Source organism: Salvelinus fontinalis, chromosome 42 (assembly GCF_029448725.1).
Source record: "Salvelinus fontinalis isolate EN_2023a chromosome 42, ASM2944872v1, whole genome shotgun sequence".
NCBI lineage: Eukaryota > Metazoa > Chordata > Actinopteri > Salmoniformes > Salmonidae > Salvelinus > Salvelinus fontinalis.
In genome coordinates, this window is record NC_074706.1 from 22,715,785 (window position 1) to 22,859,963 (window position 144,179).

Genomic DNA, 144,179 nt, shown 5'->3' on the forward strand with positions numbered 1-144,179 from the left:
CACATATGGGGATTCGTCAGGATCATACTGGACAATGATGGGGACGCCCTTCTGGGGAAGGTGACAGGCGAAAAGCCATAGGCTCCAAGGTGTCGACAATGAGAAAACGTTGACCTAGGCCAAAGAATGGGGTTAAAGACCCTGGGCATTCTGCAAGCACAAACAGTGGCTGGTAGAGCACAGTCCACACACTCTTTTAGGGACACCAGAAAGTATCTTAAACACAATAGACATGTCCCAAGATGACCTAAAGGCTTAGAGACTGTGAGTTAGGAACGTGCCCCCCTAGAAACGACATAACAGTTATGGATAAACTCTATTACTGTTCGTACCTTGGCTAGCCGAGAAAAGCGACTAGAGAACCTTAACAAACCATCTCTCCATCCAGAAAAGTCCTGCAGGGAACATAAGACCATGGGAAACAGAGTGTAGGAAGGAACAATCTGTTTAGTCATACCACTAAACTCAACAACTGTAAAACATAGAGTGTGCATAAGGGAGCTGGCACTCTCTTCCAAGTCGCCGGCCCTTACTTCTTTAAAAAAAAAAATATTACTGGCTCTGCCCTGAGGGCTAAAGCATCTGGGTGAGGTAAGAAAATTGCTTTGATCTCTTTGGTAAAAACCCTGCATGACGATAGGTGCCAGGACTGGTCGTGAGCAGGGTGTAGCTCCTGACCGGAAAGTCACTGGTCATCGAGGGGCTCGAAGATGAGGGAGAGGCACTATTACCTTGCTCTGTTTATACGGGAAAAAGAGGGTAGGCAACATAGGAGGAAAAGCATACAACATCACCCTATTTTCATGGGTGTGTCAGCTCTCTTACCCCAAATGGCTTGGTCACCGGTTTGGGGATGGGGTCTCCCAAGGCCCTCACAGGGTCATTGCTTCTACCAGGCTGCAGCAAGTCAGTCCGGATAGATGCGGGAAGCAGGCTTACTCGGGACAGAGCAGCCAACGGCTGACCTACAACGTCAGGCAGTATAGCCGGAGGAAAAAGGAAACGACTGCTAAGTAACTGGTATGTCTTGGCCCTGCTCCATGGAGGAGGGTTGTCAAGAGGAAAAAGGAAACGACTGCAGCGCAGTATTCCTAATCCTGGGCGGTAGGACAGCTAAGTAACGGCTATTTCTTGGCCCTGCTCCATGGAGGAGGGTTGTCAAGAGCGAAGATACTTTTGCATTTGTAGACACCTCTTCAAATTAGTGGATTCGGCTATTTCAGCAATACCCGTTGCTGACAGGTGTATAAAATCGAGCACACAGCCATGCAATCTCCATAGACAAACATTGGCAGTAGAATGGCATTAGTGAAGAGCTCAGTGACTTTCAATGTGACTTTCAACTTTCTGCCCTGCTAGAGCTGCCTGGACAATTTGAAGTGCTTTTATTGTGAAGTGGAAATATCTAGGAGAAACAACGGCTCAGCCGCAAAGTGGTAGGTAACACAAGCTCACAGAACGGGACTGCCGACTGCTAATGGCCGTAGCATGTCTGTCCTCGGTTGCAACACTCACTACCGAGTTCCAAACTGCCTCTGGAAGCAACGTCAGCACAATAATTGTTTGTCGGGAGCTTCATTAAATAGGTTTCCATGGCTGAGCAGCCACACACAAGCACCATGCGCAATGCCAAGCGTCAGCTGGAGTGGTGTAAAGATGGCCAGACAAATGAATCTCGGTTTGGTGGATGCCAGGAAAACGCTACCTGCACGGTGTGGAAGAACTTGACTGGCCTGCACAGAGCCCTAACCTGAACCCCATCGAACAACTTTGGGATGAATTGGAACGCCGACTGCAAGCCAGGTCTAATCGGCCAACATCAGTGCCCAACCTCCCTAATGCTCTTGTGGCTGAATGGAAGCAAGTCTCCACTGCAATGTTCGAACATGTAGTGGAAAGCCTTCCAAGAAGAGTGGAGGCTGATAAAGCAGCAAAGGGGGACCAACTCCATATTAATGCCCATAATTTTGGAAGGAGGTGTTCTACTAGCAGGTGTCCACATACTTTTGGTCATATAGTGTATATCCTCAGCCACTAACTCCCGTAAAATGGGTAGGCAGAGCAGGCAGTGGCACGGTTGCATGAACCAATCGCAGTAAATTCGGAACGAGGAAAAGCTGAATCTTTGTGGACTATAGAGTACCAGATAGCTGTTTGGGGCTCTGGCGCCAGGTGAGGGCGCCGTCCCGTCCCGTCCCCCTTCTTCTCTAAGACCCAGAAAGTAAAGTAAATAATTATTATATTGACTGATCTCAAGTTAAATGGAGAGGGTTCTCCATAACAGATCCAATTCTCCTTTGCCATGTAGAGGAAAAACACATCTCAGAACCTAAAAAGGTCTGAGAGGGTTTCACAGTGAGCCCTGGAACTATGTTCTCCCATTGGACAGGGATGAAAATATGGTTAGGGTCACCCTGCCTTGCAGTCCAGAGCAGTGGTTTTCAACTGGTGTGCCTTGAGGAACCCTCAGGTGTGCCCCAAAACTTTTCCTCATCTTGAAAAAATAATGGAACACTCACTTATAAACGTGACCTGTGGAATGCAAATGTAATTTTGACTTGAGGGCACCAGTGCTGCTTAGATAATATTTTGAATGGCATTCACCGTCTCCAGCTCAAACTATTCAAAACTAAAGACCTATTTTACCAGAGCTACATTAATTAATGTATTCTTAAAGGGGTACACACAAATTAATCATTATGAGTAAGGAACTATACAAACTATGAAAATTGTTCAAACAAGCCCCATTTAATCTATAATGGGGATGGTTAAACACTCCATGTTGAAAGTGTGCTTATTATCTCTGTGTGTGTGTGTGTGTGTGTGTGTACGTATCTGAGGGAGTGTATGTCTGTGTAATCTGTATCACCTGTCTCTTCCAGGAGGAGGAGTGTCCAGAGGTGCTGCTGGTGAAGGAGGAGGGGTGTGAGGAGGGTCTGGGGAACCCTGAGGGGACCATGGTCATGGAAAACAACCAAACTAAACCTCTTCCTGAACCCACAGAGGAACCAGCTGAGCAGCACAGGACTACACACAGTCTCACTGAGATGATCCCCATTGGCCGACGCCAATGCGCGACATGTAATCTTAATGCGATCCGACACTTTAAAAAAAACAATTATTTAACCAGGAAAGTCAGTTAAGAACAAATTCTCATTTACAATGATGGCCTACACCGGATGACGCTGGGCCAATTGTGCGCCGCCCTATGGGACTCCCAATCATGGCCGGTTGTGATACAGCCTGGAATCGAAACAGGGTGTCTGTAGTGACGCCTCAAGCACGGAGATGCAGTGCCTTAGACCGCTGTGCCACTCGGGAGCCCATAACGAAAAAGACTACAATTTACATACATTTAAAAACATTAACATGTAATGTATGTGTGTGCATCCATCAGTTACACATACATGTTCAGTACATACACACAACAAGTAGGTCACATGAGGTAGGCGTCATGCCATAAGGTGTTGCTTCATTCGTTTTTTGATCATCTAGACAGGTGGAGACCTGGTCCTCGATCAGGACTTCTACTCAGAGACTCTTTGTGGCTACGGGCCCAGGTCTTAAATCATTTTGCATTAAGTGTGGGACCATGTCTTTGAATGATCAAACCATTAAAGTGTCAAGTAATCAAATCAACTAACATGTTTGAATAGTATCAAATCAACTAACACATTTTAGGCTTAGGAAGGCCACCAAAAACTCTGAGATTTCCATACCCAACTATAACACTTTCCGTCAAGATAGAACTGCCAAAGGGGGAGGAGTTGCAATCTACTGCAGAGATAGCCTGCAAAGTTCTGTCATACTTTCCAGGTCTATGCCCAAACAGTTCGAACTTCTAATTTTAAAAATTAATCTCTCCAGAAATAAGTCTCTCACTGTTGCCGCCTGCTACCGACCCCCCTCAGCTCCCAGCTGTGCCCTGGACACCATCTGTGAATTGATCGCTCCCCATCTAGCTTCAGAGTTTGTCCTGTTAGGTGACCTAAACTGGGATATGCTTAACACCCCGGCAGTCCTACAATCTAAGCTTGATGCCCTCAATCTCACACAAATCATCAAGGAACCCACCAGGTACAACCCTAAATCCGTAAACATGGGCACCCTAATAGACATTATCCTGACCAACTTGCCCTCCAAATACACCTCTGCTGTCTTCAATCAAGATCTCAGCGATCACTGCCTCATTGCCTGTATCCGCCACGGGTCCGCGGTCAAACGACCACCCCTCATCACTGTCAAACGCTCCCTAAAACACTTCTGCGAGCAGGCCTTTCTAATCGACCTGGCCCGGGTACTCTGGAAGGATATTGACCTCATCCCGTCAGTTGAGGATGCCTGGTCATTCTTTAAAAGTTACTTCCTCACCATATTAGACAAGCATGCTCCGTTCAAAAAATGCAGAACCAAGAACAGATATAGCCCTTGGTTCACTCCAGACCTGACTGCCCTCGACCAGCACAAAAACATCCTGTGGCGAACTGCAATAGCATCGAAGAGCCCCCGCGATATGCAACTGTTCAGGGAAGTCAAGAACAAATACACGCAGTCAGTCAGGAAAGCAAAGGCCAGCTTTTTCAAGCAGAAATTTGCATCCTGTAGCTCTAACTCCAAAGAGTTCTGGGATACTGTAAAGTCCATGGAAAACAAGAGCACCTCCTCCCAGCTGCCCACTGCACTGAGGCTAGGTAACACGGTCACCACTGATAAGTCCGTGATAATCGAAAACTTCAACAAACATTTCTCAATGGCTGGCCATGCCTTCCTCCTGGCGACTCCAACCTTGGCCAACAGCCCCGCCCCCCCCCCCCGCTGCTACTCGCCCAAGCCTCCCCAGCTTCTCCTTTACCCATATCCAGATAGCAGATGTTCTGAAAGAGCTGGAAAACCTGGACCCATACAAATCATCATCCTGCCCTGCCTAGCTAAGGTCTTCGAAAGCCAAGTCAACAAACAGATCACTAACCATCTCGAATCCCACCGTACCTTCTCCGCTGTGCAATCCGGTTTCCGAGCCGGTCACGGGTGCACCTCAGCCACGCTCAAGGTACTAAACGATATCATAACCGCCATCGATAAAAGACATTACTGTGCAGCCGTCTTCATCGACCTAGCCAAGACTTTCGACTCTGTCAATCACCATATTCTTATCGGTAGACTCAATAGCCTCGGTTTTTCTAATGACTGCCTTGCCTGGTTCACCAACTACTTTGCAGACAGAGTTCAGTGTGTCAAATCGGAGGGCATGTTGTCCGGTCCTCTGGCAGTCTCTATGGGTGTACCACAGGGTTCAATTCTCGGGCCGACTCTTTTCTCTGTATATGTAACAGTACTCTTCTTGCGTTGTGTACAATCAATCCTCGACACGAATTCCAACATGTAGCACCAGTCATGGAGATTTATTCTTTAACAATGTACCTGGTAGGAACAGCACAAAATTGCACGTCATGCAATGCACGGCTCACCATCCAACTCTGCACTCACGCACGCTGGTTTGGTGTTTGTTCACTGGGCCATGTAGTTACCATAATAATACAATTACAATATACAATATAATATCTTTAACCTCTACAGAGTACCTAACCCGGATCCGGGAGCACCCCCCACACTGATTAGCATCGCTAGCATAGCGTCACAATTAAATAGTAGCATCTAAATATCATTAAATCACAAGTCCAAGACACCCAATGAAAGACACAGATCTTGTGAATAAAACCACCATTTCAGATTTTTTAAATGTTTTACAGGGAAGACACAATATGTAAATCTATTAGCTAAACACGTTAGCAAAATGACACCATTTTCTTACTCCAACAGTTTCTTACTCCATCAGGTGCTATCACCAATTCGGCTAAACTAAGATATTGATAGCCACTAACCAACAAAAAAATTCTTAAGATGACAGTCTGATAACATATTTATGGTATAGCATAGTTTTTTTTTTTTAAATGTGCATTTTTCAGGTATAAATCACAGTTCTACATTGCAGCTGCAATCTGATATAGTGCTGATGCAGCTAGAACAATTACAGAGACCAACGTTATATAACTAATTACTTGTCTTAAAACATTTCAGAAAAAATACACAGCGTACAGACATTGAAAGCCCAACATCTGGTGAATCCAAACAATATTTCAGATTTTTTAAATGTTTTATAGCGAAAACAAAATGTATCGCTAATTAGCATAACCAGGCCAGCCAGAACCGGCTGGACGCGCCCGACCAGTTCACATGCACGACAGATATATGAAATAACATCGTAAATTGGGTCTTACTATTGCTGGTCTTTCATCAGAATGTTGATCAAGGTGTCCTTAGTCCTGATGAGTCGTTCAATCCATTCACAATGGCAACCTCCCCTCTTCATTTAGCATGGGTACTGGTCGACTGGCACGGTCAATTCCCAAAGTTAAAAAACTCAAAGAACGGAACACGGCAAAACTCCCGAAAAAATTCTAATAATCTGATTAAACTATATTGAAAAAACATACATTACGGTGATATGGTCACATGTAGCAAACAAACTTCGACACGGAGCTAGTTTTCATCCGTAACGTCAGCATAACAAAAGACAATGCCACCTCTGAAAACGCGCATCTCAGAAACCGGAAGTTGTCGGTCACGCTAAAGAAATAGATCTTATTTCACGTCAGTACAAGATAAACAAAAAATTTCTCCTCTGACGTCTTCCAGACACCCGGAGGAAGAAGAAGGAAGTGTCATTCGGGTCATAGGTGGCGTGACCATATATAGGCAGAGCTTTGAAGCGAGCATACACATCTTGCAATCTTTTTCAGGCTCAGGGAAAGTGCTGTGAAATGACCTGTGTTTGACTCAGAGACTCAATTGGAACGGTTTTAGAAACCATAGCTTGTTTTCTATCCAATGCTATATGGTTATATGCATATAGTAACAGCAATAATTGAATAAGAGGCAGTTTAGTCTGTAGAGGCAATTATGCTAATGCGAAATAGCACCCCCTGTATTCTCAAGAAGTTTAACAATGTACCTGGTAGGAACAGCACAAAATTGCACGTCATGCAATGCACGGCTCACCATCCAACTCTGCACTCACGCACTGTACAAAATATATGAACCCCCCCCACCAGACACAGTAAGTTGCTAGCTAGTACTGGCGGGAATTCTTTACAACCAAAATGCACAACCAATATTCTCCAAAAAACATTGCATCTTATGTGTGATGTTCGAATAACATTTACAAACAAATGTATATAAATTGTACACTTAAATCATCACTTGGGAGTATAAAAATCACTTTTGATGTACGGTGCTTTGCAACCAACAACTTACCGCTGGTTTGGTGTTTGTTCACTGGGACGATTCTAATGAAACATCCTCCCTCGTAAGCAAGATACGCAAACCAGCCAATAAGATGCCATGTTGAGTAGGTGACGGCAAGACAAAACTAACACCAAAAACCCATTGGCTTAACAATAAAGTGGCAAGGGGAATCACCAATAAAACCCTGTTACACTCCCCCCTGCTGAATTCCACTTGCAAAGAAAAATAATAAAAATACAAAACGGCACTGTGCAAACATACCAGATACAGAGACACTCAACATATGTACAGAATAATCCAGAGAAGAAAAAAAATTGATATATTTTTATACTACCTAATAGAGAAACTAAAAGGTAAAGCTGTGTATATCAAGGATGCAGACCCTGCTTTAAATCAGTCACTAAATATTCCAGTCATTAGACTATTCTCCTTGAGAATTAGAGTGAAAAGCGGTTGATCAATCCCCTTAGCCCTCATAGGTAAACATGCCTGTTACATGTTAAGTACACTCAGTGACTTTAAAACATCCAAGTAATAAAATAAACTACCATAAGAGAGTTGATCATATCCGTCATATTACCATCTTGCAACCTCTAATCATGGTCACAATGATGTAAAAGCAAAACAAATAAAAGATGCCAATACCATTGACCCTCTATTCACATATTAAACCTTCAAGAGCTAACTGTCTGCTGATTCATAATCTCAATCAGTCTTGACACTGGTTTAAATAGTCTTCCTGCCCTTGACCTAATACGACCCTGACTACCTTCAACTGCATAAGGGGTAACAGTGTTGTGTACTGTTGCAATAGTGGGACTGTCAACACAGTCCGTCTGTAACTGATCAGGTAAGGAATGGTCCGAGTTTGGTAGGTCAGTACGGATATCGTAAATAGACTGGTCAATTAGCTCACTCACTACACTGTTACGGTCTCGGTCAGATTCTTGAAGACTCTCTGACCGAGGCAGAACTTCCAGCTGCAGTATATCTTCCACAGAATCCAAAGGTGGAATATCCTGAGCATCCAAGGATCGCACATCACCCTCCAGGCTTGTGTCACCTGTTCCTTCAGAAGGCAATTCTGACACCCACACTCTCGTTCTGTACTCAGCATCATCATCCACTGCAGTGTCCATGGCAGCTGAGACCATAAGGCTGTCATTCATGCCCTCAGACTCTGTTAAACCAGACATGTCTGTTCCCTCATCAACGGCAGCATGGGGAAGAGGAAGGAAGTTGACTGGCATTATCAGGTTGCGATGTACCGTCTTCTCCCGTCCAGTGGAGCTGTTCTGAATCTTAAAAGTGTGGCTGTCAGCATTCAACCCAGTGACAAGGTAGACAGTATCCTCCCAACGGTCAGCGAGCTTCCGCTTTCCCCGCTCCACCTTGTTAGCCAGCAACACTCGATCACCAATCTCCACTGGTGCTCCTCTGACTCTTCTGTCATAAAGGTCAGCATGCCTCTTCAACTGCTTCGCTGCAGATGCCTGTGCTGTATTCATGGCTTCTTTCAGATCTCTCCTCAAAGACTGAACAAACTGGTCATAGTCGACAACTTCTGGGTTCTCTATGACAGAGCCAAAGACTATGTCAACAGGCAGTCTTGGCGTCCTCCCAAACATTAGCAGGAAAGGGGCAAAGCCTGTGGTCTCGTGGATTGTACAATTGTACGCAAACGTGAGGGACTTCAGCGCCTGAGGCCATCTGTGCTTTGCTCTCGTTGGCAGGGCCCGGATCATGTTTCCCAACGTCCTATTCATCCTTTCGCAGGACCCGTTCCCCATCGGATGGTACGGCGTGGTGTGAGACTTCTGAACACCTGCAACACACAACAGTTCGGCTATTAAAGCGCTCTCGAAGTTGGCTCCCTGGTCTGAATGTATACGGCGAGGCATCCCGTAGACACAGAAATAGTTGTTCCACAACTGATGAGCTACTGACTTAGCAGACTGGTTCGGACACAAGAAGGCATGAGCCAATTTGGTAAAGTGGTCAGTAACAACGAGCACATCCAAGGACTTGTTTGAAGAATCTTCTGCAGACCAGAAGTCTATGCACACTAGTTCAAGAGGCTCAGTTGTTATTATGCTCTCAAGAGGAGCTCTCGCTTCCGGTTCAGGAGTCTTGCTCACGACGCATCTCCTGCAGCACTTCACATATGCTTTTACCTCCCTCTCCAGGCCATGCCAGAAGAACCTCTGTCTTGTCAGGTAGACTGTTCTCTGTTGGCCCTGGTGACCAGCTTCATCATGGACACCCTTCAACACCATTGCTTTCATGGAGGCTGGAACCACATACAGATACGTTTTCCTCTTTGTAACCACATTCCTTGAAACACGATACAGTACACCCATCTTCATGGTCAACTTGTCCCAACTTCTGAGAAGACACAAAACCTCAACAGTCTCATGGGAACGCTCTCTCCGGGAGGGTCTTCTCCCCCTCTCCACAAAGAAGATCACTCTGCTGATCACGTTGTCATCACGCTGCTTACTCATCAATCGGTCGTGTGGCAGAACATCGACATCGGTCTGCTCTGATGGCATAACAGCCTGTGGAAGCTGTGGCAACAGCAGTGCATGTGAGCCCACTTCATCCCCCCAGCACCTGTGTGAATGAAGAACAGCTGCAACTTCATGTCTTGATAAAGCACCAGATGGGTCAACAGTAGCCTGACAGCTAATGACCACTTCGTTGGAGTCAGAGGCTTTGTCAAAGGGGTGGCTGGACCAGCGAAACACATCTTGCACTGTCTGTGCGCACAGCGTCGGCTTCAGCTAGTAAGGTCTCGTACGGGACCCTTGTCAGGCGATGGAGTGCACTGGGTCGTACGAAGGGCTCTCTGCTCAAAGCATCTGCAACAACATTTATTTTTCCAGGGATGTACTTGATGTCAAACTCGTACGGTGCCAGCTTGGCGACCCATCTCTGTTCACAAGCATCAAGCTTTGCTTTGGTCAGAATGTATGTCAAGGGATTATTATCTGTCCATACCGTGAACTGCTGTCCCCGTAGCCAGTGGTGGAACTTGTCACAGATAGCCCATTTCATGGCAAAGAACTCGAGCCTGTGTGCAGGATACCTCGACTGCGCATAACTGAGGGACTTGCTCGCGAAGGCTATAGGTCTCGCTGTAGCTCCCTGTTCCTGCACCTGGGACAGCACAGCACCTAAGCCATTGCTGGACGCATCCACCGAGAGTAGAAAGGGTTTTTCGAAGTTGGGGTGGGCCAACAAAACCTGGTCCAGTAAGGCTTGCTTTAGCTGGAATAAGGCCTGTCTGCATTCTGTTGTCCAGTCGGCAGCCGTCAACTTCCTGACAGGTGAGCGTCGCTTCTTTTTCCAGCGCGGAGCCTTGTGTCCAGTAGTCAATCCAAAGAGAGGCTTTGCAATGGTCGAGCAACCTTCAATGAACTGTTGATAATACACCACCATCCCAAGGAATGACCTCAATTTCTTCTGAGATGGAATGTCAGTGCCATCTTCCATTAGATCAGCTTCTGTTACTCCTGTAATGGCCCTCACCTTCTCAGGGTCTGTAGCTACACCATCCGCACTAATGATATGCCCCAGAAACTTCACAGACCTCTGCAGAAAGTTACACTTTTTTGGCGCCAACTTCAGGTTGTGAGCCTTGAGACGCTCAAAAACCATTTCCAGGCGCTGTATAGCCAGATCTTCAGTGGGCGCATAGACCAAGACATCGTCAAGGTAACACAGCAGGCTAAGAAAGTTCTGATCTCCAAAGATGTTTAGCATCATCCTCATAAAGGTTGCAGGACTATTACATAACCCCTGTGGCATACGATTGTATTCGTACAATCCAAATGGCGACGTAAAAGCTGTGAATCTCCGGTCATCCTCATGCACTTCCACATTGTAGTAGCCAGAGGTAAGGTCCATTGTCGAGAAAAAGGCATTTCCACCTAAAGCAGCCAGTGCGTCAGCCTGGTGAGGGAGTGGGTGGGCGTCTTTGATGGTGCGAGCATTGAGCAAACGAAAATCAGTACAGAGTCTCAGGTCTCCAGACTTCTTCCATACAAGGACAAGGGGAGAGGCGAACTCACTACTAGACTTCCTTATGATTTCACGTTCTTCCATCTCATTCAATGCTTGTTTGAGTTTCTCATAATGATTTGGTGAAAGGCGTCGGTAGGGCATCCGAAAGGGTTTCTCATCACTCAGTTGAATGCGGTGAAGACATCCGGAAGCTTTTCCACAATCCAACTTGTGCCTGGAAAAAATAGACTGGTACTCAGCTATGAGCTGGATGAGTTTCTTCTTACCAGCAGGAGACGCTTGACAGGAGTTGACATCAATATCAGTAAACCTAAGTCACGTAAGACCTCAGGTTCGCTTGAACTGTCAGGTCCGTCAGTATCGTGAAGTTGGCTGGAACCGTCATCAGTCAGTGTCAAGTCATCTTGGCAGTCAGTGAGTATATCAGCCGTTCTCTGCACTTGCTGCTGCAAAGCTGCTGATGAATCCTCATTCACACACGAACAGTCAAAGTCCTCTAGAGCCATGCAAGGAAAGACATCGGCTAGAGTGGCGTTTCGTCTCAAAGTCACTGTCTTCTGAGAAGGGTTTATCACTCTAACAGGGAGCCACCCATCCCCCCGCAATAGAGCTACTGTCCTCCCTACTAGTATTGACCTTGGTGCTGACCTTGAACTGCTGGGCTCAATGAGAACAGCACTGCCCGCTGATAGATTCTGAGTGTTTCGTAGTCTGCCCCAGACTAAGTGCTCCTGCATAGGCTCTAGAGTCACCGCCCCTTTTAGTCTCACAGTTCCAACTTTGTCAGGTACTTCACTGTCTCTCCATCTCTCCACATTAGCCATCATATTGATTAGCTTGCTCTCCTCACCCCCGTCACACACAGGAGTATAAACCCTCTTCCAGAGATCTCCATCCGTCTTCAGGTGGCGAATCAAGTGCTTTAGGAGATTGCTGCCCAAGATGAGGTCATCACTCTGGCCTTCAACCACCAGTGTAGGCACGGCAACTCTACATCCGTACACCTCCATCTCCAGCTCACATACTCCCAAAGGCCTCGTCTTCATCCCACCACAACCAACCAAGACTACCTCTGTAGGACTCAATGATGGACTTTTCAACACTCCTGCACGCAACAGTTCAGGTAAGACCCTAGAGCTCAAGGTACAAGCCATGGATCCACTGTCAAGCATAGCTCTCACTTCCACTTCTCCTCCTATTAACACCTTGGCATAAAATAAATCATCATGTGCGGAAAGCCTCTGTGTGTTCTGCATTATGATACTCTTCTCAGTCTCCATTTCGTCACAAACACTTTTATATACAGACTCCAAATCAACAGCTCTCACCGATCGGGACTCTACAAAAGGCCCAACACTCTCCCCTTCTACATGCAGGCCTACTAGTTTTCCCGGAAGCTGAGCAGTGGTTACTGTAGGGACTCCACCAGCTGTGCTCAGAGCTGCGGCCTTGGGGCACTGAGAGCGTGCGTGGCCAGCTACATGACAAAGAAAGCAGAGGTGATTGGCCCTGCAGTGAAAGTAAGTATCATGTCCAGCATCCCCGCACACGTTACATGGCCCATTAGACTTCACTTTGCTCCTATTCCCTTTCTGGAACCTATGGTCAGACTGTTGTGGTCTCTGCTCCAGCACACGCTCCAGCATTGCAAGGATACGTTCCATCGGCTCAGCTGAGCCCTGAATAGTCTGGGCTGGGTAAGGCAACGTATTGGGTACTTCCATGATGGGCCTCACAGCAGGCATGGTGATCGGCATGACAGCACCAACTTCCTGCTTCATTGTTGTGATGGCTGGGATCACCTTAGATAAGTGAGAGTACCTCTGCTCCCTCCTGTATTCATCCAGCCTCTCATGAACATCTGCAGCAGTCCACTGCTGTAATGGCTTGCACTTAAAGATAAGGGACAGTTCAGCGTTAGGGCAATGTCTGATGAACATGACTGTGAGCTCACGAGATGGGTCTTCAACCCTTTTTTTCTGTCTCTTTAGACAATCTTCAGCAACCTCCATAGCCCTGTTCAGTCTGAGCCAATATTCAAATGGTTGTTCATCAGTCAGAGGTAATGTGGCATAAAAGTCAGCGAGGGGCATGCTTGAAAAAGCAGTGTCACTAAAATGTTGTTTCAGTATGTCAAAGATGGGACTCGGGCCTTTAGATAAATCAACGGAGGGATTGCTGCGTATGCCCACTTTAACAACATCACGGGCCCTTCCCATAAGCCTACCCATAACCTCAACAGCTTGGTCCATCACAGATACGCCCCTCTTACGCATGTAAACCATGACCATATCCTCCCACTCATGCACTGTGCACTTTTCAGAGCCATCCCCCCGAAAGTACACTGGTTCCCTGATATCAGACTTCAATACCAGGTTCAGGCCTGACACATCCAAACCCCTAGAGCTGCATGCATTCCCCATAACATTGTCCCCAACATGTCCAACAATTGCCTTTGACTCCAAACAGGAGGCAATGTTCTCCCCAATGGAATGACCAATCTGCTGTACTATGTCTGCTATGAAATCCATGGAGACCTCCCCACTCCCTGTATTTGGCAAAACTCTGTCATACACATCCTTGGGCGTTTCCATGGGTACACTATCATCAAAACTCCCAAAACCCTCCAGTTTAGGCATAGGTGTAGAAGCAACTGGAATTTTGCCTGAACCCCTACCAACAGATGGTGACAGATTAAATGACAGGAAACCCCTACCTCTCCCAACACCTTCCATTTTAACAATGGGAAATCAACACACTAATAAAAATGTAACTAGCAAAAAAAAATGCATATATATATTTCTTTCTTTAACCTCACGTCAAAATCTAACCTATATCTAGTACACAGGTAAAACTCACCCTACTCATATCAGATATACATTAGAATTTCAAATAAACAAGTAACACAAAAGTTATATCGTTTATCTGTGAAGTGTCTCAGCTAGAGAAATCATCAATTTCGATAATAAAACGTTGATGGCGCCCTCTTGTGGCGAAATGCGATATCGCACTATACTGCACCAGCAACGTCTTATCTGGTTCTTCAACGGCAACCACGGCAAAGTTCTGAGATGGAAATCCAGCGAAGGATGATCCGATCCAGAAGAACGGTCACGGCACCACTGTAACAGTACTCTTCTTGCGTTGTGTACAATCAATCCTCGACACGAATTCCAACATGTAGCACCAGTCATGGAGATTTATTCTTTAACAATGTACCTGGTAGGAACAGCACAAAATTGCACGTCATGCAATGCACGGCTCACCATCCAACTCTGCACTCACGCACGCTGGTTTGGTGTTTGTTCACTGGGCCATGTAGTTACCATAATAATACAATTACAATATACAATATAATATCTTTAACAATGTACCTGGTAGGAACAGCACAAAATTGCACGTCATGCAATGCACGGCTCACCATCCAACTCTGCACTCACGCACTGTACAAAATATATGAACCCCCCCCACCAGACACAGTAAGTTGCTAGCTAGTACTGGCGGGAATTCTTTACAACCAAAATGCACAACCAATATTCTCCAAAAAACATTGCATCTTATGTGTGATGTTCGAATAACATTTACAAACAAATGTATATAAATTGTACACTTAAATCATCACTTGGGAGTATAAAAATCACTTTTGATGTACGGTGCTTTGCAACCAACAACTTACCGCTGGTTTGGTGTTTGTTCACTGGGACGATTCTAATGAAACATCCTCCCTCGTAAGCAAGATACGCAAACCAGCCAATAAGATGCCATGTTGAGTAGGTGACGGCAAGACAAAACTAACACCAAAAACCCATTGGCTTAACAATAAAGTGGCAAGGGGAATCACCAATAAAACCCTGTTACATATACATCAATGATGTTGCTCTTGCTGCGGGCGATTCCCTGATCCACCTCTACGCAGACGACACCATTCTGTATACTTCCGGCCCTTCCCTGGACACTGTGCTATCTAAACTCCAAACGAGCTTCAATGCCATACAACACTCCTTCCGTGGCCTCCAACTGCTCTTAAACGCTAGTAAAACCAAATGCATGCTTTTCAACCGTTCGCTGCCTGCACCCGCACGCCCGACTAGCATCACCACCCTGGACGGTTCCGACCTAGAATATGTGGACATCTATAAGTACCTAGGTGTCTGGCTAGACTGCAAACTCTCCTTCCAGACTCATATCAAACATCTCCAATCCAAAATCAAATCTAGAGTCGGCTTTCTATTCCGCAACAAAGCCTCCTTCACTCACGCCGCCAAACTTACCCTAGTAAAACTGACTATCCTACCGATCCTCGACTTCGGCGATGTCATCTACAAAATAGCTTCCAATACTCTACTCAGCAAACTGGATGCAGTTTATCACAGTGCCATCCGTTTTGTTACTAAAGCACCTTATACGACCCACCACTGCGACCTGTATGCCCTAGTCGGCTGGCCCTCGCTACATGTTCGTCGTCAGACCCACTGGCTCCAGGTCATCTACAAGGCTATGCTAGGTAAAGTGCCGCCTTATCTCAGTTCACTGGTCACGATGGCTACACCCACCCGTAGCACGCGCTCCAGCAGGTGTATCTCACTGATCATCCCTAAAGCCAAAACCTCATTTGGACGCCTTTCCTTCCAGTTCTCTGCTGCCTGCGACTGGAACGAATTGCAAAAATCTCTGAAGTTGGAGACTTTTATCTCCCTCAACAACTTTAAAAATCTGCTATCCGAGCAGCTAACCGAACGCTGCAGCTGTACATAGTCCATCTGTAAACTACCCACCCAATTTACCTACCTCACCCCCATACTGCTTTTATTTATTTACTTTTCTGCTCTTTTGCACACCAGTATCTCTTCTTGCACATGATCATCTGATGATTTATCACTCCAGTGTTAATCTGCTAAATTGTAATTATTCGATTTATTGCCTACCTCATGCCTTTTGCACACATTGTATATAGATTCTCTTTTTTCTACCATGTTATTGACTTGTTTATTGTTTACTCCATGTGTAACTCGGTGTTGTTGTCTGTTCACACTGCTATGCTTTATCTTGGCCAGGTCGCAGTTGCAAATGAGAACTTGTTCTTAACTAGCCTACCTGGTTAAATAAAGGTGAAATAAAAATAAAAAATAAAATTTGCATAGTACTCATAGCAGTCCCTCATTGCCCAATCAGAAGATGCTCCATAGCAGGGTGCTCATATCAGATTTCTTGATCCAACATCCTCTCACTCTGTATCTCTTACACAGTCAGTAGACATGGAGGATGGGAAGCCTGATCTGCTGCTGGTCAAAGATGAGAAAATAGAAGATGGACCAGAGAACATTGACCTGCTGAGTGGACTAAGATTATATGGTGATGGTTGGTGTGGTGGTGTCTGTAAAGATGTAAAGATTCACTGATGAAGAGTGACAAACTTTGGCTCTTTAGGTTGATACTGGTGTTTTATAGTAAGATAATGATAGTGCCTTAATTCATGTTTACTTGACATTAATTAGTGAAGCTGTGTGTAATGTAATGCTGAACCTTTTCCAAAATATTCTAAAACTAATTTTATCAAAGCGAGGGTACCAGATTTACAGAAAATAGTGTTACCATAGTGAGAAAAGTTATTCTTCTTGTCACGTATCATTTTGTGCAATAAAAGTACTGTACTTCACGTTATGTGAGTGTATGACTATTTTGTTTAAATTAAATACAAAATCAACATACTTTTTTGTTGTTGATAATTTTAGGGACTGAGTTTCCCTTCTCTCAGTCGAACCAAAACGTTATACTTCATTCTTAAATCAACACATATGGAAAAATAATGATATTAAACTCCAATGGCTCCATATTGTTAGGTACTTGAATCACAGTGTTAGAGATGGGCTTGACTGTGGTTAACATTTTATAATATCATGTTTGTGTGTAGAGCAGAGTTTACTTATTTAATCCTTTATGCTTTTCTGTAGAATTTGTGTTTACAGTTTTCAGTCCATGAGGATCTGCTGATATCCAGTGTTACTAGTGGGAGAGACTGGACCTCTGAGGTGGCTGGTCACAAACCAGGACTTCCTTCCTGAATCGGAACCAGGACCCAACCGCGAGGGACAGAGACTCCACCACAACCACCACACAGAACACAACCAGTGGACAGGTGGACTGAACAACCTCGGTCTCTCTGATGGCCGCCAGGACAGAGGTTCCAGTCAGGGATCAAGTCTGCAGCCCAGACCCTTCTCTTCACAGTCTCAGTGCAGGGATGAAGCAGGGCCTGGAGCTGATAGGAACAGAAGGGTCTATCTATATGATACAAACACCACAGTATCCATGATGAACAGAACAGGTCACTCTGGGCTTCAGCCTTCACAGAGTGTGGTGGGAGACCCCCCTGGTGGTAGTCTATCAGCAAGTCTGTCTTCTCCTTCAGGATCTCATCTAATGTCTGGTGACTGGGTTAATAGAAGGCCTGGGCCTGGGTCTAGCCTTCCGCAGCTACCTCACCAATACAGACAGGGTCAGGATGAGCGTTCACCATGAGAGGTACCTAGCGTATAACAAAGCACACAATCCAAACAACACCCAAACAATGACTATAGGTCAAGAAGGGAGCTCAGACTAACCACCTGAGGGTGGTGGCTCCTGCCTCTACCTCCTCTGGTGTCATTCACAACGTGGAGAGGCCCTTCAAGTGTAAGCTGCATTTAAAAGATCTTCTCCTTCCTGAGTAACCTTATCAGACATAGGAGTGTCCACAAGTGGAAGAAATTGTGGCAGTGTGGCTTGAGATTATTTAATTTGATTTAACTAGGCAAGTCAGTTAAGAACAAATTCTTATTTACAATGACGGCCTACACCGGCCAAACCCTAACGACGCTGGGCCAATTGTGCACCACCCTATGTGACTCCCAATCACGGCCGGATGTGATACAGCCTGGAATCGAACCAGTGCTAGAGGCGTCAACCGTTAATATTTTCTAGTGATGAAGACATGGATGTCCCAGGGTGGGGGAAGCAAAATGGGTCAACTTTGAGCATCTCTATCTCCTGAATGTTCTGGCATTCAGGTCCAAAAAGTCACTTTCTGACCACTTGGGAAAATATGTATGGTAAGTTATATTCAATCAAAAGGGGTGTAGTCAAAAAGTGATTGAAATCAAATGGAACAACCCCTTTGTTTAGGATGGTAATAGAGCTCACCAGCTTGCAGTCCTAAAAAACGGAAATTAGTTACCTCTGGTTCTTTCAGCCATTCCTATGGGGGGGAGGAATGGGGTTTTGGGATAAAAGGTGAAAATATGGTCTGAGGTTGATAAGTTTTGGAGATATTTTACGTTTTGTTCTATGAGATATCATCTGTCAGGTAATATGACCTTTATGAATCCTTTGTGATTGTTTTGATTACATAAATGCTTCAGAATTCCCCAAAAATGATGTTAGCTGAAGAATCAGATCTCCTAAGCCTCAAGTCTGCTCTGATCTTCAAATATACTGATGAATGTGTAATGTCACAAGCAGTACCGTATTTAAAAGAACAGCGCGCATACGCTTTTCATTTAACCACACCCCTGAGCTATAACATCCTTTCACCTCAGTGTAAACGGAAGTAAACAGTGACCAAGGAAATTTTCACGTTACAGTTTTTATTTTTGTTATTTATACAGTTTTTGAAACCATGGAACTCTAAATATGACTCGTTTAACTGCACAGCATCACATACTTACCCCATGTAGTCTTTAATTCGCTTTGCAAACAGGACTTGGTTGTTAAATGTTATCTAGGTAACGCTAGCTAGCTGCTAAGGGTTAACTAACAATGGCTAACGGTATGGTTTTTCACACTCAGATTGCCTCCATCATGGAGGTGCTAGCGAATGCAGCCGTGGCAGAGGTCTGCAAACTCGTAGATGACGACTATGCAGTGTTTCGTTTGGAAATAACTCAAAGCCAGAAAGAAAACAGGGGATTGCGGAGGAAACTACAGCTACTGGAACTGAAGGTGGCACGGGAGCGCGCAGAGAGGACAATGCGAGAGCGCGTCCACGCCAGTCCCAGAAGTGTCAAGATCGTCGACGCATACAGAGGAATGGCAAGAGGTACATTTAGCAGAATAGTCCGGGAGCAGAATAGTCCAGGCGATATATGAAAATTATGTTCACTTTTTCACAAAGCATATAATTTGCAACACTTGTACAATTTGGGGCCCAGAACATTTCAATACTATCCAGCTGCAGCCCTAAAGTATAGCCTGTGACTAAAACTAGCCTGTCAACAAAACCAATACTATCGCCATCTACTTGTATGTGGTAGGGATTAAGGATGATTCTACATCAATTTTTTTGAATTCGTATTTTATGACTACAGAAGTAGAAAACAAATTCATTAAAAAAAACACCGATTAACTCAGTACACCATCGCGTTTGATCACAATCACGTATATTTATGCAATACATTTTCCAAAATGGATGTATAGAAAACTTACAATGATGTGTATGTCCAAAATAATCCGTTTGAAGTACTGAAAATGACAAAAACAAACACATTAAAATTAACTCAGTGGAAACGTATCTGAGTTCTTGATAAATTGACGAGGACATTAAATTATTAATCATGTAGAACAGTGGTATGATATGCCATAACAATTTTAGCAATTGTATTTCTCTTGCAGTGTAGACAATTGGGTTCATATGAGAAAAATAAGTCTGAAAACAGTTTTTGCATGAGTTAATATTTACACTTAAAGATGATGATAACAGGTTATAGCTATAAACATGCCAGTCTAGTGGTTTTAAAGTCAGCGGTAGGGCTGAAATGTTAAACCTACAGTAACAGTGAGGTTTTCCCTTTTGCCTCTGAAACAGAATCAAAGTTACAACAATAGCTAAAATACGAATCAGAAAACTGTCACATACTGACAATGTATCAATGTATCTTACCGCTATGACAAACATAGCTCACTTTTTCGATCCACAAAATCTTACAGTATGAACATGTATATGTTAACCCTAATGTCCATTTTTAAAATACACTCAATCCTTCTTCAACAAAAAGAATGAAGATAAGATACATGACAGAGATGATAGAATCCATCTTCTCTTTTCTTCCCTTACCATTCACAGCAAAGATTATTCCTGCTATTCAATCAATCAGGGACGGGTGAGAACAAAAGGACAAACTAAAGAGCTCTCAAACAATATAGTTTTGGCCGTGGAGAAAGGAGACAGGGCAGAGATGAGTTTAGCTTCTGAAGACACCACTGCACTGCGTTCTGGCCTGGCTGGCTAATTGCCTCCTGCTATGCGGAACCAATCTACTTGAGGATTTTGTGGTAGGGGGTGAGGGTGAGGGAGGAGGAGAATGCGTGGATGTCGTCAATGAGCGTTGCGTTGGCCAGCATGGGCGAGGTGGGAAGGTCAGCGTGGACACTTCTCTGTAGGATAAAGTGGAGGTCTTAGGGGTCTTGGTCCTCTTCCCCCTATGCAGGGCTCGGGTTGGGGCCACAGCTGCTCTGCCTGGTTGTTCTCCTCTCCAAAGCCTACCACCTGACAGAAAGAGAGAGAGACACACGCATACTTAAAACAGGAAATAGAGATTTCAAACTTAAATGGGACATTCTGATGCACTGAATTTAACAGACAATTTTAAGTTATTTAATATTCTAATGACTTATCAGCCAAGATCCATAATTACAATAGGAGGTTAGTGTCCACATGAAGCACAAGAGAAGTTGCATGTGTTGTCACAAAGGGCCTTGAAGTAAGCATGTAGACAGGTGTCTGCCCACATGAAAAAATACTACAGTTTACTGTACAGTACTTTTTAAAAATATTTTATTTTTATTTAACCTTTTTTTAACTAGGCAAGTCCAGTTAAGAACAAATTCTTATTTACAATGACAGCCTACCGGGGAACAGTGCCTTGTTCAGGGGCAGAGCGACATATTTTTACCTTGTCAGTTCGGGGATTCGATCCAGCAACCTTTTGGTTACTGGCCCAACGCTCTAAACACTAGGCTATCAGCCGCCCACACTTAGAATAGACTTCTATAGTAAACGTTAGTATACACACAGTAGTATCCCTCAATCATGTGTGTTACGTACTATAAAATATTGTAGTATACTGTAGAATACTATAGTTAATACTACAGTATTATTCGGCAAAAAAAATCACTGCAGTAAATACAACAATAATGTCCGCAAAAACACTACACTTTTTTTTTTACTATTGTAAATACTACAGTATTTAATTTGCATATACCCTACCCATTCCCCTCCCCATATCCCAATCTTTTCCACCCATAAGTGAGAAACCTACATGCCAAATATAGACCATATTGTTCAATACAGGTTATAGAAAATCTGTTCAGACCCCAGTCCTACCTACAGGTCTGTAAAATGTGCTCTTTTAGTATTTCTCCAGTAGGTTTCCTCAAGGAGAAAGCCTCCACTTTTATGTCAAAGATAATAAAAACAAAAACACAAGAGTAAATACTTTGGTAATGACAGTAAATACTACAGTCCGCGCAAACACTACAGTATACAACAATCCACAAAAATACTAATTACTATACTATATACTACTGTTTTTTTTCACTACAGTATTTATACAAGAGTTAACAGTAAATATTACAGTATTCCCTGTTGTGTTTTTGCAGCCTTTTTAAAAAGATGAAGATGGCACCGAAGAACATGGCTGACGTTTTACATTGTCCCAACCAATTGTGCAATTCAAAAAAAAAAAAAAAGTGTTTTGTGTAACTTGTTTTTTTACTTATTGTGTACATAATGTTGCTGCTATTGTGTACATAATGTTGCTGCTATGACCAAAAATAACTTCTGGACATCAGAAAAGTAATTACTCACCGCAGACTTGAATAAACTTTTTCCTTTAACGAGTCCGACGAGAAGGATATCCTGCTTTCACTGGAACAGGCCCAGATCGACACTTTTTGCGTGAAGACAAGACGCCGGAAAAGGGGACGCGGATCGGGGATCCTTCTGAGAAGCCGGAGGCGAGCGAGTAAACTCCCAATGCCTTCCATTCTCCTTGCTAATGTGCAATCGTTAGAAAATAAAATTGATGACCTACTATTAAGATTATCCTACCAACGGGACATTAGAAACTGAAACATCTTATGTTTCACCGAGACGTGGCTGAACGAAGAAATGGACAATATAGAGCTGGCGGGATTTTCCATGCACTGGCAGAACAGAGACGCTACCTCTGGTAAGACGGTGTGTCTTTTTGTCAATAACAGCTGGTGCACGATGTCTAATATTAAAGAAGTCTCAAGGTATTGCTCGCCTGAGGTAGAGTACCTTATGATAAGCTGTCGACCACACTATCTACCAAGAGAGTTCTCATCTGTATTAATCGTAGCCGTCTATTTACCACCACAAAGCAAAGCTGCCACTAAGATCGCTCTCAACCAATGCTATAAGGCCATAAGCAAAGAAGAAAATGCTCACCCAGAAGCGGCGCTCCTAGTGGCCAGGGACTTTAATTAATGCAGGCAAACTTAAATCAGTTTTACCAAATTTTTACCAGCATGTCACATGTGCAACCAGGGGAGAAAGAAAATCCTGAACCATCTTTACTCCACACACAAAGATGCATACAAAGCTTTCTCCCGCCCTCCATTTGGCAAATTGGACCACAATTCTAAGGAAGTACCAGTGACTCGCTCAATACGGAAGTGGTCAGATGACATGGATGCTACACTACAGGGCTGTTTTGCTTGCACAGACTGGAATATGTTCCGGGATTCATCCAATGGCATTGAGGAATACATCACCTCAGTCATCGGCTTCATCAATAAGTGCATCGATGATATCGTCCCCACAGTGACTGTACATACATATCCCAACCAGAAGCCATGGATTACAGGCAACATCCGCATTGAGCTAAAGGCTAAAGCTGCCACTTTCAAGGAGCGAGAGACGAATCCGGACGCTTATAAAAAATCCCGCTATGCCCTCAGACGAACCATCAGACAAGCAAAAGCGTCAATACAAGATTAATATTGAATCCTACTACACCGGCTCTCACGCTCGTCGGATCTGGCAGGGCTTGAAAACTATTGCGGACCACAAAGGGAAACCCAGATGCGAGCTGCCCAGTGACGCGAGCCTACCAGACGAGCTAAATGCCTTTTTATGCTCACTTCGAGGCAAGCAACACTGAAGCATGCACGAGAGCACCAGCTGTTCTGGATGACTGTGTGAAAAAGCTCTCGGTAGCCGATGTGAACAAAACCTTTAAACAGGTCAACATTCACAAATCCGCTGGGCCAGACGGATTACCAGGACGTGTACTCAAAGCATGCGCGGACCACCTGGCAAGTGTCTTCACTGACATTTTCAACCTCTCCCTGACTGAGTTTTTAATACCTACATGTTTCAAGCAGACCACCATAGTCCCTGTGACAAGGAAGCAAAGGTAACCTGCCTAAATGATTACCGCCCCATGGCACTCACGTCGGTAGCCATGAAGTGCTTTGAAAGGCTGGCCATGGCTCACATCAACAGCATCCTCCCGGACACCCTAGACCCACTGTAATTTGCATACCGCCCCAACAGATCCACAGATGATGCAATCTCAATCGCACTCCACACCGCCCTTTCTCACCTGGACAAAAGGAACACCTATGTGAGAATGCTGTTCGACTACAGCTCAGCGCTCAACACCATAGTGCCCACGAAGCTCATCTCTAAGCTAAGGACACTGGAACTAAACACCTCCCTCTACAACTGGATCCTGGACTTCCTGACGGGCCGCCCCCAGGTGGTTAGAGTAGGCAACAACACGTCTGCCACGCTGATCCTCAAAAGTGGGGCCTCTCAGGGGTGTGTACTTAGGCCCCTCCTGTACTCCCTGTTCACCCACGACTGCGTGGCCAAACACGACTCCAACACCATCATTACGTTTGCTGACGACACAACAGTGGCCTGATCACCGACAACAATGAGATGGCCTACAGGGAGGAGGTCAGAGAACTGGCAGTGTGGTGCCAGGACAACAACCTCTCTCTCAATGTCAGCAAGACAAAGGAACTGATCGTGGACTACAGGAAAAGGCGTGCCGAACAGGCCCCCATTAACATCGACGGGGCTGTAGTGGAGCGGGTCGAGAGTTTCAAGTTCCTTGGTGTCCACATCACCAACTAACTATCATGGTCCAAACATACCAAGACAGTTGTGAAGAGGGCACGACAAAACTCTTTCCCCCCTCAGGAGCCTGAAAAGATTTGGCATGGGCCCCCAGATCGTCAAAAGGTTTTACAGCTGCACCATCGAGAGCATCCTGACCGGTTGCATCACCGCCTGGTATGGCAACTGCTCGGCATCTGAACGTAAGGTGCTACAGAGGGTAGTGCAAACGGCCCAGTACATCACTGGGGGCAAGGACCTATATAATAGGCGGTGTCAGAGAAAATTGTCAGAGACTCTAGTCACCTAAGTTATAGACTGTTTTCTCTGCTACCGCACAGCAAGCGGTACCGGAGCGCTTGCCGTCTAGGACCAAAAGGCTCGTCAACAGCTTCTACCCCCAAGCCATTAGACAGCTGAACAATTCATAAAAATCGCCACCGTACAATTTACATTGACCCCCCCTCCCCCTTGTACACTGCTGCTACTCGCTGTTTGTTTGTTACCTCACTTCGCCCCCACCTACAAGTACAGATTACCTCAACTAGCCTGTACCCCTGCACACTGACTCGGTACCGGTGCCCCCTGTATATAGCCTTGTTATTGTTATTCTTATTCTTATTGAGCTTCAGGCACTCAGACATTTTGTCTCCAAACCATTTATTTTCTACCATCTCCGGCAAAACATCTTCCCTCCTGTTTTCACTTTCCGCTGTAATGTACAATAGTCCACTAACTATTTGAAAGAAAATAACACTTGATTGTTGTGCTAGTTCATGGTTAGACTGGCATTGAGGTGACTCGCAGTACACTTCATGTGCCTCCTCCTTTCTCTGTATGTGAAAAGGCACACTTGAACTGTGCATTGTTTTGACAACAGCAATAATCAATTTGCCTTCGTTGGATCCAGGAACTGGCTGGGCAGGTTTGAAGTTGAAGTGACATCCCCACTGTGAACACCTGAGTACTTACTTAATACATGCTTGGACAGATTTTTCCAGTTTTTTTCATGTTATATTTGGGGCGTACTACCGTTTGCTAGTTTTTACAGTTGAAGTCAGAAGTTTACATACACCTTAGCCAAATACATTTAAACTCAGTTTTTCACAATTCCTGACATTTAATCAGAGTAAAAATTCATTGTATTAGGTCAGTTAGGATCACCACTTTATTTTAAGAATGTGAAATGTCAGAATAATAGTAGAGTGATTTATTTCAGCTTTTATTTCTTTCATTACATTCCCAGTGGGTCAGAAGTTGACATACACTCAATTAGTATTTGGTAGCATTGCCTTTAAATTGTTTAACTTCGGTCAAACGTTTCGGGTAGCCTTCCACAAGCTTCCCACAATAAGTTGGGGGAATTTTGGCCCATTCCCCCTGACAGAGCTGGTGTAACTGAGTCAGGTTGGTAGACCTCCTTGCTCGCACATGCTTTTTCAGTTCTGCTCACAAATTTTCTATGGGATTGAGGTCAGAGCTTTGTGATGGCCACTCCAATACCTTGACTTTGTTGTCCTTAAGCCATTTTGCCACAACTTTGGAAGTATGCTTGATGTCATTGTCCATTTGGAAGACCCATTTGCGACCAAGCTTTAAATTCCTGATGTCTTGAGATGTTGCTTCAATATATCCACATAATTTTACTTTCTTATGATGCCATCTATTTTGTGAAGTACACCAGTCCCTCCTGCAGCAAAGCACCCCCACAACATGATGCTGCCACCCCCGTGCTTCATGGTTGGGATGATGTTCTTCGGCTTGCAAGCCTCACCCTTTTTCCTCCAAACTTAACGATGGTCATTATGGCCAAACAGTTCCATTTTTGTTTCATCAGACCAGAGGACAATTCTTCAAAAAGTATGATCTTTGTCCCCATGTGCAGTTGCAAACCATAGTCTGGCTTTTTTATTGTGGTTTTGGAGCAGTGGCTTCTTCCTTGCTGAGCGGCCTTTCAGGTTATGTCGATATAGGACTCGTTTTACTGTGGATATAGATACTTTTATACCTGTTTCCTCCAGCATCTTCACAAGGTCCTTTGCTGTTGTTCTGGGATTTATTTGCACATTTTGCACAAAAGTACGTTCATCTCTAGGAGACAGAACGCGTCTCCTTCCTGAGCGGTATGACGGCTACGTGGTCCCATGGTGTTCATTCTTGCGTACTATTGTTTGTACAGATGAACGTGGTACCTTCAGTAATTTGGAAATTGCTCCCACGGATGAATCAGACTTGTGGAGGTCTACACATTTTTTCCTGAGGTCTTGGCTGATTTCTTTTAGTTTTCCCATGATGTCAAGCAAAAAGGCACTGAGTTTGAAGGTAGGCTTTGAAATACATCCACAGGTACACCTCCAATTGACTCAAATTGTCAATTAGCCTATCAGAAGCTTCTAAAGCCATGACATAATTTTCTGGAATTTTCCAAGCTGTTTAAAGGCACAGTCAACTTAGTGTATGTAAACTTCTGACCCACTAGAATTGTGATACAGTGAATTGTAAGTGAAATAATCTGTCTGCAGACAGTTGTTGGAAAAATTACTTGTGTCATGCACAAAGTAGATGTTCTAACCGACTTGCCAAAACTATAGTTTGATTAAAACCAAATTATGGTAGGTCTACTATATCACGTATTGGATCACAAAAAAAATTAACTTTTACATTACTGTGTAGTTTACCAATAAAATGGTCTGAAGGGGATGTGGACATACTCGTGAGACATATCCCGAAAGAAAGAAATGATCTCACTCCAATACATTTTTATAGAAAGTTAGCAAAAATAGATAATATCTTGCTACTATGGAAAGGAAAATACCTATTTGTGGAAAAATCGCCCTGATTAACTCTTTAGTCATATCACAGTTTACCTACAGTGGGGAGAAGAAGTATTTGATACACTGCCGATTTTGCAGGTTTTCCTACTTACAAAGCATGTAGAGGTCTGTAATTTTTATCATAGGTACTCTTCAACTGTGAGAGACGAAGAAAATCTAGAAAATCACATTGTATGATTTTTAAGTAATTCATTTGCAATTTATTGCATGACATAAGTATTTGATACATCAGGAAAGCAGAACTTAATATTTGGTACAGAAACCTTTTGTTTGCAATTACAGAGATCATATGTTTCCTGTAGTTCTTGACCAGGTTTGCACACACTGCAGCAGGGATTTTGGCCCACTCCTCCATACAGACCTTCTCCAGATCCTTCAGGTTTCGGGGCTGTCGCTGGGCAGTATGGACTTTCAGCTCCCTCCAAATATTTTCTATTGGGTTCAGGTCTGGACATTTGCTAGGCCACCTCAGGACCTTGAGATGCTTCTTACGGAGCCACTCCTTAGTTTCCCTGGCTGTGTGTTTCGGGTCGTTGTCATGCTGGAAGACCCAGCCACGACCCATCTTCAATGCTCTTACTGAGGGAAGGAGGTTGTTGGCCAAGATCTCGCGATACATGGCCCCATCCATCCTCCCCTCAATACGGTGCAGTCGACCTGTCCCCTTTGCAGAAAAGCATCCCCAAAGAATGATGTTTCTTCCTCCATGCTTCACGGTTGGGATGCTGTTCTTGGGGTTGTACTCATCCTTCTTTTTCCTCCAAACACAGTGAGTGGAGTTTAGACCAACAAGCTCTATTTTTGTCTCACTAGACCACATGACCTTCTCCCATTCCTCCTCTGGATCATCCAGATGGTCAATGGCAAACTTCAGACGGGCCTGGACATGCGCTGGCTTGAGCAGGGGGACCTTGCGTGCGCAGCAGGATTTTAATCCATGACGGCGTAGTGTGTTACTAATGGTTTTCTTTGAGACTGTGGTCCCAGCTCTCTTCAGGTCATTGACCAGGTCCTGCCGTGTAGTTCTGGGCTGATCCCTCACCTTCCTCATGATCATTGATGCCCCACGAGGTGAGATCTTGCATGGAGCCCCAGACCGAGGGTGATTGACCGTCACCTTGAACTTCTTCCATTTTCTAATAATTGCGCCAACAGTTGTTGCCTTCTCACCAAGCTGCTTGCCTATTGTCCTGTAGCCCATCCCAGCCTTGTGCAGGTGTACAATTTTATCCCTAATGTCCTAACACAGCTCTCTGGTCTTGGCCATTGTGGAGAGGTTGGAGTCTGTTTGATTGAGTGTGTGGACAGGTGTCTTTTATACAGGTAACGAGCTCAAACAGGTGCAGTTAATACAGGTAATAAGGGGAGAACAGGAGGGCTTCTTAAAGAAAAACTAACAGGTCTGTGAGAGCCGGAATTCTTACTGGTTGGTACGTGATCAAATACTTATGTCATGCAATAAAATGCAAATGAATTACTTAAAAATCATACAATGTGATTTTCTGGATTTTTGTTTTAGATTTTGTCTCTCACAGTTGAAGTGTACCTATGATAAAAAATTACAGACCTCTACATGCTTTGTAAGTAGGAAAACCTGCAAAATCGGCAGTGTATCAAATACTTGTTCTCCCCACTGTATTTGCTTGTGGTTTTTCCTACACCTAGTGACCTGCTTTTTTAAATTATATGAACAAAAAATATTCCATTTTATTTGGAATGTCAAGCCAGACAAAATTTAAAGGGCCTATTTATATAATGAATGTGAATTCAGAGGGCAGAAATGATTAAATATTAAAGCATTAGACCTTTCACTAAAGGCATCAGTCATACAAAAGTTATACTTAAATCCAAAATGATTCTCTAGTAAATTAGTAAGAATGTCTCACCCCATGTTCAAGATTGGCCTTTTTCCCTTTTTTTCAGATTACAACTGCTCACTTTCGGTCATTTGAAAACGAAATCATCTCCAATATATTGTTATTTTTAAACAAGCCTTAGAAAGTTGTTTGCAATTTCAGTTTAATCCACCTGAAAAGACTGAACAAATAATACAACAAATATTGTGGTTAAACTCAAATATACTAATTGATTTATTTTTGAAATGTATTTTTCAATAAAATCTTTAAAAAAAGGTATACTTTTTGGTAATTATATCATAAATAGGACATGGTGGAGTTATGTCACACATGCAGCTAAAACAGACATATGGAAATGTCTGCTCTACCCAAAATTACAACCAACTAATTGCAGCATTACCACAAAAATGGAAGAGGCAAGTGGAAGGGGGAAAAAGTAAGGAACTTGTCTGTCGGGCCCTGCATTAAAGACCAAAAGTTAAAGAAAATTGTGATAAATAAAAATATATATCAGTTTCATTTAAGGACCAAAAAATGTACAGCTGTGCCATTTAAATTGCAAAATAGTTGGGAAGAGATTTTCGATGTACCGATTCCATGGCACATGGTCTATGAATTGACACGCAAAATGACGCAAGATTTAAAACATCACATTTGAAAATTTTAAATGATTATACAAAATTCTTGCAACCAATAGAATATATATATATATATATATATATATATATATATACACTGCTCAAAAAAATAAAGGGAACACTAAAATAACACATCCTAGATCTGAATGAATGAAATATTCTTATTAAATACTTTTTTCTTTACATAGTTGAATGTGCTGACAACAAAATCACACAAATTATCAATGGAAATGAAATTTATCAACCCATGGAGGTCTGGATTTGGAGTCACACTCAAAATTAAAGTGGAAAACCACACTACAGGCTGATCCAACTTTGATGTAATGTCCTTAAAACAAGTCAAAATGAGGCTCAGTAGTGTGTGTGGCCTCCACGTTCCTGTATGACCTCCCTACAACGCCTGGGCATGCTCCTGATGAGGTGGCGGATGGTCTCCTGAGGGATCTCCTCCCAGACCTGGACTAAAGCATCAGCCAACTCCTGGACAGTCTGTGGTGCAACTTGGCGTTGGTGGATGGAGCGAGACATGATGTGCTCAATTGGATTCAGGTCTGGGGAACGGGCGGGCCAGTCCATAGCATCAATGCCTTCCTCTTGCAGGAACTGCTGACACACTCCAGCCACATGAGGTCTAGCATTGTCTTGCATTAGGAGGAACCCAGGGCCAACCGCACCAGCATATGGTCTCACAAGGGGTCTGAGGATCTCATCTCGGTACCTAATGGCAGTCAGGCTACCTCTGGCGAGCACATGGAGGGCTGTGCGGCCCGCCAAAGAAATGCCACCCCACACCATGACTGACCCATCGCCAAACCGGTCATGCTGGAGGATGTTGCAGGCAGCAGAACGGTCTCCACGGCGTCTCCAGACTCTGTCACGTCTGTCACGTGCTCAGTGTGAACCTGCTTTCATCTGTTAAGAGTACAGGGCGCCAGTGGCGAATTTGCCAATCTTGGTGTTCTCTGGCAAATGCCAAACGTCCTGCACGGTGTTGGGCTGTAAGCACAACCCCCACCTGTGGACGTCGGGCCCTCATACCACCCTCATGGAGTCTGTTACTGACTGTTTGAGCAGACATGCACATTTGTGGCCTGCTGGAGGTCATTTTGCAGGGCTCTGGCAGTGCTCCTCCTGGTCCTCCTTGCACAAAGGAGGAGGTAGCGGTCCTGCTGCTGGGTTGGTGCCCTCCTACGGCCTCCTCCACGTCTCCTGATGTACTGGCCTGTCTCCTGGTAGCGCCTCCATGCTCTGGACACTACGCTGACAGACACAGCAAACCTTGCAACAGCTCGCATTGATGTGCCATCCTGGATGAGCTGCACTACCTGAGCCACTTGTGTGGGTTGTAGACTCCGTCTCATGCTACCACTAGAGTGAAAGCACCGCCAGCATTCAAAGTGACCAAAACATCAGCCAGGAAGCATAGGAACTGAGAAGTGGTCTGTGGTCACCACCTGCAGAATCACTCCTGTTTTGGGGGGTGTCTTGCTAATTGCCTATAATTTCCACCTTTTGTCTATTCCATTTGCACAACAGCATGTGAAATTTATTGTCAATCAGTGTTGCTTCCTAAGTGGACAGTTTGATTTCACAGAAGTGTGATTGACTTGGAGTTACATTGTGTTGTTTAAGTGTTCCCTTTAGTTTTTTGAGCAGTGTATATGGGGGATACAATCTTCCCTGCTCTGCAGATTTTGCTGCGAGGAGGCAGAGTCATTAGATCATTTATTTTGGTACTGTCGTGTAGCTAGTTTTTGGTCACAGGTCCAGGAATGGCGGAAGAATTGCAACATTTACCTAGAACAAACGCTGCAGATAGCAATACTGGGTGATTTGAAAAGTCATAGTCAATGGATTAATAATTTTTTTAGCAATTTTTTTATCTTTAATTTACAATCTGTAGAAGCGATGAGAATAGAAAGGTTTAGTACTTTTGTGAAGCATCACAGCACAGTTGAAAAATATATGACAACTACAAATACAAAATGAATGGTGTTAAGAGATAGATGGGAGGGGTTGAATGGAGCTGAAGGGTGGGACTAATAACAACAAGATAACCAATGTAGAACATACGGGGTCTGTAAAATGTATATAGGTTCTGAAATGTTGTCAAATAGCACAGTTACAAATAGAAATCCAACTGGATGGACATCAGAAATAGAGGAAGGCCAGGACTAAAAACAAACAAAATATAACTATTGTAAAATAGATTGTGTCTGTAAAATGTGTATAAGATGTATAAACTGAAGGTAGAAGCGTAAGTGTTATTGTTTATTTGTTTACTCCAATTGGGGGAAGGGTGGTAGGGTTTGCGGGGAATAATAAGGTATATTCTAAAAAAAAGTGTGTGTGTATATTAAAAAAATATGGGATAAAACATTTAAAAACATTTTTAAAAATTATTTTACAAAATACCATTGAGCATTGACAGTAGCTAATCTAACCACCTCTTTTCCCCCAATCATTTATTTTAGGTGAAGGACATCTCACTGGAGGCCACAGGAGCTTTGTGAAGCCAGGGGGGCACAATACATGGATAGATGACCAACCAATAACTGTTGATGAGGAGATTGGAACCTCAACCCAGCACATTATCTTGATAGAGGTTAGTGGAATAGAGTTGCATAAAAAATATGTTACTTTGTAAATCAAATGTGGCCCGTTTTTCAGAAAGGCTCCCCTCAGCTATTCACTGTCTTACATGTACATCCTTATGTATCTGCCTTAGGGGAGCTTGTGAGTCTTCCCTACGACATTGTTATCCAATTCAACTAGTTACTGGTAACAACCTCCTCTCTTCTTGTGTCAGGCTGCAGGTCCTGGGGTCAAGCAGGAGAGGTCTGAAGGAGAGGACCCACAGCACAGCAGAGACATCCAGATTGGAGCGCCCCCTGAATCCACGGAGGACCTCGCCGCCACGCCCCAGCCCAAGACCCGACGCAGCATCACGGAGGTCAGTGGAATGCCGAACGACGTCCTCAAGTCAGAGACAGACACCAAGACTTTAACTGTGACACACAGGCTTTTACACACAGGATCTGACCAAAGAGACCCAGAGAGAATGGTGCTGGGGAGACTGGGCTGTCCTCCTGCTCCTGGCTCAGAGTATTTACCGGTATTTCACCAGAGCCAGAGGATGGTTAATTCCCGTGGAGATGGTGATGGTGACACGTTAGACACTGGTGGTGATCTGTCTTGTTCTTACACTACAGCAACGGACCCTGGCAACATGCCCTTGGGTTTAGAGACACAGACTGATCTGTTTAGAGGGGACTGGAACCGGTACAGTAATATTGTATACTCTGAAGGGTGCCTAGATAAGAAAGGGGAGGGTCTCGTCGTAGATGAGGTGACTGTGAAAGTGGAGGACAACACTCCTCTGACATGGAATGGCGACAAGACTCACTTAGGAGAAGGACACTTGCAGGGCAACAACAGTGACTTCTTAGACTACAGTAAAAGCTTAGAGACAAATCTGAATGTTGCGACCCACTCCCCTTTACACGCGTTCAGGGATCGTGACCCAGTGTCCACGTCATTGGGGCATTCTGATTCACAAAGCCGCATCCATTTCGATCAGGTATTGAACTCAAACAACAGGGCTAGAGCCCAGGCTCAGGGAGGAGAAGTTACATCATGCAATATTAAAGAGAAACGGTTCCTCTGCATGTTCTGTAACAAAGGCTTCAGCTGCTCCCAGAATGTGGAGATCCACCAGAGGGTCCACACAGGGGAGAAACCCTTCAGCTGTACCCAGTGTCACATGCGCTTTGCCCAGACTGGAACCCTGAAGCGGCACCAGAGGGTCCACACAGGGGTGAAACCCTTCAGCTGTACCCAGTGTCACATGTGCTTCGCTCAGGCTGGTGACCTGAAGAGGCACCAAAGGGTCCACACGGGAGAGAGGCCATTCACCTGTAATCACTGCGGGAAGAAGTTCTCACAGAGGAGATACCTCAGGATACACCTGCAAAAAAACCATTCCACTCTTTAACATAGAAAGTAACCATACCACTTGATAGCTTCTGACATTTAGATCCTGCATTAAAGGAACACTCATCGAGATGATATAGATGCAAAAAGTAAACAGCAGTAGTGGGTCAATTTCTACAACTAAGAGTGTTGAAGTGCAAGGCCCAGGCATTGTGGGAAATACAGTAACTTCAGAAAGTATTCACACCCCTTGACTTTTTCCACATTTTGTGTCACTGGCCTACACACAATAACCCATAATGTGAAAGTGGAATTATGATTTTACAAATGAATAAAAAATTCTAAGCTGAAATATCAATAAGTAATCAACCACTTTTGTTATGGCAAGCCTAAACAAGTTCAGGAGTAAACATTTGCTTAACAAGTCACATAATACGTTGCATGGACTTTCTCTGTCTGCAATAATAGTGTTTAACATGATTTCTGAATGACTACCTCATCTCTGTACCCCACACATACAGATAATTGTAAGGTCCCTCAGTTGAGCAGTGAAAACACAGATTCAACCACAAAGACCAGGGAGGTTTTGAAATGTCGCACAAAGAAGAACACCTAAAAATATAGAAATACTGTACATTGAAATATCCCTTTGAGCATGGTGAAGTTATTAATTACACATTGGATGGTGTTTCAATACACCCAGTCACTACAAAGATACAGGTGTCCTTCCTAACTCAGTTGCCGGAGAGGAAGGAAACTGCTCAGGGATTTCACCATAAGGCCAATTGTGACTTTAAAACAATTACAGAGTTCAATGGCTGTGATAGGAGTTAACCAAGGATGGATCAACAACATTGTAGTTATTCCACAATAGAAATCGAATTAACATAGTGAAAAGAAGGACGCCTGTACAGAATAAGAATATTCCATAACATGCATCCTGTTTGCAATATGGCACAAGTAAAACTGAAAAAAATGTGGCAAAGAAATTAACTTTATGTCCTGAATAAAGTGTTATGTTTGGGGAAAATCCAACACAACATGTGCCACTCTTCATATTTTCCAGCATGGTGGTGACTGCATCATGTTATGGGTATGCTTGTCATCAGCAAGGACTAGAATTATTATTTATTTTTTTAATAATAAAAATAATAGAGCTAAGCACAGGCAAAAAAAATGAAAACCTGTGTCAGTCTGCTTTCCAACAGACACTGGGAGACAAATTCACCTTTCAGCAGGACAATAGTCTCAAACACAAGGCCAAATATACACTGGTTGCTTACCAAGACGACGTTGAATGTTCCTGAGTGGTCTAGTTACAGTTTTGACTTAAATCGGCTTGAAAATTCTATGGCAAGACTTGAAAATGGCTTTCTAGCAAAGATCAACAACCAACTTGACAGAGCTTAAATGATTTAGTAAATATGTTTTTTAAAGAATAATGTACAAATATTGTACAATCCAGGTGTGCAAAGCTATTCAAGATTTACCCAGAAAGACTCAGTTGTAGTCGCTGCTGATTGTGATTCTAACATGTATTGACTCAGGAGTGTGAATACTTATGTAAACTACATATTTCTGTATTTAATTTTCAATGCATTTGCCAAAATTTCTGAAAACATATTTTCACTTTGTCATTATGGGGTATTATGTTGGGGTATTGTGTGTAGATGGGTGAGGGGAAGAAATCTATTTTGAATTCAGGGTGTAACACAACAAAATGTGGAATAAGTCAAGGGGTATGAATCCTTTCTGAAGGCACTGTATAAGGCATATACAGTGTAAGCCTAAAACGTCTGTTACATAGTGTATGTACTGTGTAAGCACGTTTTTACCAACTCCAGTCCTCAAGTCCGCCAACAGTACACATTTTCGTTGTAGCCCCGGACAAACACCTCATTTAACTCAGAGGGCTTGATGATTAGTTGACAAGTTGAATCAGGTAGCCTAGTGGTTAGAGCTTTGGACTAGTAACCGAAAGGTTGCAAGATCGAATCCCCGAGCTGACAAGGTAAAAATATGTCGTTCTGCCCCTGAACAAGGCAGTTAACCCACTGTTCCTAGGTCGTCATTGAAAATAAGAATTTGTTCTAAACTGACTTGCCTAGTTAAATAAAGGTTAAATAAAAACATTAAAGGTGTGCTTGTCCAGTGCTACAATAAAAATGTGTTCTGTTGGGGGACATGAGGACTGGAGTTGGGTAACACTGTTATATGATATTCACCCATGCCTAGTTCATTACTTCCATTCAACTACAAAAGAAAATTCCCTGGGCACTTTTAATGAGAAAATGAATACACATTATCAAGTTCATGCAGATTATTTGTTGAGACGTGTATGTGTGGTTTTCATATGGTGTATTTAAAACTTGTTTATGTTTAATAAATACAAAATGGGACTTTTCATTCTAAGACTTTCATTGAGACTCTCTTTAGTATACATCACATCTGATCTCACCCTATTCTGCATACACCCAACAGTGCTTTATAACCAATATACACTTACTAAATATACCTACCCACACACAAACACCTACTGTACACCTCATAGTTTAGTAAGGTTACCTGATGATGACTTGTTTTTACCCACAACTGACTTGTTTTTATCCACCATGATGGGTTTAACAACAATGAAGTCATTCTGTTACAACAGTATAGGACTCAAACGTAGTGGGGAAGGGTAAACACTCCATGTTGAAATTGTGTTTATTATCTGTGTGTGCGTACCTGAGGGAGTGCATGTCTGTGTAATCTGTATCACCTGTCTCTTCTAGGAGGAGGAGAGACCAGAGGTGCTGCTGGTAAAGGAGGAGGAGGGGTGTGAGGAGGGTCTGGGGAACCCTGAGGGGAACATGGTCATGGAGGACAACCAGACTACACCTCCTCCTGAACCCACAGAGGAACCAGCTGAGCAGCACAGGACCACACACAGTCTCACTGAGGTGAGCCCACGGAAACTACTGTCTGAATGGTATTAGGTCAGGGCCTGTATCCACAAAGTGTCTCAGAGTTGATCATAGATCATAATGAATGAGAGTATGTAGGTGGGGAGCTAATCCTTCAGCACTTCTACTATGAGAATCTTTATGGATATGGCCCCTGGTCTTGATAAATTCTGTCTTAAGTGTGGGACCATGCCTTTCAATTATCAAACCATTAAAGAGTGTCAAGTAATCAAATCAACTAACACATTTGCATTTCTTGATCCAACATCCTCTCACTCTGTATCTCTTAGTCAGTAGACATGGAGGATGGGAAGCCTGATCTGCTGCTGGTCAAAGAGGAGACAATAGAAGATGGACCAGAGAGCATTGACCTGCTGAGTGGACTAAAGATGGGGGAGCAAGGTAAGGGAGAAATACATATAGCCTACATACAGTAATAGATCTTCAATAGGAATAGTGATGCACCTGGCTATTGTTTTAAAGACATTACAATGTATGAACTTGACCAGGTAATTGACAAACAAACTCCATATGTCGAGTTCTCTGCCATGTTTGTAAAGTCTATTTTGTAACCTCTTCCTGCAGGTGGTTGGCTGGGGGCTAAAAGAGGAGATTGGGCGGCCATCTTCGATTCCCAGACCCAGACAGGTGCAACCAAGGGCCCAGGGGACGACATCACTGAGCAGGCCAGGACCAGAGGCGACATAGTGGAGGTCAGTGGATGGGACCGTGTCCTCAACTCTGGGCTGGGGAACAACACTGTAAACCACAACCAGAAACAGACAGTCGAACGCAAAACAACAACCGAACCTAATCTCCATGACAACAGACTGGCTGAGACCAGGGCGAGGTGTAGATTTGGTCTTCGGGGACAGGGAGGTGTCCGTATGCGGCAGGAGAGAACAGTCACAGACTCGGCTAGCGATGCTCCATCCTGCTCCTATAGTTGTGATTCAGAGAGACTGATGGCACCTCAGTTTAACCCCCCAACAGGTGCTGCCTTCAGCCTGCCTTCTATAGGATCTATCAACTGGAACATGGACCCTGCGACAACACAGACACTTCCTGGCCTTCATCCTCCTCACATTCTCCTAATGTTAAACCAGACCTCAGACAATGCCAGTGCCTCAACACTAAATGGCTACACAAGCCCATTGACAAATGACAGTAGTAGTAGTAATGCTGTAAGCAGATCCGGTGACAAAGAGAAGCGCTTCCCATGTTCGTTCTGTGGGAAAGCCTTCAGTTTCCCTAAACAGGTGGAGATCCACCAGAGGATGCACACGGGGGAGAAACCATTCAGCTGCCACCTTTGCCAGGCTAGTTTCTCCCACTCCTCCAACCTGAATAGGCACCAGAGGGTCCACACAGGGGTGAAACCCTTCAGCTGTACCCAGTGTCACATGTGCTTCACCCAGGCTGGTCACATGAAGAGGCACCAGAGGGTCCACACAGGGGAGAAACCCTTCAGCTGCCCCCAGTGTGAAAAGAAGTTCTCCCGCCAGAACCAGCTGAAGATGCACTTGAAGGTCCACACGGGATAGAGGCCTCCTACGCACTGCAGGAAGAGGTTCTCAGAGAGGAGCTACCTTAGGATACACCAGCTGAAAAAAACATTCCACTCTTTAACATAAAAGTAACCATTCCACTCGATAGCTTCTGACTTTTAGATCAAATCCTACATTAAAGACAACAATTCATTTTAATTGTAGTCAGCAGAAAAGATCCACAGTTGCATTTGGAATAACGAGAGTAACAGATTTCAGTGTTGAATTTTTCTTGGTAGAATATTGCATCAAGACAATGTGACATATAAGGCATTTAAGCAATTCAAAAACGTTCCATTATAAATCTCAATCTGGGTCAGGTGGGCATCATTTGAAAGCGTGTTATATTTCCAACATGACTTGCTAAGTTCTAAAATACGATCTTACAGTGTTAGGCTTTGACAAGGCACGTTAGACAAACAGATCGCATTTTGGTGCGCATAGAATGGAGTCATAACTGCATTCAGGTGTGTGTTCCACTTCTAATTTTCTTCACAATACGACAAACATGCTCATTCTGTTCAGGACAACCCAGGGTGTGACACATGACATCCTTGTCACTGTATGGCGGCCTTCGGCATCTGCGGCGGAAGGTGGCCGAGCTACAGCGGTGTTTGTCAGGCTATGAGACAGCCCGAAAATCGGACATCTCACAAAAACGTCTGTAGCGTCCGAGCGGTTTGGCGTGCAAAACTAATATTACCACTCTATGGCAAGATGGGGCTCTCTCAAACACGATGTTCTCCGTTTTGCTCTACGACCCCCATAAGTGTCACAGGTAACCGGTGACGAATAAAACAATGAATGGAAGTATGGAGGTAATTTTGTGCCTACCCAGAAAAAGAAGAATACACTAAGATCATATTTTCTAACTTAGTTAGTCATGTTGGAAATAGAATAAGCTTTAAAATGATGCCCACCTGACCCAGATTGAGATTTATAATGGAACATTTTGCATTGCTTAAACAACAATAGTAATTGTGTTATGGTGGGAATACAGGGCTGTGTAAAATAAAAAATACAGTGTGCTTGCTTCAGTTCATCAATTTCGAAGCTAAGAGAGCTCAAAAAGCATCTTATATTTGAAGGCTCTTTCCTTGAATCATAAAAGTGCATTGAAATGATGTGGGAACTGCACAGTTTGGAGAGGTGTGTGGCCACTTAGACCTCTCACTCAAACCCTTGTCATTTTTGTTGCCTTATGTTGCGACTACCCCACATTTTCCAAGAAAATTATTTTCATGTTACTGAATGCATCCAGAGTATTTTGAGATTTCGTTATCAACAAATGCGGCAAAATCCAGTAAAAGTAAAATGCACATAAAATCAAGTGTTATGTTTGGATTCAGTCTTATCAGATGAACGGTTGTGTCCTCACCTTTGGAGATTATGGGGAAATGATCAGACAAGTGGGGCGCCAGGTATGCTAGTGGTTAGAGTGTTGGGCCATTAACCAAAAAGTTGCTAATTCGAATCCCCGAGCTGACAAATTAAAAATCGGTCGTTCAGCCCCTGAGCAAGGCAGTTAACCCACTGTTCCTCGGCCACCATCTTAATTGACTTGCCGAGTTAAATAAAGGCTAAATAAATAAATAAAGTGTCCCCTTTAAACTGTTACCATGGTAATGCATATACTTTTATATTTCTTCTGCAGGAAACATTTCAATATGGCCTTTTCCATATAGGCCAATGTCCACAAGTGTAAAGGGTTAATGAGAAAGGAATGTACTTAATCAAGTTCATGACGATTTTTTTGTTAATACGTGTATGTGTGGTTTTCTTATGGTGTATTTAAAAATGGTTTGTTCAATAAACACAAAAATGGGACTTTTCATTCGAGGACTTTCATTGAGACAATTTTGTATACATCAGGGCCTGTATCCACAAAGCCTCTCAGAGTAGAACATTTGTCATAAGGGCTGAGAGTAGATACATTTTTACTCCTACTTTGATGGGTAAAAATAAAAGCTGTGTGTGAAGCTTCTTTAGTGATAAGAGCCATACCTAGTTGACAGATACAGTATTTAGGAGACATCATGAGGTGTCCTAACCAGCTAAAAGTTACAAGCAGGTGTCTTTTAGCTGCTAGCTAACCAGCTAAAAGTTACGAGCAGGTGCCACATGCAATTGCTTTGAGGTCTTTGGAGTGGTTAAAAGAATGTTTTGATAATTCGAAATGAACAATCCATAAATAATCTAGACCTACATGCAACAGTATCTCTTGCAGTTTTTGTATGTATAAACTGGAAGTAGAAGCCAAAATGTTGTTATTCAATAGTTTACACCAATTAGGGGAGGGGTGGTAGGGTTAGTGGAAAATAATAAAGTAAAATATATTTTCAAATATGTCTATGTATTTTATATGTGCAGTTGAAGTCCGAAGTTTACATACCTTAGCCAAATACATTTAAACTCAGTTTTTCACAATTCCTGACATTTAATCCTAGTAAAAATTCCATGTCTTAGGTCAGTTAGGGTCATCACTTTATTTTAAGAATGTGAAATGTCAGAATAATAGCAGAGAGAATTCCTTCATCACATTCCCAGTGGGTCAGAAGTTTACATACACTCAATTAGCATTTGCCTTTAAATTGTTTAACTTGGGTCAAATGTTTTGGGTAGCTTCCCACAATAAGTTGGGGGAATTTTGGCCCATTCCTCCTGACAGAGCTGGTGTAACTGAGTCAGGTTTGTAGGCCTCCTTGCTTGCACACACTTTTTCAGTTCTGCCCACACATTTTCTGTAGGATTGAGGTCAGGGCTTTGTGATGGCTTTGTTTTCCTTAAGCCATTTTGCCACAACTTTGGAAGTATGCTTGGGGTCATTGTCCATTTGGAAGACCAATTTGCGGCCAAGCTTTAACTTCCTGACTGATGCCTTGAGATGTTGCTTCAATATTTCCACATAATTTTCATGCCTCATGATGCCATCTATTTTGTGAAGTACACCAGTCCCTCCTGCAGCAAAGCACCCCCACAACATGATGCTGCAAACCCTGTGCTTCACGGTTGGGATGATGTTCTTCGGCTTGCAAGCCTCCCCCTTTTTCCTCCAAACATAACGATGGTCATTATGACCAACAGTTCTATTTTTGTTTCATCAGACCAGAGGACATTTGTCCAAAAAGTACGATCTTTGTCCCCATGTGCAGTTGCAACCCGTAGTCTGGCTTTTTTATGGTGATTTTGGAGCAGTGGCTTCTTCCTTGCTGAGCGGCCTTTCAGGTTATGTCGATATAGGACTCGTTTTACTGTGGCTATAGATACTTTTGTACCTGTTTCCTCCAGCATCTTCACAGGGTCCTTTGCTGTTGTTCTGGGATTGATTTGCACTTTTCGCACCAAAGTACGTTCATCTCTAGGTGTTGCGTGGTCCCATGGTGTTTATACTTGCGTACTATTGTTTGTACAGATGGACGTGGTACCTTCAGGCGTTTGGAAATTGCTCCCAATGATGAACCAGACTTGTGGAGGTCTACAATTTTTTTTCTGAGGTTTTGGCTGATTTCTTTTGATTTTCCGATGATGTCAAGCAAAGAGGCACTGAGATTGAAGGTAGGCCTTGAAATACATCCACAGGTACACCTCCAATTTACTCAAATTATGTCAATTAGCCTATCAGAAGCTTCTAAAGCCATAATATCATTTTCTGGAATTTTCCAAGATGTTTAAAGGCACAGTCAACTTAGTGTATGTAAACTTCTAACCCACTGGAATTGTGATACAGTGAATTATAAGTGAAATAATCTGTCTCTGTAAACAATTGTTGGAAAAATTACTTGTGTCATGCACAAAGTAGATGTCCTAACCGACTTGCCAAAAATATAGTTTGTTACAAAGAAATTTGTGGAGTGGTTGAAAAACGAGTTTTAATGACTCCAACCTAAGTGTATGTAAACTTCCAACTTCGACTGTATATGTGTGTGTATATTTGTGTGCATGGTGGTGGCATTCGGAAAATATTCAGACCCCTTAACTTTTTCCATATTTTCTTACGTTACAGCCTTATTCTAAAATTGATTACATTTATTTTTTCCCTCATCAATCTACACATAATACCCCATAATGTCGAAGCAAAAACAGGTTTAGACATTTGTGTAAATATATTACAAATACAAAACTGAAATATCACATTTACAAAAGTCTTCAGACTCTTTACTCAGTACTTTGTTGAAGCACCTTTGGCAGCGATTACAACCTCAAGTCTTCATGGGGATGACGCTACAAGCTTGGCACAACTGTATTTGGGGAGTTAATCCCATTCTTCTCTGCAGATCCTCTCAAGCTCTGTCAGGTTGGATAGGGAGCGTTGCTGCACAGCTATTTTCAGGTCTCTCCAGAGATGTTTGATCAGGTTCAAGTCCAGGCTCTGGCTGGGCCACTCAAGGTCATTCAGAGACTTGTCCCGAAGCCACTCCTGCGTTGTCTTGGCTGTGTGCTTAGGGTTGCTCAATGATGAGACAGCCTATAGCTAGGAGGTCAGAGACCTGGCAGTGTGGTGCCAGGACAACAACCTCTCCCTCAACGTGATCAAGGCAAAGGAGATGATTGTGGACGACAGGAAAAGGAGGACAGAGCACACCCCCATTCTCATTAACGGGGCAGCAGTGGAGCAGGTTGAGAACTTCAAGTTCCTTGGTGTCCACATCACCAACAAACTATCATGGTCCAAACACACTAAGACAGTTGTGAAGAGGGCACGACAAAGCCTATTCCCCCTCAGGAGACTGAAAAGATTTGGAATGGGTCCTCAGATCCTCAAAAGGTTCTACAGCTGCACCATTGAGAGCATCCTGACTGGTTGCATCACTGCCTGGTATGGCAACTGCTTGGCCTCCGACCGCAAGGCACTACAGAGGGTAAGGCGTACAGCCCAGTACATCACTGGGGCCAAGTTTCCTACCATCCAGGACTTCTATACCAGGCGGTGTCAGAGGAAGGCCCTAAAAATTGTCAAAGAATCCAGCCACCCTACTCATAGACTGTTCTCTCTGCTTACACACAGCAAGCAGTACCAGAGCGCCAAGTCTAGGTCCAAAAGGTCCAAAAGGCTCCTGAACAGCTAATCAAAGGGCTACCCGGACCCCTATTTTACACTGCTGCTACTCTGTTTATTATCTATGCATAATCATTTTAACTCTATCTACATGTACATATTACCTCAATTACCTTGACTAACCGGTGCCCCCGCACATTGACTCTGTACCAGTACCCCCTGTATACCCCCTCCCAGCTGCCCACTGCACTAAGGATAGGAAACACTGTCACCACCGATAAATCCACTATAATTGAGAATTTCAATAAGCATTTTTCTATGGCTGGCCATGCTTTCCACCTGGATACCCCTACCCCAGTCAACAGCACTGCACCCCCCACAGCAACTCGCCAAGCCTTCCCCATTTCTCCTTCTGCCAAATCCAGTCAGCTGATGTTCTGAAATAGCTGCAAAATCTGGACCCCTACAAATCAGCCGGGCTAGACAATCTGGACTCTTTCTTTCTAAAATTATCTGCCGAAATTGTTACAACCCCTATTACTAGCCTGTTCAACCTCTCTTTTGTGTTGTCTGAGATTCCCAAAGATTGGAAAGCAGCTGTGGTCATCCCCCTCTTCAAAGGGGGGGACACTCTTGACCCAAACTGCTACAGACCTATATCTATCCTACCCTACCTTTAAGGTCTTCGAAAGCCAAGTCAACAAACAGATTACAGTCCATTTTGAATCCCACCGCACCTTCTCCGCTATGCAATCTGGTTTTAGAGCTGGTCATGGGTGCACCTCAGCCACGCTCAAGATCCTAAACGATATCTTAACCGCCATCGATAAGAAATAATACTGTGCAGCCGTATTCATTGACCTGGCCAAGGCTTTCGACTCTGTCAATCACCACATCATCATCGGCAGACTCAATAGCCTTGGTTTCTCAAATGATTGCCTCGTCTGGTTCACTAACTACTTCTCTGATAGAGTTCAGTGTGTCAAATCAGAGGGCCTGTTCGACACATACAACAACACAGAGTTACACATGCGGTAAAATCTTGTTTCTTATGGTCTGAGTCCTTAATGAGCCTTTTGGCAAACTCTAAGTGGGCTGTCATGTGCCTTTTACTGAGGAGTGGCTTCAGTCTGGCCAGTCTACCATAAAGGCCTGATTGGTGGAGAACTGCAGAGATGGTTGTTCTTCTGGAAGGTTCTCCCATCTCCACAGAGGTTCTCTGGAGCTCTGTCAGAGTGACCGTTGGGTTCTTGGTCACCTCCCTGACCAAGGCCCTTCTCCCCTGATTGCTCAGTTTGGCTGGGCGGCTAGTTTTAGGACGATTCTTGGTGGTTCCAAACTTCTTCCATTTAAGAATGATGGAGCCCAGGCCTCCTGAGTGGCACAGTGGTCTAAGGCGCTGCATCGCAGTGCTAGCTGTGCCACTAGAGATTCTGGGTTCGTGTCCAGGCACTCTCGCAGCCGGCCGCGACCGGGAGACCCATGGAGCAGCGCACAATTGGCCCAGCGTCGTCCGGGTTAGGGAAGGGTTTGGCCGGCCGGGATGTCCTTGTCACATCGCACATTACGACTCCTGTGGCGTGCCGGGCACAGTGTACACTGACACAGTCGCCAGGTGTACAGTGTTTCCTCCGACACGTTGGCGAGGCTGGCTTCTGGGTTAAGTGGGCATTGTGTCAAGAAGCAGTGCGGCTTGGCTGGGTTGGGTTTCGGGGGATGCACGGCTCTCGGCCTTTGCCTCTCCCGAGTCCTTACGGGAGTTTCAGCGATTAGACAAGACTGTAACTACCAATTGGATACCACAGAAACTGGGGAGAAAAAAGGGGTAAAAAAATAACTGTGTTTTTGGGGACCTTCAATGCTGCAGACATTTTTTGGTACCCTTCCCCAGGTCTGGCCTTGACACAATCCTGTCTCGGAGCTCTACGGACAATTCCTTCGACCTCATGATTTGTTTTTTGCTCTGCCATACACTGTCAACTGTGGGACCTTCATATTCAGGTGTGTGCCTTTCAAAATCATATCCAATCAATTGAATTTACCACAAGTGCACTCCAAGTTGTAGAAACATCTCAAGGATGATCATTGGAAATAGGATGCACCTGAGCTCAATTTCGAGTCTCATAGCAAAATGTCTGAAACCTGTTTTCGCTTTGTCATTATGCAGTATTGTGTGTAAATTGATGAGGCTAAAAAATTTTTTTATACATTTTAGAATAAGGCTGTAACGTAACAAAATGTGGAAAAAGTCAAGTGTTCTGAATACTTTCCGAATGCACTGTATGTACAGTTGAAGTCGGAAGTTTACATACACTTAAGTTGGAGTCATTAAAACTTGTTTTTTCAACCACTCCACAAATTTCTTGTCAACAAACTATAGTTTTGGCAAGTCGGTTAGGACATCTACTTTGTGCATGACACAAGTAATTTTTCCAACAATTGTTTACAAACCACACAGCCGTCATACTACTCAGAAAGGAGACACGTTCTGTCTCCTAGAGATGAACGTACTATGGTGCGAAAAGTGCAAATCATTCCCAGAACAACAGCAAATGACCTTGTGAAGATGCTGGAGGAAACAGGTAAAAAAGTATCTATATCCACAGTAAAACGAGTCCTATATCGTCATAGCCTGAAAGGCCGCTCAGCAAGGAAGAAGCCACTGCCCCAAAACCGCCATAAAAAAGCCAGACTACGGTTTGCAACTGCACATGGGGACAAAGATCGTACTTTATGGAGAAATGTCCTCTGGTTTGATGAAACAAAAATAGAACTGTTTGACCATAATGACCATCGTTATGTTTGGAGGAAAAAGGGGGAGGCTTGCAAGCTGAAGAACACCATCCCAACCGCGAAGCACGAGGTGGCAGCATCATGTTGTGGGATGCTTTGCTGCAGGAGGGACTGGTACACTTCACAAAATAGATGGCATCATGAGGAAGTAAAATTATGTGGATATATTCAAGCAACATCTCAAGACATCAGTCAGGAAGTTAAAGCTTGGTCGCAAATTGGTCTTCCAAATGGACAATGACCCCAAGCATACTTCCAAAGTTGTGGCAAAATGGCTTAAGGACAACAAAGTCAAGGTATTGGAGTGGCCATCACAAAGCCCTGACCTCAATCCTATAGAAAATTTGTGGGCAGATCTGAAAAAGCGTGCGCGAGCAAGGAGGCCTACAAACCTGACTCGGTTACACCAGCTCTGTCAGGAGGAATGGGCCAAAATTCACCCAACTTACCGAGGGAAGCTTGTGGATGGCTGCCCGAAACGTTTGACCCAATTTAAAGGCAATGCTACCAAATACTAATTGAGTAAACTTCTGGCACACTGGGAATGTGATGAAAGAATTAAAAGCTGAAATAAACAATTCTCTCTACTATTATTCTGACATTTCACATTCTTAAAATAAAGTGGTGATCCAGGGAATTTTTACTCGGATAAAATGTCAGGTATTGTGAAAAACTGAGTTTAAATGTATTTGGCTAAGGTGTATGTAAACTTCGGACTACAACTGTATGTACAGCACCAGTCAAAAGTTTGGACACACCTACTAATTCAAGGGTTTTTCTTTCTTTCTTTTTAGACAAACTATGAATTAACACATATGGAATAATGTAGTAACCCAAAAATATTTTATATTTTATATTCTTCAAAGTAGCCACCCTTTGCCTTGATGACAGCTTTGCACACTCTTGGCATTCTCTCAACCAGCTTCACCTGGAATCCTTTTTCAACAGTCTTGGAGGAGTTCCCACATATGCTGAGCATTTGTTGGCTGCTTTTCCTTCACTCTGTGGTCCAACTCATCCCTAACCATCTCAATTCGGTTGAGGTTGAGTGATTGTGGAGGCCAGGTCATCTGATGCAGCACTCCATCATTCTCCTTCTTGGTCAAATAGCCATTACACAGCTTGGAGATGTGTTGGGTCATTGTCCTGTTGAAAAACAAATGATAGTCCCACTAACGCAAACTAGATGTGATGGCATATCTCTGTGGTAGCCATGCTGGTTAAGTGTGCCTTGAATTCTAAATAAATCAGACGATGTCACCAGCAACGCACCATCACACCTCCGTCTCCATTCTTCACAGTGCGGAGATCACATGCGGAGATCATCCGTTCACCTACTCTGCATCTCACAAAGGCACGGCGGTTGGAACCAAAAATCCCAAATTTGGACTCATCAGACCAAAGGACAGATTTCCACCGGTCTAATGTCCATTGCTCTTGTTTCTTGGTCCAAGCAAGTCTCTTCTTCTTCTTGGTGTCCTTTAGTAGTGGTTTCTTTGCAGCAATTCGACCATGAAGGCCTGATTCACACAGTCTCCTCTGAACAGTTGATGTGTCTGTTACTTGAACTCTGTGAAGCATTTATTTGGCTGCAATTTCTGAGGCTGGTAACTCTAATGAACTTATCCTCTGCAGCAGAGGTAACTCTGGCTCTTCCTTTCCTGTAGAGGTCCTCGTGAGAGCCAGTTTCATCATAGCGCTTGATGGTTTTTGCGACTGCACTTGAAGAAACTTTCAAAGTTCTTGAAATTTTCCATATTGACTGACCGTCATGTCCTAAAGTAATGATGGACTGTCGTTTCTCTTTGCTTGTTTGAGCTGTTCTTGCCATAATTTGAACTTGGTCGTTTACCAAATAGGTCTAATTTCTGTATTACACCCCTACCTTGTCACAACAGAACTGATTGGCTCATACACAATTTCCTCAAATTAAGTTGTAACAAGGCACACCTGTTAATTGAAATGCTTCCAGGTGACTACCTCATGAAGCTGTTTGAGAGAATGCCAAGAGTGTGCAAAGCTGTCATCAAGGCAAAGGGTGGCTATTTGAAAAATCTCAAATGTAAAATTTATTTTGATTTTTTAGAACACTTTTTTGGTTAGTACATGATTCCATGTGTGTTATTTCATACTTTTGATGTCTTCACTACTATTCTACAAGTAGAAAATAGTAAAAATAAAGAAAAACCCTTGAATGAGCAGGTGTTTCTAAACTTTTGACCGTTAGTGTATATATATTTAAACAAATATATATGGCGATTGGAAATGATGCAGACAATTACATTGATGGAAGCTAGAATCTATCTGCAATAATAAAGCTGATCTACCCCCTCAAATTAGTTTTATAAATAAATAAAACAAACCGCACTTACAGTTGACCGGGGAAGCTCTTGCAGGGCAGACATTTTACAAACTAGCTTGTTGTAAAGGTGGCATCCTATGATGGTGCCACGTTAAAAGTCGCTGATCTCTTCAGTAAGGCCATTCTACTGTTAATGTTTGTCTATGGAGATTGCATGTCTGTGTGCTCGATTTTATACACCCGTCAGTAATGGGTGTGGCTGAAATAGCCGAGTCCACTAATTTGAAAGGTTGTCCACATACTTTTGACCATGTAGTGTAGTTGAAGGCTTTTTCCTTGAGTAATAAAAATGCATTGAAATTACTTAGGAACTGTGCACAGTTTGGAGAGGTGTGTGTCTACTTGGAGACACCAGTTAGACCTCTCACTCAAACCCTTGTAATAGTTTTTTCTTAACTTCCACCTACTCCAAAGTTTCAATGAATATTCTTATTATGTTACTGAATGTATTTTCAGATTTCGTTATTGACATATGCTGTGAAAAGTACAGTAAATGTAAAATGAACATAATATCAACATTGTCATGTTTGGATTCAATCTTGTGTCAGGTGAACTGTTATGTCCTTACGTTTGGTTTTATAATTTCCATATAATCTCCAAAGTGTTCTCTTTCAATTGCTACCATGGTAATGCATATATGCTTTGTATAGTTCTTCTGTTAGAAATGTTTCAATTTGGACCTAACCATATAGGCCAAATTTCAACAAATGTAAGGGGTTATCAAGTGTGGGACCATGCCTTTGAATGATCAAACCATTAAAGAGTGTCAAGTAATCAAATCAACTAACATGTTTGCATAGTACTCATAGCAATCCCTCATTGTCCAATCAGAAGATGCTCCATAGCAGGGTGCTCCCATCAGATTTCTTGATCCAACATCCTCTCACTCTGTATCTCTTACAGTCAGTAGACATGGAGGAATGGAAGCCTGATCTGCTGCTGGTCAAAGAGGAGACCATAGAAGATGGACCAGAGAGCATTATTCTGCTGAGTGGACTAAAGATGGGGGAGCAAGGTAAAGGACAAATACATATAGCCCATTGTCTTCCGACAGGTGGCGTCACTTCTACGCAACGCTCATCTCTCATCAGCGCAGCCGAAATCATCTCACTATCTGACATAAGGCAATGCATATAGCCTACATACAGTAATAGATCTTCAATGGGAATAGTGATACAACCAGCAATTGTTTTTTCTTCATTCATAAAATGAAATCAGTACAACTTATGTTTAAATACAAAGGCACACATAATAAATTAACTTGACCAGGTGATTCACTTAAAAAAACAAATGTCTACTTTCTAACCTCTTCCTGCAGGTGGTTGGCTGGACGATAACAGAGGAGACTGGGTGGCCATCTTGGATTCCCAGACCCAGAAGGGTGCAGCCAATGGCCAAGCGGAGGTCAGTGGATGGGACAACGTCCTCATCTCTGGGCTGGGGAACAACACTGTTAACCACAACCAGAAACAGACAGTCAAAAACAAAACAACATCCAAACTTAGTCTCCATGACAACAGACTGGCTGAGACGAGGGCGAGGTGTAGATTTGGTCTGCGGGTGCGGGGAGGTGTCCGTATGCGGCTGGAGAGGACAGACTCTGGTAGCGATGCTCCGTCCTGCTCCTATAGTTTTGATTCAGAGAGACTGATGGCACCTCAGGTTAACCCCCTAACAGGTGCTGCCTTCAGCCTGCCTTCTATAGGATCTATCAACTGGAACATGGACCCTGGGACAACACAGACACTCCCTGGCCGTCCTCCTCACACTCTCCTAATGTTAAACCAGACCTCAGACAATGCCAGTGCCTCAACACTAAATGGATACACAAGCCCGATGACAAATGACAGTAGTAGTAACGATATCAGTAGATCCAGTGGCGAAGAGAAGCGCTTCCCATGTTTATTCTGTGGGAAAGCCTTCAGTTTCCCCAAACAGGTGGAGATCCACCAGAGGATGCACACGGGTGAGAAACCATTCAGCTGCCACCTTTGCCAGGCCAGTTTTTCACACTCATCCAGTCTGAAGAGGCACCAGAGGATGCACACTGGGGAGAAGCCATTTGGCTGCCACCTGTGCCGGGCCAGTTTTTCCCACTCATTCAACCTGAAGAGGCACCAAAGGGTCCACACAGGGGAGAAACCATACAGCTGCCCCCAGTGTGAGAAGAGGTTCTCCCACCAGCACCGGCTGAAGATGCACCTGAAGGTCCACACAGGAGAGAGTCCGTTTGCCTGTACGCAGTGCGGGAAGAGGTTCTCAGAGAGGAGCTGCCTCAGGATACACCAGCAGAAAATGCACACAGCCCATGTATAGAGTATAGTGACATCACCATCTAACTGAGCAGCAGCAGTTAGGTAGAGCTCCTCATACAATTGTATTATTTTTGTTCAATTATTTTGTATTTTGTTTATATGTAGTGCTGTGTTCTCCACATCTGGAGATATTAGTAGATGTTTTTCCTTTGAGAACATTGTTTGATTTTGAGAGAGATTGATCAACCTGGCTCTAAAGGCTCGCTAGTCTACTAAGTTATCTTGATCATCTGGCAAGAAGCAACAAGGGCAGGATTGAGGGACTAGGGCATCAGGACAACGAGAAGAAGGATGAGGAGAAATAGAGGATAAAACCAACAGAAAAAGGAATTGATTTGGAGGATTTCTAAAGGAAAGACAGTATTGGAAAGTCAACAAACAAACAAAAACACACATATCATCCTGACCAACTTGCCCTCTAAATACACCTCTGCTGTCTTCAACCAGGATCTCAGCGATCACTGCCTCATTGCCTGCGTCCGTAATGGGTCCGCGGTCAAAAGACCACCCCTCATCACTGTCAAATGCTTCCTAAAACACTTCAGTGAGCAGGCCTTTCTAATCAATCTGGCCCGGGTATCCTGGAAGGATATTGACCTCATCCCGTCAGTAGAGGCTGCCTGGTTGCTCTTTAAAAGTGCTTTCCTCACCATCTTAAATGAGCATGCCCCATTCAAAAAATGTAGAACTAAGAACAGATATAGCCCTTGGTTCACCCCATACTTGACTGCCCTTGACCAGCACAAAAACATCCTCTGGCGTACTGCATTAGCATCGAATAGCCCCCGCGATATGCGGCTTTTCAGGGAAGTCAGGAACCAATATACACAGTCAGTTAGGAAAGCTAAGGCTAGCTTTTTCAAACAGAAATGTGCATCTAGCAGCACCAATTCCAAAAAGTTTTGGGACACTGAAAAGTCCATGGAGAATAAGAGCACCTCCTCCCAGCTGCCCACTGTTCTGAGGCTAGCAAACACTGTCACCACCGATAAATCTTCGATAATCGATCATTTCAATAAGCATTTTTCTACGGCTGGCCATGCTTTCCACCTGGCTACCCCTACCCTGGCCAACTGCGCTGCAACCCCCGCAGAAACTTACCCAAGTCTCCCCCGCTTCTCCTTCGCCCAAATCCAGACAGCTGATGTTCTGAAAGAGCTGCAAAATCTGGATCACTACAAATTAGCTGGGCTAGACAATCTGGACCCTTTCTTTCTAAAGTTATCCAACAAAACTGTTGCAACCCCTATTACCAGCCTGTTCAACCTCTTTTGTATCGTCTGAGATCCCCAAAGATTGAAAAGCTGCCACGGTCATCACCCTCTTCAAAGGGGGAGACACTCTAGACCAAAACTGTTATAGACCAATATCCATCCTGCCCTGCCTTTCTAAGGTCTTCGTAAGACAAGATAATAAACAGATCACCGACCATTTCGATTCCCAACATACCTTCTCTGTAGCCTCCAACACTACTCAGCAAATTGGATGTAGTCTATCACAATGCCATCCGTTTTGTCACCAAGCCCCATATACTACCCACCACTGTGCCCTGTATGCTCTCGTTGGCTGAACCTCGCTACATATTCGTTGCCAAACCCACTGGCTACAGGTCATCTATAAGTCTTTTCTAGGTAAAGCCCCGCCTTATATCAGCTCACTGATCACCATAGCAACACCCACCCGTAGCATGCGCTCCAGCAGGTAAATTTCACTGCTCATCCCCAAAGCCAACACCTCTTTGGCCGCCTTTCTTTCAAGTTCTCTGCTGTCAATGACAAGAACGAATTGCAAAAATCATTGAAGCTGGAGACTTATATCTCCCACTCTAACTGTAAGCATCAGCTGTCAGAGCAGCTTACTGATCACTGTACCTGTACACAGCCCATCTGTAAATAGCACAACCAACTACCTCATCCCCATATTGTTATTTATTTATTTTTGCTCTTTTGCACCCCAGTATCCCTACTTGCACATCTATCACTCCAGTTCTAATGCTAAATTGTAATTATTTCGCCTCTATGGCCTATTTATTGCCTTACCTCCCTAATCTCACTACATTTGCACACACTGTACAAATATTTTTTTGTGTTATTGACTGTATGTTTGTTTATCCCATGTGTAACTCTGTGTTGTAGTTTTTGTCACACATTTTTGCTTTATCTTGGCCAGGTCAAAGTTGTAAATGAGAACTTGTTCTCAACTGGCCTACCTGGTTAAATAAAGGTCAAATAATAAAACAATTAAAAATAAATAGCAGGACAGGCTCATTGTAATGGCTGGAATGGCATACATGGAACGGTATCAAACATATGGAAGCCACGTTTGACTCCGTTCCTTTCATTCCATTCCAGCCATTACAATGAGCTTGTCCTCATATAGCTCCTCACCAGCCTCCACTGACATGCATCAATACTCAAATTCTAAAAATAGCAATAGTAGCAAGAGCTTGGCATATTCCATTTGATCTATCAGCAGAAAAAAAATCTGACCATTATAAACAAACTAAAACTGCTGAGGGAAAATCAAGAGACATTGTTGGCTGATTACACCCTAATTGGAGACTGTTGACAATGTTGACATCAGCTAACCGATCAGCTAACATGATGCCATACACGCTGTCTGCCATCTGCCCGGTACAATTGAAACCAGGATTAATCCGTGAAGAGCACACTTCTCCTGGGTGCCAGTGGCCAATTGCGGAGGTGAGCATTTGCCCACTGAAGTCAGTTACGAGGCCGAACTGAAGTCAGGTCAAGACCCTGGTGAGGACAACAAGCATGCAGATGAGCTTCCCTGAGATGGTTTCTGACAATTAGTGCAGAAATTCTTCAGTTGTGCAAACCCACAGTTTAATCATCTGTCCAGGTGGCTGGTCTCAGACCAACCCGCAGGTGAAGAAGCCAGATGTGGAGGTCCTGGGCTCGTGTGGTTACACATGGTCTGCGGTTGTGAGGCCAGTTGGACGTACTGCAAAATTCTTTAAAAACGACAGATGTGGTTTATGATAGAGAAACAAACATTAAATTCTCTGGCAACAGCTCTGGTGGACATTCCTGCAGTCAGCATGCCAATCCAATCGCACGCTTCCTGTAAAACTTGAGACATTGGTGGCATTGTGTTGTGTGACTGGCCTTTTATTGTCCCCAGCACAAGGTACACCTGTGTAATGATCATGATGTTTAATCAGCTTCTTGATATGCCACACCTGTCAGGTGGATGGATTATCTTGGAAAATAAGACATGCGCACTAACAGAGATATAAACCAATTTTTGCACAAAATTTTAGAGAAATAAGCTTTTTCTGCGTATGGAACATTTCTGGGATCTTTTTTTCCAGCTCATGAGAAATGGGACCAACACTTTACATGTTGCGTTTATATTTTTGTTCAGTATATTCTTTAAAGAACAAGTTAACTAGTGACTTTCAGCATGCGTTTAGGGAAGGGCATTCAACTTGTACTGCAGTGACTCAGATGACTGAGGATTGGCTAAAATAAATGGATAACAAGATAATAGTTGGAGTTGTATTAGATTTCAGTGCAGCATTTGATGTTATTGATGATAATTTGTTATTGAAAAAACAAACTTGATATTGCTTTACATCACTTGCCATCACATGGTTGGAGAGTTACTTATCCAATTGAACTCAACGGAAGCTTCTCTAACATCAGATATGTACAGTGCGGTGTCCCTCACGGCAGTTGCCTTGGGCCGTTACTCTTCTCTATTTTTACAAATGATTTGCCACTTGTCTTACAAGAGGCAAAAATGACTATGTATGCTGATGATTGCACACTCTACACATCAGCACCTACAGCCAGTGAGCTCACTGAGACTCTTAGCAAGGTGTTACAGTTAGTGTCAGAATGGGTAATTAACAAACTGGTCTTAAATACATCTAAAACCAAAAGCATTCTCTTAGACCTAAACCTCAACTGGAGTTGTGCATAAAGGGTGCGACTATTGGACAATTTGAAGAAGCTGAACTCCTAGGAGTAACATTGGATGGTCAAGTCGTATTGACAAATTTGTTGTTAAGATGGGTAGAGGTATGTCTCTTATAAAAACATGTTCTACGTTTGACACAAAGATCAACTGTACCATTTGTTCAGGCTTTGATCATGTTCCATCTTAATTACTGTCTGTTACGCGGAGTGGAACAGGGGAACCCAAGAGCAGACTCAGACGAGAAGACTGGGATAAAGTAACCAAGATATTTATTGAAACAAGGGGGAGATGGAGTGCAGGTCAGGGGAAGCTCGGGCGTGTTGCTGGAAACCAGGTGCGGAGGCTGAGGCTGGAGCGAGAGGGGTTGGGACAGGGTAAGCAGGTCCGGAGGGAAATCCAAAGGGAGTAGTAGAGTGGGGAATCCAGGACAGAGTAGCAGGATGACGAGACGCGGGACTGGAGACAGGGACGAGTCAGAGCGGGCAGAACTGTAGCGGAGAGGAAAACAGCGTTAGGCAAGGAAAACGGACACAACAGGATCTGAATAGTAACAAACGGCTAGAAACGTAGACTGACTGAGCAGAGATTATGATCGGGCAGCATGGAAGTGGCAGGGCTGAGTATTAGTAGAGGTCTTGATTATGGAACAGGTTGCAGGTGGTGGGGATCTGCTCTGACTCCAGCACACCTGTCTCCACACACACACACACACACACACACACACACACACACACACACACACACACACACACACACACACACACACACACACACACACACAGAGAGAGAGGGAAAGAGCACTAGGGGAGGTGGCAGGTCAAGGCAACACATGATGAGCAGTAGAGGGCGTTGCAGGAGCAGATGTGACACTGTCAGGTAATATGGTCAGGTGCAGTAAAGAAAGACCTTCAAAACTGCAGCTGGCTCAAAACAAAGCACCACGCCTTGCCCTTAACTGCGCACACAGAACTAACATCAACAACATACATGATAGTCTTTCATGGTTGAGAAGAAATTGACTACTTCTCTTCTAGACATACATATCCCACCAGACACGCCACTATGGGTTTCTTCACGGTACCTAAACCAAAAACAGATTTAATGCGTTGCTCAGTTATGTGTAGAGCCATGTCATAGTGGAATGCTTTAAAAAACAGATTAAAATACATATTGTATCACAGCACTTCTCCTCTTTCTAAAAATCTAATTTAACTACTGTATATAAGAATATGTATATTTGAATAGTGTGTTAATAGTATTTTTGTTATCTCTTGGTGGCTTTCCTATATATAGAGTGCCTTCAGAAAGTATTCAGACCCCTTGACTTTTTCCACATTTTGTTACGTTACAGCTTTATTCTAAAATGGATAAAATAAAATTTAAATCCCCAGCAATCTACACACAATACCCCATAATGACAAAGCGAGAGCAGGTTTTTGAATTTTTTGCAAATGTATTAAATAAATACCTGATTTACATAAGTATTCAGACCCTTTGCTATGAGACTCGAAATTGAGCTCAGGTGTATCCTGTTTCCATTGATCATCCTTGAGATGTTTCTACAACTTGATTGGAGTCCACCTGTGGTAAATTCAACTGATTGGACCTGATTTGAAAAGGCACACACCTGTCTATATAAGGTCCCACGGTTGACAGTGCATGTCAGAGCAAAAACCAAGCTTTGAGGTTGAAGGAATTGTTCGTAGAGCTCCGAGACAGGATTGTGTCGAGGCACAGATCTGGGGAAGGGTACCAAAACATTTATTTTCTGCAGCATTGAAGGCCCCCAAGAACACTGTGACCTCCATCATTCTTAAATGAAAGAAGTTTGTAACCACCATGACTCTTCCTAGAGCTGGCCACTCGGCCAAACTGAGCAATCGTAGAACGATGGTTCCCAGTGGAACCACCACTTTTGGAGCGGCAGGTAGCCTAGTGGTTATAGCGTTGGGCCAGTAACCGAAAGGTTGATCGAATCCCCGAGCTGACAATGTAAAAATCTGTCGTTCTGCTCCTGACGATAGGCCATCATTGTAAATAAGAATTTGTTCTTAACTGACTTGCTTAGTTAAATAAAGTTGTTTTAAAAATGTAATTGGGGAGAAGGGCCTTGATCAGGGACGTGACCAAGAACCCGATGGTCACTCTGACAAAGCTGTAGAGTTCCTCTGTGGAGATGGGAGAACATCCCAGAAGGACAACCATCTCTGCAGCACTACAGCAATCAGGCCTTTATGGTGGAGTGGCCAGACAGAAGCCACTCCTCAGTAAAAAGCACATGACAGCTCGCTTGGAGTTTGCTAAAAGGCACTTAAAGAATCTCAGACCATGAGAAACACAATTCTCTGGTCTGATGAAACCAAGATTGAACTCTTTGGCCTGAATGCCAAGCTGGAAGAAACCTGGCACCATCCAGGTGCCACCACGCTGTGAAGCGTGGTGGCAACATCATGCTGTGGGGATGTTTTTCAGCGGCAGGGATTGGGAGACTAGTCAGAATCGAGGTAAAGATGTATGGCGCAAAGTACAGAAAGATCCTTGATGAAAATCTGCTCCAGAGCGATCAGGACATTAGACTGGGGTGAAGGTTCACCTTCCAACAGGACAACAACCCTCCTTCCGTGGCCTCCAACTGCTCTTAAATGCAAGTAAAACTAAATGTATGCTCTTCCACCGTTCGCTGCCCGCACCTGCCCACCCGTCCATCATCACTACTCTGGATGGTTCTGACTTAGAATATGTGGACAACTACAAATACCTAGGTGTTTGGTTAGACTGTAAACTCTCCTTCCAGACTCACATTAAACATCTCCAATCGAAAATTTAATCTAGAATCGGCTTCCTATTTCGCAACAAAGCATCCTTCACTCATGCTGCCAAACATACCCTCGTAAAACTGACCATCCTACCGATTCTCGACTTCGGCGATGTCATTTACAAAATAGCCTCCAACACTCTACTCAACAAATTGGATGCAGTCTATCACATTGCCATATGTTTTGTCACCAAAGCCACATATACTACCCACCACTGGGTATGCTGTATGCTCTCGTTGGATGGCCCTCGCTCCATACTCGTCGCCAAACCAACAGGTACAGTGGGGCAAAAAAGTATTGTCAGCCACCAATTGTGCAAGTTCTCCCACTTAAAAAGATGAGAGAGGCCTGTAATTTTCATCATAGGTACACTTCAACTATGACAGACAAAATGAGAAAAAAAAAATCCAGAAAATCACATTGTAGGATTTTTAATTAATTTATTTGCTTATCTTTTTTGTTGTTGTTGTAGAGAAGAGAGTGAGACCTAAGAGTCTGGGTATAGCCTTCCTCAGCTGCCTCATGGTTACCCCACGAATACACAGGGTCAGGATGGGAGTTACCTGGCCTATAACACAGCACACAATCGCAACAACAGCTAGAGTTCAAGGAGGGAGCTCAAAGACTCAGGTGGCTCCTGCTTCTGCCTCCTCTGGGGTCATTGAGTCACAACGTGGGAGGCCGAGTATTAGCAAGGACGCTGACAAGCTGTACACCTGCCCGTGTGGGAAGTGCTTTGCTAAGTCGAAATATGTGAAGCAGCATCAGACCGGTCACACCAAGAAGAGGTCCTTCAAGTGAAAACTGTTACAAGAGTTTCTCCTTCCTTCTGAGTAACCTTATCAGGCGTAGGAGTCCACAAAGGGGAGAAATTGTAGCAGTGTGGCTTAAGTTTTACACAGGGGATATCTGGGAACCATTCTTTAGTTTTATAGTTATCATGTGAAGTGATCTGGGGTAAGAGGGTTTTTGTGATGACTAAAGCCCTCAGTTGAGCATCTGGGTGTGCTCACATTCTCACATGATAGACTTGTTGTTTGGAGTGCTGGCATAGCTGAAACACTGTCATTGACAAGTAACACTATATTCCACTCTGGTTTTGCCTATGTTCTATTCGTAACAAATATAATGTCCCTCTTCTTTAACACCTTAATAACCCATTATTTTTAGGCCATTTATTGTACTTTTTCTAAGCAAGTCAGCTCTGAGCTTGAAAGATACTGATCATGAATAGGTTTGATGTGTAATCAAAGATGCTGGACAAACTCACTTAGGTAGTTTGCCATTGAAGAAAATGGTTGCTACTCTCTACTTAACTGGCTACTGGCTCCCATCGATACCAATGCGATAGCATCTGGGTCTGGCCTACTTCATTGACTTACATTGAAAAAGAAACAATGAGGGAGTGGGATGGTTGTCTAGAAGGGGCACAGCTTTTGTCAAAATGTACTTTCGTAGCAGGTTTAGGAGAACTTATGCAGAAAGTTAGGATAATTAACGTAGCAGGTTAGAAGAATTAGGTTACGTTTAGGAAAAGGGTTAGCTGTATCCCACCTAGACATGACTGAGTCGGATGTCTGTTTTCTCTTCCATCTCTGGTGTAATGTAACAAAGATGATCTATTATATTGGCAAGATAGGCAAGTGACCACTTTAACAATAGAAATACATGTCCTCAAAGATGGAAGGCAGCCAGGAGGAGGTGAGATCAGGTGGGACTATTCCAGCCAATGAGAGGAAAGATAGGCTTGTGAACAACATGCCATAGAGCTAGATAGAGGACTCCTCTTTGTATCTGTGACAGTCTGAACAGCACTATCTCCATTTTAAAGAAGTAAATGTCTTTATTAGCTGATTGCTCCCAACCCAGTTGATTACTTTAAAATGGTGAAAGCCCTCAATGGCAATGTTCATGGTAAAACCGGTTATATCCATGAGTGCTCTATCTCTATGACAACAGGCACAACTCTGATATAAAGTATTTTTTTTCAAAGTTGTCTAAATGCCACGTGCGTCTACTTATATCAGTGCATTCATAACAACCTAACCGTCCTAAACTAATTACTTCTATTCAATCAGATAGATCAAATAAGTCTCACGTAGCACATTAGAAATTACATTGTTGTTGACCAAGTTCGACTGATTGACCACCATACAAAAATTCCTCACTTCATGGGCTTATTTTCGTGGACAGATTTTGGGTGGAGTAAAACCTCTCGCTTCGCCTCGTCCTCTCTGAATGAAATAAGCAGTACCGTGGTTCTTATGCTGCGTTCAAAACAACTGGGAACCCCGATTTTAGCGCGTTCAAAACAACTGGGACATCGGAAAATACGAGCCCGACTGGGAAAATTATTCGAACGGTCATCCAACTCCGAATTCCAACTCGGGAACTCAGCCCACTTTCTCAAGCTCCGACTTTCCTACCTGAAAATCCCTGACGTCATGATTTGACCACGTATTTTTCCGAGATCACAATTGGGTTGAACCCGAGATAAGAACAGCGCACATACACGACTTATTTAGTCACGCCCTCTAAGCTATGACGCCACCCAATAACATCCTTTCTCTTCAGTATTAACGGTAGTAAATAATGACCAAGAACAATTTCCATGTTAGCGGTTTTATTGTTGTTATTTAGACCTTTATTAAACACCATGGAACTGAAGATATGATTCATTTAACTGCACAGCATCACATGCTTACCCCATGTAGTCTTTAATTCGCGTTGGAGACAGGACTGATACACGTTATACGCTAGCTAGCTGCTAACGTTAGCTAACAATGGCTAACTTTATGGTTTTTCACACTCAAATAGCCTCCATCATGGAGATGCTAGCGAATTCAGCCGTTGCAGATATATGTAAACTCATAGACGATGACTATGCAGTTTTTCGTTTGGAAATAACTCAAAGCCAGAAAGAAAACAGGGCATTGCAGAGGAAACTACATATACTGGAAATTAATGTGGCACGGGAGCGCGCAGAGAAGACAACGCAGGAGCGCGTGCTCGCCAGTCGTCCCAGTAGTGTCCTCGACCGATACAGAGGAATGGCAAGAGGTACATTTTGCAGGGAGCTGTCTCTCCGTACCCCTGAAATTACTATAATCACACTCAACTTAAAGAATGCGATGCATGAAACATAATCAACGAATAAATAGTATACCAAGAAGTTTTGATAAGTGATAGCTTACATCCTTGTCAATTGTAGACAGAAGGTTTCCATCCAATTAGCGACAGATTTTCATGCAAATATTAAAAAATACGCATAAAGAAAATATGCGCATTTTTCAAAAACTATCTTGTTTGCATTCAGTTGTTATGCGAGTAAAGTCATAGGTCTACCATATATATAAAAAAAAAAAAGAACAATGACGCTGTGATGGAAAAATGACGTCGGTACAATACAATTCCATAAATGCCAACAGATAATTTGTTCGTTTGACATGGAGGGATCTTTTTGTGTCGGTAAAGTTAATTATGCGCAGATATTTATATAATAACCATCATATGCAAGTAAACTTGGGAGTCACGCAAGGATATGGTGTGGTTCTCCCACTAGAACTCAGGAAACCATGCAGTTTATTAGGCTACAAATGAATAAATTCACTGGGTGGTGAAAGTGCACGGTGATAAGCTTGATGCTGCTTTACAATAAATATCGAGGGTCGATGCTTGACTGCGGTTTGACAAATACAAATATTATCGCACTATATCTGTGTTGGCTAGAGCACACGTACCAAGACCAGAGTAGGCAAATGTACTATTTAAAGCAAAAGTGACAAAACTATGTGATGTAAACATATTGAACGTTAGATTTCTATTCAGTACATGAAAACTTAACTTGTGAAAAAGTACATTGTGTGCACTTATTACGCACAGATTATTATCCACGACAAGTTCATTTGGTGGAAACATTCCACTGGTGGGAAAATACACATTTTCTTTTTGCGGACTCCAGAATATTCGCATGAAAATCTTAAACCAATTGGATGGAGATTTAGCTTCTGTTATGTATCCACCAAACTGACTTCTTGCTGATAAAAATCAGTGCGTGATGATATGGTACACACAAAATGTACTTGCATTAAATAGCAAATGTGCCTACTCTTGGCGGGTGCAGCCCAGGGTTTCCCAAACTCGGTCCTGGGGCCCTGTGGGTGTATGTTTAGTTTTTTTGCCCTAGTGCTAAACGGCTGATTCGAATTATCAAAGCTTGATGATGAGTTGGGTATTTAAATCAGCTGTGTAGTGCTAGGGACCTTGGTGAGGACGATGAGCATGCAGATGAGCTTCCCTGAGATGGTTTCTGACAGTTTGTGCGGAAACGATCCCGCAGGTGAAGAAGCCGGATGTGGAGGCCCTGGGCTGGTGTGGTTACACATGGTCTTCAGTTGTGAGGCTGGTTGGACATACTGCCAAATTCTCTAAAATGACGTTGGAGACGGGTTATGGTAGAGAAATGAACATTAAATTCTCTGGCAACAGCTCTGGTGGACATTTCTTTTCTTGAGCGGATGGTCAGGCGGCCGGAAAAAAAAAAACTTGAAGGGCAACTAGCCACCAGTTGAGGAACCTTGCGGTATGACTTTACTTGTATGAAAACTGTGGATGGAAACGTGGTTAATGTCGATAGTGTACAATATAGAGTTGAGCATTGACAGTACCTAACTTAACCACCCCTTTCCCCCAATCACTCTCTTAGGTGAAGGACATCTCACAGGAGGCCACAGGACCTTTGCAAAGCCAGCAGGACACAACACGTGGAGAGATGACCAACCCATAGCAATAGATGAGGGGAGTGGAACCTCAACCCAGCATGATATCGTGATAGAGGTTAGTGTCATAGTGTGACTTAAAAAATTACAGTACATCAAATGTGGCGAATTTATTTCAGGAAGTCTCCCCTCAACTATCCATTAGCTTACATGTACATCCTAAGTTATCTGCCATAGGGGAGCTTGTAAGACTTCCATACGACATTGTTATCCAATTCTATTTATGTACCGGAATAACCTAATTTCTTCTTGTGTCAGTCTGCAGAGGCTGTGGGTCCTGGGGTTCTGCAGGAGAGGCCTGAAGGAGAGGAGGACCCAAGACACAGAAGAGACATCCAGACTGGAGAGTCTGGAGCGCCCCCTGAAGCCATGGAAGACCTCATCTCCGCCGCACCCATTCCCAGGACCCAACACAGCATCACAGAGGTCAGTGGAACGCCGAACGCTGTCCTCAAGTCAGAGACTGAATTTAATTGTAACACAGGCTCTTACACACAGCATCTGAGAGACTGGGTCTGGGGAGACTGGGCTGTCCTCCTGCTCCCAGCTCAGAGTATTTACTGGTATTTCACCATAGGCAGAGAAAGGTTTATTCTCTTGGTGATGGTGACGCGTTAGACACTGGCGTTGATGATCTGTCTTGTTCTTACACTGCAGAGATGGAAATGTAAAAACTGTGGGATTATAAGATCAAGGTGTCAGAAACAATAGGACTACTACAATCAGAGCCCGAGATACAGCAGCCCACAAAAACTGAAATGTACACCAATTACTGTCGCCCCCCCCCCCCCCCCCTTTAACCTAATGGTGGTGCTCTAAACATTTGCAAATTCCCATTGGAACACAGTCATTTTGAAAGTGAATGGCTTGCACAAAATGCCATACCTTAATTTCTCGTTTTACAGGAATGACATACAGTGCATTCGGAAAATATTCAGACTCCTTTACTTTTTCTACATTTTGTTTTTGTTACGTTTCCTCCAGACATGACAATTGTCATTCAGGCCAAATAATTTAATCTTGGTTTTATCAGACCAGAGAATCTTGTTTCTCATGGTCTGAGAATCCTTTAGGTGCCTTTTGGAAAACTCCAAGCGGGCTATCATGTGCCTTTTTACTGAGGAGTGGCTTCCGATCCGATCTGTGCCAAAATGGCTGAACATATTTGCAAGCCTGACATCTTAAAATGACCTTAGCAATCAGGCTTTTATGTTATGGTGTAAACAAATAAAATAAGCCACAGACCGATGAAGAAACTTCAAACCTCTTTTCCTATTGTAAACGATGAGCAAGCTAAACGGAGCATGTGGAGGATGCATACAAGGTAATGTAGATGGTGAAGGACATCCATTGCTTTACAATGACCATCAGGGTGTACCATTTCCATTCATACTAAATGTTTACACTTTTGGTAACTTGAGCAATACTGCATACTCTATGAATATGTCCATAGCGCATGATTTATGGACTTTATGGGGGGAGATTCTTATGCTATTGCCAGCAGTAAGATTTTAGTTAGATTTCCAAAAAGACAATGCCTGTAGCTTTCAAAAGATATGTCACTTTCTATTTTCTGATAAAAATAAAAATACATTTTTGACCCCCACACTCACCGGGCCCTGTACAGGCCCCAAAACAATCGCTCAGAGTTTAACAGGTTTAAAATGAATCACTAATAAGATGAAATAAATAAAAATATTCAGAAATGACTTTGTTAAAGCAACAATATAACTATGGCTTTAAAATGATGGTGAAAGCGTGAATAAATGTTGGGGTTAAGTGGGTTAAAATCTTCCTAGAAGTCTTTATTCATATTAAAAATCAGATTTGAGGGCCTCCCGGGTGGCGCAGTGGTCTAGGTCACTGCATCGCAGTGCTAACTGCGCCACCAGAGTCTCTGGGTTCGCCCCCAGGCTCTGTCGCAGCCGGCCGCGACCGGGAGGTCCGTGGGGCGACGCACAATTGGGCTAGCGTCGTCCGGGTTAGGGAGGGTTTGGCCGGTAGGGATTTCCTTGTCTCATCGCGCTCCAGCGACTCCTGTGGCGGGCTGGGCGCAGTGCGCGCTAACCAAGGGGGCCAGGTGCACGGTGTTTCCTCCGACACATTGGTACGGCTGGCTTCCGGGTTGGAGGCGCGCTGTGTTAAAGAAGCAGTGCGGCTTGGTTGGGTGACTCGGAGGACGCATGGCTTTCGACCTTCGTCTCTCCCGAGCCCGTAGGGGAGTTGTAGCGATGAGACAAGATAGTTATTACTAGCGATTGGATACCACGAAAATTGAGGAGAAAAGGGGATAAAATTTTTAAAAAATAAATTAAAAAATCAGATTTGTAGAATTTTTCATGTGGTCTATATATTAAATATCATTTAATATAACGGCCCCATGTGGTCTATATCTAAAAGGCACTTCATTTAATATAATGGCCTTTTAAAATGTAATATTTGTGCACAATTTCTACTTAAAAGGGATGCCAAAGGCACTCATTTCGTGGAATGACCCTTATCACCAATAAACATTTCGTAAATATACCTACAAATACCCACACACTAACAAACACCCACTGTACACGGCAAAATAGTTTAGTCAGGTTTGTCTGATGATGACTGTTGACTTATCATAGCTGACATGTTTTTGCCCACAACATCATATTTATGTCCACCACGATGGGTTTAACAACAATGAAGTCATAATGTAACTATAGTATAGGATTAACACTGAGTGGGGATGGGTTAACACTCCATGTTTAAGGGCCTCCCGGGTGGGGCAGGGGTCTAAGTAGCTGTGTGTGTCACTAGAGATTCTGGGTTCAAGTCCAGGCTCTGTCGCAGCCGCCCGCGACCGGGAGACCCATGGGGCGGCGCACAATTGGCCCAGCGTCGTCCGTGTTAGGGGAGGGTTTGGCCAGCAGGGATGTCCTTGTCCCATCGTGCACTAGCGACTCCTGTGGCGGGCCGGGCGCAGTGCACGCTGACCAGGTCGCTAGGTGTACGGTGTTTCCTCTGACACATTGGTGCGGCTGGCTTCCGAGTTGGATGGGCATTGTGTCAAGAAGCAGTGCGGCTAGGTTGGGTTGTGTTTCTGAGGACGCATGGCTCTCGACCTTCACCTCTCCCGAGTCCGTACGGGAGTTGCAGCGATGAGACAAGACTGTAACTACCAATTGGATACCACAAAATTGGGGAGGAATAAAATATGTTGAAAGTGTGTTTTATTATCAATGTGTATGTACGTACCTGAGGGAGTGTATGTCTGTGTAATCTGTTCCAGGAGGAGGAGGGTCCAGAGTTGCTGTTGGTGAAGGAGGAGGGGTGTGAGGAGGGTCTGGGGAACCCTGAGGGGACCATGGTCATGGAGGACAACCAGACCACACCTCCTCCTGAACCCACAGAGGAACCAGTTGAGCAGAACAGGACCACACACAGTCTCACTGAGGTAAGCCAACTGTAAACTACTGTCTGTATGGTATTAGGTCAGGGCCCGTATCCACAAAGCCTCTCAGAGTAGGATTGCTGATCTAGGATCAGTTTTGCCTTTTAGATCATAATGAATAAGACTATGTAGACCAGTGGCGGTCAGTGCCCCCCCCCCCCCCCCCCACCCCCCCCCCCCCGTTTCGCTTGCTTTTGTTTAAGAAACGTTTTTTTCAACAGAATCTGTGAAATGAATACACCCCTGACGGCGTGTAAACACAGTTCACTTTCAAACTCTCCTCCTCTCACCTTTTCCTTTCGTTTGTGGACTTCAATGCACAACACATCACCTGTATGTGACCAGACAAAAAAAACCTTTCAAAACCAAAACATGTCATAACCGCTACACACAGCCTACATTGTTGTCTCCATATTAGCTAAAGTAACATCCTAGTCAACATAGCTAATATAACTAATGCGTTAGTAAACATGCTACAATCATGCAGTAACATTAGTGTATAGTCAGTAAGCAGTTTAGCAGTTACACCAGCAATGAATTAATAAAACCAAAATCTTACCTTGACTTGGAAGAGTTTCAGTGTTGTGTTAGATAGCCAGCTGGCTAACATAGTATCCCGCTGTTTGAGCCGGGTGTTTGTTGGCTAAACTTGCCAGCTGCATTTGCTAAGTAAGTCAAACTAAAAGTGAAATAAATGGCTCTCTTTCTCTCTTGCTTCTCCTTAATTTTTGAAGAAATTAATTTGTTGAAAACCATTAAACTATTGTCTTTCTCTCTCTTTGAGTCAACTACTCACCACATTTTATGCACTGCAGTGCTAGCTAGCAGTATCTTATGCTTTCAGTTCTAGATTCTCTGATCCTTTGATTGGGTGGATAACATGTCAGTTCATGCTGCAAGAGCTCTGATAGGTTGGAGTACGTCCTCCGGAAGTTGTCGTAATTACTGTGTAAGTCTATGGAAGGGGGTGGGAACCAAGGGCCTCCTAATTTTTGTAATGTTTTACCATTTTTATTTTTATGAAATTCACTGAGCAGGATGGTCCTCCCCTTCCTCCTCAAATTAGCCTCCACTGATGTAGACAGGTGGGCACCTGATCCTCGATCAGCACTTCTACTCTGAGACTCTTTGTGGATACTGCCCCTGGTCTTGATAAATTCTGTCTTAAGTGTGGGACCATGCCTTTCAATTATCAAACCATTAGAGTGTTAAGTAATCAAATCAACTAACACGTTTGCAGTGTCAACTCAACTAACATATTTTCATAGTAGTCATAGCAATCCCTCATTGCCCAATCAGAAGATGCTTCATAGCAGGGTGCTCATATCAGATTTCTTAATCCAACATCCTCTCACTCTGTATCTCTTACAGTCAGTAGACATGGAGGATGGGAAGCCTGATCTGCTGCTGGTCAAAGAGGAGACGATAGAGGACGGACCAGAGAGCATTGATCTGCTGAGTGGACTAAAGATGGGGGAGCAAGGTAAGAGAGAAATACACATAGCTTAGATACAGTAATAGATCTTCAATGGGAATAGTGATACACCTGGATACACATCATTTATTTCTTAATTTTATTCTTTCATAAAATGAAATCAATACAACTTGAGAATGTATGAACTTGACCAGGTAATTGACCAAAAAAATGGAGAACTCCATATGTAGAATTCTCTCTGTCATGTTTGTAAAGTATTTTGTAACCTCTTCCTGCAGGTGGTTGGCTGGAGGCTAACAGAGGAGACTGGGTGGCCATCTTAGATTCCCAGACCCAGACGGGTGCAGCCAAGGGCCCAGGGGATGACATCACTGAGCAGGCCAGGACCAGAGGCGACATAGTGGAGGTCAGTGGATAGGATAGCATCCTCAACTCTGGGCTGGGGAACAACACTGTAAACCACAACCAGAAGCATACAGTCGAACACAAAAGAACAACTGAATTTAGTCTACATGACAACAGACTGGCTAAGAGCAGGTGTAGATTTCGACCGCTGGGATGGGGAGGTGCCAGTATGCCGCGAGAGAGAACAGACACAGACTCGGCTAGCGATGCTCCGTCCTGCTCCTATAGTTGTGATTCAGAGAGACGGATGGTGCCTCAGGTTAACCCCCTAACAGGTGCTGCCTTCAGCCTGCCTTCTATAGGATCTATCAACTGGAACATGGACCCTGCAACAACACTTCCTGACTTTCGCCCTCCACACACTCCTAATAAACCAGACATCAGACAATGCAAGTGCATTGTCTTTGCTTTATCTACTCTGCCAGTGTTTTAGATGTAGTAGGGAACTGGTTAAGGTCAACTGAGGAAAGAATGAGTATGATAAGGCAGAGTAGATGATATGGTGATGGTTGGTGTGATGATGTAAAAATGCTTCACTGACGAAAATTGAGAACCTTGTCCTGTTTGATGCAGGTGTTTTAATTAGGAAATTATAGTGCTTTAATTCATGTCTACTTTCCATGAAGATGTGTGTAATGCAATGGTACCAGATTTACACAAAAAGTAAACCATAATGTTACCATAATGACTTATTCTACTTGTCACGTGTCATTTTGTGCAATAAAACTACTGTACTTCACATTATGTGAGTGTATGAACATTTTGTTAAAATTAAATACAACATTGACTCTGTGCTGACTGACTTGGTTATTTTGTATCATTGCAGAGACTGTTTCCCTTATGTCAGTCGAACCAAAACATTATACTTAATTCTTGAATCAACACATAGGGAAAATTTTTATAATAAACTCCAATGGCTCAACATTGTTAGGTACTTAAATCACAGTGTTAGAGATGGGCTTGACTGTGGTTAACATTTTATAATATTGTGTACAGCAAAAACGTTTGTGTATAAAACATTATGCTTTTCTCTTCAATTTTTGCTTACAGCCTGCAGTCCATGTGGACAGACTGATATCCAGTGTTGCTGGTGGGAGAGACTGGACCTCTGAAGCAGCTAGTCACAAACCTTGGCCCCGGATCAGAACCATGGATCAGGAGCCGTCGCTCCAACCAGGACCCAACCACGAGGGACGGAGACTCCACCACCACACAGAACACAATCAGTGGACAGGTGGACTGAACAACCTCAGTCCTGGTGGTCATCGGAGAGACAGAGGCTCCAGTCAGGGATCCAGTCTGCAGCCCAGACCCTTCTCTTCACAGTCTCAGTGCAGGGATGGAGCAGGGCCTGGGGCTGATAGAGATAGACCCTCCTGTTCTTATGATACAAACACCACAGTATCCATGATGAATAGAGCAGGTCACCCTGGGCTGCAGCCTTCATGGAGAGTGGTGGGAGACCCCACTGGTGGTAGTCTTTCAGGAAGTCTGTCTTCTCCTTCAGAATCTCATCTACTGCCTGGTGAATGGGTTCATAGAAGACCTGGACCTGGGTCTAGCCTTCCTCAGTTACCTCATGGTTACCCCACCAATACAGACAGGGTCAGGATGGGCGTTCACCACAAGAGGTACTTAGCCTATAACACAGCACACAATCCCAACAACACCCAAACAATGGCTAGAGGTCAAGGAGGGAGCTCAAAGACTAACCACCTGAGGGTGGTGGCTCCTGCTTCTACCTCCTCTGACGTCATTGGGTCACAACATGGGAAGTCGAGCATTAGGACGGACTCCGACAAGCCGTATGCCTGCCCCACGTGTGGGAAGCGCTTCACTGAGGCGACTTATGTGAAGAGGCACCAGACCGTTCACACCAAGGAGAGGCCCTTCAAGTGCAAACTATGTTACAAGAGCTTCTCCTTCCTGAGTAACCTTATCAGACATAGGAGTATTCACAATGGGGAGAAATCATAGCAGTGTGGCTTGAGATGTACACAGGGGATATCTGTGAACTATTCTTTAGCTGACATATTATAGGTATCATGTGAAGTGATCTGGGGTAAGAGGGTTTTTTGGTGATTACTAAATCCCTCAGTTGAGCATCTGGGTGTGCTCACATTCTCAGATGATAGACTTGTTGTTTGGTGTGCTGGCATAGCCAAAATACTGTCATTGAAGTGTAACTATATTCCCCCTATGAATTTATCTTTGTCTATGTTCTATTCATAACAAATATAATGTCCCTCTTCTTTATAACACCCACTACCCCAAAACATTTGACATAATCAGGTGGTACCTATTCCTTTATGTACTATAAATAGGGGATCAAATCTGTTAATAAATACAAATTAATGTTGTCCTTTTGATATGTTGACTTTCTATTTTCTTGTTTATCATTTAGAATTAAAGTGGTCTTAGTTTCATTGGCTTCCTTCGAAGTTAGAACCTATAGGTTTCCGTCCTTTCCACAGATTGGGATCTAGCTAGCCCTTATTTTTAGGTAATTTAGGGTAATTTGTCTAAAGGCTTCTCTGAGCTTGAAAGATAGTGATCATGAATAGAATGTTTGATGTGTAATTTAATAGGCAGAACCATATTTCAAAGAACAGCGTGGGAGGTGTGATGACGCAAAAACTCAAGAATGGTGCTAAATTCAGACCTTCATCTCCGGAGTACACAATCTTGTCTTTAGGTCTTCTTGCTCTCTTGAGGATCTCAAAATGGAATCGGTGGGCAGTGGTGATGTAGACCAGGATGAAGTGGACCTACCTCCGGTGACAGGTGTGGTAGAGACTTCCAATATTTGCCCTGTGAATCCTACCGGTGGGAGTGAGATTTTTGGAAAGAGTGGATTCCTGCTTTTTGTCCGACCTATACATTGTGTCAAGCTCAACCTGTGTCATGCTTTGCTCTCCGGAACAGGGCACCGCTCATAAAGGTGATCAGTGGGGTAGTGTTGAGTGTAGAGGTGGATCAAATGAAAAATAATATTCCTGGTGTTTGTGACGCCTGCCGTTTGGTGAGACGTACTGTAGACCCGGTGGCAATGGTGAGACTGAGAATACCCTGTCTGTCTTGTTGAGCTTTGACACGGAGTTTCTACCTGATAAGGTCAGGCTAGGTTATATTTGCTATTCTGTGAGGGCCCATGTTCCGAGCCCGCTACGGTGCTTTAGGTGCTAAAGATTCAGACATGTTGCAGCAAGGTGTAGAGCTGAGATCCCTCAATGTGAGAAATGTGTAGGAGGGAATAGTCCAAAGGAGTGTATAGTTGGGATAGAGAAAGCATTGTGTCAACTGTGCCCATGCAGCTGGGGATCCGAAGTGCCCTCAGAGACAAATTGAGATTGCCAGAGTTCGAGTAGGGAGGAACGTTTCCTATGCTGAGGCAGGGAAGAGAGTAGAGGGTGAGTGATTCGACTGGGAGCCCCCTAGTGAGTAGGCCTGAAGAGAGAGATCCAGAGAAAATAAAATTTTGTCAGGTTGGATTTATTGCTTTTATAGCCATGGTGATCAACTGCACTGATGGAGCAGAAATCACAGAAGATAGATGTAGTTGCAGCAGCAGAAATATTTGGATGTGAGAGATTTTAGCGCAGAAAATGTACAGGGAGTTTTGAGAGAAGGGGTTCAATCCTCCAAGGCTGACGGCCTGGTGTAGGATCTCTTAGGGCCAAAGTAGTGGGATGGGATGGTGGGTTTGGGGGGATAGTGTATAGGTGCAGGGTTAGATGGTGGTGCAATTTAGAGGTCCTGAACAGTCATTCTGAAACATACTTTTTTTCTCATGACTAACTACAAGGAAGTTAGAAAAGACAGGTTGGGTGTGCGGGCAGCTTATATTCATGAGCTTGCCTTGACTGGCAGCTCTTTGAAATGCCTATATCAAACAACTAGGATGCAGTGAGAAGTGTTGCAGTAAAATCATCTCAAGCTAAGCTAATTTTTTAAAATATTGTAAAATAAAAATCTACCGTTTGACACGTCTCTTGTGATGCAGTTCACAGCAGCACTGACGGGTGTGTTGACCTGACAACTGCGTTGGCGTTTTGAACGACCCTTTTGTTCCATGCTGGCTGAAGACCTAGCTGTCCAGTAACTCGCTAACACCAGGCACAGCCAAAAAGGTAAACATAGAAGTATCTTTGCCGTAGATGAATGGTGTAAACTTTTAATTATATTTGCTGACACCCTGTCAAATTTTGGCACCAGTAGAGTAGCTATCTAGCTATATAAACCACTTCCCTCTGCAAACTAGCCTTTTCCGACGTTGATACTTATTTAAATTAGTTAAGAGAATATCATGAGAGTTAAGGTGATGTCAACTTACCCCCTTAATAATGAATCCAACTGTTTGACATGGGGAGGGGTTCAATAAATGTATGATAAAACTTTATTAATGTAGAAGCAACGGTGACTTTTATGATTTTCCAGTTCCTTTTACCAAAAAGGTTCTATGCGCACTCCGACCTGCAAAAGGCAGCAATAAGCAACACAGCGTCTAGTCTGCTGGAAAGCTACACGAAGAAGACACCCTAGCTTTGACGCCAACTAATAACGTCCTTTCTCTTCAGTGTATACGGAAGTAAACAATGACCAAGAACAATTTACACAATAGCGTTTTTTCATTCTTGTTGTTTAGACATTTACAAACACCATGGAACTAAAAATATGGCTCATTTAACTGCACAGCATCACCTATCCCATGTATTATTTAATTCGTGTTAGAGACAGGACTTGGTTGGTAGATATTATATAGGTTACGCTAGCTGCTAACAATGGCTAACTGTATGGTTTTTCACACTCAAATAGCCTCCATCATGGAGGTACTAGCGAATGCAGCAGTGGCAGAGATCTGTAAACTCGTAGACGACGACTATGCAGTGTTTCGTTTGGAAATAACTCAAAGCCAGAAAGAAAACAGGGTATTGCGGAGGAAACTACTGGAAATGAAGGTGTCACGGGAGCGCGCAGAGAGGACAATGCGAGAGCGCGTCCTCGCCAGTCGTCCCAGAAGTGTCAAGCTCCTCGACCGATACAGAGGAATGGCAAGAGGTACATTTTGCAGAGGGCTGTGGAGCAGGTCGCAGTTCATATATAGCTGAGTGCCTGTCGCCCCGTTCCCCTCTGCACGTGTGTTCAGATGTGTTACCCATAATTGGATCTTGGTCAGTGTTTGGATAGAATGCAATAATTTCCTTGATTAATTGGCTATCTTGCACAAAGACACAATATCATATTGTAACCAGATTATTGATTTACTGTTTTTCCTATTATTTACTCAATGAAAACAATGTGATGCATGGAACATAATACATCAATCAATAAATAGTATATCAAGAAGTTATAATTAGTGTTACCTTACATCCTTGCCAATTGTAGACAGCGTCAATAGTGTACAATATACCGCTAACCTAACCACCTCTTTTCCTCCAATCACTCTCTCAGGTGAAGGACATCTTACTGGAGGCTACAAGAGCTTTGTGAAGCCAGCGGGACACAATACATGGAGAGATGACCAACCAGTCACTGTTGATGAGGGGAGTGGAACCTCAAACCAGCATGTTATCGTGATAGAGGTTAGTCTAATAGAGTTACACCAAAAATGACAGTTGCTTTGTAACTCAAATGTGGCCCGTTTATTTTAGAAAGGCTCCCCTCAGCTATTCACTTGCTTACATGTACATCCTCATTTATCTGCCATAGAGGAGCTTGTGAGACTTGCCTACTGTTAATATGTATGTGTGAATAACTCACGCTGGCGAGTGAGATAAGATACAAGAATAATCCTTTACTCAGGTATTACATATTACAGGTCACGACATTCTATCTTGCATTACTCATCTCATATGTGTGTACTGTGTTCTATACTATCCATCTGAGCCTATGCCGCTCTGACATTGCTCATTCATATTTATATATTCTTATTCCATTCCTTACTTAGATTTGTGTGTATTTGGTATTTGTTGTGGAATTGTTAGTTATTACTTGTTAGATATTGCTGCAATGTTGGAACTAGAAGCACAAGCATTTCGCTACAATCCGCAATAACATATGCTAACCATGTGTATGTGACCAATAAAATGTGATTTATCTAAGCTCGAGCACTTCATACCATTTTAATACCACAGTGAAAATACCTATTTACATTATCAACACCTTTTTCCTTCTCTTGTCCTAGTGTGGCGCACTGGTAGCATATTGGACACTTCTGGGAGCCTCCGGGCCTCTTCTTCATCTTCCACATCCTCCTGAAATTGTGGAGGAACGGTTGGCAGAGATAACTGCCCTGGTGGGGTATTCCCCATCTCCTTATTATGTGTCCTGCCCACACCATCCAGGGGATATTCACAGTCTTCCCATGTGGCCCTCCTGTGCCCTATGCTCTCCTGAACTGGGCGTATGTCCCTCCAGATCCTTCGATTCTTTCGGCCCTTTACTTCCACTTCATATGACCTTGTGCTGATGTGCCCTATGCATGTGCCAAGTCTCCATATGGCATCTCTGGCTTGAGGTGACAGGAGCACTTGACAGTTTGCCCTTGTTTTATTACAGGCAGATTTTTGCATGCTGGTCATAGTAATGTTTTGACTTGTACTGACGTGCACGCTTGTGTGCCTGAACATCCCTAATGACCTTAGGTGTGAGGAGCTTGGGAGCTGTTGGCAACAGGGAGCGAGTGCGTCTAGACATTAAGCGATGTACAGGACTGCTGCCGAAGCCCTCTGTGGGAGTATTTCTCAACGCCAAAATGGCTTGCCACACATCTCTGTCTTTCTGCATAGCCTTTGTGATGAGTCTTTGCTATTTTCACTGCTGACTCAGCCTTACCATTACTCTGACTGCGTTAGGATGAGGAGGACACATGATGGGTCTCCCAGGCTTTTGCACACAAAGCAAAGTCGTGACTCGTGAACTGGGGCTTATTATCCGTAACTACACCTTATCTGCTATGCCATATCTGATAAACTGCTGCTTACAACAATCGATGATGCAAGCGGCTGTTGTGTCAATCTCTTTCTCCACCTCCCAAAAATGGTAATATTAGTCCACTATAATCAGGAAAGGAACACTCTTACTGTGAACAGATCCATTCCCACTTTAGACCAAGGACATGCTGTTATATCATGTGGCTGCAGGGTTTCCTTTTGCAGCTTAGGTAGGTTAGCATTCCATATGCTGCACACAGCCACAAAATGTTTTAATTTAGAATACTAAGTCTCTGGCTTTCCTGAGACTGGCTTCGATCCCTGAGTGCCCTGCTTGGATACGAGAGAGAATCATCGGGCGAAGAGTTTCTGGCACTAACACCCTGTCGCCTTTTGTCGACAACTGCTTCCTGCATTGTGAGTTTGTCTCTGTATGTCCAGCAGTCCCTTACCAGGATGGGCGTACTCTTTCTTGTGTCCGGCCAGCCTCTTAGGATAAAAGACTGAAGCGTTCGAGAAGTCTTTTCCTCTGCTGAATGAGCTTTGGATAGCATCCCATGTTTACGGGGAGATGTTGTGATCAGTAGCATCGTTCACGTCTTCAACCTCAGCCTGTAGAGCATGTACAGTCTCCTTTGTCCGTTATTGCGCGTGACTAGCTGTTGGTAGTGCTGCTCAAGACAAGAAACCTGCAATGTGAAGCTCTACTCCTTTCTTGTATACTACCTGAAGTTGATAACGCTGAAGCTTTAGCGTCATCCTTTGTAGTCGCTACGGGGCAGACAGAAGAGGTTTTTTGAAGATGACCTCAAACAGCTTGTGATCAGTGTGCAACGTGATAAAGTCCCCATCATGAAGGTACTGGTCACAGGCGAACAATATGGCTAGGCACTCCTTTTCAATTTGAGCATATCCTTGCTCCGTGGGTGTCAATGTCCTCGAAGCAAATGCAATGGGCTGCCCCTTCTGCAGGAGCGCTGCCCCTAGGCCTTGCGACACATTGTAGGGTCACTTCCTCAGAGAGGTCATAGTACCTCAGTATTGGTTGGTTGCTTACCAATTTCTTGATTTGCGCTAATGCAGCATCATGTTGAGGACGCCATGCCCACAGCACATCTTTATTGGTCAGCCGACGCAATGGCTCACAAGCGTCAGACAGATGAGGTAAGAATTAGGCTAAGTCATTTACAAAAACAATCAGTCGCTGCATTGATTTTGCGTCTGTAAGTGGCGGCATTTGCTGTACTGCCTCCGCCTTCTTAGAGTCTGGCTTCAGGCCTTCAGCTGTCAAAAGATGTCCCATGAATGTAATACTTGTGAGCCTGAGCTTAACTTTTGTCTTTATTCAGCTATAGATTAATCTGCCTTTCTCTTTGTAAGAGCTGAGTCAGGTTGTGGTCATGGTCCTGTACTGCTTCTTCCATTGTGGCACCACAGCCGTGTGCCAAGATGTCATCAGCTGTGAAGCTTATTCCTGGCAGTCCCTGAAGTGCATCCGGTTGCCTTCGCTGATATTCCTCTGCAGCTGGTTTCACTCCTAAAGGTAACCTTGTCCACCGGTACCTACCATTGGGGGTCCAAAATGTGGTGAGGTAACTACTCTCTTCATCCAAATGTACCTGCCAGTACCATTTTTGGCATCCATAACCGAAAAGATTTTTGCTTTTGCCAGGCTTGGCAGTTCCTCTTCAATGGTAGGCATTCGGTAATGCTCAGGGCACATGGATCGAGGCAGACTCTTATTTTGCCAGGCTTTTCCATCACAACCATGTTAATTATCCCCTTTGTAGGTTTGGTGACCTTTTATAATGACACCCTGTTCCTCCATTGAATCAACAGCCTTTAGTATCTTTTCTTTCAGTGGAATGGGGATTCAGCTGGGAAGCTATTGAACTGGTCTGACAGACTCATCCCCCACCAGGTGGAGCTCACCTGGCAGAGCCCCCATCCCTTCAAAAACGTCCTCAAACTGTTTCAGTTTTGCCCGCGGAGGTGTTCAAGTCTGATGGGACCTTTTTGTTTTTCTTTAGTGCTGACATGATGAACGACATGTTGGTGGTTGAGTTGTAGCACCTTTTCACACGTTTCTGCTGAAAGGAGAGGCTGCTGCTGCAAGGTTTTCACCACTTGGAACTTTAGCACATATGTTTCCCCATCATGATTGTCTTGTAGTTCACACTCCCCTGTTGGTGTAATAACCGAGCCATCGTACAGCCTTAGCCTTGCTTGGTTGTGGCTTTGCATCTCCATCCTGCATTACTTGCATAAAGTCTCTTTAGCCAAGTATATTAACAGTTGAGCCACTGTCTAGCTGGCATTTGATCGTGCTGCTTGGATCATAATCACAGTCACAATTTGTAAACCATTTGTCTTTGAACATAATTGACATCTGTCATGTATAGCATGTCAGCTTCTTCATCATCATTATGATCACTGCATATATCCTGTTTTAGTAGATTGACAGGCTTACTTTGTCTGCGCACTTTAGTAAAATTGTAATTTTTTTCCCGTCGAATTTGCACAAAACCCCAATAAGCTGGACATTTGGTTCTTGCCTGTGTTGATCCACAGTACATGCAGCCATCTTTAGTATTTTTCTGCCTTGCATCACTGTCCAACAAATGTAGTTTCCATTTTTCGTCGACATGGTCTCTGTGTTTGTTCTGAGTGGCATAATTAACAGATTCTGCCTGTTCAGGGACAGTGTTCATCTTTTTTAATTGGATCGGTGTCTGTTCGCTTGCTTTGCATAGATCTATGGCGTTAGTCAGTGTAAGTCCGCGCAGCATACTTTCTCTTACCCTGTTATCTTTACAGCCAATCACAAGTCTGTCTCTGATCATTTTGTCTCTCATTGCACTGAAATCACATGAATCAGACAATTGATGCAGCCTCACAACATATTGACCCGATGTCTCTGCTTGAGTTTGTTCATGTGTTAAAAATGAATCTTTCATAAATTCCATTACGAGTAGGTTCAAAACGTCTTTGTAAAACGTCAAGGATTTATTTTGAATTGTTCCAATCCTCTTCCCCCAGACCTAGGTGACGCTGAAGCATTTGACACTGTCTTCCAATAATACTGAGCAGTGTTCCCACTCGCACATGCGGGTCTTTTTTTTATCTAAGCCCGTAGCGATTTCATAATTCTCCCACTGATCACGGAAAAACAGACAGTTTCGATACAAATCGCCTTTCATGTCCATGGCGCTAGGCACCGGGAATTTGACTGAGAGACATTGCAGGATCTTTTTCCTCGCTCATCTGTTCCACTTGTTTGCGTTTATCCGACAGTGATTACATCGTCCACATACCTTATAATTTTCATAGGGCTTGGCTTTGTGTTCATTTCTCTGACACTGTGTTAACATCTATGTTAGATAAGATCCAAGCATAATCCTTTTGGTATTTGTTATTTTATTAGTATCCCATTAGCTGTTGCAAAAGCAGCAGCTACTCTTCCTGGGGTCCACAAAAAAACATGAAACATAATACAGAATGACAACATCATTTGACAAGAACAGCTCAAGGACAGACCTACATATATTTTTCAAAAGGCACACGTAGCCTACATATCAGTACATACACACAAACTATCTAGGTCAAATAGGGGAGAGGCGTTGTGACCGCGAGGTGTTGCTTTATCTGTTTTTTGAAACCAGGTTTGCTGTTTGTTTGAGCAATATGAGATGGAAGGAAGTTCCATGCAATAAGGATTCTATATAATACTGTACATTTTCTTGAATTTGTTCTGGTTTTGGGGACTATGAAAAGACCCCTGGTGGCATGTCTGGTGGGATAAGTGTGTGTGTGTGTGTCAGAGCGGTGTGTAAGTTGACTATGCAAACAATTTGGGATTTTCAACACATGAATGTTTCTTATAAAAAGAAGAAGTGATGCAGTCAGTCTCTCCTCAACTCTTAGCCAAGATAGACTGGCATGCATAGTATTTATATCAGCCCTCTGAATACAATTAAGAGCACAACGTGCCACTCTCTTCTGGGCCAGCTGCAGCTTAACTAGGTCTTTCCTTGCAGCACTGGACCACACAACTGGACAATAATAAAGATTAGACAAAACTAGAGCCTGCAGAACCTGCTTTTTGGAGTTCGGTGTCAAAAATGCAGAGCATCTCTTTATTACAGCTAGACCTCTCCCCATCTTTGCAACCATTGAATCATATGTTTTGACCATGACAGTTTATAATCTAAGGTAACGCCAAGTAATTTAGTCTCCTCAACTTGTTCAACAGCCACACCATTCATTACCAGATTCAGCTGAGGTCTAGCACTTAAGGAATGATTTGTACCAAATACAGTGCTCTTAGTTTTGAGATGTTTAGGACCAGTTTATTACTGGCCACCCATTTCAAAACAGACTGCAACTCTTTGTTAAGTTAAGGGTTTCAGTGACTTCATTAGCTGTGGTTGCTGATGCGTATATGGTTGAATCATCAGCATACATGGACACACATGCTTTGTTTAATGCCAGTGGCAGGTCATTGGTAAAAATAGAAAAGAGTAGAGGGCCTAGAGAGCTGCCCTGCAGTACACCACACTTTACATTTTTGACATTAGAGACGTTTCCTTTAAAGAAAACCCTTTGAGTTCTATTAGATAGATAGCTCTGAATCCACAATATGACAGAGGTTGAAAAGCCATAGCACTTACATTTTGGTCAATAATATCAAAGGCTGCACTGAAATCTAACAGTACAGCTCCCACAATCTTCTTTTATCATTTTCTTTCAACCAATCATCAGTCATTTGTGTCAGTGCAGTACATGTTGAGTGCCCTTCTCTATAAGCATGCTGAAAGTCTGTTGTTAATTTGTTTACAGAGAAATAGCATTGTATTTGGTCAAACCAATTTTTTTCCCAGCGGTTTGCTAAGAGCTGGCAGCAAGCTTATAGGTCTGCTGTTGGAACCAGTAAAGGCCACTTTACCACTCTTGGGTAGCAGAATTACTTTGGCTTCCCTCCAGGCCTGAGGAAAAAGACTTTCCTCTAGGCTCAGATTAAAAATATGACTGATATGAGTGGCTATAGAGTCAGCTACCATCCTCAGTAGCTTTCCATCTAAGTTGTCAATGCCAGGAGGTTTGTCATTATTGATCTTTAACAATAATTTCCTCACCTCTCCCACACTAACTTTACAAAATTAAAACTTGGACTGCTTTCCTTTCATTATTTGTTTTTTTATGCATGAATATAATTGCTCACTGTTTGTCATGGGCATTTCCTGCCTAAGTTTGCCCACTTTGCCAATGAAATAATCATAAAAATAATTGGCAACATCAAATGGTTTTGTCATGAATAAGCCATCTGATTCGATGAAAGATGGAGTTGAATGTCTTTCTGCCCATAATTTAATTTAAAGTAATCCAAAGTTTTTTTTCCGTAATTCTTTATGTCATTGATCTTGGCTTCATAATACAGTTTCTTCTTCTTTTTGTCATGTTTAGTCAAATAATTTCTCAATTTGCCGTAAGTCGTGCAGCCAGACTTATTAGCCACTCCTTTTGCCCCATCTCTTTCAACCATACAGTTTTTCAATTCCTCATCAATCCATGGAGCCTTAACAGTTCTAACAGTCAGTTTCTTAACAGGTGCATGTTTATCAATAATTGGAAGAAGCAATTTCATAAATTCATCAAGTGCAGTATCTGGATCCTCCTTATTAATCACATCAGACCAACAAATATTTTTAACATCATCCACATAAGAGTCACAGCAAAATCTATTGTATGATCTCTTATACACTATTTTAGGCCCAGCTGTTGGAACTTTGGCTTTCCTGGATATAGCCACTATATTGTGATCACTGCATCCAATCGGTTCGGATAAAGCTTTAGAACAATGTTCTACAGCATTAATAAAAATGTGATCGATACATGTAGATGATTTTTTATTTAACCTTTATTTAACTAGGCAAGTCAGTTTAGAACAAATTCTTATTGTCAATGACAGCCTAGGAACAGTTTGTTAACTGCCTTGTTCAGGAGCAGAACGACAGATTTTTACCTTGTCAGCTCTGGGATTCGATCTTGCAACCTTTCGGTTACTAGTCCAACGCTCTAATCACTAGGCTACCTGCCGCACATCTTGTTCCTGTAGTGTTTGTAAACACTGTCGTGTCTTTGGCTATGCCGGATTAAGTGATATGACATGCTATTCTATCAAATAATTTCTCTGTAAATAATATTACCTGATGAAGCTAATCATGTAAATGTAATTAACTAGAAAGTCGGGGCACCACAAAATAATGTTTATAGAGCTGTTATCTTCCAAATGAACTCTTAAAGACCTGGTAATCTTTCACCTCATTAGCAGTCAATATTTAATCGTCACCTTATTTCAGTCTCATCTGAAAGTTGTAAATTCTTGGTTATCTTCACGAACCCTGGCTAACAAGTTGAATCAGCAATAATACAAAATGTGGTTTAATTATTTATTTACTAAATACCTAAATAATCCCACAGAATGGATCATACATTGATTACAAATTATGTCATAAAGGAAATGGAAATGTGCTTCGGTAGATTGGTCGTAGATAAAGGCCGGGTTGTCCTATGAAGAATGTCTGGTGGTAGAACGGATACTTAGTAGTACCGTAGCCATGTGGTAGACAGATTCTCTGTCCGTCCTCTCCTAGCCCATGTCTACAGTTGCTGCGCTAACGCAACGGCTAGGTGGTATCACTTCTTTAGTGAATAAGAGTTCAAAGTTCATAACAAGTTGCCATACTTTAAGCTCATGCTATATTCTGTCTGGTAGAGTCAAAACTCATCCTTTTGGAGTGTGGATCGTCATCTTCACGTTGAAATTCAATGGTAATTTTGTTAGGTTCTGGTCGTTCAACCAGAGCTCATGCTGAGGTTGTCTTAGTTCTGTAGGTGGCCTTGTCCTTTTTAACGCGGGGACCGCAAGTCCTCACGTCCTTGGAACAGGAAGTTGAATTTTCATCAACGGGTTTATATAGTGGTGAAACAAGGGCGCGTTTCATAGTTTACAACACATGTCTGTTCACTTGGGCGGGGCCTCTGAGTGAGCAGAGGGGTGTTCTTATGACAAACCGTTGTCTCATTTAATTTATTTGGGGTAGGGGGCAGTATATTCACTTCCGGAAGAAAACGGCCTGCTACAAAGGCATAAAAGCTAGAATAGGCATATTATTAGTAGATTCTGATAGAAAACACTCTGAAGTTTCTAAAACTGTTTGAATGATGTCTATGAGTATAACAGAACTCATCAGGCAGGCAAAAACCTGAGAAAAAATCCAACCAGGAAGTGGGAAATCTGAGGTTGGTCGATTTAACTCATCTCCTATTGAAGATACAGTGGGATATTGGTAATGTTGCACTTCCTAAGGCTTCCACTAGATGTCAACAGTCGTTAGAACCTTGTCTGATGCCTCTACTGTTTAGTGGGGCCGAAGGAGAGAGGAATGAGTCAGGTCTGCCATGAGGTGACCATGCGCGTTCACGGGAGAGCGAGCTCTGTTCCATCGCAATTCTGAAGACAATGGAATATTCCGGTTGGAACATTATTGAAGAATGATGTTAAAAACATCCTAAAGATTGATTCAATACTTCGTTTGTCATATTTTTACGGACTGTAATATAACTAACTTTTCGTCCGTACTTTCCGCTGGACCTGCCCGCACGTCGTGAGTTTGGAAAGTTGTTCTAGCGTTCAGTACACAAGGAGGAATTTGGACATAAATAACGGACATTATCGAACAAAACAAACATTTACTGTGGAACTGGGATTCCTGGGAGTGCATTCTGATGAAGATCATCAAAGGTAAGTGAATGTTTATAATGTTACTTCTGACTTCTGTTGACTGCATAATATGGCGGATATATTTGTGTATTGATTGGGCTCTGAGCGCCGACTCAGATTATTGCATGGTTTGCTTTTTTCATAAAGCTTTTTTGAAATCTGACACAGCGGGTGCATTAAGGAGAAGTGCATCTAAAATTCCATGCATAACAGTTGTATCTTTTAGCAATGTTTATTATGAGTATTCCTGTAAATTGATGTGGCTCTCTGCAAAATCAAAGGATGTTTTGGAACTTCTGAACGTAAGGCGCTAATGTAAACTCAGATTTTTGGATATAAATATGAACTTTACCGAACAAAACATACATGTATTGTGTAACATGAAGTCCTATGAGTGTCATCTGATGAAGATCATCAAAGGTTAGTGATTCATTTTATCTATATTTCTGCTTTTTGTGAATCCTCTCTTTGGCTGGAAAAATGGCTGTGTTATTCTGATGATAGGACGACAAACTGTATCTTGGAAAATCTACACATTCTAGTTATGAGATTCACATGGAATTGTTGTGCAATTTAAATGTTTAAATATGAAACTATTTGTGAAAAGATTAAATGTAAATTTTAGCTTCTTAAAACCTCTCTAGGGTACGTGAGATGGTAGCGTCCCACCTCGTCAACAGCCAGTGAAACTGCAGGGTGCCAAATTCAAAACAACAGAAATCCCATAATTAAAATTCCTCAAACATACATGTATTGTACACCATTTTAAAGATACATTTGTTGTAAATCCAGCCACAGTGTCCGAATTCAAAAAGGCTTTACGACGAAAGCAAACCAAACGATTATGTTAGGTGAGTGCCTATTCACAGTAATCATGTCTAAGACGCCAACTGATCTGACATCATATTCATTAAGTACCAACGCATATTTTCAACTGGTTGGATTACCGAAATATGGTTCCGTTTCCCACCCTTTGATGTTCCCAGAATCTCTATGTTAATAAAGGGCTTTTCAAGAGTCAACTCTATAGAGTAGAGAGAGAGAAACGGGGGGGGGGGGGGTATTTATGGGGGTCATAAACCTCCCCCAACAGGCCAACATCATGACAACACCTTGGTAGGTTGATTAATAACCTGAACCAGATTACAGGCACTGGTTACAGTAAGAAGCTTCCTCTTGAGCGGACAGCTTGGTAAAAACCAGTCAATATTCAGGTCCAAGAAAGTAGACCTCTGTGTTTACATCACATACACTATCAAGCATATCACACATATTATTTAGATACTGACTGTTAGCACTTGGTGGCCTATAGCAACACCCGAAAAGAAAAGGCTTTAGATGTGCCAAGTGCAACCACAACACTTCAATAACACTTGACATAAGATCTTCTCTAAGCATTACAGGGATATGGCTCTGAATATATACAGCAACACCTCCCCCAAAAGCATTTCTGTATCTTCTATAAATGTTATCATCAAATTAATTATCTAGGTCTCAGAAATGGCTAATATGAATGCTATCTGATGTTAGCAAGTTATTGATTTCACGAACATTATTTCTAAGGCTACATATATTAATATGGGCTATTTTCAGCCCTTTCCTGGGTAGTTTATCAGAGATAAGAGAGCAGACAAAGCAAGAGAAAAAAAATATACATTCAGCAGTCCATTAATCAATTGGTGTGTGTGTTGCGGGGTTGAGGCTACGGACCCATAGGCTTGGCTCTTTCATCCCTTCCAGGCTTCTGGGAGGGTAGACAATGAGCCTGTCGTAGCAGATGTACTTAATGTCCCCATGCGCTCTGGCAGCTTTCATGACTGGGATCAGTTCTTTCCTCTTCTGGCGCACAGCTTCAGGATTGTCTTCGTTGAGGAAGATATACGTGCCTCTCAAGTTCTTGGGTCCTTCCAGAACAGCTACCTTGTCCTTGAAACTTGGGGAACTTGACCACTATCGGCCTGGGCCTATCACCTGGGCCGGTGGTGGGTTTTCCAGTCCTGTGGACACACTCCACCTCAATCTTCCTGTGGTCCATCTTCAATTTCTTAGAGATCATTTCTCTCACTTTGTCCTAATACTCCATCCAGGTCTCATGTGGCGATTCTGCAATTCCGTCCACAACTATGTTGTTTCGCCTTGATTGTCCCTCGAAATAGTCTGATTTATCGGTCGTTGTTATCATGGATTCACACACACAACTGATGTCCTCTCTCAATGAGTTACAGATTGCTGTGATCTTGCCGTTCTCCTGTTTCAACTCGTCGAGCTGATCCTGGGAGAACTGCAAACTGTTCTTCAGGTCCTGGACCTCTCTGGTCAGTCGTCCATTCTTTTATTAGTAGAATCCACAAGTATTTGGACAAAACACTTGAAGCTATTTTCTTGTTGTTGTAACAACTGCTTGTTGGTCTCTTTTTGTAGAGACACCACTGGTACTGTCCTTAACGATACTCCCGCCGGCTTTGTTCTTTGTCATGGTACTCGGGACAATCCGTGGTCCCAGCCACAATGGCTAAAAGCGTCGCGGGCTGCGTTCAAGAACACCTCGCTAGCTTGATGTTCAGCTAGCTAGCAGCTAGGCTAGCTACGACGCCAAATAGCTCCTCAGACCCGTCCTTGGTCGGCAGGATCACTGGAAAGATGCAATCAGTCCCAGCAACTGATGCCAACTGCGTCGCAAGATCCAACATAAGAAGCTAGGTAGCTACCAAGAACTTTCCAATGTACTTTTAAACAACAAACTTTCCAAACAATCAAAACCTAGCTCTTCCTCTTCCTTCCTACAACAGGAAGTGACACGTTACAGGTGTTACACGTTACAGCTCACCACATCCTAATCAGACCCTCATAATGCACCCGTTTATCTATCTTAAATAGGTGCCCCACTAGCACCATCTCTGGTTTGGTATTATGCCCATTATCTCATCACCTATGACATTGTTATCCAATTCAACTCATGTACCGGTAATAACCTCCTCTCTTCTTGTGTCAGTCTGCAGATGGAGAGGCTGCAGGTCCTGGAGGATCGTCTCTGGTCAAGCAGGAGAGGACTGAAGGAGAAGAGGACCCACGGCACAGTAGAGACATCCAGACTGTAGCCACGGGGGACCAATCCAACACTGCCATGCCCCAGCCCAGGACCAGACGCAGCATCACAGAGTTCAGTGAAACGCCGAACGCCGTCCTAAAGTCAGAGACTGACAAAGAGACTTTAACTGTAACAAAAAGGCTTTTACACACAGGATCTGACAGGTCAGACCCAGAGAGGCTGGGGCCACTGGGCTGTCCTCCTGCTCCTGGCTCAGAGTATTTACCAGTATTTCATCAGAGCCAGAGTAAGGATCATTCATGTGGAGATGGTGATCGTGACACGTTAGACAATGGCAGTGATGATCCGTCTTGTTCTTACGTTACAGAGATGGACCCTGACAACATGCTCTTGGGTTTAGAGACACAGACTGATCTATCTAGAGGACACTGGAACCAGTACAGTAGTGGTAGTGTATACTCTGAAGGGTGCCTAGATAAGAAAGGAGAGGGTCTGGTCGTAGATGAATTGACTGTGAAAGTGGAGGGCGACGCCCCTCCCACATGGGATGGAGATGGTCACCTTGGAGACGGACACTCACAGGGCAGAGATTTCTTAGATTACAGGGAAAGCTTGGAGACAAATTCACTTGTCGCGACCCACTCTACTTTACACGCATTCAGGGATCGCGACCTAGTGTCCACGTCGATGGGGCCTTCCGATTCACACTGCCGTGTTCTTTTTGATCAGAAATTGAACTCAAACGACAGGGCTAGAGACCAGGCTCAGGGAGAAGAAGCCACATCAGGAAATAGTAAAGAGAAACGGTTCCTCTGCATGTTTTGTAACAAAGGCTTCAGCTGCCTTCAGAAGGTGGAGATCCACCAGAGGGTCCACACAGGGGAAAAACCTTTCAGCTGTACCCAGTGTCATATGCGCTTTGCCCAGACTGGTGACCTGAAGAGGCACCAGAGGGTCCACACAGGGGAGAAACCATTCGGTTGCCACCTGTGCCGGGCTAGTTTCTCCCACTCCTCCAGCCTGAAAAGGCACCAGAGGGTCCACACAGGGGAGAAACCCTACAGCTGCCCCCAGTGTGAGAAAAGGTTCTCCCACCAGCACCATTTGAAGATGCACCTGAAGATCCACACGGGAGAGAGGTCGTTTGCCTGTACACACTGTGGCAAAAGTTTCTCCGAGAGGAGCTACCTCAGGATACACCAGCAGAAAAAACATTCCACTCTATAATGTAGAAAGTAACCATTCCGCTCGATAGCTTCTGAAGTTTAGATCAAACTCTGCATTAAAGACAAAAATGAATTTATTGTTGTCAGCAGAAAAGACCCAGAGATGCATTTGGAATAACGAGAGCTACAGATTTCAGTGATGAATATTCCTGAGTAGAATATTACATCCAGACATGGTGTGATATTTAAGGCATATACAATGCCTTTGGAAAGTATTCAGACCCCTTGACTTTTTCCACATTTTGTTCCATTACAGTCTTATTCTATAATGGATTAAATAAATATAAAATCCTCAGCAATCTACACACAATACCCCATAATGCGAAAACAGGAATACCTTATTTACATAAGTATTCAGACCCTTTGCTATGAGAAATTGAGCTCAGGTGCATCTTGTTTCAATTGATCATCCTTGAGGAAAGTTCTACAACTTTATTGGAGTCCACCTAAGGTAAAGTAAATTGATTGGACATGATTTGGCAAGGCACACATCTGTCTGTATAAGGTCACACAGTTGACAGTGTATGTCAGAGCAAAAACCAAGCCATGAGGTTGAAGGATTTGTCCGTAGAGCTCCAAAACAGGATTATGTCGAGGCACAGATCTGGGAAAGGGTACCAAAACATTTCTGCAGCATTGAAAGTCCAAGAACACAGTGGCCTCCATCATTCTTAAATGAAGAAGTTTGGAACCACCAAGACTCTTCCTGGAGCTGGCTGCAGGTAGACTCAGCAAATCTCTAGACTCAAATGATGTAGAAGTACAAAGTAAAAACAGCAGTAGTGGGTTAATTTGAGCAACAACTAAGAACGTTGAAGCGAGAGGCTATACTTCTCTGCGGTTTTGGTCCCGCAGCTGTGCACATGCGCAGATACTCTTTGTGACTAGGTCAGAACAAAAACTGAGTAATCAGGCATGCTTTGGGGGTGTTTTTCAGTGGCAGGGACTGGGAGACTAGTCAGGATCAAGGCAAAGTAGAACGGAGCAAAGTACAGAGAGATCCTTGATGAAAACCTACTCCAGAGCGCTCAGGACCTCAGACTGGGGCGAAGGTTCACCTTCCAACAGGTCAACGACCCTAAGCACACAGCCAAGACGATGCAGGAGTGGCTTAGGGACAAGTCTCAATGTCCTTGAGTGGCCCAGCCAGAGCCCAGACTTCGATCATCTCTGGAGAGACCTGAAAATAGCTGTGTAGCAACACTCCCCATCCAAACTGACAGAGCTTGAGAGGATCTGCAGAGAAGAATGGGAGAAACTCCCCAAATACAGGTGTGCCGTACTTGTAGTGGCATACCCAAGAAGACTCTAGGATGTAATTGCTGCCAAAGGTGCTTCAACAAAGTACTGAGTAATGGGTCTGAATACGTATGTAAATGTGATATTTCAGTTTTTATTTTTAATAAATTAGCAAAAATTTCTAAAAACCTGTTTTTGTTTTGTCATTATGGGGTTATTGTGTGTAGATTGATGAGGGGGAAAACTATTGAATCAATTTTAGAGTAAAGCTGTAACCTAAACAAAATGTGAAAAAAGTCAAGGGGTCTAAATGCTTTTCCGAAGGTACTGTAAGCTTAAAAAGTCTGTTGCATATTGTGTTTGTACTGTAAGCTATATGATGTTCACAAATGTCTGTTTCATTACTTCCATTCAACTATTGTTTTGACACTTTTAATAAGAAAATTAAAGCAATTCATCAAGTTCATGCAGATTTTTTGTTCAGGCATGTTTGTGTGGTTTTCATATGGTGTATTTAAAACTTGTTTAATGTTTAGTCATTTTGACTTACACCCAACAGCGCTTTATAACCATTATAGACTTACTAAATATACCTACACATACACTAACAAACACATACTCTTCAAAATAGTTCAGTCAGGTTTGTCTGGTGATGACTTTTCACTTATCATAGCCGACTTTTTTTATCCACAACATGTTTAAAGCGCCTTCAGAAAGTATTCAGACCCCTTTTACTTTTTACATATTTTGTTGTGTTACAGGCTGAATTTAAAATGGATTAAATGGAGATTTCTTGTCACTGGCCTACACACAATACCCCATGATGTCAAAGTGGAATTATGTTTTTAGAACATTTTACAAAATGAAAAGTCTTGAGTCAATTAGTATTCAACCCCTTTGTTATGGCAAGCCGAAATAAGTTCAGGAGTAAACATTTGCTTAACAAGTCACAAGTTGCATGGACTATGCAATAATAGCGTTTAACATGATTTTTGAATTAGTACCTCTCTATACCCAACACATACAGTTATCTGTTATGTCTCTCAGTCGGGCAGTGAAATTCAAACACAGATTAAACCACAAAGACCAGGGAGGTTCTCCAATGCCTCTGAAAGAAGGGAACCTATTGGTAGATGGGTAAAACCTAAAAAGCAGACATTGAATATCCCTTTCAGCATGGGGAAGTTATTAATTTAACTTTAGATGGTGTATCAATACACCCAGACACTACAAAGATACAGGAAGAAAAATTATTCATACATATTTCAATTGGCAACATATTGTAACGTTCGTTCTCCTCCTCGTCTGAGGAGGAGCAAGGATCGGACCAATATGCAGCGAGGTATGAAGACATGATTTATTTAAAGAAAGACGAACACGAAGCACACTTGATAAACAACAAAACGACGTAAACAGACCTGAACTTAAGAACATATAACAATGAACGCACGAACAAGAAAGAACGAACGAAACAGTACCGTGTGGTGCAACAATCACCCACAAACAGTGTGAACAGCCTACCTTAATATGGTTCTCAATCAGAAAGAAACGTAAAACACCTGCCCATGATTGAGAACCATATCAGGCTAATTAACAATGAACCTAAACATAGAAACACATAACATAGAATGCCCACCCAGCTCACGTCCTGACCATACTAGACAAAGACAAAATAAAGGAAATAAGGTCAGGAACGTGACACATATACATACCATTTGTATTTTATATGTATACCTTTGCCTATTCTCTCTGGTTTCTAACATACGGTTTTGCACCAAATTATTGTCAAAGAAATAAAATCAAATATTTTTATAAAGGCCTTCTTACATTAGCTGATATCGCAAAGTGCTGTACAGAAACCCAGCCTAAAACCCCAAACAGCAAGCAATGCAGGTGTAGAAGCACGGTGGCTAGGAAAAACTCCCTAGAAAGGCCAGAAACGAGGAAGAAACCTAGAGAGGAACCAGGCTATGGGGGTGGCCAGTCCTCTTCTGGCTGTGCCGGGTGGAGATTATAACAGAACATGGCCAAGATGTTCAAATGTTCATAGATGACCAGCAGGGTCAAATAATAATAATCACAGTGGTGTCGAGGGTGCAACAGGTCAGCACCTCAGGAGTAAATGTCAATTGGCTTTTCATAGCCTATCATTCAGAGTGTCTCTACCCCTCCTGCTGTCCCTAGAGAGTTGGAAACAGCAGGTCTGGGACAGGTAGCACGTCCGGGGAACAGGTCAGTGTTCCATAGCCGCAGGCATAACAGTTGAAACTGGAGCAGCAGCACGGCCAGGTGGACTGGGGACAGCAAGGAGTCATCAGGCCAGATAGTCCTGAGGCATGGTCCTAGGGCTCAGGTCCTCCGAGAGAGAGAAAGAAAGAAAGAATTAGAGAGCATACTTAAATTCACACAGGACACCGGATAAGACAAGATAAATACTCCAGATATAACAGACTGACCCTAGCCCCCCAACACAAACTACTGCAGCATAAATACTGGAGGCTGAGACAGGAGGGGTCGGGAGACACTGTGGCCCCATCCGAAGATACCCCCGGACAGGGCCAAACAGGCAGGATATAACCCCACCCACTTTGCCAAAGCACAGCCCCCACACCAATAGAGGGATATCTTCAACCAACAACTTACCATCCAGAGACAAGGCTGAGTATAGCCCACAAAGATCTCCGCCACGGCACAACCCAGACAGGAAGATCACGTCAGTGACTCAACCCACTCAAGTGACGCACCCCTCCCAGGGACGGCATGGAAGAGCACCAGTAATCCAGTGACTCAGCCCCTGTAATAGGGTTAAGAGGCAGAGAATCCCAGTGGAGAGAGGGGAACCGGCCAGGCAGAGACAGCAAGGGTGGTTCGTTGCTCCAGTCCCTTTTTGTTCACCTTTACACTCCTGGGCCAGACCACTCATTCATAGGACCTACTGAAGAGATGAGTCTTCAATAAAGACTTAAAGGTTGAGACCGAGTTTGCGTCTCTCACATGGGTAGGCAGATCATTCCATAAAAATTGAGCTCTATAGGAGAAAGCCCTGCTTAGAAATTCTAGGGACAGTTAGGAGGCCTGCGTCTTGTGACCATAGCGTACGTGTAGGTATGTACGGCAGGACCAAATCGGAAAGATGGGTAGGAGAAAGCCCATGTAATGCTTTGTAGGTTAGCAGTAAAATCTTAAAATCAGCCCTTGCCTTAACAAGAAGCCAGTGTAGAGAGGCTAGCACTGGAGTAAAATGATCAAATTTTGGGGTTCTAGTCAAGATTCTAGCAGCCGTGTTTAGCACTAACTGAAGTTTATTTAGTCTTTATCCGGGTAGCCGGAAAGTAGAGCATTACAGTGTCTAACCAAGGAGTGACAAGAGCATGGATTAATTTTTCTGAATCATTTTTGGACAGAAAGTTTCTTGCAATGTTACGTAGATGGAAAAAAGCTGTCCTTGAAACAGTCTTGATATGTTCGTCAAAAGAGAGATCAAGGTCCAGAGTAACGCCGAGGTCCTTCACAGTTTTATTTGAGACGACTGTACAACCATCAAGATTAATTGTCAGATTCAACAGAAGATCTTTTTGTTTCTTGGGACCTAGAACAAGCATCTCTGTTTTGTCCGAGATTAAAAGTCAACAATTTGCAGCCATCCACTTCCTTATGTCTGAAACACAGGCTTCCAGCAAGGGCAATTTTGGGGCTTCACCATGTTTCATTGAAATGTACAGCTGTGTGTCATCCGCATAGCAGTGAAAGTTAACATTAAGTTTCCGAATGACATCACCAAGAGGTAAAATATATAGTGAAAACAATAGTGGTCCTAAAACGGAACCTTGAGGAACACCGAAATGTACAGTTGATTTGTCAGAGGACAAACCATCCACAGAGACAAACTGATATCTTTCCGACAGATAAGATCTAAACCAGGCCAGAACTTGTCCGTGTAGACCAATTTGGGTTTCCAATCTCTCCAAAAGAATGTGGTGATCGATGGTATCAAAAGCAGCACTAAGGTCTAGGAGAACGAGGACAGATGCAGAGCCTCAATGCTAATCAATGCTTCAGAACCAAAATGTTGCATGGCTTGATTGTTGTCCAATTACCAGTCATCAGCATTAGCGCTCAAAGGCGGGCAGCATTTCCAGATTAGTCTCAAGAGAGCACTTGTTTAATTTTCTCCGGTTTTGCATGGCAAAAACAGAGTAGGCCAGACCTATGTATCTATTAACATACTACGGACGCATCTTTGTCAGAACAATAGGGTAAAGCCACATGACGTTCAGATAGTCCTAATTTGGGTAGCTACTGGTTATATGTCTGAAGAAAGCTGTAACTTCGTACTGCCTTAAATATTGTGTGATGAAAATGTAACATATTCTCGTGAATTTATTAAGATATTTGTGAGGAAGAAAGGGGCTACCCAGTGGTCAACATGTACTCCAGCAGGAAGCCCGCCAAAGTGATAGCTTGCGGTGCAGACAGACCATGCTTTCCATCAGTCTCCTGCAACACCTCCGCTACATGCAGGTAGGGTAAGCAGGGGCGTTGCCAGAATTTTGGATCCCATGGAGAAAATAAAATACCGGCCCCTAACATAGAAATCAGAATGTTTCAGATTAAAATAACGTACTGAACAATATGTGTTATTAAATGTACTAATTATAAGCTTCTGCTGCTCTATACTACAATTATGCAGATTCTTGTTTACACCTTCATCCTTTGCCTATATTAACAGTATTGCAAACATTTCTGGTTCTTAATGTTAACAAAAGCTGTCTCTGTCATGAGATTTTTATGATGCATTATCATAAATAACTACACAATTGGTGACTTTTTTATATATATATGGTATTGTAGTCTGTTTTAATGAAGAAATTACCCAATGATCCATGTTTCAGATTAAAGAATTTATTACCAATTCTTATAAACAATGCTAACCCTCTTCTGCTCTATGCATAATTCCCAAATATATGCCTAAATAACATACCCAAAATAAAAATACATCCTGAACTATCTGGACTGCAGGCATAAATGTGGTGCCTACAGAGAACAAGCATCTGTGAAACGGAAACTGTAGTGTCAAGACATTATGTGGGCATTCCTGAGTAAGTTCAAAAGGAGATAAACCCTAGCAGAACATACTCTGAAACATTATTTTGCACAATCCCCGGGCAGACTTGGTAGAACAGGTTTTAAGGCATTTGTCCTTGTGTTTGTTCCCTGTAAACAAAACTCAGAGGTTACACTGCACCAAGAGCCCAGCATCAAGCCTTCTTGTGAGCAAACTCATTCATAATGTCTTTAAAGATTTTTTTTCTAGCGAACTGGTTTTCAATTGAAAGGCTGGCAAGGCTGTTCAACCTGTCTTGGCACATTGTAGATCTTAGATAGTTCTTTATAAGTTTCAGCTTACTGAAGGCACATTGTAGATCTTAGATAGTTCTTTATAAGTTTCAGCTTGCTGAAGGCACGTTCACCTCCAGCAACTGTTACAGGCATTGTACAGAAGATTCGAAGTGCAATGCACACCTCTCCAAAAATGCTCTGTAGCTGCATCTTGTCGATGGCGTTTAGGAGCTCTACAGGAGAAACATCATCTGAGAAAGGGGCACCATATATCATCTTTAGATGTCACACATCATTTTCAAATCCGTCTGTGAGATCTTTGGAGTACTTTTTCTCAATTTGTGGCAAGATACAAGAATTTGGTTTTCAGTCATTTTTCTAAATGTGAGTATTGGTGAAAACTCCTCGCATATAGCTGCAATCGTGTGGAACCGCATGTCCAACTGACTGATTATACTATCCAGAGCCACATCAAACACTGTGTTGCGAAATCCAGTGTCTGACTTCTGTTCATCTGCGATGTCATCTTCTGGTCATCCGCTATGTCATCTTCAGTCTCATCAGGGAAACATTTTCTTTTTTTCTGGCGGCTCCTCTGTTCACTGTGAAACTGAGTAGTTACACCCATTTCATTTGCCACCATGGAGGCTTCTGCCAGAAGAGCGTGCCATTGATTACGCAGAGCCTGTATTTCTTCCTGTGGTGCATTAATGTGAGCTGCTTCAGTGTCCAGAGAAGTATTTCCTGACTGAAGAATTAGGCTTCTATTCTCAATACACTGCAACCCTTTAGAAAGTGAGCGGGAAGATTGCCTTGAAAGACATGAAGTAGCTTTTCAGACTTTTTGCCTCAGATTTGGCTTTGTCTGCCAGGCTCCAGCTAGCAAGAAGCATGTCTAGGGCCTTGATGATAGACGGTAAATGAGTTGCCACTATCATGGCACAAGGCGAGACCAGGAGGCAGACACAGGAGGCAGATGGTTGGAGTCTTACAATATTTATTAATCCAAAAGGAGTAGGCAAGAGAATGGTCGTGGACAGGCAAAAGGTCAAAACCAAATCAGAGTCCAAGAAGGTACAGAGTGGCAGACAGGCTCTGTCTTGCTATGGTTACATCTCTTGGGTCTTTTCCAGAACAGAGGTGTCCCTTTCAGATGAGTTAGCAGGATGACATGTATGGTTAATTCTGTAGAGTGCCACGGTCTGTTACTATGGTCCTACATGCATGAACCTATTTCTGTGTTTCTACGGGTTCCATGCCCTAATATGAAGGCAATATGATAACAGTGGCTAAATGCCAGAGGGGATGAGCCATTAAGAGGAGTTACTATGAGTATTACATAAGGTGGAATAATGTATAAAACGTGTGTGCCAAGACTGGAAGGCAGTTGTCTTCATGAACCAGCTCGGCTTTTGTTATGAAGTAATAAAAAGTATATTTGTACTAATATGCTCCGGTATTTGTGAAATATGATGGACCGAATATTTCCGCGACAACAGCAGACAGTCTTTTCCGTGAGAATGGCCCATCGCTCTGGGCTGGCCCTGAACAGATTGTAAAGACGATTCACGCAGCCAAAAAAGGTTGATACCTCTGGGCACGACTGAGCTGCATATACACCCACAAGATTAAGAGTATGGGAGGCACAAGGTGAGTATGTGGCCAGTGGATGGTTTTATAGTAGGTGTGCTTGAACTCCCTTCACTTTCCCTGACATATTTGCACCATTATCATGGCCTTGACCACGGCAATCTGCTATGCCCTTCCAATGCATTCAAAATCATTTCAGAAATTTCCCTTTGTGCTGTTGTCTGTGCCCATTAATGTTTGTACCATGTTTTGTGCTGCTGCCATGTTGTGCTTCTGCCATGTTCTGTTGCTACCATGCTGTGTTTTCATGTGTTGCTGCCATGCTATGTTGTCATATGTCTCTCTTTATGTAGTGTTGTGGAGTCTCTCTTGTCGTGATGTGTGTTGTGTCATATATTTATTTTAATCCCATTCCCATCACCACAGGAGGCCTTTTGCCTTTTGATAGGCATCATTGTAAATAAGAATTTGTTCATAATTAACTGACTTGCCTAGTTAAATAAAGGTTAAATAAAAATAATAATACACAGAGGTATTGATAAAATAATGTATATGTTGAAAGATAATGATAAAATAATTCCACTGTGAAACCTTATAACTGTATGAAATTGATTAGAATCATAAAATTATAATCTGATGTGTGTAGTTTTAGTCGGAATTAGGTTAAACAATGTATCTGTATAGTGGAAAAACAGACTGTCTGAGCAAGGCGTAGCTTAGGATTTGAACTTGGATGTGGGTGCCTAGGAAAATACAGAAGAACAATTAAAACTGTATTTGGACCAACCTGGCTAGGCCTCTAAGGAACTTATGATAGCATAGGGAATACTTCTCAAGGTTTCTCTAATCTCGGGGGAATGGAACTGCCAGCTTGGTAGTGATAAACAGTGGATACAACTCACCTACTGTTCGTATGTATGTGCGTAGGATTTCTACTGTTTGTGTGGAAGTATGTGCGCAGCTATAAAATGGATGTCTTTGTATAATGGACTTTAGAACGTTCTTTGAATAAACTGTACTATCTTTTTGCATAAGCTGAGTCTTTGACTAATTATTAAACCCATGGTCTTACAGATCTTGGGGATTGGTCAGAGCTATTGATTGTCAGTTATTATCATTGGGATTGAAAATTCTCGTGACAGGTATTTATTAAGGAGTATTGGAGGATTTGGCTATACTGACAAATCTATGGATAGCATAATTGTGTATTTCATACAGGTTGGCCCACCACTTATTTTTTGGAATAGGAAGAAATGGGCAACAACAAAGCCCTCTTGTAGTTGGTGAAGTCGAATTAAAATGAAGACAATTATTGAAATGAATTACTTTCAGCACCAATGGTTGTGCACTTTTTCATGATGCCGTAGCCGTTCCAAAGCTGTCTGCCCCGTGCCTTTTTAATTGACTTTCTCCTGCACTCTCTCCTGGTTAATGATTTAAATGACGATTTAAAAGTGTCTTTCTCATGACATAGTAATACATTTGGTATCCATGCTACTGTATAGGTAACAGAAAAACCACATAGGCTACTACTCTTTCAACCGTAGGCTACATAATTTATGTTAAATTAATTTGATGGAGCGCCACAGTGTGAAGTTTGTTCTATAGAAATATTTGACTCTGATGTGTGCCAAAAAGTATTTGACAAAATTAAGGGAATTAGTTATGTGTGTGGAAAAAATGTATTCACAGGTAAGACATTTAAATCGTTTTTGGATAGTCCGTTTGTAACTCCACACACTACTTGTAGCTTTATAGTGTGTTGTTGGTCTTGGCTAGTTTAATGTTAAGGTTGGTAACTAGCTAGCACTACCGTGGCTAACATTAGCGCCTTCAAGAAGAGGGGCTTAAGTGAAGAACAATATTACGTTTTTCTAAATAATGAGAATGCTTGGGAGCTGGCATGGTAATCTTTAGACATGTCGTCATTTTCTTAAATTTAGTTTTGTAATGTACTAAAACAAGCAGACAACAACATTCCGTGTGAAAAATGTCAAGTTTTTGCTGTGAGACAATTAGGTAACCACAGGTTGTTTTCACCACAGGCGGGCGGTGCCCACAACGTTCTATTTCAAATCGACTGGCACTATACCAGAGAAGAAGAAGTAAACGGAAGTGAACAGTGACAATGAACAATTTCCACGTTAGAGGTTTTATTGCTGTTATGAATCCGTTTATTAACATCATGGAACTCAAAATATGACTAATTTAACTGCACAGCATCACATACGTACCCCGTCTAGTGTTTAATTTGCGTTGAAGACAGGACTTGGTTGATGGATGTTATCTATGTAACGCTAACTAGTTGCTAAGTAACGTTACGCTAGCTAACAATGGCTAACTGTATGGTTTTTCACACACAAATAGCATCCATCATGGAGGTGCTAGCGAACGCAGCTGTGGTAGAGATCTGTAAACTCGTAGACGACGACTATGCAGTGTTTCGTTTGGAAATAACTCAAAGCCAGAAAGAAAACAGGTCATTGCAAAGGAAACTACAGCTACTGGAACTGAAGATGGCACGGGAGCGCGCCGTTGCTAGTCCCAGTAGTGTCAAGATCCTCGACCGACACAGAAGAATGGCAAGAGGTACATTTTGCAGAAGGCCGAAGCTGAGCAGCTTCATGTTCATATATAGTCGATTGACTGTCGCTGTTCATATATAGTCCATTGACTGTCGCTGTTCATATATAGCTCATTGACTGTCGCTGTTAATATATAGCTCATTGACTGTCGCAGTTCATAAATTGCTCAGTGACTGTCGCCCCATTCCGCTCTGTGTTCAGATGTATTATCCAGAATTGGGTCTTGGTCAGTTGTTGGATGGTGTGAAATAATTCCCCTGATTAGTAAGCTATCTTGTGCAAAGACATATCATATTCTAAACAGATTCTTGATTTAGTGCGTTTTCTATATACTCAATGAAAACAATGTTATGCATGGAATATAATACACTGATCAATAAATATTATATCAAGAAGTGATACCTTACATCCTTGCCAATTCTAGACGACTGTGTCAATAGTGTACTATATACTGTTGACCATTGACGGTACCTAAACCTCTTCTTTTCCCCCAATCACTCTCTCAGGTGAAAGACATCTCACTGGAGGCCACAAGAGCTTTGTGAAGCCAGCCAGACACAATACATGCAGAGATGACCAACCAATCACTGTTGATGAGGGGAGTGGAACCTCAACCCAGAACGTTATTGTGATAGAGGTTAGTGTAATAGTGTTACATTAAATTACAGTGCATCATATGTGACCAGTTTATTTCAGAAAGGCTACCTTCATCTACTCACTTGCTTACATGTACATCCTCATGTATCTGCCATAGGGAAGCTTGTGAGACTTCCTTACGACATTGTTATCCAACTTAACTCATGTACCGTTTTTAACCTCCCCTCTTCTGGTGTCAGTCTACAGAAGCTGCAGGTCCTGGGGTTAAGAAGGAGAGGTCTGAAGGAAAGGAGGACCCATGGCACAGCAGAGACATCCAGAATGGAGCGGCTGGAGCGCCCCCTGTAGCCACAGGAAACCCCACCACTGCGCAGCCCAGGACCCGACACAGCATCACGGAGGTCAGTGGAACGCCGATCGACGTCCTCAAGTCAGAGACAGACACCGAGACTTTAACTGTAACACAAATGCAATTACACAGAGGATCTGACCACAGATCAGACCCAGAGAGACTGGGCTGTCCTCCTGACTCAGAGTATTTACCTGTATTTCACCAGAGCCAGAGGACTGTTCATTCCCATGGTGATGGTGACTCGTTAGACACTGGAGGTGATGATCCGTCTTGTTCTTACGCTACAGAGATGGACCCTAGCAACATTCCCTTGGGTTTAGCGACACAGACTGATCTGTCTAGAGGGGACTGGAACCGGTACAGTAGTAGTGCATACTCTGAAGGTTGCCTAGATGAGAAAGGCGAGTGTCTGGGCGTAGATGAAGTGACTGTGAAAGTGGAGGGCGACGTTCCTCCCACATGGAATTCAGATAGTCACCTAGGAGATGGACTCACACAGGGCAGAGATTTCTTAGATTACAGGGAAAGCTTAGAGACAAATCCAAATGTCGCGACCCTCTCCCCTTTACACACGTTCAGGGATCGCAACCCAGTGTCCAGATCGATGGGGCCTACTGATCCACACCGCCTCGTCCTTTTCGATAAGAGATTGAACTCAAATGACAAACCTAGAGCCCAGGCTCGGGGTGGGGGAGCAACATCAGGCAAAAGTAAAGAGAAACGGTTCCTCTGCATGTTCTGTAACAAAGGCTTCAGCTGCCCCCAGAAGGTGGAGATTCACCAGAGGGTCCACACAGGGGTGAAACCCTTCAGCTGTACCCAGTGTCCCATGGCCTTCGCTCAAGCTGGTGACCTGAAGAGGCACCAGAGAGTACACACGGGGGAGAAACCCTTCAGCTGTACCCAGTGTCCCATGGCCTTCGCTCAGGCTGGTCACCTGAAGAGACACCAGAGGGTCCACACAGGGGAGAAATAATACAGCTGACCCCGTTGTCAGAAGAGATTCTTACGCCAGCTGAAGATGCACCTGAAGGTCCACACGGGAGAGAGGCCATTCGCCTGTACTCACTGCGGGAAGAGGTTCTCCGAGAGGAGCTACCTCAGGATACACCAGCAGAAAAAACATTCCACTCTATAACATAGAAAGCAACCATTCCACTCAATAGCTTCTGACGGTTGTATCAAACCCTGCATTGAAGACAAAGATGAATTGTCATTGTTGTCGGCACGAAAAATATCCACAGACGCATTTGGAATGACGAGAGTTACAGATTTCAGGGTAGAATATGGCATCCAGACATTGTGTGATATATAAGGCATATATAGGGCTGGGTGATTCAAATTCATGTTTTAACGCAATGTTTCAAATGCATGTATCGCAAGAATTTAGTTTTTATTTCTAGATATTTTTTGCGTTCTACAGTCCCTTCAGAAAGTATTCATACCCATTGACTTATTCCACATTTTGTTACAGCCTGAATTAAAATAATAATAAATCTCGACCATCTACACACCATAATGAAAAAGTGAAAACGTGTTTTTAGAAATTTTTGCAAATATCAAATTTACAAAATGTCTTGTTTAGCACATTTTTACTCCTGAACTTATTTAGGCTTGCCATAACAAAGGGGTTGAATACTTATTGACTCAAGACATTTCAGCTATTCATTTTTAATACATTTCTAAACATTTCTAAAAACTATTTCACTTTAACATTATGGGGTATTGTGTGTAGGCCAGTAACACACAGTCTTAACATTAAGGCTGTAACACAAAAAAAATTGTGGAAAAAGTCAAGCGGTGTGAATACTTTCTGAAGGCACTATCTTTTTGGTATCGTGTCCTTCGCTCCTTATTGCTGTGTGCACTGTGCACCTTCCCACTCGCACACAGACACCAAGCCCATCCCCCTGCCACTCACAACAACGATGATAGATAACGTAACCTTTTTGAAGATACCCATTTTATTTCTCAAAATTGTAGAACAGAGCAGATCCTACTAAAACGAGAGTATCAATGAACATGATTGTGGAAAATTAATGCTCAGTTCTGTCCCGTGCTCGGCATTGTGTTACCACGTACCGTTAGCAGTATTTTAGCCACAGTGTGTTTTATAAATGTGCAATGAGCATTAAAAAAAGGAATTGGCAACTTGTTCTCATTCTGAGAAATAAGCATCTTCTTATCTAGGTAGGTAACTTGATTTCAACATCTAAACAAAGTGAACAGGCTATGTTGTTCAAACAGTTGGAGATGGACAGGAGGGTGCAATCACAACAGGTCAACCTTGGTAGCAAGCAACTAGATCCAAGTTAACCAATAAACTTTGATTTGAAGTTGGCTAGACTTTAAATCTAAATATTAGCTGGCTACTCACTAGCACGTGGGCTTGAGAGATTGTTTAGGAGACCTGTGTTCATTTTCTATGGCTGTGCTGCTGCTCCAGTTTCAACTGTTCTGCCTGCGGCTATGGAACCCTGACCTGTTCACCGGACGTGCTACCTGTCCCAGACCTGCTGTTTTCAACTCTCTAGAGACAGCAGGAGCGGTAGAGATACTCTTAATGATTGGCTATGAAAAGCCAACTGACATTTTCTCCTGAGGTGCTGACTTGCTGCACCCTCGACAACTACTGTGATTATTATTATTTGACCATGCTGGTCATTTATGAACATTTGAACATCTTGGCCATGTTCTGTTATCTCCACCCGGCACAGCCAAAAGAGGACTGGCCACTCCTCATAGCCTGGTTCCTCTCTAGGTTTCTTCCTATGTTTTGGCCTTTCTAGGGAGTTTTTCCTAGCCACTGTGCTTCTACACCTGCATTGCTTGCTGTTTGGGGTTTTAGGCTGGGTTTCTGTACAGCACTTTGAGATATCAGCTGACGTAAGAAGGGCTATATAAATACTTTTGATTTGATTCTATAATGCCTGCTACAAGAGGCTAGTCATTATTAGTGAATGTGGATGGTTCTGGTAAAATGTTTAACAAAAATGGCATTCTCATAGGCTTGAAAGCTAGATCAGTGATTATTGCAACAACAAAAAAGCAGTTTAAACTATTTTGATAAAATAATTACATTATTAGTGGGTCTTATGGTTGTGGAAGGCATGTATTTAGCCTACAGTAGGTATCATTTTATAAGCCCTGATTTAATTTATTTATTTACTGTTTGAAATTAATTGTATAGACCTTTAATTGTGCAACAAAGCTTATTTAGAGAGAACTTTAGAAAATTGAGATCAATGAAACAAAAGTTAGAAAAATCCGAGCTGATTTTTAAGCCATATTGCCCAGCCCTAGGCATATATAAGCCTAAAAAGTATGTTATATATTGTGTTTGTACTGTGTTCACAAATGCCTATTTCATTACTTCCATTCAGCTACTTAATTTCTTTCCCAAGACACTTTTAATGAGAAAATGAATGGAGTTTATCATGCAGATTTCTAGTTGAGACGTGTATGTGTGGTTTTCATATGGTGTATTTAAAACTTGTGTGTTTTAATAAACACAAAATGGGACTTTTCATGCAGACTTTCATTGAGACTCTTTAGTATACATCACATCTGATCTCACTCTATTCTGCATACACATTACAGTGCTTTATAACCAATATACACTTACTAAATATACCTACACATACCCACACACTAACACCTACTGTACACATCAAAATAGTTCAGTCAGGTTTGTCTGTTGGATACTTTTGACTTATAGCTGACTTGTTTTTACCCACAACATATTTATGTCCACTATGATGGTTTTAACAATAATTAAGTAATTCTGTAACTACAGTATAGGACTCAAACGTAGTGGGGATGGGTAAACACTCCATGTTGAAAGTGTGTTTTATCTGTGTGTACGTACTTGAGGGAGTGTATGTCTGTGTAATCTGTATCACCTGTCTCTTCCAGGAGGAGGAGGGTCCAGAGGTGTTGCTGTTGAAGGAGGAGGGGTGTGAGGAGGGTCTGGGAAACCCTGAGGAGACCATGGTCATGGAGGACAACCAGACTACACCTCCTCCTGAACCCACAGAGGAACCAGCTGAGCAGCACAGGACCACACACAGTCTCACTGAGGTGAGCCCACTGTAAACTACTATCTGCAAGTTTATGTCATGGCTCATATCCACAAAGCCCCTCAGAACAGGATAGCTAGGATCAGCTGAATAAAGCTATGTAGACAGAGCGGCACCAGATCATCCAATTGTAATATATTTTGTAGTTGGTTCAAGCAAAGAGTTGCATTAAAACAAAAAGTGGATTTACCTAGTTCGGTGGAGACCAAAGGAACCTCAAGAGTTACTCAAACCCATTCACAGGGTTGGTTATCTCATGTTTTTATACTTTAACAACAAAGTTAGTTGAGTTGGAAGTTTGTGTAGTTGAGCTTTGTAAACAAAAACGAGTAATGAAGTGATCCATGAGACTTTAATGAGGACCAGCCAATTTGATACAGGATGCAGAGGTGTATATTAAAACTGTCACCTGTGATAAAACGAATGGAGCTACAGTAGACAGCATCTGAAGGTTTAAAACTAGTGGCTGCTGCAATCTTGTAAATGGTGGCACCAAAGTGAAGAACTGTCAGGAAAGTTGGCTGTACAATCTGCGTTCTGCTATTTAGGGAAAGGAAAGGATCTATTTTATTTTTTTTTAAATCCCACTTTCAATCTTATCTTTTTAACTAGCTCATCTATAACTTTCAATCTTTGTCAATCCAAATGCCCAGATATTTATAGGCGGGAACCCAATGAAATGTAGTCCATCTGAAAAAAATAGTGAGAATTAGTGAACATGTATTTAGTCTTGCCCACAATTAATTACACATTTTAAATCAACCAGGTCTCTCTGTAGGCATCAAGGTCAGATTGCAGCTCTAACAGCCTGGTCAACAGTTGTGGCAATGGCACACCCCTGAGTGCTTGCAGAGTGACGTTATCAGAGCGCAACGCATGCGGAACGAGAGAGCGCAAATTTTTTATTTTTTTAAGTTTGTGAAAAAGTTTTCCATTTTCCTTTCCTTTTTTTTTTTTTTTACCAGCCTACCTCTTTAATTTGAATCCTGCGACGTGGTTAGCTCAGTTGCTGGGGGCCGCTACTATCTGTCCCGGGACACTGCCAAACCCTAAAGTCTGAGAAGCTGCTGTTAGCTATCAAGCTAGCCAGGTTTCTTTGACATGAACACAGCCTGCAACGCAGTTAGCCCTTGTGGCTGGGACCTCGGATAGTCCTGAACTTGTGGCTGTTTAAATCCCTTCTGTTTGTTGCTGTTTCCATCGGCCATGTTGGCTGGAATTGCGTGGAGTAAGTTACCAGCGTTAGCCTACGTTGCTACTATTATGTCGCCCAAAGTCAAAGAAGGTTGTAAACAGTGTAAATCAACAAAAATATGTCTACAATCAATTGTTACAAGAACAGAAAAATGGCTTCAAGAGCTTTGTCCTAATACTGGTGGACTCCACTAACAAAAGAATGGACGATCTGACCAGGGAGAGGTGAATGTCATGGAAGAGATTTGCAGCAAGATGACGACAAACTAAGTCCACTCGAGATGACATCAGAAGTGTTTGTGAATCACTATTACAGAGGACTGGGAAAACAGACGATCTAGAGGGGCAATCCAGTAGGAATAACATTGTTGTGGATGGCATACCAGAGTGTACACAAAGTGAGAATATGATCACTGAAAATCTGCAGATGGATCAGAAGAAGATTGATGTGGAGCACGCCCACAGTTCTGGAAAACCTGTAACCAGCCCAGGTGACAGTTTCAGGCTGATAGTGTTCAAGTTCCCAAGGTTCAAGGACAGTTAGGAAGAACACCTGTATCTTGTAGTGACTGGGTGTATTGATACACCATCCAAAGTGTAATTAATAACTTCACCCTGCTCAAAGGGATATTCAATGTTTTTTATTTTTTATTTTATTACCCATCTATCAACAGGTGCCCTTCTTTGCGAGGCATTGGAATACCTCCCTGGTCTTTGTGGTTGAATATGTGTTTGAAATTCACTGCTCGACTGAGGGACCTTACAGATAATTGAATGTGTGGGGTACAGAGATGACAGTCATTAAAAAAATCATGTGAAACACTATTATTGCACACAGAGTGTCTTGTATAAGCAGGTCCAATAATGTCCACTTCACATTCATGGGCATATCACATCAGCCAGCCTCATCCCCTACCAGCCCTCACTCACCTGCTTCTTTCTCTCTGTCCGCTCTTCCTGCGCGTCTATTCCTTGGTATGTACAGTATATTCCTTCCTCCCATTCCTCCAGCTAAATCACAGGTAGGCCTTTGAAAATATGAACAAATCAGCCATTCTATGCAGTACTCTATTATACACTGAGGTTAAGTTCAATGTGTTGTATTGAAGTATGAATTTCAATGACATGTTTTTGGAGATATTTTTGAAAAATGTTAATAAGCGTCGGATGTGGCTTAGCACAGAATGTCACTTTTTTTTTTTTTTTCCCCCCACCATGGTATTGCGATACTATTTGGTATCGTGATACTTGGCCTGGTATTGTATCGTTTGTAAAATGTTGGTATCGTGACAACACTAGTTCAAATAAATTATGCAAAAGAGTTGGCAAAAAAAGTCAGGCTGATTGGCATACTGTAAATGTAGATTTTTTTTTTTTTTTACATAACTTACCAAACAAAGATAAATGACATAAAACGCAATAGAAAAAAGACATGAGTACCTTAAATGATATCATGGGCAGAAATCCCAATTCTTCTCCATCGATTCATTTTGATGGGTCATTGATAACAAAACCTTTCGATATTGCCAATCATTTCAATGACTAATCAGAGCATACAAACTACAATCTGTCTCCTTAATTAGCCTAGTGTGCATGTGGGCCCATATGGTGCACTAGGCCCGAGCTCGTTATCCCTGGGCTAAACCGTTCTTATACCTCAGTGGGCTAAACTAGCTGGCTAGCTGAACTATGCCAAACTTCATAAATACTGCACCCTCAACTTCAAAACTCATTTGCTAGTGATACAATCATGTAACTAAGAAATTAGCTGGGGGAAAACTTAAATTATGTATTGTTTTGTTGAATAGTCATATCTGGTTTGAGATGTCTGTCATAAGACGACGGTGGTAAAGGATATCATTGCTACTTAACGTGGATCCAAGTTCAGTTTTGAGATCCACCGGCATCATTGGTGTAGGGTTAGCTGGACATTTCTGACTGGTCTTGGAACTGACAACGGGAAGCCTCCCCCTGCTCGGCTCGATGGGATATGTAGTGATTTTGCCAACACAGCCAGATATTTACTGTCCTGTACCCTTAACCTTTTTTCAACTGACTATTGCATTTCTTGATTAAATCTGACTATTAGTATAATGAGTAATCCAGGAATGTCACAAGTTTATTGACACAAGAAAACTTGCGTAAATAGCAACTCTACAGATCGCAATGACTACAATGAATGGCTAAATTACTTCCGGACACTCTTATGGTCAAGTCATAATGACAGAGTTGTTGTGGGGATGGGTATGTCTGTTGTGTTTTTGACACAAATCAACTGTACTGTAAAATCAACTGTTAATTAAGGGTCTGGTCTTGGTCCATCCTGATTACTGTCTGGTAATATGGTCAAGTGCAGCAAAGAAAGACCTAGCAAAGCTGCAGCTGGCTCAAAACAGAGCAGCACGCCTCGCCCTTAACTGCACATACAGAACTAACGTCGACAACATGCATGCCAGTCTTTCATGGTTGAGGGTTTTAATTTTTAAATGTGTTTTAACGACACAAGTCAGTTAAGAACAAATTCTTATTTACAATGACGGCCAAACCCTCCCAACCCAGATGACAATGGGCCAATTGTGCGCCGCCCCTATGGGACTCCCGGGATCGGACCAGGGTCTGTAGTGACGCCTCTAGCACTGAGATGCAATGCCTTAGACCGCTGCGCCACTCGGGAGCCCTAAAGAGTTGACGAGAGATGAACTGCTTCTATTCTAGTTTTCATCCGAAGTATTACTGTGATGGAAATTCCAGATTGCATAATCAAATAACATTCAGCTCACACACCCATACATACCCCACAAGACATGCCACCACGGGTCTCTTCAGTCCAAGTGCAAAACGAATTCACGGCAATGCGCAGTATTATACTGAGCCATGATTGCATGTTACTCCCACCTCCAATTACTCAAGCATCTCATTGACTGGCTTGGACAGTGGCGACACACATACAGACACACTAACACACACCATTTTTGTTGTTGTATTGTTTGTATATCGAATTTTACATTTGTGTGACTGTCCTTGTCTATCACTGTATAAGTGTTTTGTTACTTGTCGTCCTTTGTGTTTTTTGTGGACCCCAGGAAGAGTAGCTGCTGCTTCTGCAAAAGCTGATGGGGATCCAAATAACAAATGCATAAGTGTCGTCTGCATACGTGACTTTCAATGATACACGTCCAACCCAAATAGTGCCAACTAAAGCCAACCTTTACTATTGCAGTCAGTAGACATGGAGGATGGGAAGCCTGATCTGCTGCTGGTCAAAGAGGAGACAATAGAAGACGGACCAGAGAGCATTGACCTGCTGAGTGGACTAAAGATGGGGGAGCAAAGTAAGGGAGAAATACACATAGCCTACATACAGTAATAGATCTTCAATGGGAATAGTGATGCACATGGCTATTATTTTGTCCATATAACTCCATATGTAGAGTTTTCTTTGCCATATTTTTTAAACTCTATTTTGTAACCTCTTCCTGCAGGTGGTTGGCTGGAGGCTAACAAAGGAGACTTGGTGGCCATCTTGGATTCCCAGACCAGTGCAGCCAATGTCCCAGGTGATGACATCAATGAGCAGGCAAGGACCAGAAGTGACATAGTGGAGGTCAGTGGATGGGACAGCGTCCTCAACTCTGGACTGGCGAACAAGACTGTTAACCACATTCGGAAACGGACCGTCGAACACAAAATAACATCTGGATTTAACCTCCATGACAACAGATTGGCTGCGACCAGGACGAAGCATAGATTTGGTCCGCAGGGACGAGGAGGTGTCCGTATGCGGCAGGAGAGAACAGACACAGACTTGGCTATCGATGCTCCGTCCTGCTCCTATAGTTGTGATTCAGAGATACTGATGGCACCTCAGGTTAACCCCCTAACAGGTGCTGCCTTCAGCCTGCCTTCTATAGGATCTATCAACTGGAACATGGACCCTGCAACAACACAGACACTGCCTGGCCTTCATCCTCCTCACACTCCTCTAATAAACCAGATCTCAGACAGTGCCAGTGCCTCAACAGTAAATGGCTACACAAGCCCATTGACAATTGACCGTATTGGAGACGGCATCAGTAAAGGTGGCGGCGCCAAAGAGAAGCGCTTCCCGTGTTCATTCTGTGGGAAAGCCTTTAGTTTCCCCCAACAGGTGGCAATCCACCAGAGGTTGCACATGGGGGAGAAACCGTTTGGCTGCCACCTGTGCCGGGCCAGTTTCTCACACTCGTCCAACCTGAAGAGGCACCAGAGGGTCCACACAGGGGAGAAACCTTTCGGCTGCCACTTGTGCCAGGCCAGTTTTTCACACTCGTCCAACCTGAAGAGGCACCAGAGGGTCCACACAGGGGAGAAACCCTACAGCTGCCCCAGTGTGAGAATAAGTTCTCCCAACAGCACCAGCTGAAGATGCATCTGAAGTTCCAAAAGGGGGAGAGGCCGTTTGCCTGTACGCACTGCAGGAAGAGGTTCTCAGAGAGGAGCTACCTCAGGATACACCAACAGGAAATGCACACGGCCCATGAATAGAGTATGGTGACATGTATTAGTACTAGTTAGTTTGTAGTTAATTCTGTTGGTTTTGGATGTAGTAGGGAACTGGATGAGGTGAACTGAGGAAAGAATGAGTATGATGAGGCAGAGTAGATTATATGGTGATGGTGTCTGTAGAAAATGCTTCACCGATGAAGTGTCAACTTTGTCCTGTTTGATACTGGTGTTTTATAGTGAGATAATGATAGTGCCTTAATTCACATTTACTTGACATGAAGTAGTGAAAATGTATGTAGTGTGCAATTCCATGGTAACAGAGTGACGCTGATAATCAATCAAATGTATTTATAAAGCCCTTTTTACATCAGCCGATGTCACAAAGTGCTTATACAGAAACCCAGCCTAAAACCCCAAATGGCTGGCAATGGAGATGTTGAAGCACAGTGGCTAGGAAACACTCCCTAGAAAGGCAGGAACCTAGGAAGAAACCTGGCTCTGAGGGGTCCTCTTCTGGCTGTGCCGGGTTGAGATTATAACAGTACATGGCCATGATGTTCTAATGTTCATAGATGACCAGCAGGGTCAAATAATAATCATCACAGTGGTTGTAGAGGGGGCAACAGGTCATCACCTCAGGAGTAAATTTTCATAGCCGAGCATTCAGAGTTATAGACAGCAGGTGCGATAGAGAGAGTCGAAAATAGCAGGTCCGGGACAAGGTAGCACGTCCGGTGAACAGGTCAGGGTTCCATAGCCGCAGACAGAACCGTTGAAACTGGAGCAGCAGCACAGCAGGGCTGTCCCAGGTTTCAGGTCCTCCTGGAGGGGAGAGGGAGAGAGAATTAGAGGAAGCATACTTAAATTCACACAGGACACCGGATAAGACAGGAGAAATACTCCAGATATACAGACTGAACCTAGACCCCCGACACAAACTATTGCAGCATAAATACTGGAGGCTGAGATGCACCTTTTCACTTTAAAATGTATGCCAAGCAAAAACCATTGATTGCCAAGTTTAACAACCCATACACCTATATGCAGAAGTCTACTTTTAACAATTGCCTAAAAATTTTACTGAAACACATTTACTTGAGGAACAGGGCAGATGCAAAGTTTGGTAAAAGAATGACAGTTTGTTACCACGTTTTCCAAAAACTCTTAAATATCTACTCCAAATTAAGATTAAAATATGTCTACAGAAAGAATGAGGTCTCCGCCGCTATGACGTGGCACCTTGAGTTTGGAAAAAAACTATTTAGGTAATTGAACTAAAATAAGTGAAGTGAATTAACACCCAGTAACAGAATGACAGTAAGATAATTACATCGTGATCTGTACTATACAGAAATGTATGCATAATTATGAGTGTAATTCTCTTCATGGTGATGTATTCTGAATAGGTACACAAAGGTAGAAAAATGTAATCCTCCTTTGCATGTTTGAGTATTATTCTAATAAGCTCTACCCCCAAACAAGACAAATTTGGTTGGTCAAGACCGGACCAAATCTGTACCAATCATAGACATCTACATTATGTTTCACAGGTTTGGACGTCACAGCACAGTATAGTTCAGAAGAGTACAGTAAAGAAAAGTCCAGTAGAGTATATTACATTATATTGTACTGAACTATACTTTTCTTTACTGTAACTGTTTTGAGACTACTATGATTTCCTATTGTGGCCTATTCAATTGCAGTCATTCTGTTACTGAATCTTCTGTCACTGTTAGCGATTTGATAAGAGAGTTGTGTCTCTGGCAACATAACGGATAGAATGAACGACCAGCCGGATTCGGTAGTAACACTAGATTTGTGTCGGAACTATAGCCCGTGGAATGATGAAATAGTATGAATAAATTAATCAAAATAACGTTTAATGATAATATGTCAATCATTTGAATATGTTGGTAACCCGTTGTATAAAAGTGATAATGCCCTCAAAGCTGGTGTTTGAAGAATATGTTGGCAGGGTGTTGTCGTCGTGCCAATTATCCTCCAAACACCAGCTTTGAAGGTATTATCACTTTTATACAACGGGTTACGAACATATTCAAATAATGATTGCCATATTTTCATTAAACGTTATTGATGAATTTATTCATACTATGTCTTCCTTTCACGGGCTATAGTCCCGACTTAAATCTAGCGTTGCTACCCAATCCGTCTGGTCGTTCATTCTAAATAGGTTAGATTGACTGAGCCGCGTCTCTGGCAATCTTTTTTGTTCTATATCTATGTACACGACCCAGTCGTTTGTTCTAAATGTTCTTATGCCATACTGTCTGGCAACTTTCTTATCTCTTGCTTGCTAGCTAGCTAACTACGGCTAACACAGTCACGTCAAACAACAGCAAAGTAGCTACATTTGCATTTGTTTCAGCTGTTTTCTAGTGACATTTATGGATACATCCATAACAATGAGCTAATGATGCACGATTTTGGCCTAGCATAGAAAATGTGATCTCTCTTCAAGACACTTTTCAGAGGAACTAGCCAACACAGCTAACACCATCACTTCAAACTGAAGCTGTAAAGACGGCAAACTGGCTACATGAAAGTAGCTGCATAAAAATGATTTGTAATTCATAATTTCGACTGGCTGTAAAAGCTGTCTGTCCATCCTGATGTGTTAATCCTCAAATGGAGATTGAATTTTAAAATTGAAAGGATGTTGCAAAGGTCGGAGAGACAGACAGCAAGGTTTATACAAATCTCTGCCAAATGCTAGTCTAAAAGAAAGGGGAGATAATGTCTAGATGCTTATAAAATTGCCTGGCTGGGCTGATGAGACAGTGGATTGTGCAGTGAGATGGAACAGTAAATAGGCATTTCAACATCATAGCCTAAGCTGGTGGTATCTTGTGAAATAGACACGGGCTGGAACGCGGGTTTAACCAATCAGCATCCAGGATTAGACCCACCCGTTGTATAATTAAGCAATAAAGCATGAGAACAATTACCATGTGCTAACTCCCGACTAAGGGCACACGATAATCCTCGTGTTTGAGGGCCTTATTGCATTTATAAAATGTTTGCTGACATGTTTTCATTATGTGTAAATTTGAGTAAATAAAAATGCATAAAGTAAATTTGTTTAATTTCATCATTCCACCAGACGATGTAGTTCCGGCAAAAGCCTGTTGTTAGTTATGAAGTTGCTAACCAAACAGGTTGGTTGGTTAATTATTTTGGGATGTTTTGACCCATTCTATTCATTCCACGTTGCTATGCTAAACAAATTATTGCTAGCAAGCAGAGGTTCAATGATGACAAGAACTTCAATAAATAATAATTTATAAAAGGGCAAAAATAACTTCAAAGAAAGATTTGTTAAATAGGCAAAACCCAGCTAACTGTCAAGTCAATAATATAACGTTAGCTAGTTATGGAGGATAACTAGGCTAATGTTACTTATCCTTTGCTTGCTTGCCAGCCAGCCAACTACACACAGCAAACTCTAAACACGCATTAGCCCCTGCTGTACCGAACCAAATGCTATGCTAGTAGCATGGGGAAATATTGTCTATACACTTTTTTTCCAGGGAAGATTAAGTTTATAAATTGACTGGCTGTGCTTTGATAAATCTAATGGAACTGTTAAAACCTCTTAAGTGTAGGGGGCAGTATTTTTGTTTTTGGCTAAAAAAACGTACCCATTTGAAACTGCCTATTTCTCAGCCCCCGAAACTAGAATATGCATATAATTGTCAGATTAGGATAGAAAACACTCTAAAGTTTCCAAAACTGTCAACATTTTGTCTGAGTTTAACAGAACTGATATTTCAGGCTAAAACCTGAGGAAAATCCAATCAGGAAGTGCCTCTGTTTTTGAAACCTCTCTGTTCTTATGCATCCCTATCACCCATTTAAAGGGATATCAACCAGATTCCTTTTTCTATGGCTTCCCTAAGGTGTCAACAGCCTTTAGACATAGTTTCAGGCTTTTATTTTTTAAAATGAGCGAGAACGATCACATTGCGTAAGTGGATAGGTGGGGGCTCTCAGAGTGAGTTGTGCGCAACAGAGAAAGGCGGACATTGTTACTCCCTGTCCTATTGAAAAACCAACACTCCCGGTTGATATATTATCGAATAGATATTTGAAAAACAACCTGAGGATTGATTATAAAAAATGTTTGACATGTTTCTGTGGACATTATGGATATTATCTGGAATTTTTGTCTGCGTTGTCGTGACCGCTTTTTCCTGTGGATTTCTGAGCATAATGCGCCAAACAAACGGAGGTATTTGGATATAAAAATATCTTTATGGAACAAAAGGAACATTTGTTGTCTAACTGGGAGTCTCGTGAGTGAAAACACCTGAAGATCATCAAAGGTAAACGATTAATTTGATTGCTTTTCTGATTTTCGTGACCAAGTTACCTGATGCTAAGTGTACTTAATGTTTTGTCGAGCGATCGAAAAACTTACACAAACGCTTGTATTGCTTTCGCTGTAAAGCATAATTTCAAAATCTGAGACAGGTGGATTAACAAAAGGCTAAGCTGTGTTTTGCAATATTGCACTTGTGATTTCATGAATATTAATATTTTCTAGTAATATTATTTGACTGTGGCGCTATGCTATTCAGCGTTGCTGATGACAATTATCCCGAAACCGGGATGGGTGGTTTATGGTCCAAGATATTAAGACGTTGATGACACCATGGACAATATATGGAGGTGTCATACCAGGGCCGGTTCTGGCCGTTCTGCCGCCCTAGGCGTCTGCCCCTACAAGAATAGTCCCAGTAAGCAAAAAGATGTCCAAAATCTATATTTTTTTCCAGACATTTAAGTTAGGTTCTTAATGAAAGGTGAAAATACATATTTTCCAGATGTTTAAATCAGGTTCATTTTTGGTTCTGAATGAAAGTTGAAAAGATGTCATTTATAGCTATGCTTGGGCCAAATCAAGGCAGGTCCAGACTGGACAAAATCTGAACCAAACATAGACGTCTATGATTGGTTCAGATTTGGTCTGGAACGGACCAAAAACAACGTCCGTGGAGTTGGAAATCAAGGCGTCCAAAAAGACTTCTAAAATGCGTCAGTATCGGAAATGGCCATCCCTGGCCTCCAGTGCCTGAAATGAAGTTTTAGGAATGCCCATCTATGTGGTATGCCATGTATGTTGTAGCCCATCTATGTGGTAGTCCTACCGTTTGTGAAACACCCACAAAAAAGACTGCTGGTGCGGCCAGGACCCCAAAAGTATGTCCAAAAGACATCGGCGTCGGTCCGTGCTTACTGGGTGTAGCCTACAATGTCGGCCCGCAATGGAATTTATGAATGCCCATCCATGTGGTCGGCCCACTGCTTGTAAAACAGGCCGTTGCATGGGGTTTATTAGTCCTGATTCCTGTGACTAATCAATTTGGCTATTTAAGCTCTGAATATCAGCTACCTAACTATCAGTTATCCTGAGCCTATTTGCATTGTGTTTACACAGCGGGAAATGCATAAGTATTTTCTTTTTCACTCTGATCAGCTCGTAAAAAAATGACAAACTTGAAACCACTGATCATGACAATTTAGCCCACGGGATGAAACTTCTGGACAGCAGTTGTGAGTAGCCTGATTCCAATTTACTTTGACCTGTCCTGTTTTTAGGATGTGTTTAATGTCAGTGCATTTTTCTATTTGAGTGCCATTTAGGTTAGGCTATTTGCTCGGAGAAACCTGCATGATGTAAAAAGTTACTCATTACATTGTCATACATTTTATCTCCAGCCTGTAGGCTATGGCCGCAGCGACGTGTCTCTCCAACAGCACCCTGGAGAGGCGCGCCGGTAATGGACAAGATGAATATTGTAAGAATTATGTGAGGTTTTATGTGTTGTTGGAGGTCTTGGTCAGTTGAGCTCAGAAAATGCCGCCCTCTTCAATCTGCCGCCATAGGCGGCCGCCTAATCCTACCCTATGAGTTGGCTGGCCCTGTGTCATACATACTGGGACTGCTTTCAACCCCAGGTCTTCAGGGCTGAGCCCCAGTTGTTCTGAAAGTCTCGTGATGTCCCTGCTGCCACACAATTGCGTTTTTGCTTTTGTTCGTTTTTCTTCCTGTTGATTCCTGCACCCCTCTGCTTAGGCTACTGAATGTATCTCCCAGGGAGGACTTGCCCTACAGCCATTGATTAATTATTATATAAGATCTAGAGTACAGACTCCACTTTTTACACCTTTTTTGTACATAGTATATAGCACTTAAAGGTGGGAAATTTTAGGTTTAAGGTAATCTAAAGCATATTGCTGCTAATAAATTAAGATAATGGATTAAGTGCTATTGGTCCTACAGATGTCCTATTTTGACTGTTTAAGCATTAGGCTTGTGACTTTACTTTAATTAATCTGATGACTTATTTATTTAATTCACTATGTTTAATTGTTATCCGATTTAAAATAATCATGTAACAATTAACTCATTAGGAATTTGGGGCACCACGGAAGAGGTTGTTTAAAGAGTTACCATCTCCCGAATTAAACTCTAAGGTACAGTTGAAGTCGGAAGTTTACATACACTTATGTTGGAGTCATTAAAACTCATTTTTCAACCACTCCACAAATTTCTTGTTAATAAACTATAGTTTTGGCAAGTCAGTTAGGACATCTACTTTGTGCATGAAACAAGTCATTTTTCCAACAATTATTTACAGGCAGACTATTTAACTTATAATTCACTATCACAATTCCAGTGGGTCAGAAGTTTACATACACTATGTTGACTGTGCCTTTAAACAGCTTGGAAAATTCCAGAAAATGATGTCATGGCTTTAGAAGCTTCTGATAGGCTAATTGACATCATTTGAGTCAATTGGAGGTGTACCTGTGGATGTATTTCAAGGCCTACTTTCAAACTCAGTGCCTCTTTGCTTGACATCATGGGAAAATCAATTGAAATCAGCCAAGACCTCAGAAAGAAATTGTAGACCTCCACAAGTCTGGTTCATCCTTGGGAGCAATTTCCAAATGCCTGAAGGTACCACATTCATCTGTACAAACAATAGTATGCAAGTATAAACATTTACATTTACATTTTACATTTAAGTCATTTAGCAGACGCTCTTATCCAGAGCGACTTACAAATTGGTGCATTCACCTTATGACATCCAGTGGAACAGCCACTTTACAATAGTGCATCTAGATCTTTTAAGGGGGGGGGGGGGGGGCAGAAGGATTGCTTTATCCTATCCTAGGTATTCCTTGAAGAGGTGGGGTTTCAGGTGTCTCCGGAAGGTGGTGATTGACTCCGCTGTCCTGGCGTCGTGAGGGAGTTTGTTCCACCATTGGGGTGCCAGAGCAGCGAACAGTTTTGACTGGGCTGAGCGGGAACTGTACTTCCTCAGTGGTAGGGAGGCGAGCAGGCCAGAGGTGGATGAACGCAGTGCCCTTGTTTGGGTGTAGGGCCTGATCAGAGCCTGAAGGTACTGAGGTGCCGTTCCCCTCACAGCTCCGTAGGCAAGCACCATGGTCTTGTAGCGGATGCGAGCTTCAACTGGAAGCCAGTGGAGAGAGCGGAGGAGCGGGGTGACGTGAGAGAACTTGGGAAGGTTGAACACCAGACGGGCTGCGGCGTTCTGGATGAGTTGTAGGGGTTTAATGGCACAGGCAGGGAGCCCAGCCAACAGCGAGTTGCAGTAATCCAGACGGGAGATGACAAGTGCCTGGATTAGGACCTGCGCCGCTTCCTGTGTGAGGCAGGGTCGTACTCTGCGGATGTTGTAGAGCATGAACCTACAGGAACGGGCCACCGCCTTGATGTTGGTGGAGAACGACAGGGTGTTGTCCAGGATCACGCCAAGGTTCTTAGCGCTCTGGGAGGAGGACACAATGGAGTTGTCAACCGTGATGGCGAGATCATGGAACGGACAGTCCTTCCCCGGGAGGAAGAGCAGCTCCGTCTTGCCGAGGTTCAGCTTGAGGTGGTGATCCGTCATCCACACTGATATGTCTGCCAGACATGCAGAGATGCGATTCGCCACCTGGTCATCAGAAGGGGGAAAGGAGAAGATTAATTGTGTGTCGTCTGCATAGCAATGATAGGAGAGACCATGTGAGGTTATGACAGAGCCAAGTGACTTGGTGTATAGCGAGAATAGGAGAGGGCCTAGAACAGAGCCCTGGGGGACACCAGTGGTGAGAGCGCGTGGTGAGGAGACAGATTCTCGCCACGCCACCTGGTAGGAGCGACCTGTCAGGTAGGACGCAATCCAAGCGTGGGCCGCGCCGGTGATGCCCAACTCGGAGAGGGTGGAGAGGAGGATCTGATGGTTCACAGTATCGAAGGCAGCCGATAGGTCTAGAAGGATGAGAGCAGAGGAGAGAGAGTTAGCTTTAGCAGTGCGGAGCGCCTCCGTGATACAGAGAAGAGCAGTCTCAGTTGAGTGACTAGTCTTGAAACCTGACTGATTTGGATCAAGAAGGTCATTCTGAGAGAGATAGCAGGAGAGCTGGCCAAGGACGGCACGTTCAAGAGTTTTGGAGAGAAAAGAAAGAAGGGATACTGGTCTGTAGTTGTTGACATCGGAGGGATCGAGTGTAGGTTTTTTCAGAAGGGGTGCAACTCTCGCTCTCTTGAAGACGGAAGGGACGTAGCCAGCGGTCAAGGATGAGTTGATGAGCGAGGTGAGGTAAGGTAGAAGGTCTCCGGAAATGGTCTGGAGAAGAGAGGAGGGGATAGGGTCAAGCGGGCAGGTTGTTGGGCGGCCGGCCGTCACAAGACGCGAGATTTCATCTGGAGAGAGAGGGGAGAAAGAGGTCAAAGCACAGGGTTGGGCAGTGTGAGCAGAACCAGCGGTGTCGTTTGACTTAGCAAACGAGGATCGGATGTCGTCGACCTTCTTTTCAAAATGGTTGACGAAGTCGTCTGCAGAGAGGGAGGAGGGGGAGGAGGATTCAGGAGGGAGGAGAAGGTGGCAAAGAGCTTCCTAGGGTTAGAGGCAGATGCTTGGAATTTAGAGTGATAGAAAGTGGCTTTAGCAGCAGAGACAGAAGAGGAAAATGTAGAGAGGAGGGAGTGAAAGGATGCCAGGTCCGCAGGGAGGCGAGTTTTCCTCCATTTCCGCTCGGCTGCCCGGAGCCCTGTTCTGTGAGCTCGCAATGAGTCGTCGAGCCACGGAGCGGGATGGGAGGACCGAGCCGGCCTGGAGGATAGGGGACATAGAGAGTCAAAGGATGCAGAAAGGGAGGAGAGGAGGGTTGAGGAGGCAGAATCAGGAGATAGGTTGGAGAAGGTTTGGGCAGAGGGAAGAGATGATAGGATGGAAGAGGAGAGAGTAGCGGGGGAGAGAGAGCGGAGGTTGGGACGGCGCGATACCATCCGAGTAGGGGCAGTGTGGGAAGTGTTGGATGAGAGCGAGAGGGAAAAGGATACAAGGTAGTGGTCGGAGACTTGGAGGGGAGTTGCAATGAGGTTAGTGGAAGAACAGCATCTAGTAAAGATGAGGTCAAGCGTATTGCCTGCCTTGTGAGTAGGGGGGGAAGGTGAGAGGGTGAGGTCAAAAGAGGAGAGGAGTGGAAAGAAGGAGGCAGAGAGGAATGAGTCAAAGGTAGACATGGGGAGGTTAAAGTCACCCAGAACTGTGAGAGGTGAGCCGTCCTCAGGAAAGGAGCTTATCAAGGCATCAAGCTCATTGATGAACTCTCCAAGGGAACCTGGAGGGCGATAAATGATAAGGATGTTAAGCTTGAAAGGGCTGGTAACTGTGACAGCATGGAATTCAAAGGAGGCGATAGACAGATGGGTAAGGGGAGAAAGAGAGAATGACCACTTGGGAGAGATGAGGATCCCGGTGCCACCACCCCGCTGACCAGAAGGTCTCGGGGTGTGCGAGAACACGTGGGCAGACGAAGAGAGAGCAGTAGGAGTAGCAGTGTTATCTGTGGTGAGCCATGTTTCCGTCAGTGCCAGGAAGTCGAGGGACTGGAGGGACGCATAGGCTGAGATGAGCTCTGCCTTGTTGGCCGCAGATCGGCAGTTCCAGAGGCTACCGGAGACCTGGAACTCCACGTGGGTCGTGCGGGCTGGGACCACCAGGTTAGGGTGGGCGCGGCCACGCGGTGTGAAGCGTTTGTATGGTCTGTGCAGAGAGGAGAGAACAGGGATAGACAGACACATGGTTGACAGGCTACAGAAGAGGCTACGCTAATGCAAAGGAGATTAGAATGACAAGTGGGCTACACGTCTCGAATGTTCAGAAAGTTAAGCTTACGTTGCAAAAAAAAATAAATAAAATACAAGATCTTATTGACTAAAATGATATAGTACTGCTGGCTGGTGAAGTAGCCTGGCTAGCAGTGGCTACGTTGTTGAAAGTGAAGCTGGCTAGGTAACCTCGACAATTTCACTAAATTTCTCTAAACTACACAATTATCATGGATACAAGGACAGCAAAGACAACTAGCTAACACTACGCTAATCAAGTCGTTCCGTTGTAATGTAAGTTTCTACAGTGCTGCTATTCGGTAGAAGTTGGCTAGCTAGCAGTGTTGGCTAGGTAGGAGGACGGCAGCGCGGCATGCGAAAAATAGCTGGCTAGCTAACCGATAATTACTCAAAGCTACACAATTATCTTAGCTACAAAGATAGCAAAGAAAACTATGTAGCTAGCTAACACTACACAAGTCAAGTCGTTCCGTTGTAATGTAATCGTTTCTACAGTGCTGCTAATCGGTGGCTAGCTGGCTAGCTAGCAGGGTTGACTACGTTACGTTGCGTTACGTTAGGGCGAGAATACCTGGCTAGCGAACCTCAGCGAACCTTGATAACTACACAATTATTACCGATACAAAGACGGCTATGTAGCCAGCTAAGTAGCTAGCTAAGATCGAACAAATACAAATCAAAGATAGCAAAGACAACTGTGTAGTCAGCCAACACTACACTGATCAAGTCGTTCCGTTGTAATGCACTCGTTTCTACAATGCTGCTATTCGGTGGCAAGCTGGCTAGCTAGCAGTGTTGGCTACGTTGCGTTACGTTAGGGCGAAAATAGCTGGCTGGCGAACCTCAATAACTACACAGTTATGTTTGATGCAAAGACGGCTATGTAGCTAGCTAAGATCAAACAAATCAAACCGTTGTACTGTAATGAAAATGAAAATCAGACCGTTGTACTATAATGAAATGTAATGAAAAGTTATACTACTATTCGGTAGACGGTGGACGTTTGCTAGCTGCTGGGCAGATAGCAGTGTGGACTACGATAGACGACGGAATACGATAATTACGCAATTATCTTTTATACACAGACGGCTAAGTAGCTAGCTAAGAAGAAATTGCTAAGGTTAGACAAATTAAACCGTTGTACTATAATGAAATGTAATGAAATGTAATGAAAAGTTATACTACCTGCAGAGCGAATGCAAATGCGACCGCTCGCTCCAAACCGGATGTAGGATGAACACCATAAACACCATGGGACCACGCAGCCTTCACGCAGCCTTCATACCGCTCAGGAAGGAGACACGTTCTGACTCCTAGAGATGAACGTACTTTGGTGCGAAAAGTGCAAATCAAACCTAGAACAACAGCAAAGGACCTTGTGAAGATGCTGAAGGAAACAGGTACAAAAGTTCCGATATCGACATAACCTGAAAGGCCGCTCAGCAAGGAAGAAGACACTGCTCCAACCGCCATTAAAAAGCCAGACTACGGTTTGCAACTGCATGCGGGGACAAAGATCGTACTTTTTGGAGAAATGTCCTCTGGTCTGATGAAACAATAATATCTGTTTGGCCATAATGACCATCGTTATGCTTGGAGGAAAAAGGGTGAGGCTTGCAAGCCGAAGAACACCATCCCAACTGTGAAGCACGGGGGTGGCAGCATCATGTTGTGGGGGTGCTTTGCTGCAGGAGGGACTGGTGCACTTCACAAAATAGATGACATCATGAAGGAGGAAAATTATGTGGATATATTGAAGCAACATCTCAAGACATCAGTCAGGAAGTTAAAGCTTGGTTGCAAATGGGTCTTCCAAATAGACAATCACCCCAAGCATACTTCCAAAGTTGTGGCAAAATGGCTTAAGGACAACAAAGTCAAGGTATTGGAGTGGCCATCACAAATCCCTGACCTAAATCCCATAGAACATTTGTGAGCAGAACTGAAAAAGCGTGTGCGAGCAAGGAGGCCTACAAACCTGACTCAGTTACACCAGCTCTGTCAGGAGGAATGGCCCAAAATTCACCCAACTTATTGTGGGAAGCTTGTGGAAGGGGAACCAAACAGTTTGACCCAAGTGAAACAATTGAAAGGCAATGCTACCAAATACTAATTGAGTGTAAGTCAACTTCTGACCGACTGGGATTGTGATGAAAGAAATAAAAGCTGAAATAAATCATTCTCTCTACTATTATTCTGACTTTTAACATTCTTAAAATAAAGTGGTGATCCTAACTGACCTAAGACAGGGCATTTTTAATAGGATTAAATGTTAGGAATTGTGAAAAACTGAGTTTAAATGCATTTGGCTAAGGTGTATGCAAACTTCCGACTTCAACTGTATATACCTATCACATCCATAAACAGTCAACTTATTAAATCATAACCTCTTATGTCATTCTGAACAGTTGTAGCCTCATGCATCTGCAAAAAACCCAGCCTTATTCATGTTTCAGTACTACACAAATTGGTTTAAATATTTATTTACTAGCTAACTAAATATTAACAGGATAAAAGGTATAGATTATTGACTAGAAACATAATACGATGGAAACAGGTCCCTAGATGACATAACAATATGACAGCTTGTTACAGAGATGGGGGGGTGGGACACTTATAGTTGTTACATTTTAGAACTATTCTCACATTAATCGTATACTTTGCACACGAACCGCCGGCCGTTTGGAATAAGAAATCATGAATGTATTTACGTGTGAGTGCCCTTGACCGCTGTTTATCTCTGTTGAAACCAGGATGTTGGTTGGCCTTTCAGCGGCACGCTTGTAAGGCTCTGATAGTCGAAAGGGTCCGGACCCGTCTCTTCTACTGTTGTTCACCCTGGAAGATAGCCAGCCATGTCGACGGTTCCCATTGGTGATGGTAGGAGAATACAGTGATTTGAGACTCTTAGTAGGATGGGATGGTTTGAAGAGTAGGATTGTCCCACTTATATTCGCTTTTCTCTATCTGACTTAGGACAGCTAATCAGCCGTACAAGGGATTGTCTGGGAGATGAGTTTCTCGCTTACACCTCGTGTTGATTATTCAGGGTTCAGGATTCAGACCACTTTACATGCACAGCTTCAAACTGGCAATGTTCTGGTCTGAAATGTTAATTCATAGCCAGTTCTTTTATTCACTCTGGTCGAAACGGATGGTTCCATCAGCCTGACACGCTCTCTGACCTCACTCGGAGCGTGGCTACTTATTTTGTAAAGGATATGATCGCAAGTTCTCTTATGACTCCTAAAATCCCATTCATATCTTAAAAATACTTTCCTAATTTTTCATATATGCACAACGTATTGGATGGAAACTTGACAGATAAAGGGGATATACTTTCCAAGTTACAGTATTTCATTCATACCATTTTTCATTCCTTCCTTTTGTTCATACTGGAGGGGGATAAAGAGTCCCCTTCTCTTGTAATTTACAACAGGGTGTGAACTGTTAACCATCCAGCAGCTCTCTCCCAAACCAGATGGGATGGTGTATCGTTATAGAATGCTGTGGTAGCCATGCTGGTCGTGTGTCTAGAATTCTAAATAAATCAGACAGTTTTACTAGAAAAGCACCCCCACACCACCACCTCCATGCTTCACGATGGGAACCACACATGCAGAGATCCTCCGATCCTCCGTTCTGGTTGGAACCAGAATTTGGACATTGCTCGTGTTCCTTGGCCCAAGCAAGTCTCTTCTTATTGGTGTCCTTTAGTAGTGGTTTCTTTGCAGTAACTCGGCCATGAAGGCCTGATTCACACATTCTTCTCTGAACAGTTGATGTTGAGATGTCTTATTTTAACTCTAAAGCATTTATTTTTGTTGCAATTTCTGAGGCTAGTAACTCAAATGAACTTATCCTCTGCAGCAGAGGTAACTCTGAGTTTCATCATAGCGCTTAAATGGTTTTTGCGGCTGCACCTGAAGAAACATTCAAAGTTCTTGAAATGTTCCGGATTGACTAACCTTCATGTCTTAAAAGTAATGATAGACTGTCGTTTCTCTTTGCTTATTTGAGCTGTTCTTGCCATAATATGGACTTGGTCCTTTACCAAATAGGGCAATCTCCTGTATACCACCCCTACCTTGTCACAACACAACTGTTTGGCTCAAACGCATTAAGGAAATAAATTCCACATTAACTTTTAAGAAGGCACACCTTAATTGAAATGAATCCCAGGTGACTCGTGACTCATGAAGCTGGTTGAGAGAATGCCAAGAGTGTGCGACGCTGTCATCAAGGTAATGGGTGGCTACTTTGAAGAATCTCAAATATAAAATATATTTTGATTTGTTTAACACTTTTTTGCCTACCACATGATTCCATGTGTTATTTCATAGTTTGTCTTCACTATTATTCTACAATGTAGAAAATAGTAAAACTAAAGAAAAACCCTGGAATGAGTAGGTGTGTCCAAACTTTTGACTGGTACTGTATGTTGTTTGTGGCCGGTGACGTAGGTTTCAGCCAGTAGTTGGACAGTCGAGGAGGGAGGGCTGGGGGCTAGGGAGGAGAGGGGACTGGGGGCAATGGGTTGGTTTCCCTGTGAGGCCTGCTTTTTATTTTACATCCATGAGCTTATCAGAAGAAAAGATAATTACATTTTAGAAAAACAATGGCAACACTAGTTATTCTCTCATGGAACTTGAAAGTCCTTAATAGTCCGATCAAACATTCCAGCTATCCTAGTAACAAAAAAACATATTGATATTGCAATGCTCCAAGAAATACACCTGCACCAAAAAGACACACGTATAATAGAGAACCATTTGGCTGCTTTTTCATCAGCCCCAAACAAAACTAAGAGTGTAATCATATCGTTCCAAACTCAAAATCACCATCCTTGGTAAAGGAGAAGACCAAGAAGGCAGAATAATTTTCCTTAAATGTATCCATAACGGTAAGAAAATTTCATTTATTAATGTGTATGCTCCAAATTCATATGATCCTAAGTTTTTTTAAATTCTCTGAACAGCAAATTTTTAGAATTAACTTAATTCCAACTGGTTATAGGGACAGACATGAATGCAATTCTGGACATGCAGGGAAAATCTAATAAGACCGACTACAATCCACAGGCAACCAAGGTTTTCCAACATATACTCTCTGATTACCACCTCATTGATGCCTTTTCTTTAATCAAGCAAATGGAAAAATCGATACATTAGCCTATCTGATCATCATGCTTTCTACTGCCAGATACAAATTTGAGAACTTCCTAAAAGAGCTACAAGATGGCGCTTTAATGTTTCCTTACTACAAAATCTGACTAATTTGAAACTGAATTGAATTTATAATGATTAACAAAAATTCAGTCCATAATCCTCGGATTTTATGGTTCAAAGGTTTTACTAAACAATGCAACCGCATTTGCATCTGGGCTGAATAAATCACAATTAACCCTCTTCAGTCAATTTCCGCTGCCCCGCATAAATCGAATTAGCATAATACAACAAATCTGTCTGTTTAAGATCAAGATATTTTTTTGCATGGGCTGCGTCTCAATCCACAACATCCGCCAATATCGGCCTTCCGTATCTGAGGTGAAAGGTGGCAGAGCTACAGCTGTGTTTGTCAGACCAATGTCTGTAGCATCCGAACGGTTTGGCCTACAAACTATTATGACCCTTCTATGGAAAGGTGAGACTTTCACGAACACGTACGTGGGTTTGCTCTACAACCCCCATTAGCGTTACAGGACTCGTCTGCCAACTTCTGACTTCAGCGTCGAAAAGTTTGGGCTACACACATATGACCCCTCTATGGAAAGATGAGTCTCTCACGAACACGTACATGTCGGTTGTTTTGCTCTAGGAAGCCCACAAGACTCACCTGAAGGTAGCTAGGTACCAGTTAAAAAAATTAATGGACGTATATATGGAAGTAGTTTAGTGCCTAAAAAAAGCTTGTTAACTTCTCTGGGATATGTGGGACGCTAACGTCCCACTTGGCCAAAAGCCAGAAAAAATGCAGCGCGCCAAATTCAAATATATTACTATAAAAATCATCATGAAATCACACATGAAAGACACACATGTTGTGAATCCAGCCAACATGTCTGATTTCAAAAGGGATTTACGGCGAAAGCACACCAAATGATTATGTTAGCTCAGTACATAGCCACAGAAAAACACAGCCATTTTCACAGCATTACATTTACATTTACATTTACGTCATTTAGCAGACGCTCTTATCCAGAGCGACTTACATTTAACCTTTTTTTTTTTTTTTTTTTTTTAACTAGGCAAGTCAGTTAAGAACAAACTCTTATTTTCAATGAAGGCCTAGGAACAGTGGGTTAACTGCCTTGTTCAGGGGCAGAACGACAGATTTGTACCTTGTCAGCTCAGGGATTTGAACTTGCAACCTTTCGGTTACTAGCCCAACGCTCTAACCACTAGGCTACCCTGCCGCCCCACAGCCAAAGATAGGAGTCACAAAAAGCAAAAAGAGATAAAATGAATCACTAACCTTTGATGATCTTCATCAGATGACACTCAAAGGACATCATGTTACACAATACATGTATGTTCTGTTCGATAATGTGCATATTTGTATCCAAAAATCTCAGTTTACATTGGCGCCATGTTCAGGAATGCCTCCAAAATATCCAGAGAAATTGCAGAGAGCCACATCTAATAACAGGAATACTCATCATACACTTTGATGAAAGATACATGTTTTACATAGAATTAAAGATACACTTGTTCTTAATGCAACCGCTCTGTCAGATTTCAAAAAAACTTTACGGGAAAAGCAAACCATGCAATAATCTGAGACAGCGCTCAGATATAACAACATTTCTCCGCCATGTTGGAGTCAACAGAAATACGAAATTACATCATAAATATTCCCTTACCTTTGATGATCTTCATCAGAATGCACTCCCATGAATCCTAGTTCCACAATAAATCGTTGTTTAGTTCGATAATGTCCATTAATTATGTCTAAGTAGCTACTTTTGCTAGCACGTTTAGTGCACATGTCCAAACGCTCGTGCAGATGCAGGCAAACTCGGACGAAAACTTAAAAAAGTTATATTACAGGTCGAATAAACTGGTGAAACTAAGTAGAGAATCAATCTTCAGGATGTTGTTATAACTATCCAATAACATTCCAACCGAAGAATTCCTTTGTGTCTCTAGAAGTAATGGAAAGCAAGACGATATCGTTTGGAATGCACGTGACCAGGAACTGGAATTCTGCCAGACCAATGACTGAAACACCTCCCATCCAGCTCAACATCAGAGTAGAGGCTTCATTCCACATTCCACATTCTACAGACTGTTGACATCTAGTGGAAGGCGAAGGAAGTGCAAACATATCCATATCTTACAGGGAATTGAATAGGCGATGAGTTGAACATCGACCAGCCTCAGAATTCTCACTTCCTGTTTGGATTTTTTCTTAGGTTTTTGCCTGCCATATGAGTTCTGTTATACTCACAGACATCATTCAAACAGTTTTAGAAACTTCAGAGTGTTTTATATCCATAATCCAATAATATGCATATATTAGCATCTGGGACAGAGTAGAAGGCAGTTCACTATGGGCACGCTATTCATCCAAAAGTGAAAATGCTGCCCCCTTTAAGTTAAATATGTATCCATTTAAAAAAAAAAATGTTTTTCCTGATCTTACATCTCTCAGATATAGGACAGATACTTCAAAACAAACTTCCTTTAGATTTGTTTTGGAGTATCTGTTTTACATGTATTTCTATGGGCTAACTCTAGAGTTTTAAAGAAGATATCAGAATTGGAAAAGTTGTCAATGACGTTAGAGCATTCTCAACAAACACTTTTTTGCAGATCAGGTAGCAACTACTCTCTCAAGTCAAGACATAACAAATATATTGATAAGACCGAGAACAGAAATTGCCATCCATCGAGTTAGACTCAACCATTACTACCATGGTAATCGACCCAGTCGTCTACTGGCTAATAAGCTGCACAGTAATGATACATTAGCAGATATTGCAACTATTGAATCTGAATCAGGTGAATTACTATCAGAACCCAAATTAATCAACCAAATATTATCCTGTTTCTATAAAGAACTGTACACCTCTGATTGTAAATCCACACCAGCCCAGATCGAGTCCTTTTAAAAAGATATTCTTCTCTCAACTGAGGAAGCCAATGTGCCGGGAGCCCACAAGTGGCACAGCGGTCTAAGGCACTGCATCTCAGTGCAAGAGGCGTCACTACAGTACCTGGTTCGAATCTAGGCTGCATCACATCAGGCCGTGATTGGGAGTCCCATAGGGTGGCGCACAATTGTCCCAGCGTTGTCCAGGTTTGGCCGGGGTAGGCCGTCATTGTAAATAAGAATTTGTTCTTATCTGACTTGCCTAGTTAAGTAAAGGCAAAATAAAAAAAATCTCTCTCCATGAACTCAAAAGGGCATTGGATAACATGAAGGCAAATCACCTGGTTGGGACGGTATTCCTCCTCAGGTCTATTAATTTTGTAACCAATTAGGTCCACTGTTACTTGAAATGATTAACACAGCCATTCACAACGGATCATTTGGAAGGGATGTAAATGCAACACTAATTTCGCTTTTATTGGAAACAAAGGTAAGGACGTCACCCAATGTTCTTACCATCGCCCCCATCTTTGATAAACACAGATATGAAACAATTTTTTTAAAAATCTGTCATACAGTCTCAACTTTCTTACCCAAATTGATACATCCGGACCAAAGCAGGTTTAAAAAAAAAAAACTACTATACTCAGATAACCTCCGTCATCCATCACATATCTTAAATGCTTTATCAGAAACCAAAGCTCATTGGGCAGTTCTATTCTTCGACACAGAAAAAGCTTTGATAGAATAGAATGTTCGGTTTTGGAACATATGGGACTTGGGACCAATTTCATTAATATGATTAAAATACTATATGCCAATCCCTCGGCCATAGTAATAACAGGCAATACCTGCTCTGTTCCATTCAGAAAAGCTAGAAGTAGCAGACAAGGTGATCCCATCTCACCTCTGCTATTTTCTTCTACGGAGCCCATGGCCCACGCAATTTGACAATCAAAAGAAATTACACCAATATCTCTAAATTCTATGTATCACATAATTGCATATGCCAATGATATCTTACTTCATCTAGACAATGTATCTCAATCCCTCCCAAATGCTTTGAAGATCATAGACAAATTCAGCTCCATCTAAAGTTATACAGTGCATTCGGAAAATATTCAGACCCCTTCCCTTTTTCCACATTTTGTTCCAGCCTTATTCTAAAATGGATTAAATTATTTTTTAACTCAATCTACACACAATTCCCCATAATGAAAAAGTGAAAACAGGTTTTTAGACATGTTTGCAATTTTCTTTTCAAAACATAGTATTCAGACCCTTTGCAATGAGACTCGAAATTGAGCTCAGGTGCATCCTGTTTCCATTGATCATCCTTGCTTTTCTTGTATTTTTCTACAACTTAATTGGAGTCCACCTGTGGTAAATTCAACTGATTGGACATGATTTGGAAAGGCACACACCTGTCTATATAAAGGTCCCGGTGTGACCGTGTGGATGTCAGAGCAAAAACCAAGCCATGAGGTTATAGGAATTGTCCATAGAGCTCCGAGACAAGATTGTGCCAAGGCACAGATCTGGGGAAGGGTACCAAAAGCATTGAAGGTCCCCAAGAACACAGTGGCCTCCATAATTCTTAAATGGATGAAGTTTGGAAACACCAAGACTCTTCCTAGAGCTGGCCGCCCGGCCAAACTGAGAATCGGGGGAGAAGGGCCTTGGTCAGGGAGGTGACCAAGAACCCAATGATGACTTTGACAGAGCTCCAGAGTTTCTCTGTGGAGATGGGAGAACCTTCCAGAAGGACACAATCTCTGCAGCACTCAACCAATCAGGCCTTTATCGTAGAGTGGCCAGACGGAAGCCACTCCTCAATAAAAGGCACGACAGCCCACTTGGAGTTTGCCAAAAGGCACCTAAAGGACTCTCAGAAACAAGATTCTCTGGTCTGATGAAACCAAGATTGCACTCTTTGGCCTGAATGCCAAGTGTCACGTCTGGAGGAAACCTGGCACCATCCCTACAGTGAAGCATGGTGGTGGCAGCATTATGCTGTGGGGTTGTTTTTCAGGATCGAGGGGAAAGATGAACGGAGCAAAGTACAGAGATATCCTTGATGAAAACCTGCTCCAGTGCACTCAGCACCTCAGACTGGGGCGAAGGTTTACCTTCCAAAGAGGTCAACAACTCTACGCACACAGCCAAGAAAACGCATGAGTGGCTTCGGGACAAGTCTCTGAATGTCCTTGAAGGGCCCCGCCAGAGCCCGGACTTGAACCCAATCGAACATCTCTGGAGAGACCTGAAAATAGCTGTGCAGCGACGCTCCCCATCCAACCTGACAGAGCTTGAGAGGATCTGCAGAGAAGAATGGGAGAAACTCCCCCAAAACAGGTAGGCCAAGCTTTATGCATACCTAAGAAGACTTGAGGCTGTAATCACAGCCAAAGGTCCATCAACAAAGTACTGAGTAAAGGGTATGAATACTTATGTAAAGGTGATATATTATATTTAATAAATGTGTAAAAAAAAAATGTAATACATTTTAGAATAAGGCTGTAACATAACAAAATGCGGAAAAAGTGAAGGGGTCTGAATACTTTCCGAATGCACTGTAAGCATACTTTTATTTCACCTTTATTTAACCAGGTAGGCCAGTTGAGAACAAGTTCTCATTTACATCTGCAACCTGGCCAAGATAAAGCAAAGCAGTGCGACAAAAACAACAACACAGAGTTACACATGGGATAAACAAACATACAGTCAATAACACAATAGAAAAATCTGTATACAGTGTGTGTAAATGAAGTAAGGAGGTAAGGCAATAAATAGGCCAATAGTGGTGAAGTAATTACAATTTATCAACTTACACTGGAGTGATATATGTGCAGATGAGGATGTGCAAGTAGAAATACTGGTGTGTAAAAGAGCAGAAAAACAAATATGGGGATGAGGTAGGTAGTTGGTTGGATGGGCTGTGTACAACTGCAGTGATCGGTAAGCTTCTCTGATAGCTGACTCTTAAAGATAGTGAGGGAGATAAGTCTCCAACTTCAGTGATTTTTGCAATTCGTTCCGTTCATTCGCAGCAGAGAACTGGAAGGAGGTGTTGGCTTTGGGGATGACCAGTGAGATATACCTGCTGGAGTGTGTGCTACGGGTGGGTGTTGCTATGGTGATCAGTGAGCTGAGATAAGGTGGATCTATACCTAGCAAAGACATATAGATGACCTGGAGCCAGTGGGTTTGGCGACGAATATGTAGCGAGGACCAGCCAACGAGAGCATACAGGTCGCAGTGGTGGGTAGTATATGGGGCTTTGGTGACAAAATGGATGACACTGTGAAAGACTGCATCCAATTTGCTGAGTAGAGTGTTGGAGGCTAATTTGTAAATGACATCGCCGAAGTCAAGGATTGGTAGGATAGTCAGTTTTATGAGGGTAAGTTTGGCAGCATGAGTGAAGGAGGCTTTGTTTGCGAAATAGGAAGCTGATTCTAGATTTAAACTTTGGATTGGAGATGCTTAATGTGAGTCTGGAAGGAGTTTATATAGTCTAGCCAGACACCTAGGTATTTGTAGATGTCCACATATTCTAGGTCAGAACCGTCCAGAGTAGTGATGCTAGTCGGGCGGGCGGGCGGGTGCGGGCAGCGATCGGTTGAAGAGCATGCATTTCATTTTACTAGCATTTAAGAGCAGTTGGAGGCCACGGAAGGAGTGTTGTATGACGTTGAAGCTTGTTTGGAGGTTTGTTAACACAGTGTCCAAAGAAGTGCCAGATGTATACAGAATGGTGTTGCCTGCGTAGAGGTGGATCAAAGAATCACCCACAGCAAGAGCGACATCATTGATATATACAGAGAAAAGAGTCGGCCCGAGAATTTAACCCTGTGGCACCCCCATAGAGACTGCCAGAGGTCCGGACAACAGGCCCTCCGATTTGACACACTGAACTCTATCAGAGAAGTAGTTGGTGAACCAGGCTAGGCAGTCATTTGAGAAACCAAGGCTGTTGAGTCTGCCGATAAGAATACGGTGATTGACAGTCGAAAGCCTTGTCCAGGTCAATGAAGATGGCTGCACAGTACTGTCTCTTATCGATGGCGGTTATGATATCGATTAAGGACCTTGAGCGTGGCTGAGGTGCACCCGTGACCAGCTCGGAAACCAGATTGCAAAGCAGAGAAGGTACGGTGGGATTCAAAATGGTCGGTGATCTGTTTGTTTACTTGGCTTTCGAAGACTTCAGAAAAGGCAGGGCAGGATGGATATAGGTCTGTAACAGTTTGGGTCTAGAGTGTCTCCCCCTTTGAAGAGGAGGATGACTGCGGCCGCTTTCAAATCTTTAGGAATCTCAGACGATACGAAAGAGAGGTTGAACAGACTAGTAATAGGGGCTGCAACAATGGCGGCAGATCATTTTTGGAAAAGAGGGTCCAGATTGTCTAGCCCAGCTGATTTGTAGGGATCCAGATTTTGCAGCTCTTTCAGAACATTAGCTGTCTGGAGTTGGGTGAAGGAGAAGGGGCGGGCCTTGGACCAGTTGCTGCGGGGTGCAGAGCTATTGGCCAGGGCGGGGGTAACCTCAGTGCAGTGGGCAGCTGGGAGGAGGTACTCTTATTCTCCATGGACTTTAGTGTTCCAAAACTTTTTGGAATTAGTGCTGCAGGATGCACATTTCTGTTTGAAAATGCTAGCCGTAGCTTTCCTAACTGACTGTGTGTATTGGTTCCTGACTTCCCTGAAAAGTTGCATATCGCGGGGGCTATTCGATGCTAGTGCAGTACGCCACATGGTGTTTTTGTGCTGGTCAAGGGCAGTCAAATCTGGAGTTAACCAAGGGCTATACCAAACATGAGAAAAATAAGAAACCCGCACACTGCTCTTGATAGTAACAATGCTCTTTAATAAGCTTTAAATATCGCCCTCATGGCCTTCGTCAGAGCTTTTGTGAGTTGTTTAAATTAGCACCCTTATGTAGACACAGCCTCACCCACATCCGTTCCACGCATCAAATAGGTTTGGAGTCGAGGGAAAACTAATTAGTGATACCAAATATAACAATGTGCATTTCATAAATATTCAAATAAAGTGTGTAAATAAAACATATTAAACACGTCTGTAAAACCACAATAAGGACTTTGACCTACCACGCAAGTTTTCATGAATCATTGGGTACAGCGCAAGAAAAACGTCAGAGTAATCTGAAATGGGGGCATAATTCATATTCACATTTACACGTTAACATACATAGGCATTTCATCATTAAGACCTCTAAGAAATAATGTCTGGAAGGTGAAAATACAAAATACTCTCTTTTGCTCAAAGTATTATTTATATCACCTCCCCTGTCTGATATCTTAACTTTCTCTATGCCACAAAATTTAAAAGGATAAATGTCATGTTTCAGGTCATTAAAATGTACTGCGACTGAATAATTAATCCCTGTTGTTTCTCCTGATTGAACTTATGTTCACAAATTCTCTGTTTGAGAGAACAAGAGGTTTTTACCTACATAACACAGCCCACAAGGACATTTAATCATGTAGATAACATGGGTGGTGGAGCACGTAATAATGTCATTTATTTGGAACCGTTTTCCTGTATGTCGGTTTATTCTCTTTTCTCATTTTATTCAGCTGTTACCATGCACCTGCAAAAAAGATAGCTCAGATGTGCGTGTGCCTTTTGAAGCATACCAAACATAACATATCATACTAGTGAGTGTCCCGGATTAACATTTACTATGTTGTTACTTCTAGTCTGAGACCAGAGTGTTCAAATATATACTCTTGCAGTTTCTCATGACTCTCCGTCGTTTGCATGGAGCAGATGCGCTCGTGCCCTCCTTCCTGGAATGCCTCCCGAAGCTTTTCGAATTCAGCCTCACATAGCAGTTTTTCAAAGGACCCATACGTACTGTGGACAAGTTTGACACCGGTCTGCAGATCAGTAGTTTCAGACTGCAGTAACTTGTTAGGAGTGTCGAGGAGCCCCAGGATTTTGTGAGTCGTGTTAGCAAAAAACGTAAAGCTCGGCCCTGGCACTGCTTTCAATATGTCTGTGATCTCAAGTCGCACATAGCAGCGCGATATGCGCGAGTAGATTCTATTTCACAGAGCATCTCTGTGATGTCACTTGATTTAAAAATGACTGACACCATAGCAAGGTGCCCATTCCGTCTCTGATCAAGAAGTCTTTTCAGTTTTTCCCCAGTGTACTGTGCAGCCACCTTGGGTTTCCTAAAGAAATTGTGCAGGGAGCTACACACATTGAAAAAGCCATCTATCGTCTCCTCGGACGACATAGCGTGCACCACAACCAACTGCAGACCTTGAACCAGGCGCTACAAAAAGTCCGCTTTCTCCCACTGAACATGCGGCTTGGGTAAGTGTCAAGAAAATCTTGCGCTGCCTCATCACCAAGGTCGTCAGAAGCAGTGGTGTGTATTCATGGGTGCAAAACAGAGTCATAGACCATTTCGGCAACATGAGAGAGGAGGATGGCATTGGCGTTTCTCTATAAGTAGGGTGAGTCAACATGTTCTTCTACTTACAAGCATGCATTGGCAATCAGTACCATGGACAGCCAAATCATACTGTATTTAGCTTACGTTGGACTATATTGTTTTTGGTATCTTTTAGTTGTCTCTGTATTACACTAAGCATATGTGATTTGATGATGTTGAAATGTTAAAGTTTAAATTGTGTTTTCTTTGCGACTTGCGGTAGCCTAACTCGACATGGTTCTAAATCAATAGTTGTTAGTAGTCCGACAATGTCTGAAACATTAACTTGCTTGACCATGCTGTAGGTCATGTAACTGTTTGTTACATGCAATATGTTTTGTGGACTTCACCGGACAGATGTTGCTCTCTGGTTTTGTGATGAAACCCAGGTGTGGTTGAATTTATTCTGCCACTGTCTTCTGATTGTCCAAGCTTTAGGCCTATACACCAGAGTCAAGGCATATGAACTAAGAGGTTACAGAGCACACAACGCAATTATCACAACACATTGGTTGTAATATGTCTTTTTTTCCCCTGGCTTGGCTTCCCCAGGGATTTTACCCACGCACAGCTAATTTCAGGTGCTAGTGGCTGGAGTAACTGAGATGCAGGTGCTTGTTGTGGTGATGTTACCCTCGTACTGTTGGTGCTAGGCCATGGCTATTTTCAATCTTGTTGGGTCAGCAGGCGACGTGGGGGATGGGCGGGTATTGCATTTGCTGCTAGGCTCCTCACTGAGTTCTGCATCAGTCGCGACATGGTGGTCTCAGAGGAAGGCCCTAAAAATGTCAAGGACTCCAGCCATTCAAGTCATAGACTGTAACCTCTGGTACCGCACGGCAAGCGGTACGAATGCACCATGTCTGGAACAAACAGGACCCTGAACAGCTTTTACACCCGAGCCATAAGACCGCTAAGTTGTTACTTAAATAGTTAACCAAATAGCTACCTGCATTGACCCTTTTTTAACTAACTTTTTTGACATATCACATAAACTGCTGCTATGTCACTATGTACTGTCACTTTATTCGTACATATCTACCTCAATTACCTGGTACCCCTGCACATCGACTACGTTCTGCTACCTGTGTATATATATATATTTTAAATTGAACTAGTTAAGAATACATTCTTATTTCCAATGGCGGCTTAGAAACAGTGGGTTAAGTGCCTTGTTCAGGGGCAGAACGACATATTTGTTTACCTTGTCAGCTCGGGGATTCGATCTAGAAACCGTTTGGTTACTGGCCCAACGCTCTAACCAGTATTGCAAAGTTATCGTTACTAATTTACTACTTTTATGATTCCGTGTTTTACTTTTCTATTATGGGTGTGCTCGTAAATTCACTCTGGAGTGCCTGAGTGTGCGCAATGCGCTTGGGGAGTTTGCAAATTTGCGGTGTTGTCAGATTGTAAATTCAGAGTGTTTCGCTCTCAGATCGATCAGAGCGCACACTGGACACTGGCAGAGTACGGTTGATCCGAGCGTTCTGACCTTAAAAGCAGTCAAGCACGTAAGCTAACTGGCTAACGTTGGCTAGCTTGCTACTAACAGATAAATGAGAGAACACTTCATTCTGACCATTTTACTCACTGCAGAGGTGGTTAGGCTGTTTTCATGTTATCTAGAGCGTTAGTGACTAAATGTGCTGCTAACAACAATTGAATTACCCTTTTTTGCCAACTTTTATTGACACTGGTCATATTCAATGGGTGTTGCGAATTCATAAATTCATCCGTTATTCTGCTCTCTGGCACATTCACACCAGAGTGCTCTGAAATCAGAGTAGATAGCCAGAGTGAATTTACGAACGCACCCTATGGCTCTTTTCTTTCTCTCTACATTGTTGGGAAGTAAGTAAGCATTTCACTGTTAGTCCACACCTGTTATTTAAGAAGCATGTGACTAATACAAATTGATTTAGATGGTATAAAAAGTTGTTATATTCTTTCTTACGCTATTCTTACTAACACACTACTTTCTGAACACGTCTGTTCTCTGCTTTACAGATATTGGTTGCGTCCGAATACCCATATGCTCGCTTACAAAATATTATGCGAAAAAATAACGTTATATAGTATATGTAATTTCGAATGGACCATCACGTTGACTCGCACCATTCCTTCATTTTGGTACAGCGCGTCAATCTCTCATTATCGCCTCTTGTCAAACACGTGAGTCGAAATTAGTATGCAGTTTAATTAAGTATATAGTACGCTTGTGTTGGTATTCAGACATAACCACTGATTATAGGATAGTTGATGTGTAATGTAATAAGTAGTACCGTATTTCAGAGAACAGTGCGCATGATTGTTACATTTAACCACGCCTTTAGAGCTATGACGACAACCAATAATATCACTTATCTTCTGTGTAAAAGGAAGTTAAGTGACAACAATTTCCACGTTAGCGTGTTTGTTGTTATTTGGACGTTTATTATTAACACCATGGAACTCAAACTCGTTTAACTGCACAGCGTCACATACTTACCTCAGGTAGTCTTTAATTCACGTTGGAGACAGTACTTGGTCGATATGTTCTTTTTCTAGGTAACGCTAGCGGGCTAACTTAGTAGTTAACGTTAGCTAACATGGCTAACTGTGTGGTTTTTCACACTCAAATAGCCTCCATTATGGAGGTTTTAGCGAATGCAGCCGTGGCAGAGATCTGTAAACTCGTAGACGACGACTATGCAGTGTTTCGTTTGGAAATGTCTCAAAGCCAAAAAGAAAACAGGGGATTGCGGAGGAAACTACAGCTGCTGGAACTGAAGCGTCGTCCCAGTAGTGTCAAGATCCTCGATCGATACAGAGGAATAGTAAGAGGTACATTTTGCAGAAGGAGGGGGGCCCATAGCCCCGTTCCCCTCTGCGCATATGTTCAGATGTGTTACCCACAATTGTATCTTGGTCCTAGAGAATGATAGTGGACGCAAAAGCGTGTTAGCATGAGTAGCACCATTGAGTACTTTCACCGTTTTGAAGCAGTAAACTGGGTTGGACTTCATATGAGTTAAGGAAGGATCACATTATTCCATTCAGGGATCTTTGATCAGCCAATGAATTATACTCGTGAGTAAAAATTCCATAACTGCAGGTGTCAGCCAGTAAATCGCCAACTTGGCTTTAAACCTGTTCAAACGACAGTATGCACGCTTTCAGTTTGTTTGCCAACTCATAGAAGTAGTAGAAAAATAAAATGGACTACTTCAAAATGGAGATGGCCTTCAATCAAATTGTATTTGTCACATGCACCGAATACAACAGGTGTAGACTTTACTGTGAAATGCATGCTTACAAGTGCTTCCCAATGACGCAGAGTAAAAAAGAAGAAGCAAAATACTAATTGTAACACGAGGAATAAAATACACAAGATTGACGCAATGTACATAGAGTATCAGTACCATATCACCAAACATATTTATAACTAACCCAAGATAGATGTTGTTTTACAGTGGGAGCAAGGAGGTGGGCCAAGCAATAGCTAGCAAGATAGTATTGGCACGTTGTAGTATGTATATTTTTAGTTTTTATTTAACTAGGCACGCCAGTTAAGAACAAATTCTTATTTACAATGATGGCCAAACCCGGACGGCGCTGGGCCAATTCTGCGCCACACTACGGGACTCCCAATCATGTTCGGATGTGATACAGCCTGGATTCGAACCAGGAACTGTAGTGATGCCTCTTGCACTGAGATGCAGTGCCTTAGACTGCTGCGCCTCCTCTAAAATGTGCGTGTGCACAAACTATTTGACATTGCACTCCTAAATAATGTATTTTTTTTACTTTAGCAAAGCGTCAAGTCTATAAAACTTAGTGCACTGTGTTCGTAAAATATTGTAGTTTTGGGTACAGAAAATTGAGAAGACGTTTCACCTATGAGAAAATGTGCAGAATGTCGGCCCAGTTTCACCTAGTTTCATCCTCTCCCACCACCCGCGACTGTACTTCCTCTCACTACCATATTTGGTGGTGAGAAAACATTCTAAACGGATGCTTTAGACCCTGTGACCTGTCTGGGTTACCCCTTCTGTCTGTGATATCACTGTGCAGGGGTACGAGGTATTTGAGGTAGATATGTACATAAAGGCAGGGTAATGTGACTAGGTATCAGGATAGATAATAAGCGTAAAATAAATTACAGATTAGCAGCAGTATATGATGATATTGACAGTGTGTAAGTATATGTGTGTGGGTTTGTAGTGTATGTGAATGTGTGCGAGGTCTCTGATCTCCACCCTGTAAGCTGTCTCATCGCTGTCGGTGAGCCGGCCTACCACGGTCGTGTCGTCAGCAAATGTGAAGATGGTATTGGAGTTGTGCGTGGCCGTGCAGTTGTACGTGAACAGGGTTTTTCTTATGGCTGGGATCCCATTAACGGGATCCATATGACAACAGCCAGTGAAAGTGCAGGGCGCCAAATTCAAAACAGAAATGTTGTTAATCCCACCACAGTGTCCGATTTCAAAAAGGCTTTACGACGAAAGCACAACATATCATTGTTAGGTCAGCACCTATTTACAGAATAACACAGCCGTTTTTCCAGCCAAAGAGAGGAGTCACAAAAAGCAGAAAGAGAAAATTAATCACTAACCTTTGATGATCTTCATCAGATGACACTCATAGGACCTCATGTTACACAATACATGTATGTTTTGTGAGAAAGTTCATATTTATATCCAAAAATCTTAGTTTACATTGGTGCGTTTTCAGTAATGTTTTGCCTCCAACATCCGGTGATTTTGCAGAGAGTCACATCAATTTACAGAAATACTCATAATAAACATTGATAAAAGATACAAGTATTAATGCAACCGCTGTGTCAGATTTCAAAAACACTTTACGGAAAAAGCACACCATGCTATAATCTGAGTACAGCGTTCAGAGCCCAAACAAGCCATAAAGATATCTGCCATGTTGTGGAGTCAACAGATGTCAGAATAGCATTATAAATATTCACTTACCTTTGATCTTCATCAGAATGCACTCCCAGGAATCCCAGTTCCACAATAAATGTTTGATTTGTTCCATAAAGTCCATCATTTTTGTCCAAATTAGAGGTTGACCGATTATGATTTTTCAATGCCGATACCGATTATTGGAGGACCAAAAAAAGCCGATACCGATTAAATTGGCGTATTTATTTATTTGTAATAATGACAATTACAACAATACTGAACTCTTATTTTAACTTAATATAATACATCAAGAAAAATCAATTTAGCCTCAAATAAATAATGAAATGTTACATTTGGTTTAAATAATGCAAAAAGTGTTGGAGAAGAAAGTAAAAGTGCAATATGTACCACGTAAAAAAGCTAACGTTTAAGTTCCTTTAAAAAAAGCTGGTGGTTACTTTTAACATGAGACTTCAATATTCCAAGGTAAGAGGTTTTAGGTTGTAGTTAATATAGTATTCATCAGACTATTTCTCCCTATACCATTTGTATTCCATATACCTTTGACTATTGTATGTTCTTATAGGCACTTTAGTATTGCCAGTGTAACAGTATAGCTTCTGTCCCTCTCCTCCTGGGCTCGAACGAGGAACACATCGACAACAGCCACCCTCGAAGCAGCGGAACAACTACTCCAAGTCTCAGAGCAAGTGACATTTGAAACGCTATTAGCGCGCACCCTGCCAACTAGCTAGCCATTTCACATCGGTTACACCAGCCTAATCTCGGGAGTTGATAGGCTTGAAGTCATAAACAGCGCAATGCTTGAAGCACAGTGAAGAGCTGCTGGCAAATTGAATGCTTAGGAGCCTGCTGCCTCCTACCATCGCTCAGTCAGACTGCTCTATCAAATCATAGACTTAATTATAACATAATAACACACAAATACGAGCCTTTGGTGATTAATATGGTCGAATTATTATATTATCTCATATACCCTGACTCTGCGTGCAATGAACGCAAGAGAAGTGACACAATTTCACCTGGTTAATATTGCCTGCTAACCTGGATTTGTTTTAGCTAAATATGCAGGTTTAAAAATATATACTTCTGTGTATTGATTTTAAGAAAGGCATTGATGTTTATGGTTAGGTACACGTTGGAGCAACGACAGTCCTTTTTCCGCAGTTGCGCACCGCATCGTTTATATGCAACGCAGGACACGCTAGATAAACTAGTAATATCAACCAGGTGTAGTTAACTAGTGATTATGATTGATTGATAGTTTTTTATAAGATAAGTTTAATGCTAGCTAGCAACATACCATGGCTTCTTACTGCATTCGCGTTACAGGCAGGCTCCTCGTGGAGTGCAATGAGAGGCAGGTGGTTTGAGCGTTGGACTAGTTAACTGTAAGGTTGGAAGATTGAATCCCCGAGCTGACAAGGTAAAAATCTGTCGTTCTGCCCCTGAACAAGGCAGTTAACCCACCGTTCCTAGGCCGTCATTGAAAATAAGAAAGTGTTAACTGACTTGCCAAATTAAATAAAGGTGTACAATTTTTTTTAACATTCGGCCAAATCGGTGTCCAAAAATACCGATTTCCGATTGTTATGAAAACTTGAAATCGGCCCTAATTAAATCGGCCATTCCGATTAATCGGTCGACCTCTAGTCCAAATACCTCCTTTTTGTTCGTGCGTTCAGTACACAATCCAAACTCACGACGCACGGGCAAGTCCATGCGAAAGTTCAGACGAAAAGTCAGAATTACAGTTTGTAGAAACATGTCAAACGAAGTATAGAATCAATTTTTAGGATGTTTAACTTAAATCTTCAATAATGTTCCAACTGGAGAATTCCTTTGTTTGTAGAAACGCGATGGAACGCTGGTCTAACTCTCACGTGAACGCACGTGGTCAGCTCATGGCACTCTGCCAGAGCCCTGACTCAAAGAGCCCTCATTCCCCCCTCCTTCACAGAAGCATCAAACAAGGTTCTAAAGACTGTTGACATCTAGTGGAAGCTTTAGGAAGTGCAATATGACCAATATCCCACTGTATATTCGATAGGCGACGAGTTGAAAAACTACAAACCTCAGATTTCCTACTTCCTGGTTGGATTTTTTCTCAGGTTTTTGCCTGCCATATGAGTTCTGTTATACTTGCAGACATCATTCAAACAGTTTTAGAAACTTCAGAGTGTTTTCTATCCAAATCTACTAATAATATGCATATATTAGCAACTGGGCCTGAGTAGCAGGCAGTTTACTCTGGGCACCTTACTCATCCAAGCTACTTAATACTGCCCCCAGCCATAAGACGTTAAAGGGACTAAGCACACACCCCTGAGTGGCCCCCATGTTGAGGGTCAGTGTGGCGAAGGTGTTGTTGCCTACCCTCACCACCAAGGGCCGGCCAGGCAGTCTAGGATCCAGTTGCAGAGAGGGGTGTTCAGTCGCAGGGTCCAGAGCTTGGAGAGGACTATGGCATTGAACACTGAGCTGTAGTCTATGAACAGCATTCTCACATAGTTATTTCACCTCTTGGGAGAGAGCAGTGTGAAGTGCAATTGAGATTGCGTCATCTGTGGATCTGTTGGGGCGGTATGCGAATTGGAGTGGGTCCAGGGTATCTGGGTTGATATGTCATGTCCAGCCTTTCAAAGCACTCACAATTACAGATGTGAGTGCCACGGGACGATAGTCATTTAGGCAGGTTACCTTGGAGTTCTTGGGAACAGGGACAATGGTGGTCAGTTTGAAATGTTGAGATCAAATCTTATTGATCACATACACAGGTTTAGCGAAAGGCTTGTATTCCTAGCTACAACAGTAATATCTAACAATACATACTAATCTAAAAGTAAAATAATGGAATTAAGAAATAAGGACGTACAATGTCGTAGTCCGGAGTATAAATATATATACAGTACCAGTAAAAAGTTTATACACCTTCTCATTCCAGGGTTTTTCTTTATTTGTACAATTTTCTACATTGTAGAATAATAATAAAGACAGAACTATGAAATAACACATGGAATCATGTAGTAACCAAAAGTGTTAAACAAATCAAAATATTTTATATTTGAGATTCTTTAAAGTAGCCACCTTTTTTGCCTTGACAGCTTGGCATTCTCTCAACCAGCTTCATGAGGTAGTCACCTGGAATGCATTTCAATTAACAGGTGTGCCTTAAGTTAATTTGTGGAATTTCTTTGCTTCTTAATGTGTTTGAGTTAATCAGATGTGTTGTGACAAGGTAGGCATGGTATACAGAAAATAGCCCTATTTGGTAAAATACCAAGTCCATATTGTGGCAAGAACAGCTCAAATAAGCACAGAGAAACAGTCCATTACTTTAAGACATGAAGGTCAGCCAATACGGAAAATTAAGAACTTTGAAAGTTTATTCAAATGCAGTTGCAAAAAGCATCAAGCACTATGATGAAACTGGCTCTCATGAGGACCGCCACAGGAAAGGAAGACCCAGAGTTACTTCTGCTGCAGAGGATAAGCTCATTAGAGTTACCAGCCTCAGAAATTGCAGCCCAAATAAATTCTTCAGAGTTCAAGGAACAGACACATCTCAACATCAACTGTTTAGAGGAGACTGTGAATTAGGCCTTCGCAGTCAAATTGCTGCAAAGAAACCATTACTAGAGCACACCAATAACAAGAGACATGCTTGGCCCAAGGAAAACACAAGCAATGGACATTAGACCGGTAGAAAGCTGTCCTTTTGGTCTGATGAGTCCAAATTAGATTTTTTTTGTTCCAACCGCCATGTCTTTGTGATACGGAGAGTAGGTGAACAGATGATCTCAGCATGTGTGGTTCCCACCGTGAAGCACGGAGGAGGTGGTGTGGGGATGCTTTGCTGGTGACAGTCTGATTTTATTTAGAATTCAAGGCACAGTTAACCAGCATGGCTACCATAGCATTCTGCAGCGATACACCATCCCATCTGGTTTGCGCTCAGTGGGACTATCATTTTGCTTTTCAACAGGACAATGATCCAAAACACACCTCCAGGCTGTGAAAGAGCTATTTGACCAAAGAGAGTGATGGAGTGCTGCATCAGATGACCTGGCCTCCACAATCACCCGACCTCAACCCAATTGAAAATGTTTAACGGATGAGTTGTACCACAGAGTGAAGGAAAAGCAGCCAACAAGTGCTCAGCATATGTGGGAACTCCTTCAAGACTGTTGGAAAAGAATTCCAGGTGAAGCTGATTTGAGAAAATGCCAAGTGTGCAAAGCTGTCATCAAGGCAAGTGTTTCGTCAGCTGTCCGGGTGGCTGGTCTCAGACGATCCCGCCAATTAAGAGGCCGGATGTGGAATCCTGGGCTGGCGTGGTTACACATGTTCTGTGGTTGAGACCGGTTGGATGTACTGCCAAATTCTCTAAAAGGACATAGGAGGCGGCTTATGGTAGAAACATTAACATTAATTTCTCTGGCAACAGTTCTGGTGGACATTCCTGCTGTGAGCATGCCTATTGCACGCTCCCTCAACTTGAGACATCTCTGGCAGTGTTGTGACAAAAGTGCACATTTTAGAGGGGCCTTTTATTGTCCCCAGCACAAGGGGCACCTGTGTAATGATCATGCTGTTTCATCAGCTTCTTGATATGCCACACCTGTCAGGTGGATGGATTATTTTGGCAAAAGAGAAATACTAACAAGGATGTAAACAACATTTGAGAGAAATAAGCTTTTTGTGTGTATGGAACATATCTGGGTTCTTTTATTTCAGCTCATGAAACACGACCAACACTTTTATATGTTGTGTTTATATTGTTATTCAGTGTATGTATGTGATGGGATGTATGGACATTGTGGATAGAATATATAGTATATGTACAGCAATAGTTGAATAGGATGAACTTGACTAGAATACACTATATACATATGAAATGGGTAAAACAGTATGTAAACATTATTAAAAGTGACCAGTGTTCCATGTCTATGTACATAGGGTAGCAGCCTCCAAGGTGTAGGGATGAGTCACTGGGTGGTAGCTGGCTAGTGACCGTGACGAAGTTCAGGGCAGGGAACTACATGGAGGCCGGCTAGTGATGGCTATTTAGTAGTCTGATGGCCTTGAGATAGAAGCAATTTCAGTCTCTCGGTCCCAGCTTTGATGCACCTGTACTGACCTCGCCTTCTGGATGATGGCGAGGTCCTTTGCTGTTGTTCTGGGATTGATTTGCACTTTTCGCACCATAGTACGTTCATCTCTAGGAGACAGAACGTGTCTCCTTCCTGAGTGGTATGACGGTTGCGTGGTCCCATGGTGTTTATACTTGCGTACTATTGTTTGTACAGATGAACGTGGTACATTCAGGCGTTTGGAAATTGCTCCCAAGGATGAACCAGACTTATGGAGGTCTACCATTTTTTTTTTCTGAGGTCTTGGCTGATTTCTTTAGATTTTCCCATGATGTCAAGCAAAGAGGCACTGAGTTTGAAGGTAGGCCTTGAAATACAGTCACAGCTACATCTCCAATTAACTCAAAAGATGTCAATTAGCCTATCAGAAGCTTCTAAAGCCATGACATTTTCTGGAATTTTCCAAGCTGTTTTAAAGGCACAGTCAACTTGGTATATTAATCTTCTGACCCACTGGAATTGTGATACAGTGAAATAATCTGTCTGTAAACAATTGTTGGAAAAATTACTTGTGTCATGCACAAAGTAGATGTCCTAACCGACTTGTGAAAACTATAGCTCGCTTGGGAGTTCTGCGTCACTGGGCATTTCACGGTTGAGCTTCCTTTAATCTGTTATCGTCTGCAAGCCCTGCCACATCGGAAGTGCGTCGGAGCCGGTGTAATAGGATTCCACCTTCCTACAATATTGTCCTTTCCCATGTTTGTCTCGTCAAAGGTCGTAGAGGGCTTTCTTGTACTTGTCTGTCCCGTTCTTTGTAAGCGGTAGCTCTAACTTGAGCCCAGCACTGATATTGCCGGAAACCCATGGGGTTTGGATACGTTCGTCTGGTCACATTGGGGAAGACGTCATCTATGCACTTATTGGTAATCTCAATGCTATTGGATGATTCCGGGAACATATCTCAGTCTGTATGGCGCTGCCCATGCTCTCACTGACCCATAATGGGACAGATACAATGTGATGTCTATGGTTAGTATTTGGATAGTATGCAATACTTACTCTGATTACTTACCTACCTTGCACAATTTGTTATATTTTACCAGGCAGGTCAATTAAGACCAAATTCTTATTGCACAAAGACAGTATCATATTCTAACCATATTTCCTATTGTCACACTTTTAAAAGAATGATGCATGGAACATAATCAATAAATAGTGTATGACGTTTTTAAAAGTGCTACCTTACATCCTTGCCAAATGTAGACTGTCATAGGTGTACAATATACTGTTGAGCATTGAGTAGCTAACCTAACAACCACTTTCCCCCCAATCATTGTCTCAGGTGAAGGACATCTCACTGGAGGCCACAGGAGCTTTGTGAAGCCAGTTGAGCACAATACATGGAGAGATGACCAACCAATCACTGTTGATGAGGGGAGTGGAACCTCAACCCAGCACGTTATCGTTATAGAGGTTAGTGTAATAGTG

The 144,179-nt window shown here is 42.9% G+C and overlaps 4 protein-coding genes, 1 non-coding gene and 1 pseudogene across 5 annotated transcripts in view; all 6 read left to right on the forward strand.

The window, feature by feature from the left end:
• Nucleotides 1-18,891: 18,891 nt before the first annotated feature.
• On the forward strand, nt 18,892-54,649 carry LOC129841152 (uncharacterized). The gene is made up of 8 exons (XM_055909291.1): nt 18,892-19,405; nt 32,260-32,390; nt 32,595-32,738; nt 36,493-36,660; nt 36,954-37,065; nt 37,249-37,376; nt 49,265-49,376; nt 49,680-54,649. Exons 1-8 carry the CDS (start codon nt 19,126-19,128, stop codon nt 50,675-50,677), a joined length of 2,073 nt encoding a protein of 690 aa, XP_055765266.1. The 5' UTR covers nt 18,892-19,125; the 3' UTR covers nt 50,678-54,649.
• LOC129841622 (U7 small nuclear RNA) lies at nt 21,702-21,754 on the forward strand. Its single transcript, XR_008757366.1, has one exon. It is a non-coding gene; the product is annotated as a U7 small nuclear RNA (small nuclear RNA).
• A 5,574-nt stretch (nt 54,650-60,223) lies between the features above and the next one.
• On the forward strand, nt 60,224-69,845 carry LOC129841158 (uncharacterized). Its single transcript, XM_055909297.1, has 7 exons — nt 60,224-60,500; nt 62,146-62,276; nt 62,477-62,644; nt 65,484-65,648; nt 67,017-67,128; nt 67,359-67,486; nt 68,536-69,845. Exons 1-7 carry the CDS (start codon nt 60,224-60,226, stop codon nt 69,460-69,462), a joined length of 1,908 nt encoding a protein of 635 aa, XP_055765272.1. The 3' UTR covers nt 69,463-69,845.
• A 2,151-nt stretch (nt 69,846-71,996) lies between these two features.
• Nucleotides 71,997-88,184, forward strand: LOC129841167 (zinc finger protein 311-like). The gene is made up of 3 exons (XM_055909313.1): nt 71,997-72,543; nt 72,937-73,067; nt 85,193-88,184. Exons 1-3 carry the CDS (start codon nt 72,267-72,269, stop codon nt 86,474-86,476), a joined length of 1,692 nt encoding a protein of 563 aa, XP_055765288.1. The 5' UTR covers nt 71,997-72,266; the 3' UTR covers nt 86,477-88,184.
• Nucleotides 88,185-96,572: 8,388 nt separating this feature from the next.
• On the forward strand, nt 96,573-111,002 carry LOC129841160 (zinc finger and BTB domain-containing protein 5-like; annotated as a pseudogene).
• A 24,022-nt stretch (nt 111,003-135,024) lies between these two features.
• LOC129841165 (sal-like protein 4) overlaps nt 135,025-144,179 on the forward strand; it is a 16,109-nt gene continuing 6,954 nt past the window's right edge. Inside the window, exons 1-2 of the mRNA XM_055909310.1 lie at nt 135,025-135,499; nt 144,034-144,164. Of these exons, the coding sequence (XP_055765285.1) occupies nt 135,265-135,499; nt 144,034-144,164 (366 nt within the window). The 5' untranslated portion in view covers nt 135,025-135,264. The remainder of the gene's footprint in view (nt 135,500-144,033; nt 144,165-144,179) is intronic.

Excerpts from the sequence above, each read along its gene's own strand:
- LOC129841152 (XM_055909291.1), top strand. The coding sequence starts at position 19,126 with ATGGCTAACGGTATGGTTTTTCACACTCAGATTGCCTCCATCATGGAG. Across the intron at positions 32,739-36,492 it reads CCCGACGCAGCATCACGGAG|GAGGAGGAGAGACCAGAGGT; the intron begins GTCAGTGGAATG and ends TGTCTCTTCTAG. Across the intron at positions 36,661-36,953 it reads CCACACACAGTCTCACTGAG|TCAGTAGACATGGAGGATGG; the intron begins GTGAGCCCACGG and ends TGTATCTCTTAG.
- LOC129841158 (XM_055909297.1), top strand. The coding sequence starts at position 60,224 with ATGGCTAACTTTATGGTTTTTCACACTCAAATAGCCTCCATCATGGAG. Across the intron at positions 62,277-62,476 it reads AGCATGATATCGTGATAGAG|TCTGCAGAGGCTGTGGGTCC; the intron begins GTTAGTGTCATA and ends TTCTTGTGTCAG. Across the intron at positions 62,645-65,483 it reads CCCAACACAGCATCACAGAG|GAGGAGGAGGGTCCAGAGTT; the intron begins GTCAGTGGAACG and ends AATCTGTTCCAG.
- LOC129841167 (XM_055909313.1), top strand. The coding sequence starts at position 72,267 with ATGGCTAACTGTATGGTTTTTCACACTCAAATAGCCTCCATCATGGAG. Across the intron at positions 72,544-72,936 it reads ATACAGAGGAATGGCAAGAG|GTGAAGGACATCTTACTGGA; the intron begins GTACATTTTGCA and ends TCACTCTCTCAG. Across the intron at positions 73,068-85,192 it reads AGCATGTTATCGTGATAGAG|TCTGCAGATGGAGAGGCTGC; the intron begins GTTAGTCTAATA and ends TTCTTGTGTCAG.